Consider the following 134,663-nt stretch of genomic DNA (forward strand, 5'->3'; position numbering starts at 1 on the left):
TGTCATGTGGTCTGGTGGCTTTGGCTCCGTCCATCCCCCTCCATCTGTAGACCCCAAGTATGACACATTAGGGGTTACTATGGTCAGCTCTGAAGTCTAACAGCGATAGAGAAAAGTGTATTGAACTTAAAGCTGTGAGCCCCAGGTATTCCCGGCCAGGGAAGGCACTAGCATCTAGCCTAGCACCAGTCCTTGCCTGGTCATCCTCTGTATCCCTGCCTGCCAGCTCCTTCCCAGGACAGAAGAATGTTAACCACAGTGCACTGGAGACCTCTTTTCTTCAGAAGGTATATAAAGAATTCTTCCAAGCCAGGCATGGTGGCACACGCCTTTAATCCCAGCACTCGAAAAGAAGAGGCAGGTGGATCTCTGTGAGTTCAAGGCCCGGTTTAAGTCAAGAGTTTCAGGTCAATCAGAGCTACATAATGAGATTCCTACCTCAAAATAAGCAAATAATAAAAAAGAGCTCTCTCAAATTGTCTTAGGATTGTTATTGCTGCAACAGAACACCACAGCCAAAATGCAATTTGGGGAGGAAAAGGTTTATTTGGTTTACACTTCCAGATCACAATCCACCATTGGTGAACTCAGGGCCAGAACTCAGACAGGGCAGGAACCTTGAGGCAGGAGCTGATGCAAAGGTCAAGGAGGGATGCTGCTTATTGACTTGTTTTCCCTGGCTTGCTCAGCCTGCTTTCTTATAGAACCTAAGCCCAGGGATGGCACCACCCACAATGATCTCAATTGATTGATGATTGAGAAAATGCTTTACAGCTAGATCTCACAAAGGCATTTCCTCAACTGAGGCTCCTTCCTCTCCAATGGCTCTTGCTGTGTCAGGTTGACACACAAAACCAGCTGGTACACAAATCAGTAAGAAAAGAGTAGATCTCTCCAAGGAAAGATGGGCAGAAGAACCTGGAAACACTTTGCACACAGATACATCAGAGGTCAGTGGACATGTGGAAGGTGCCAGGTTCATTATTAGCACGGACAATGAATTAGAACTATCCTGTGATGTCAGCTGGACTGCTTAGCATGGAGAAGGGGAGGAGCATTTACCATGATTGGCAAGGACAAGGAAGAGTGGGGTTCCTAGGGGTTGCTGGTAATGAACACTTGGTGTATCCACAATGAGAAAGTACTGGACAGGACTCACTAAAGTTGAACATGTGCAGATCCACTTCTAAGGAGCACCCAACAGAAATGTGTGCAGAGCCAGCCAAAGACACACACACACAGTCAGATGCCACATAGAATACTGTCTGGCCAGCCATGAAGTAATATGTAACAGAGCCCCTATGAACATCAGAGTCCTCTAGGAACTGAAAGCTGAAAGTCAGTTACCATAAAGTTACCTGGAACACATACCTTAGGATACCTCCAGCCAGTCATTCTGTGACATGAAACAATGCTAGAATGTTCAGGGTGGTGGCAGAGACAACTAACACAGCCATCAGCATGGAAGGTAGGTACAGCTGCTCTGATCACCCAGTAGGATAAGCGCAGTAAAAACCAGGAGTGGGTGACAGGAGGCTTGACTTCACGTGGAGAGAGACACTCTTAAGCATTTCATGGGAGCTAAGGAGCCAGATATTGTGGTGTGTACCATGTGACACCCACTAATGAAAGCTTAAAGGAGCACTAGAGTCATTAATAATCTTTTGTCCTGGGAAGGAGCTGGCAGGCAGGGATGTAGGGCATGTGTGGGCCAGGGTTGGTGCTAGACTAGGCTCGAGCCCCTTCCCTGGCTGGGAATACCTGGAGCTCACAGTTTTAAGCTCAATATACTTTTCTCTATCTCTATAGGAGAAGAAAGGAAGCTGACCATAGTAACCCCCAAAGTGCCATACTTAGGATCCGCGGATGGAAGGGTAGGGAGGAAGCCAAAGTCACTGGGCCACATGGGTGCATAGACAAGAGGACCCCTCCTCTCGGTCCTTTTCAGAGCAGTTTACTCACCCAAGAGAGACATTTTTAGAAACCAAAATGTCTTAGTCAGGGTTTCTATTCCTGCACAAAACATCATGACCAAAAAGCAAGTTGGGGAGGAAAGGGTTTATTCAGCTTACACTTCCATATCACTGTTCATCCCCAGAGGAAGTCAGGACTGGAACCCAAGCAGGTCAGGAAGCAGGAGTTGATGCAGAGGCTATGGAGCAATGTTACTTACTGGCTTGCTTCCCCTGGCTTGCTCAGCCTGCTTTCTTATAGAACTCGGGTCTACCAGCCCAGGAATGGCACCACCCACAATGGGCTGAAGCCTCCCCCCTTGATCACTAGTTGAGAAAATGCCTTACAGCTGGATTTCATGGAGGCATTTCCTCAACTGAGGCTCCTTCCTCTGTGATAACTCCAGCTTGTGTCACATTGACACAAAACCAGCTGGTACACAAAACAGCATTAAAAAGGCAGGAAAGTGTGCGGAGACATAAGTTATCGAAGCTTCTCCCCTCCCCCCACTGAGATGTAAGTGATCAAAGCTTTCCCCTCCCTCCACCCCACCCCACCCCACCCTGCCGCATTCCTGTGTGATGGTTTATCTTGATTGTCAACTTGATGGGATTTAGAATCATCACAGAAACACGTGTAAAGGCTACAGTTATGTTTTAGGTTTAAATTGCTGTATGGAAGAGATCTATGAAAGGAATACGGTTGCCCCAGCAAGCTTGGTTGTCCCGCTGCACAGGATGTGTTTGATTGGTAGGAAGCACGTTAGGATCATACACTTGCCCTCGACTGGACAAACATGGGAAGTACGGAGCCTTATGGGTTTGCCTTTGTAAGCCTCTGGCTAATGTACTTCAGACGCATACTCTGGGGATCCCCGGTGTGGACCTGGCCAGTGTCCATCATACTGGCCACTATTTAATAAATCCTGCTTCAAAACTGGCTCAAAAACTGCAGCAATGGTCTTATTCTCTCCCATTGGTGTTAGCATACACCTTGTGCTAACAAACCTCAATGATGGTGTGCTCTGAGAGACCTAAGAAGGAAACTCACCTGAGTGTGAGGAGCACCACCAAATGGGCACCAGGCTGAGTAAGTGGGAGAAAGCAAGCTGAACAACAGCATCCATCTCTCTCTCTTTGCTTCCTGACTACAGATACGATATGACCATTTGGCTAACTCTCCTGGACTATCCCTGACATGACGAGCTGTCTATCAAACTGTGAACTGTCCATCTAACTATGGGCTGTCCATCTAACTATGGGCTGTCCATCAAACTGTGGGCTGTCCATCAAACTGTGGGCTGTCCATCAAACTGTGGGCTGTCCATTACACTGGGGCTGTCCATCAAACTGTGGACTGTCTATCACACTGGGGTTGTCCATCACACTGTGGGCTGTCCATCAAACTGTGGGCTGTCCATTACACTGGGGCTGTCCATCAAACTGTGGACTGTCCATCATACTGTGGGCTGTCCATCACACTGTGAGCCAAGATAAATCCTTAAAGCTTTGTCCGGCATCTTGTTATGACAACAAGAAAAGTAAACAATACACTCTGGGTTCCAGGTTTGCTTTTTCTGATGAACTAGAGTCAGAAAATGTCTATTAAACCAATAATTAATGAAAGCACACTTGTCTGTAGAGGGCTGCAGAGAGGACCTGTGAGTGAGATGCTCCTTTCACAGTTGGCTTCCCAGAACCAGGTAAAAGGGGAGGTGTAGGCCACCTACCATCCCAGCACTTAAGAGGGATGCCCTGGGGCAAGTGGACTAAAAAGTGTTGGCAAGCTCCAAGCTCAGCAAGAGCCCGTGCCTCAGTAAATCGTAAAGAAAGGTAAAGAAGACAGCCAGTGTCAACTTTGAGCCTCTACGCACCCACATGCACGGCTGCATTGCTCCCACTTAGACGAATTTTTAAAGCTGCCTACAAAGAAAATGTATGACTTCCTAAAGACGTGTCAAACAAGGGGGCTGGAAAGATGGCTCAGGAGTTAAGAGAATCTACTGCTCTTAGGGAGAACCTGACTTCAGATCTCAGCACCCATTGGGTAGCTCACAATTGCCTGTAACTCCAGCTCCAGAGGACCCTCTAATGGCTTGCTCCAGTGCTATATTACTATATTCATGTGTGTGTGTGTGTGTGTGTGTGTGTGTGTGTGTGTGTGTGTGTGTGCATACACACACGTGCACACACACAATTTTTGGTTTTGTTTTGTTTTGTGATAGAATTTACTATGTAGTCCTGACTGTCCTGGAACTCATTATGCAGACCCGGCTGGCCTCGAACTCACAGAGATCCACCTGCCTCTGCCTCCCACGTGCTAGGATTAAAGGCTGAGCCACTGTGCCCAGCTTATAGATTCATAATAAGTTCTTTTCAGTGAGGCTGGGGAGGCAGCTCATTGGTAGAGTGCTTTCCCAGCATGCACAAAGCCCAGGGGTCAGTCCCCAGAACTGCATACACTGGGTATGGTGCAGTCCTTTAGTGCCAGCACTGGGAGGGCATGGAAGGAAAATCAGGAGTTTGAGGCCATCATCCTCAGCTACACAGTGCGGTTAAGGCCAGCCCAGGATACAGACGACCCTGTCGTAACTGACAAAACTAGGGGGCTGGAGAGATGGCTCAGTGGTTAGGAGCACTGACTGCTCTTCCAGAGGTCCTGATTTTAATTCCCAGCAACCACACGGTGGCTCACAACCATCTGTAATGGGATCTGATGCCCTCTTCTGGTGTGTCTGAAGACAGCTACAGTGTGCGCATGTACATAAAATAAATAAATCTTTTTTAAAAGGGACAAAACAAGATGCTGGGGAAATGATACTGTCGCTGGGAATTACTCTGGCTGAAGGCCTAAGTTTGGTTCCCAACACCCAGCTCAGGTGCCTCACAGTTCCCTGTAACTGTCGCTCTAGGGGACCTGCCACCCTTTTGACTTCTGCAGACACCTGTGCTTATGTGCATGTACCCACACAGACACAATACACAGCGTCTTAAAGCAATAATAAAGACAAATTCTTTGAAATAAACAGGGGCTGGAGACCTGGGTCAGAGGTCAAGAGCACTGACTGCTCTTTCAGGGGACCCAGGTTCAATTCTCAGCAAGTACATGACAGCTCACACAGTCTGTTACCCCAGCCACGGTGGATGTGACACCCTCTCACAAACATATACGCAAGCAGAACAGCAATGCGTATAAAACAAATAAATACATTTTATGAATAAACTAATGATAGAAGAGCCGTTCTTGCAGAAGCTCTCCTCTCCTCCCAAGTCTTAAACAATGGCCTCTTAAACCACCCGAGAACAGTATTTACACAAGAAACTCCTTAAGTCGAGAAAAACCAACCAGCTCAGATATTTTACTTAAATTTAAACTTCCCCTGAAGCCTAAGCTTTGCTTCACTTTAAACACAGTGGTAAATGGCATCCTTTGAGAAATGTTACTTAATCCACAGGCTCGGGTGCTACCCTGTATCCTCTTCCCGCAGACTTCCACGGAAACTCCCAGCATGCCTTGGGATCGTGCCCTGCCGCTTCCTATGTGTGGCTCCATTTACATACTTAATAAACTCACTAGCTTAGTTTCCCTGCACCTTGCCCTGAAATTCTGTGCGGAAGCCAAGGATCTAGCTCCTCCTGTGTGAGTGTCCCTCGGGGGACAGAGCTGCTGGTGGCTGTGTGGGGCTGTCTCCTGGCTGCTGCTGACAGAGCCGGGTGTCTCTGTTTCCAATCAGATATTTATCTGGAATCCTACAGCTCCCTCCACTTAAATGCAAATGAGCTGTGATTCGCTGTTTTCTCCCCAGGCACAGATCCACGCAGCAGCTCCACTCTCTTATGCCCAGCCCTCTTCTCTCAGGAATAAGGTCTGGCAGCTTAGCTACCGTTACATCTTAGTGGTCAGAATGAGCTGATGGTAAAAGAACCTTCAGAACTTCGTTACGTTTTCCTACCTGCCAGCGTCTTCCATCAATCGGGTTTTTTATTTATTTGGATTTTTGAGGCAGGTCTCTCTACTATATACCCCTGGCTATCCTGGAACTCACTCTGTAGACCAGGCTGCCCTTAGATACACAGAGATCCACCTGCCTCTGCCCCCCAAGTGCTGAGATGAAAGACGGTCCACACCGCATGCAGCTTATTTTTTGGTTAGGGTGTTTGCTGCTCTTCCAAGGACCCAGGTTTGATTCCCAGCACCACATGGCAACTCACAAATGTCACGTCAATCCGGGGATCCGATGCCAACCTCTGGCCCGCATGTGCACCAGACATACATGCGGTGAAACACTCACATACATAAAATAATAAATTAAAATAAATAATAAAGCTGTTCTTGTGCTCCTGGCTCACCCATCGCTAGCTGAGTAACTTGGAGCAGATGCATTTCATTGTAGCCCTTAAGACACAGCCAGGTGGATTTCTATGAGTTTGAAGCCAGCCTGATCTACTTAGCGCATTCCAAGACAGTGAGACCTCTCAAGGGAAAAAAAAAAAGCCAACAAAGTAATTCACTGGTAGAACTATCAGGAAGGCAGACAGCTACCATCGAGGCAACCTTTGTTATGGGTTTCAAAGGCTCTCTGATGGCACGCTTAGCTTCCAGGTGGGTGACTGTTAATCCACGCCAAAGGTTTTCCCTGCTAGTCGCAAGGGTTTTAGGTCAGACATGGAGGTGGGTAATAACAGGCGGCCGAGGGAGCTAAAGACAGCCCGAGATCATTTGCTTGTGAACCAGCAGCATTCCAGGTTTCTGCAATCACAAAGTTCCAGTCCCTCATCCCTGAATCATCTTTAACACCAACATTATCTGTCAGCTTTGGGTCACAATATGAAGCCCAAGATGGCTTCCAGCTCATGACAGTGCCGGGTCCTCAGCCTTCCCTGTGCTAGGATTATACCACCAGCACCACACTCCTGGCTTAGATTTTTCTTAACCACTAACGGGAAGGACGGTTTTTACACAGGCAATGCTGTGTTTATGGTTGCAGGTATGCTGAAGAAAGAACCAGAAAACCACCCTGCCCCACTCTCAAGATTACAGTCAGAAAGACCCTACCCGCTCTGTAAAAAGATCTGTCTGTATCCTACAGGATGGGGGCTCCAGTGGACAGCGGCAGAAGGCATTGGCTGGCCCAGGGGGCTTTGAGACAAGCATGCTTCTAAGGAGAGAGGGCAGCTGGTGTCACAGGGGAGGGTGACACCTTGAACGTATTGAGTTCAGGAGACTCATGGAGATTCAAGATACCTTGAAGCAGGGTGAGAGAGAACCTCCAGGGAAGTCCCAAAAAGCCCCAGGGACAGTCCTCAGAATCCCTTAGGTGAAATTCTGGGGATTCCCTGCACAGAAGAAAGCCCTGCCCCTTGGCTTAGGTTGGGGTGAGAGATATGGGAGCTAAATGGGGAACTGCAGTGGGAAAACATCTTATCCTGTAGCTGGAGAGCTTCCTGGCTCCCCCTCCACCTCCTCCACCTCCCCGCCCTCTGCCTGCTCTTCCTGTGGAGACAGCTGGTGGAAACTCCTCTTCCTTCGTGACTCAGCCAGGCAGTTTCTCCACAGCCCCCAGACCAGCCTGTCTCCACCCCCACCTCACCCCACCTCCAGCTGGCTCTCTTCCCTGGGGCTCCCCAGAACTGGCCCCCCATCAATTCCACGTGTGAAGTTCCTGAAAATCCCTTCCAGGACCTCTGCCTGGGAGGGAAAGGGCACCTGAGCAGCCACTGGGGAGGGGCCACCAGCCCTCCTGTTGGGTACCTTGGAGTGTGCAGTGAAGCCTCAGATGACCACCCTGATCCGGAGCTGAGGGAAAAGGAGGAGTCAGGCAGGAAAGGCGGGAGCTCGGGGAGGAGTTTCCAGAAAGCACAAGGACAGTGGAAAACACTGGAAGTGTTCAGAAACTGGAGGCGTGGCCAGTGTGGAATGCTGCTGGGAGAGGCAGACCTGCCTTGACCCCAGCAGGGAACTGAGAACTTTCCTCACCCTTCATCTCCTCTCTCGTCCCACTCAGCCAGTCCTAAAAAACAGCTACAGAAACTGGCCTATGGTCAAGTCCCTTCCCTAGACTCTAAGCCTGAGGTGGCAGGACCGTAGAGCCCAGTCTGAGGTACCCAGCCCAACTTTGTAAAGTCTACTAATGGCAGTCCTATTCCAAGGCCCTGCCCAGAGGCCTAGACAAGAGGCCTTCTGCCTGGAAGCAATTAGAAGCCCTGTTGGAACCAGGTTGTTACCCTGGTTTTAAGCTGTGGCCCCTCTCATGCCACATCCCCAAGGAAGTTCCCCCAACAGCTACACTTGAGGCTCGTATCCAGCTGGGCCCACCCAAGTTATATTAACTTCAAAGTCTCCTCCCTGCCAGCCAACTCATCTTCAGCCTCAGTTTCCCCATTTGTAACAAGCTTTCCCGCTACCTGATTGCTAAGAGGACCTGATGTCTGTGGCACAAAACAAAGCCCAGTTCAGCGATAAGCAGATGTGGCTCCAGATGTGAGCAAGCCCAGCTATGGGGACCTCGAGTTCACCTGCCCGTGGAGTGCTGGCCACATCTGCTGGGCAGAGCCATTCCTGAGACCCAGTGCCTGCCACCGCAGGCTGAGGACCTGTTACAAGCGGAGCAGGTAGAGAGAGTCCCTGCTCCTGCTCAGGACTTGAGCAGTTAGCCCATGGCCAGGTGAGCGAGAATGGATTACAAAGCCTGGTGTGTTGTGTCCTCTGGTTCTGTCTTTTCAGAACCAGGCCTGACAAGGGCTGCAGGGGAATGAGTCACTCCCTAGGGACCTCAGCCATTCTGACCATGCTCCAGGGGCTATAGGCTGAGCAGAGAGAACTGAGACCCTGAGGGAAGACAACATAGGCGATAACAACCCTTACCTCAGCAAGCTGACCACAGTGCTCACCCCCAGCATGACCAGAGTCCCCGTCAACCTTAGTCGGCCTGTAATTCTCTTTAGACCAGCTGAGAACCGGTAACCCGTCTCTCATGAATACCCCCTTTCCCACTGATTCAGCCCTTGGCTTGTGCCTTCCATGAGCCACACCTGAAAACTCCAACCACCCCAACCACTGGACTTCAGCCATGTCCTTAGCTGGGCTCTGGGCCGCTTGTCCTGTCTCTACTTGGCCTAGGCATCTTGGCCATTTTTCTTGGCCATTGCTGGTCAGGGCCTACAGGACTTGACACACATCTTCAGGTGGCTCTTCAGCAGCCTCTGGAGGCTAGAAGCTGGCTTTCTATCATCGTGATCCACGGCCTAAGAGTCCACAGCTCCCAGCTTCTAGGTACCTACTTGAGGTCAGGTATCTCATCAGGAAGAGACAGAAGGCCTAGATCACTGGGCACACAAACAACAGGGCAGTTCCTGCTATTGAGAATTCCCTAAGCCAAGCCCTGGGGGCAGGAGCTTCTGTAGCCCAGCCCAGGGTGGTATCTCAGTGGTCAGTTGGTGCCTGCCCACCCCCACCCCATGATCCAGTGAGCCACAAGTGTGGCTGCTGCAAAGGGGAGGTGGGAGCTGACTCAGCTCTGAGTCATCAGCTTCCAGAAAAGGAGACAGCAGCCATTCATTCAGCAACACAGGAAGGGCCATCTACTGTTAGCTGAGTCGGGTCAGTATGCACTTGTGTGTCCTCTCTCCCTGGTGAATGGGACCAGACAAATCAGACAAAAGCAAGGACAGCTAGTCTCACTAACAACAGACCACCCAGCAAGCCTCTTGCCAAGGTTACCCAAAAACACTTGAGACAGGATAGAGGAGACATGAGAGGGAAAAGGGCCCCTGGCTAGCACACGGGAATTTCGATACAATTGAGCAATCCACCTGCAAGAGACCCGCCTTGTCCTTTGAGAAGCATTATAGATTATGAAGGTAGCCAAGGAGCTAGCCCTCAACTCCAGCCTCCTGTCCTGCTAAGTGGGGTCTCTTTCATCAAGGTTTCGTCTCTCCTGGCTCCCCCTTCTCCAGTGGCAAGCCCCACTGTCTCAGGAAGATATCTTTAAGGGCAGAGTTCTGTGTGAGGAGAAGACCTTCAGGAAGGCTCTGCAGGCAAAGCCACTTGCTGCTCAGATTGTTGACCCCAGTTCAGTTCTAAGGATCCTGATGGGGGGAGACAACTGACTCCCAGAGGCTGTCCTCTGACTTTTGCACGCGCACTGTGGCATGTGTGCTCACGTGTGTGTATGTGTGTGCACGCAGACATATTAGTGTGAAGAAAAATTCTTTTAGGAAAAGAAGAGGGACTGTGGGGCTGGCTCTGGAGTTAGGAGTGTCAGAGTCCTGAACACTGGTTAGTTTGGATCGTAGACCCACACTGTGGGGCTCACCCTGAGCTTTGAACTATAGCTCCAGAAAGCCACGCTTCTGGCTTCTGTAGGCACATATGCACCCACCGTGCCCGCCCATATAATCTAAATAAATAAAGTATTTAAATAGACCAGTGCAAGCATTCCCAAACATGTACGTTTAGCTGCAGATGAAGTCATTCGGAGCCCTGAATCCCACAGGTGGTCACTGAGGCATTTGGAAGCCATCGCCCTTCCTTCTGCTTTTGGTTCTCTTCAAGTACCTCGTCTTTCTGCTTTGAAAACAAATTTACTAGCTTTGTCTTGCGTTGACTCATCCTGAAATTATTTTCTGAGGCAGAGGCCAAGGAGCAGCGTGCCTCCGACTGGAGCTCGTGGCTTTGTGGTCCCAGGCTCTGCCGGCAACGCCAGCTCATTTCCTGCTACTGATGGCACGCTGATTCACTGGGCAAACATCTTGATCCCTTGAACTGGGCACTGGGGGGAGCAAATGTTACAAACCCCTGCAGAGATGGGTAGGGAAGATGAGTGCCGTTGTCCCCATAGAAGGGAAATAGAGCTTGTAAAGTGGATCTAAAGGGCTGGCCAGCCCTGCACGCCCAATTCCAGCATGAACTTTCTGAGCTGTTGGACAGATAAGTACTATCGCGCAAGGTGTCCAGAGGAGGAACTTCTGGAAGGACTTATCCCACAGAGCTTGGCGCAGTTTCCCCATCTTCCAGACAGCAGATTAGACGCTGGCTCCATCACAACCGGGGTCTGGTGCTGGGGGAAGGGGTGTGTCCAGGAACAACTCACTATGGAAGGATTCAGTATAGCATTCAGTAGCTGGCCCACCTCACCCATGAGACCCTGGGACCCAGCATACAGATTTCCTGAAGCCTAGTGAATAGCATCAGGCCAGCTAACATCCCTCTCTATGAATCCTGATATCACAGGTAACAAATGAGAATTTGGCATCTATTTCATTTGCAAATAAGGTCAAGGTAATAAAGTGTCAGAAGGCAGACAGAAGTGAGACACCAGCTGGAGAGGCAGCAGGGAAGCTGTAAGCCCAGAGAGGAGCAGCAGGTATGTGAAGGCCCAGGAAGGGGGCTTGAGTTGGGTCGAGGGATAGGAGAGCTGTATCCTGGGTAGATTGCTGCCGGTTACAACATTAGAGATCGTCCTCCAATTCAAGACTAAAAACGTTGTCGCTGCCTGAAGAACTAAGATACCAAGGACCCTTCCCCACGAAAGCAAAGATCAGAAGTAACCGGGGCAAAGCAGGAGCAAGCCATGTGCTACCTTGGGATAAGCAGGTGAGTGCAGTGTTTGGTGCCCTGAGGCAGGGTTTGGAGGTGGCAGTAAGGCAGGTGAGGGACGGTCATATGTCGAGCTGGGAAGCAAACTGGATGAGAGCAGTCATAGCTTCCTGTCTAGCAATAATGCAGTGGGGCAGACATTGTGTAAGAACTAGATGTTCTAAACTCATTGAATTCAGGCTGAGTGTTGTGCAACCCTGGGGAGGGGTGGGGGAGGCTAGAATGGCTGTTGGTCGGCACCCCAACATAGAGGTACTAGCGGCCATGCGACAGAGCCCTTGCTGTTCCCGGGGAACTCTAGGATCAAGTATGAAGAGGAAGTCAGCAAACTCTGGGGTTACCTGGGAGTCAATGAGCTTCATTTAGATGAGGAGGTCTATCTGGGAATGACTCAGTACCCAGAGGGAAGTAGTTGGTACAGCGTTCAGAGCCAGACCAAGAAAAGGTATTCCTTCCCCTGGGCCCAAGTGTCCTCTGTAAAGCAGGGGTCTCTGTGCTCAGCTCGCAGGGGCTGAGAAGGTCAGGGGAGCACAGGGCAAGCAGGTGCTTATAGGGGTGTGTTTGCCCCCCTGAAGGTTAGTCACAGGTAACGGAGTAACTGACTCAGATCTGTGATTTAAATGCAGTGTGTGTGTGTGTGTGTGTGTGTGTGCTTTGTAGACAAAATTAGAATTTGTGCATGTGTGTGTGTGTGTGTGTGTGTGTGTGTTGGTGTGTACTTCCCGCAGTGTGTGTATATAGAGTTGGGACAGACAGCTTTTGAGAGTAGGCTCTCTCCTTCTACTACATGAATTCTCCCTATCAGGTGGCAAACACCTTCACTCTTGGAGCCATCTCAATGGCCCATAGTAGGATTTTTTTAAATTTTATTTTAGATTTATTTATTTTATTTTACGCGTGCTCTGCCTGAATGTGTGTCCAGCACATTTGTGCCTAGAGCGTGTGGAGGTCAGGGCCTTGGTGACTGGAGTTGATGATGTGAACCAGCACATAGGTGCTGGGACCCAGACTCCAGTCCTCTGCAAAAGCAACAAGTGTTCTTACTCAGCAAGTCGTCTCTCCAGCCCCCACAGCAGGTTCTTAAAGGGCCCTGCTTGGTGTCGTCTGATCCTTGGCATGCTGGCAGGGGAGATCACGTGCATTTCCATCATGAATGCACCGGAACGTGGAGCTGAAGCCCCGAGAATAGTGGGTGGAATTTACTGGGTCTGTAAGCAGAATGACAGGACTGATCAAACACACCCTGGTGTTTAAGGGCCCTCATGTGATTCTGCGTGTGCTGCTGTAACAGGGTGAGTGTCAGCCTTGAAAACTCATCCCATAAAATACAGTGACCTGAGTCACGGGCAAGAGCAGAGGTAGGGTCAACATACCTGGGGTGCCCTATCATCATTGGGTGCATATTAAAACCTTCACACAGCACGTGCACTGTACAATTTCAGCTCGGCTGTACCTCTGTGAAGTAAAAACATATTCCCGAGGAGCCAGTTTGGGGTTTCCTCTTATGGCATGGGACTGAGCAGAAACGGTCACTTTAATTCTAGTTAACACAGGTAAGACCCAAGTCTTTTAAATCACACTTAACAAGTATGAAAACCTAATTAAATTAAGCATCTATTCCTGGGTCAAGTTTGTCTCAAAATGTGACCATTGATCTTTTTTCTTTAAACCTTAAGTAGATGTTCATACAACAGGGAAGCAGGAGGTATGTATTACTGAGGGAGAGAAACAAGTAAAAATATCTAAGACCTATTATGAGCTTTAAATTTTCTTATACAAGTGAATTAAAATTCAGCACCACAATTCTTGCCCTTCTGTAAAACGCTCACACGAAATTTTTACCAAATATAACCACATACAATAAGCAGTTTGAATTCAATCTATCAAAGGGGTAGTTTCTTCAGGTCATTCCAACAGGTATCTTCTGATTGAGCCCAACTTGGAGAAACAAATATAGAGAAAGCTTCACGTGCTAATTACCAATGGCAGGTTCCTGTATTTAAAACTGACCGTGACAGTTTTCCTATGCAAACCCCTCCCCCCACCCAGCAACCCCAGGCGCTACAGTCCCATGGCTTGCCAGTCTCAAGTAGTGCCTATGTGGTCAAGGTCTGGCTTTGTTCCAGGAGCTTTGCCTCTACTGCGCTGCTGTGACATGCAGAAGTGAAGTTATGGCTGATATACGTCCCAAGTTTCAAACCGTCCATTTTAACTTTTTAAGTTTCTTTTGTCTTATTTATAAAAAGGAAAGAAGCAACTCTTCACCATCCATAATCTCCAATGGCTTTGAAATATATACCATCTCTTCCATTAAGATTCATAATGCCATCCTTGAGATGAAGTTTCCGTTTATTTTTACTTCCGTGTCAAAGAGCTCCTGCCCTTCCTTGTCACTCACATCATCTTCACTGTTGAGGCGCACTTCTTCCACCTGCCCATCTTCAGCTCCATCTTTCTCTTTATCTTCTTCCTCATCATAGTCTTCTTCCTCATCTTCATCTTCCTCAGAAGATGTATCCCCCGTTCCGCCCACTTGCAGCACCAGTGAGCTTGCTGTTGAGCGGGCTGCGCCTGTGGCTGCTGCTGTCCAGCTGCAGGCATCTGTGCTTGTGCTGGTGTGGGTGCCGCCACGGTGGTAAGAATGACCTGAGTCTTATTCCCTGTAAATAAGATTTGCTGTGGCTGGATGATGACGCCTGTCTGTGGGGAGATCCCGCCAGGAAGTGGGGCTAGGACCTGCTGGATAGCAGGTGCTTGTACTCCACCAGGGCTGCACTGGTGGCATAACTTGCTGTTGCAGAACTGCCTGCTGAGGCTGAAAGGTAGCCTGGGCACCACTGGCTGCTCTGACCACCTGAGTTTGTTAGTATCTGCTGAACAGGAGTCACGCCTGCAGGGCGTGCCAAGGTAGCAGCTGTGGCTTGACGAGTTCATGTGCCGTATCAACTTAGAATCAGGAACAATAGCTTCTGGTGCTGTTGCTTGCTCGAGGCAGGACGTGCTTGCTGAGGTACCGTTGGTTGAGGTTGCGCTTGCTGCTGCTGCTGGGGTTGATGCTGCTGCTGAACTTGCAACAAAAGCTGCTGTTCTTCCAAATGAAATCCATCCACTGCCCTAGAGTGCATTAGTTTATTCTCCCACAAAGTTTTTAGTTCCATCAGGACCTGTTTGTTCATTCACTCCATCATCCAGAATAAATGTCTCGCACATCATTAATAACATCTTCAATCACAAATCTATACAATTTAGGCACGGTGTTTGTGTGCACCGAGTTCACCATTTCCACACACAACACAAACAAGAGGGAACGAGATGCAAACAAAAAAAAAAAAAAAAACACCTGAGACTCAGAGGGTGTCCCAGCTCATCCACAAGAGTGGGGTAAAAATTTCTCAACAAAACCGATCCAGAAGGACTAAGAGACGGGAGACGGGGGGGGGGGGCACTCCTCCCGCAGCTAAAAAACTCAAGAATAGCCTAAAGAAAATAAATAAAAAGAAAAAGAAGCCATGACCCCATAGGGGATTAGGAGGTGTCACCCACTCCCCACTCAGGAACGAGGAGGGAAACCTACACCCGTCACCGCTCCCTGCGCCAATGCTGCGGTCACCAGCTGTAACTCCAGCCTTTTTGAATTATTTTAATTACTTCTCAGAGTTTCTGGGTCATCAGCTGGGTATGCCAGGGCAGAGACGGGGAGACCAAAGACCAGTACGCTAAGTGGGAAGAGACATCCAGGGAGCCAGGGAGACATGGTGTGAGGAGACCCAGTTGGGAGTGGTGGGGTGCATCAGGAAGGACTGGGCCCATAATGATGTCCCTTCACTTCACTGTGACATTTATCAATCCATATTATAACCTCCCTCAAAATGTTTGCCCAAGACCTGGGAGCCCATAGCCAAAGCCAGCAGAGAGGACATGCAAGCCCCATTCACATCACTTGAAGAACTCAGAGGTAGCACCAGCCTTAACCTATGTGCTACTGTATTTCTTTGACGCAGACCTCTCTACTCCTACTCGCCCCCACCCCCTAAAAGTCTAAAGACTCAAGACCAGTAAGAATAAAGATACATTCCTTCAGAGACCAGGGTTGAAGCAACCATGGGACCCAGGCAGCCTACACTCAAGGCTTCACTGGGATACATGAAGGGATGCTATCTTGGGCACCCCCAAATTCTAGTACCCATGATGCAGTTACGATGACTGCAGAACCCCTCTTTTAGCAAAAGATGACCCAACTGCATCCAAAATCTTAAAACTCAGGGCCTTCCCACCTTCATTACACCAAGCAATGAAGCTGTATGTGTGTCTTTGGGATATTCTCTGATAGGGCAACCAGAGGCCTGGAACAGGAGAAGAGGTGTATGTGTGTGTCAAGGCATGGAGGAGTGGGGTTGTGGCTTGGACTCATCAAAGGTCAGCGGAAAAGCCAGATGATGTCTCTGGGCATGGTCCCAGGTACTACTTTAGCTGGCCAAGGGGCTGGGGTAAGGAAAGCCACCAAGTATTTAGTGATCCGTGCACAGCTGTCTAGCTCAGAGCCCAGCTGCACGGGGCCAGCATTTGTGCAGAGAAAGAAGCCAGGGACAAGATGGGCATCTGTGCCTGCAACCCCATGCTAGGTGGCCCCCATCAGGAAGCTTGTCTAGATGTGTAAGCTGCACATGCTAATGGCTGGCTGCACCAACCCTTTGTCCACCATCGTTCTAATGGCTGTGTGGATTTCGATGTGTTTAATGGTGGTATATTTTAAAGCAATGGAAAGTGATGAGCTAGAGCCCAGGACCTCTGTTGTTCGATAGACAGAGAAAGGGTTTTTGTGGACTCTCAAGAACAATGAGGCTGCCTCAACAAGAACAGCGTAATAACAATAATGGTTGATGGTCCGGCTTGTTCACAAGTCCATAAGGTCCTACCCCTAGAAGAAGAGCTACGGGTGGCTAGTGGCTGCAGAGAGAAGGAGGCTCTGTCTCCAGCAGGGATGGCCCCCACACGGGTTATCCTATCCTAAATGGTCAGACTGGACACTCGAGTCACTTGGACACTGGTCAGTCCGAGCTAAATGGACAGAGCAGGGGCTGGAGGACGGCTTTGCAGCAGGGCCTGGAGGACGGCTTTGCAGCAGGGAACACGTGCTGTTCCAGTGTGCCCTGGGTCAGGTCTCAGCACCCACATGGCAGTTCACAACCTGTAACTCCTCCAGCAGGTGATCTGACACACTCTTCTGGCCTCTGCAGGTACTTCCTGCACATGGTGTACAGACACACATGCAGGTAAAAATATCCATATGTGTAAAGTAAAAGAGAATAAGCATATTTTAAATGGACTCAGTAGGTTGTACATACACGTATGAACATATACATGTGTATATACATGTAACAATAAATCAAAGAAGGGATCGTGAATTTGGGGAAAACTGGTGAAGAGTTGATGAGGGGAGGGAGGGGCAGGAGTGTTATAGATGTAGTGTTCATGCGTGAAGTTCTCAAAAAATACTTGTGTGGGAATGAGTGTGTCTGAGTGTATGTGTGAGAGTGTGAGTGTATGAATGTGAATGTATGTGTGTGATCATGTGAATGTGAGTGTGTGTAAATGTGTGTGTGAGTATCAGTGTGTGTGTGTGTGTGTGTGTGCAGTAGTGATATAAATGTAGCGCTCATGTGTGAAGTTCTCAAAAAATACCTGTGTAAATGTGAGTGTGTGAGTGTGTATGGATGTGTGTGAGTGTATGTGTGTGAATGTGTGTGTGTGTGTGTGTGTGTGAATGTGAATGTATATGAGTGTATGGGTGGGTGTAAGTGTGTGTGTGTGTATGTGTGAGTGTGTGTGTGGCAGTGTGTGTTTAAGTGTGTGTGAACAAGTTAAGAATACAGGAAAGGACATAATGAGCCAAAGGTTTCTGTAGAAATGCAAGGGTGGAGGTGCTATAAAACTTTAGCTCTGGCCACAATAAAAAAGAAGAAGAGGAAAGAAAGAAAGAAAGAAAGAAAGAAAGAAAGAAAGAAAGAAAGAAAGAAAAGAAGTCTAAAAATAAAGAGCAGAAAGGAGAAATGGCCTCGTCTCCAGAGGTGCAAATCTGAGGGGGCGGAGAATACACAGTGGCTGGCAGCCCCAGGGTACATAAGAACGAAGTCACCAGGCTATAAGACAAGACTTGGTTACACATCAGCTAAAAGCACTGTTTTATTAGTCCCCATGTTCCATAAAGCTGCTGACGTACTAAAGGCTGACGTGTCTCAGCCACGGGCCGTCAGCCGGGTGCCGCTGACAAAGCCCTAGCTGTGCCGCTGCAGAGATCCAAACGAAGGCGCCCGTGAGCCTCTGGTAGCATCTCAAGATGCCCCGTTGACTGTGTTGCTGCTTCATTGACTGACTCTGGACGTCAGCACCAGAACACGGGCCACGCATGTTGTCTTCACAAGACACAGTGGGGCCTTTTGGAGCTTACATCTGTGGCCACTTTCATGGTAAGATCACCAATAATTGAAGCCCAAAGGCAAGATGGTGCCCTAAAGACAGGAGAGAAACTTCTGTCAGTCGGTGAGCCCGACTTTCTCAGTAAGTGTGTACCTGTGAAGACTGCAAATATACATCCAGCATTGATCTTAGGGCTGTAGGTACATTTCACTGAGTAGGCATATTCACAAACACAGAGTCTGCAGATCTGAGATAGTGCTCTGATGTGTTGTACAATATCCAAACCAGCAGGATAGAACCCTTGTCTAGCCTGAGTCCTTGGCCAACCTACCTGCCCACTGTCCCTTTTCAAAGCAGATGCTTGGTCCTTGCTCCAACCTGCCTCCGCCTCTTGGGTCAGGGATGGGTCCTCTCCAGTGTCTGCCTCCTCCTGCAGGTGAGCACTTAGGGACTCTTAGAGCATTTGTGGAGACACACAGGAGAAAGGGGGGATGCAGAAGGCTGCTGTGAGGAGTACGGAAGCCTTTGAGAGCTGCATAGTTGAGGTATGAGCTTAGGGCTAGAACCAGTGAAGGCCTTCTCGCTAATGCCAAGATAACTGGACTGTTGTTGTCTTTGTCAGACACCTGTCCAAGACCGTTGGGTGGATGAGTGCTGTGGGGATGGGATGTGCTTTTACTTCCTTCTACAGCACCATCAGAAGGAGTCTCAGGGAACCCAGGAGGAAGAGAAAAGAAACGGTTTCCAAGGGCAAAAGATAAAAAGGAACCCAGATGACAAGAGGAAATGAAACCAAATCAGCCTGAAGTGTCCCCTCTGCCTGCAAGGAGTCACTGCTGTCTGTCTGGACCTTGTACCCCATGCTAACCATTCCGCTCAGCTGAAAGACTTCTCTGTTGGAAACACCCACGCCTGCTCGCCTGCTGTCTGCTCACTCTGTTCCTAGTGAAGCTTAAGCAGGCGGTTCCAGGGTTTGCTCCGCCCCTGCTCTGCCCCCAGTCTCTGGTTCCTGATGAGGCAGTCAGGTGGTGGCCCCAGCATGTCCGCATGGGGCACACTCTCTGCCTGAGCGCGCAGTCAGCAGGAGGAGGCATGGGCGGCTGGTGCGGACCTGAGTGTCTGTAGGCATCTAGTGTTGAGCTGTGAGGAGGCATGTGTGCACTTCTGGTTGCGAGGACAGACTCACACTCCAGGCTGTGTGCAGCCCATAGCTATGGTTACTAGAGACTCCTAAAGTCATGTGGGGCCTCGAGAAAGCACATTTCTGAGGCCACTTCGGTAAGACATCAGAGGGTGTCAGTGGAGAGAGATACAGAGAAAGAGATAGATAGACAGAGAGAGAGAGACAGAGAGACAGAGACACAGAGAGAGACAGAGATAGAGAAACACACAGAGAGACAGAGACATAAAGAAACAGAGACACAGAGAGAGACAGAGACACACAGAGAGAAAATGAGACAGAAAGACACAGAGAGAGACAAAGAGACAGAGACATACAGAGAGACAGATACACACAGAAAGACAGACACAGAGAGACAGAGACACAGAGACGCAGAGACATAGAGAGACAGAGATAGACAGAAACAGAGATAAAGAGTCACAGAGACCGAGAGGAGGGAGAGACAGTATGGTGGCCCAGCCTGCAATCCTATGACTTTCCAGCTGAGACAGGAGAATCAATATTGCTAAGCCATGTAGTACAGAAACTCACAAAACAAGCAAACAGGAAATGGGAAGGGCCTGATAGCAGCGCTCAGGCAGGTGACGTTCCTGGAGCAGAAACGCCACTGCTGTGGCCACAGAGAGCCCAAATTGAGGTTCAGGGGAAATCCCCTTTCCTCCAGGTTCCAGAGCCACAAACTGCCAGATCTCTGACCCCTGATCCCAGCTCTGACCCCTGACCTCAGCTACCACCTAGCTACCCTGCCCACTTCACCCTGCTCTATCTCTCATGGTGTGGCCTGACCCTGAGATACAGCTCTGACAGGCCCGCACCTCCCTCGGGGGCTACTGCAGAAGATCCTGGAAAGATGACACTGTTGCTTCACACAGCCACTGTCGTGTCTCATGGAGGGACTCAAAGGAATGAGAGTTGGTCGTCAGGCTGAGACCAGCAGCCCTCCAGACTGCGGCTGTCATCACATTCCTTTTTGGGGGGTAAATAAACACACCCTCTGACCACAGGCAGCCTAGGACAGAGGTGGGTTAACCTTGCTGACCTCTTCCCAGAAGGTGCCAGACCTAGTGGTGTTGGGTAAGCAGAATTGCAGCTCAGGCAGAAGGTCTCTGAGGGTTAGTGGGGCTGAGTATCTCCTGAGGTGGCTGCAAAGATGTGCATTCTAAGAACAGCCGAGTCCCCCTGCAGGGACAGCCAAGACTTACAACCCAGGCTGGGCAGTGTCCAAGAGCCAGTCAGCACCTGCCTAGACGGTGCACACCCAGCACTCAGGGGCATCCCAAAGCTGGCTGGCTATCAAAGGTTGCTTTCGTCCCTGAGCTTGAGAAGATGGAGCCAAGCAGGAAAAACAAAATACTGAGATGAATATAAACACCCCGAAGCATGACATTGTGTTCACGCTAGAAATGGCCACAAGAGACCTAGAGCCCTGAGCTCTACCCATCGGAACCTTTATTCATGTTCACAAACCTTTTAGAGGTACTACTTCTAGCTGGAGAAACTGAAGCTCCCGTAGGCGCCCGGCCCAGACTCAGGCCAGGGAGAGCACCTCGGGATAAAGCTAGAAACTGGATAGAGCTATCCCCTGTGAACTAGGATGAAGGAGCAGGGCTCCCGAGTGGGAGGCAGAATGGGACCAGAGGTAGCGTGGAACCTGATCAACTCGTGAGTCCAGCAGATGGCCAGGCTAGGGGACAGACAGGGAACGTGTGTAGGGAGCCTAGCACAATGAGGTCCGAGGCAAAAGGACCATTCTCAGCAGGTCTCCAGCGGAGTCCTGGAATGTCCCACTCCTAACCATCTCTCCGCCCCCGCAGAGAAGCCAGGCTCGGGTGGGCAGGGCCTCCTTGGAGACCCCACCCCGCCCCGCCCCGGGCAGCACCGCCCCCACGTGGCCGCCGCCGGGTGGGGCCGCACCTCCCCTTCCTCCCTCCAGCCCCGCCCGGTCCGCGAGCGCGGGTAGACTGTGCGGAAAGCCGCCGAGAGGCCGCCGCCCGCAGCCCCAGACGCTCCGGCGCCGGGACAGAGCACCCTCTGCACCACCTCTCGTCTGTGCCCCCACCCGGTAAGTCCGCTGCTTCGAGCTAGGAGCCTGGAACCCAGAGGGAAACCGAGTCTGAGGGCAGTGAGGGAAATGGTTGGGGTTGTGGAGCAGACTGCCGCGTGTGCACCAAAGGTGGCCAAGAACCTGGTCCCGCGCACTTGGCACTTGACTGTGGGCTGACGAGGAGATGCTGGTCACTGCTCACGGGGTGTTTGCCCGGGGTCGGACTGGAGGAGTTCCCCCACCTTGCGGCTACCACATCCTGACCATGAATCAGCCACAGTTAAGAAAATAAACTTAAACTGGAGGTCCGCCTCCCGGGTAGGACAGTGCGAGCTTTCGGCCCCGCCCTGACAGCTAGCTTCTAAAGATGCCGCCGGTGGGCTAAGGCAGGCCCTTGCACAATGCTGGCAGACCAGAGGGGGTGACACAGCTCTGTTTCTTGTGGCAACCTCTGTCTACCCCCATTCTGGGCCAGGGACACCGGGAACGAAGGTGATCTTAGTAAGAACCCATCTATGCTTTGGTGGACCCCCTAGAGGACTATGGGGTGAAGAGGGGTCTATGGTCCTGTGTGTCCAGCTTCTAACCGCCAGGTTGGACACACCAGGAGTCAGTGGCAATAGTCACCCTGATCCTAGCCTGGGCTCCAGGTCAGTGCAAGCCACTCTAAAGCTTGTGTGCCCAGGTTGAAGCTAGAGTTGGGAATTCCCTCCTCACTGGCCCTCCTGTGGCATTTGCTTTGGTTCAGACTGGGTCCCCTCAGGGTGTCACCCAGGGCAGGGAGCATTTGGGAAGGCGACACTGTAGCCCTATAGCAGAAATGGGTGTGTGTTCCAAAGCTGGAGACTGAGGCTTCACCCTGTCCCAACCCAGTGGCTCAGTAGCATCTGTTCAAACTGACCTAACAGGGTTCCCTAGAACTATAGGAGTTGGCACTGCAGGGGGTGCGGGGCTCTGCCTTTCTACCTTTTCCCTGCGCTTTTTAAGCTCCAGTCCATGACCAGGAGGGCTACCCTCCAACCACCTATCCAAGCAGGCTGTTAGCAAGGGTTCTGCTCCTGAGCAGCCAGGGGTTAACCTTCAGGTGAGGCCCCTCACTTTGTGGGGGTGCTGATGGCTGTCGGAGCTAATTGCACACATCTCCCAGTTCTGGGACCTGAAAGCACCTACCTTAAATAGACTCGTTCACCTTCCGTCAAAGTTGCTCTTGTTACAGGGGAAAAGTTTCCAGGCTCATGAAAGCTGTTGGGGGAGGCAGGAGATGGTGGGAGAAGGTGCCTGCCACCTGTGGGCGCAGGCAGGCTGCTGGGCCATTCTGGGCAGGGATGGTGGCGTTCTCCAGGGTAGGCTGAATCCTTGGGCTCTGGGAGGATGCTAGTGCGTTGGCCCCTGTGGTCTGAAGGATGGGGACTGACAGTCTGCTACCTGACTCTGCTTCTGTCTTACACACAGCAGGTGCCTAATTGGAGCATAGTTCCTCAGCCAGCAGCCATAGTGGTTGGAGAGGGTATGCCTCTCTCTAGACTGAGTTTCAGAGTCAGTCTCCACAGGGCTACCCCCTGGGACCATAAGGAAAATGGGCCTAGGAGCATCTGATGTAGACAGGGAGGATGGACCCTCTATCACGGGTGTGTGTGAGAGAGAGTAGAGCACTAATATGTGGCCTTCACCCTGGTAACCTAACCTAAGTGAGCAAGTACTCACCACAGGACAAGGTCTGAGGACTGAATAGTGCAGCTCAGAGAGTCGGAGGCCTTGTCCTGGTCAGGAAGCCTCTACTGAGTCTCTAAAGGGGGTGTGTGAAGAGCAAGCTCACCTTCCAGTCTCCCTGCCCTGCAGTGACTATAATGGGACCCGCTGCCTTGGACACCCAGTGTTCATCAGACACCGTAGGTGGAGTCAGGTGTGGCTGAGGGGGGATGTCATGGTTAGGGTTTTATTACTGTGATAAAACACCATGACCCAAACCAACAAAACCAAAAGACAACCCGAGGAGCCACAAGGGTTTACTTCATCTTACAGCCCCCCGGCCACACTTCATCACTGAGAGAAGACAGGGTAGGAACTCAAGGCAGGAACTGAAACAGAAGCCAGGAGGAGGACTTCTTATTAGCTTGCTTCTCATGGCCTGTTCACCCTGCTCTCTTATGGTACCAGGACTGCCTGCCCGGGGGAAGCATCGCCTTCTATGGGCCAAACCTACTCACATCCACCACTAATCCAGAAAAACACACGGCTCGCTTTCCCAGAGGCAATCCGATGGAGGTGTTTTCTCAGCTGAGGATGCTCTTCCGGGATGACTCTGGGGCTTTTGTCAAGTTGACTAAAGAGCAAGCAAGACAGAGGGTATGCACTGGAGGCCAGGACCCTTCACCACTATTTGAGGACAGGATGGCCGAGGCTGCTTTGCCGTCCCACCCTCACGATGACTTTCTTTTCTGTAGGAAGCAGACAGGACAGAAGAGGGGATGAAAGAGTCCAGAGAGGAGGCTCCGTAGCCTCTGCAAGTCTCTTGCCCCTGGTTAATTCTTGAGGCATATGGACTCCTGGGAGAACAAATCGGCTTGAGGAAGGCAGTCTGGTCCCCAGTAGAGGCCTTGGCAAAGTCATAGTACCTGGGCAGCAGCCTGAGCTGGCACAGCACTCCACGTGTTTGCAGAGCTGGACTTGCCCAGAGCATCCAGATCACATAAGTGCCGGGTTTCCATGGGCTCTGCCTCAGCAGCAGCACGTGTGACCTGTACTGACAGCTCCTGCTGACTGGAGTCTGGGTGTGAGGCTCTTAGTGGAGAAGAGAGAACAGTGAAACTCCCATGAAAGAATGGCACCCACATCAAAGCCAAGCACTAAAGCCAACCCAAGGCCAAGGGAGTCAGAAGGGCCACACATCCCTGCTTGGCACACCTGACAGTGGGGCACAGGGGCTACCTAGGACCCACCACCATCTCCCATTCCCAGCACTGAGCAGAAAGTTGACTCTTGCTAGGGTAGGTGTGGCCGGAAAGCCACCTGGACCCCTCCAAGCTTTATGAGGCAAATTGGCATCTCTGTGGCTCAGTCTCACTACCTGCCTGGTCCAGGGCTCCTGAACCCCTCGGCTGTAGTTTCCCCAGGCTCTACTTCTGCCCGGACCCACAGCAGGGAGATAGACATGTGCTCCCACCTGGCCTAGACTGGGAGAAGGGTGCTACCTGCCCCATGCCTCTCTCTGTCCCACTTCATATGTAGACACAAGTGGCCTAAGAACAAGACATCTCTCTCTGGGACACCCACACAGAGGGCCCAGGCTGTGGAGGTATAGATGGGAACCTTGGCATCTTACAGAGTTCTGTAGCAGGTCGCAGGGCTATCTCTAAGAGGGATGGGAGATGGGAGGTCACCTCTGAGACGGGCAAAGAGCAAGCAGTAGATACACGTATGCTTACAGGCCTGATCGTTGTCGGGTGGACTGTGCTGGGTCAACCAATCTATGCCGAGTGTCTAGGGCTCCTTGGTGAGCCTCCTGGCCAAGAAAACCCAAGTCCAGTGTGGGCTGGCTCTTGCAGGATCCTGGGTGTCCTCATTTCCCAGCCAGGGCTGTGAACAAAATATGTTCCCAGGCGGAGGATCTTGCTTGCCCGGTTGGGCCTGACAGGCTCCTTGGAACCGGGTGGCTGAGGAATGCTTTGCAGGGCCAAGGGAGACTTGAGCTTAAAGCTAAGAAGATGGAGAGTATCAGGCTACAGCTGACCCTGTACAGGGGTTGCAGTTAAAGTGACATTCTTTTCTGACAGCCATGATGCGGACAAGTGACAGTGACAGAAACAGGAAGTCTGCTGGTTGTCTAAGGAACCAGCTGGTCAGAGGTGAAGCCCTCTCACATGGAAGCTTCTCTGAGTGCTGCGGCCCCGGGCTGTGCCAGAGGGCATGAGTGATGTCTTCCCCCCCCCCCCCCCACACACACTCTGTGTCTTTGTTCTCTTTGCCCCTGGGAGGGAAGCTTGCAGCTGGCAGAGGGCGGGGACTTGACCTGGCATGTGGGTGGACAGAACAGCTCTCCTATGCTGGGCACAGACAGGGATGAGACTGGACTCTGAGGGCAGACTAGCGCACAATGCTAGCCACCTGCACCCTGACGGACAACTATTCTTCCCAGACCTGGAGAGGCCTTGCCCAAACCGTCTGGGGAATCAGAGGGCACATGCTGTCTGTTGGAGAAGGATTTGTCCAAGAATGACTGATTTGGGAGAGAGAGAACTCAAGCAGATGAATTCTAGGGTGAGCCTGAGGTTTCCCCCTACCATGACCACAACCCCCTGAGAGCAACCGTGCAGATGAGAGGAAGCTGAGGTCAGGAGCTGGGATCTGTAGCGTACTAACCCACAACCATAACCTTGCCTTCCTCTCCATGGAGCCTGGCAAACCCAGAACCCCAGATCTGCTCACCCTGTACCTCTCCTTTCCACTGAAGGGGCTTGGCTGCAGGAGGAGCTCCCCAGCCACTGTAGCTGTCCTCTCGGTCCTCCCCAAGCGTCTCACCTGCAGCCTCAGAACTTCAAGAATGTCAGAGGGAGCCATGCTGTCAGAATACACCTATGTCCATGTACTTGATGCACCAGGGGGTGGGGGTGGGGGTGTCAGGCTGACAAAGGGGTCCCTCTAGTGACATTGCAGGTTCTAGGACAGCTTGAGTCCCCACATCATCCCAGAGCTGAAAGCAGCTTCCTGCCGTGACTGCCTCCACCCTTCCTGTCTCTCCTTTGCCTGAGGGGGAAGGAGGGAGACCACCCGAGCCTGCCCACAGAATCCCAGACACCCTAACGTCCAGCACCAGCTGCTTTGTGCGACCTTCCTCATAGAGAGCAGGGGCAGAGGGGTGTCCCCTTAGCCTCAGCAGGTATTTCCTGTTGACTCTTGTTATCGTCATCCCGGCAGGTGTCCTGATGACAGTCCAGGTGTTAACTGCAGTTGAAGCTCCACAGCCCTGTCTTTATTTTCCAAGAGTTCCCTCCCAGGGCCTGTATCCTGTGCCACATACGAAGGAAAAAACCCCTTGGGAATTGCAAGTCCAGGGTTGTGCACTCTCATTCTAAGCCATGGTGACAAGAGGAAGTAGGCCGGAGTGTCCCTGGGACAGCCCCTTCACCTGACCATGTGCATGCCATGTCTGTGGATATGGTGAATGCATTTTGCTTCCTTGAGGCCAACAGTGTCTTGTCTTACCTGAGTAAGGACAGCTAAGGTCCCCCCCCAGGGGGTCACAGTCTGGTGGGAAGATGGCCTGCTGGGAGCTGAGGCTGCATGGGAGGAAAGGTAATGGGGGTCAGAGCAGGACAGGGGCTGTCCTTGAGCCCCAGGAAGCTCCCAGGAATGTGTGCACTTCTGCAAAACCCGAGGGTTGTCAAGCAGTGGAAAATTTGGGTTCCTGGAAGATCTAAAAATACAGTGTGGCAGCCCCTGCCACCCAGTTCCGGAATCCCGCTTCTGCCGCTCCTCCCTCCCACCCATGGAAGACAAGCTCACTCTTTTGTGTTTCCCCACCCCCCACTGGCTCTAGGCCCAGTAGCACCCCAGGCCCTATTCTGGTGCTGGCAGACTGCCCCCTCAGAGCTGCCTCTCCACCCCAGGCAGCAGCCCCTCCAGGGATCCCCTACCTGGCTTGTACCTGTCCCAGCCACTTACCTCTGCTATGGTTCTGCTCCCTAGTGCTGGTAGGGGTTGGGTGTACAAGGCAGCCCCTGTTTCCCCAGGGCTTAGGGGCAAAGTCTGGGCTGCCTTTCCTCAAGGGATACCTGAACTCCCTGATGTGTCTAAGAGCCAAAGAGGCCCAGGGTTGCTGGCTGCAGGGCCTTCTGGCTCCAGGAACTATAGTCCATATTTTCCTGGATATAGAGATAAGGAAATTGAGATGTGGGGTCTGTGGCTTACTCGGGTTCCTTAATGTGTGCCAGGTGAGCCATGCAGGACTTCCTAGCTACTGTCTCTGCCTTGGTTTCCCTGTTTGCATGCGATACGAGGTATGTGGAATTGGCCCTCCACCCCCACTCGGCTCATGCATGATTATTAGTCAGGGGTGGAAGCCTCTGGAGTTCCCTGAGTCAGAGGAGCTGCCCAGGCATGTGGGATGGAGGTGCCATGCCAGGCTGGCCCAGAGCTTGTGGAGGAGGCAGCCAGCTATTCCTGAGAACCAGCCTCACAGGCTGTGGCCCTGAGGCCTGCAGCCCCGATCCACTCCTGGGAATCCTGTCAGTACTCAGATCTGGGCTGCTGGCCGCAGACCCCGAGGGAGACCCAGCCTTCAGGAATAACCTAAGTGGAAGGCCCGGCCTGTGCCTGTGGGAAAAGTGATACTTAAGAACTGTGTGTTCCAAAACCAAACAATTAAAAATAAAAATGTGTAAGCTAGGCATGGTAGTGTATACCTTTAATTCCAGTACTTGATGAGTTCAGGGCCAGCCTGGACTGTTTCCCTAGCCCAGGCCAGCCAGGGCTGCATAGTGATGCCCTGGATTTTTTTTTAAAAGAAAAACAAGAAGCATGTATGGGTAAGGGACAAGCTGCCCTGGGCCCCTGGATCTAGGCACCGGATCTGCAAAGGCCTTGCCCTCTTCAGTCCTGTTAGTGCTGAGGGAATTCTGTAAGTAAATCAGACAGTCTTCATGTCCTGAGCCCCATCTGCTAGAGCTTGGGCTGCGACACCAGCCCTTCTACCCCAGGATGCTGACTTCCTGTACTGCACCTTGGACAAAGATATCCAGCCCCTCTGAGTCTCTGCTAGGTCTGGCTCAGAGTTGGACACTTGGCCCGAGAGCTGGAAGTGGGAGGGGCAGTCATCCACAGGTGCTGTTCAAACAGCTGTTTGCCAGCTGTGGCAGCCCACACCTGAAATCCCAGCACTTCAGGGGCACGTTAAGAGCTTAGGAATTTGAGGCCAGCTCTGGCACCAGCAGCAACAGCAACAACAAAAACCAGCGGCAAGTGTTCCCGCTGCTCACTCTGACTGCTGGCTTCTGTTTGGATCCCACTGCAAGCAATCCACTTAGAAGATGGGCAGGGGGAGGGGAGTGCAGGGGGGGGGGTGGATTTCCCTGAGACAGACAGAAAACACAACAGTGAGCTGCCCCAGGCTTATTTGGCACCAGTACTTTCCTGGGTATAGTTCCCCAAAGATTGCTATGTAATAAAGGGGTCGACCTCAGCTTTGTCAGAGGTTTGAAACCAGGCAGGAGAGGGAAGGGGAGAGAAAGGGAAGGCCTTGTGGAGGTCAACAAGAAGTGGGACTGTCACTTAGGAGATTTGCACTCTCCGGTTGGTTCCGAGTTGGAAACGTGGCCACTGAGGATGCAGCCTTTCAGTCATTGATCACGTCCCAGCTGTTGGTCTTCCTGGCCAGACTCAGACTATGGAATGGCTGGATGCTGTCTCAGAACCAGCCACCATCACCTGTCCACACTCAGTGTCGTCCTGCAGAGAGGCAGGCAGCCTGGCACATATCACAGAGGCAGGAAAGTGTTCCTCACTCTGGCATCTTGGTGTCCAGGTGGGTGGCTCTCACAGGTGAGCACAGCCATCAGTAGGGCTCTAGAGGCATAGCCTCCCATCCCCAACAAGCTACCCAGGACAGTGGGCATGAATCTGGGACCCACTCCACCGATGGAAGTGGGGGTGGGGAAATCCCATCAAGGAGTGAGTCCACAGCCCTGGAACAGGGCATCCATCCACGAGGCAGAAGGACTGGCAAGTGCCAGAGTCTTGTTGTGAGGTAAGCAGGTATCCTACCTTTGAGTCTAGGGGCCTCAGACTAGTGATTCTGTAGCCCCAGAAAGATCGGGTGAGTTCAGCATGAAGGATTGGGGTTTCCGGACAGACAGAACTCTGGATGCCAGAGCCAGGTCTGGGTGAGTTCATGCTCTGGCCACTCAGCCCGTGCCAAGGGGACAGGGCCTCTGGCCAATGGAGGCAGGGATCAGGATGGGGAGGCAGTTCTGGGCACCTCTTTGGGCAGCACAGAAGCTGGGGAGTGTACAGAGGCCAGTCAGCCAGCTCTGTTCGTGATAAAGCGCCCACATCTACAACACCAAGACGTACTTCAGGGTGTGACGCTGCCCAAGAGGGTCCCGGTCCAGGCTGACAGCAGGGATGAGACGTTGGAGGCAAGGCCCGGAATGGGTGGGCAGAGGTGGCCGTAAAGTCTTGCGTATCTGGGTGAGTAGAAGGCTGGATGGCTGAAGGGGCTTGGCCTAGGACTCGGTGAAGGCAGAGATCAAGGATAGGACCCTGGGTCCCCACCCAGTGAGGGGCAGCACAGAACCCAAGCTGGTCTACCTGGATATCCTTACCTACAGGCAAAGAGACCGCCCAGTCTCAGGTGCTCCCAGTAGCTGAGGCCGAGATGCAGAGGAGAAAAGTGAGACTTAACCATGCCTAGTGCCCGGGCTGAAACCTGCCAGGGGGTTCCAGGCCAGTCCCGGCTACACGCCAGGTTGCTTCTGAGACAGACCTACTGGCCACAGGCATCTGAAAGGGTAGGGAATGGGGAGCCAGGCAGGAGCTCTGTCAGTATGCTCTGGGGCACTGTCCCGGAGCAGCAGGGTCTTAGGGAAAGATAGCAAACACCTAGAACCCAGAACTGAATTCTCACTCAAATTATGGGCTGGGTACCTCTTCAGCCTGGGGTCTCCCCTTCCCTCAGAGAGCAGAGCAGAACCTGAAATGAAGTGCACTGACCTCCCAGCATTCAGTGGGTTCCAGGAACATTTGCTGGGGTCCCGTCAGTATGAATGTGGGCACAGGACCGGCCTCCTGGCGTACTGTCTGCAGTCCACCTGTCCAGCAGGTAAAGCGCCTGTCTCGTGTCCTGAGAAGAGTGCAAGGCAGGATCCGTGTGATGGCTGCCACTATGGGAGCTTGTCCCAACAAACCGTTCCCTCCCACAGCCCCACGCTGCCTTTCTTAGATGCTAAATATAAGATCCCGGCCATACATGGTTGCAGGAGAGCCTGGGAGGCCCCTGACCTTTGAAGCTGTCCCAAGGGGTAAGATGGGGCAGCATTACAAACAGCTAGGCCCAGAAGGAAAACGGAGGGGACGGAGGAGACAGAAAGAGCGCAGTTTGTCTGTCTACTGTTGTTTTGGGGGAAGGCATTATTTGCAGATTGTTTGAGGCCATACTTGACCCCTTCCCTCCACTGGGGGTCATTTCATAAGCTGGAGTTGGGACTGCTGCTAATGAAGCAGAAGCTCTGTGTGCTGAGGGACCCTGTTCTCCAGGTGCACCCACCCACAGGCAAGCTGAAACTGGGGGGAGCTGCACCCACGCGGTTAAGCACTGGTCATCCCACGGCACCTAGGCCTCAGCCTGCTCCTGTGACTCGCCCCTCCCCCCAGCGCCCTGAAGCTGTGGGCAGTGGGAAGCGCCTGGAGCCAGATAAGGGAGCCCAGAGAGGCTGGTTTTGCAGTGTCACCACCACGATGTCACAGCATTCCAACTAGCATGGCTGCCTGCTGCCTTCCTGACCCCTGGCCTCTCTCTCCTAGTTGAACTGGCTTGCGGGGACAGCACAAACCATGCCCAGGCAGAGGTCTCTAACCTAGCTACCTCTTGCTGAGCCTTGAGTTCAGGGTCTTTGTGTGTATAGTAGGACCTTCTTGTGGGCTATTTCAAATCCAGGTGGAGTGACAGGAACCTTTATTGGGGTCAGGAACAAAGTGCCTGTCCCAACCTTTCACCACTGGCCCACAAGCAAGAAACCTAAAAGAGAAACCGAAGTAGCAAACAGCGCCTCCACGTGTCACTTACGCCCATGCTGGCCTTCCTTGATCGGGCTGATGGCCCTGTCCCTCTTCTGTTCCTGCAGCTGGACAAGATGTCGGTAAAGGAAGGTGCCCAGCGCAAGTGGGCGGCACTGAAGGAGAAGCTGGGGCCACAGGACTCGGACCCCACGGAGGCCAACCTGGAGAGCGCTGAGCCTGAGTTATGCATCCGGCTGCTGCAGATGCCCTCCGTGGTCAACTACTCGGGCCTGCGCAAGCGTCTGGAGAGCAGTGACGGCAGCTGGATGGTGCAGTTCCTGGAGCAGAGCGGCCTGGACCTGCTGTTGGAGGCGCTGGCGCGGCTGTCGGGGCGCGGTGTGGCCCGCATTGCCGACGCCCTGCTGCAGCTCACCTGTATCAGCTGTGTGCGTGCCGTCATGAACTCACAGCAGGGCATCGAGTACATCCTCAGCAACCAGGGTTATGTTCGCCAACTCTCCCAGGGTGAGCCGGACGCCCTTGTGTGGGGGTGGGGGGCCTGAGGGCTCATCAGGGAAAGAAGCCCCCAGGCTGCCCTAATTCTTCCACCAGCTGGCTCTAGTGGGCTCCTTAGTTCTGTGACCACCAGCCCTGTGCCAGCTCCACCCTCTGGCCTCTGAGCCCTGGTATAAAGAACAGGTCCCAGCTACACTGTGCCTGGCTCCATGCCCTGTAACAGCGTAGCCACAGCCCTCCAGGCCTGGCCCATACTGCTGAGGATACAGGTCCTCGGCCTTCCCAAACCTTCGCTGGTCACCACCCCTCTGGACCCAGTAGGTCACCCTTGGCCACACCTCTTGCTTCTGCCTCTGCATACGTCAAGAGCAGCTTCTGACTTGTAACACCTTGACCATGGCAAGAAAACCAAGGTGGATCTTCTTATGTCCTTCAGTGGGAGCAACCTTAGAAGGTCCCATTGGGGCTCCAAGACCTTCTAGGGGGCAGTGACCAGTGGGATGGTGTCTGTGTGAAAGAAGAAACCAGAGGCTGCCAATATGTCTAACCCAGGACCCATACAGTCTGTCTCCCTAGACTGGACCTGGTTGTACCCCTCCATCAAATCCCTTGTGGGTGTTCTCAGCACAGCCAGATGAGAAGCACCCCCAAAACTCCCCTAGCTCAGAATGGGGAAGGCAAGAGCTCACAGGGATGAGGATGCATTTCAGGCTGTCAGGAGTTCAATTGCTGTCAAGTTTGGAAAAAATGAGCCTAGAGCCACCTGCAGGGGCTGGGCTGGGCTGGGCTGGGCTGGGCTGGGCTGGGCTGGGCTGGGATGGGATGGGAGGGGAGGGGAGGGGAGGGGAGGGGATGGGATGGGATGGGATGGGATGGGATGGGATGGGATGGGATGGAATGGGATGGGTCAGGCTCTATGAACTCCAGGCACCTGCCCCTGCCTTCAAGTCCTTTCCTGAAAGGACCTGTCTTGGCCCAAGAGGCGAAGTCAGGGTACTGAGAAAGATCAATATGGCAAAGGCTGGGCCTTGAAGTTTAGTTGTCATCCTAGGCTCTAGCCCTGGATTCAGATCACAGGCGTGTTAAAAACTGATGGGGGAGATAGGACAGTGGGCCTCCTGAGACGTTTCTGACCCTCCACAGCCCTGGACACCTCCAATGTAATGGTCAAGAAGCAGGTGTTTGAGCTGCTGGCTGCTCTGTGCATCTATTCACCCGAGGGCCATGCACTGACGTTAGATGCCCTGGACCATTACAAGGTAAGTAGTGGGGACCCAGGCCAGCAGCACAGAATCTCCTGCTGGAGCACACCCTGACCCCACCCAACCTACAGATGGTATGCAGCCAGCAGTACCGATTCAGTGTCATCATGAATGAGCTCTCGGACAGCGACAACGTGCCCTATGTGGTAACCTTACTCAGTGTGATCAACGCTATCATTCTGGGTCCTGAGGACCTCCGAACTCGTGCCCAGCTGCGGAGTGAGTTCATTGGTAAGTGTCCTTGCCTGTTGGTCAGGCTTCTAGAAGATCTCCAAAGTTTCTGCTGGGCCAGCTCAGCCTGTGCCATACCCCCTGAGGATGGGGGACTGCAACAAGTCCTTTCCTTAACCCACGTCCCCTAGGGCTCCAGAGGAAGGCACCTGTTCAGGGTCTGGGTGCCTCCTACCATCACGGGCTCCTGTGGTAGATTGGGCATCCACACCAAGGGTTCTGTTTTGCAGCTGTCTGGGTAGTCGAGGCAGACAGGGGACCTGCTCCAATTCTAGATCTGCTCCTTCAGGCAATGGCCTCTGAACAAGCACTACCCTATGTCTAGACCTTGTCCCCTTTGGAACGTTAAGACTCCCATGATGGTCTTAAAGGAGAGAGGAGGGCAGTAAAGGAGAGTGAAGTCCCCCGAGACAAGGAACTGGAGACAGACAGGTCAGAGTCAGTCTTCAGACTTTCTAACCCAATCCATCCATCCATCCCAGGGCTACAGCTGCTGGATATTCTGACCCGGCTACGGTGAGTCCCTGCTGTGTCTGGTTCTGCCAGCTGCTCTCTCTCCAATTCTTCCTTGGGGTTCCAGCCACCTGGCCCAGGCAGTATCTCCAGATGGGCTGAGAGGTTGCTTCCAGGAGTAAACCTAGGACTCAGGCTAGACACCTTCCTTGGCATTGCCCATCGGGGCCATGTGGCTAGGTTAGTGCAGGGCTTCCTGTTAACTCAGGATTTGGCTACGCAGCATGCTGTAGCTGTGGTGTAACACACAGTTCTGATGGTAGGTTGCCTCACTCGGAAGCTCTGGTGTAGCACAGCCTGGCATTTGTCTGTTGACCCTGGCATCTCCAAAGGGCCTCCATCCAGTTGAGAACCCAGTCCTGACTATAGTCAAGTCAGACACCACCGGGGGCTCTTTACTTCCAGGGAGTCAGAATGAACAGCCATACTGACTCCACTGTTGTAGAAGTAGCCCAGTCGCAAAGCCCTGGGGACCCGTCTCCAGGTGGGCAGTGAGGGGGTCAGTTATTGGACAGGCTAAGGTGATGTCAACATCTGATCTGGGTCAACCTTACACTCCTGACATCTGACTTGGGCTAAAGTCCATTCCCTCTTGTCTTTCATGGTGGCCTGTCCCATTGCTTTTTTAACTCTCCACATGAGGGCCCAACCCTATCCTGTACCAATCATGATAGCCTACCCTACCCCATCTCTGGAGCTGCCCAGGTGTCCTCTGGGCAGCATGGCAGGGTGGGAGGCTTAGACCCATGAATTCCGAGCCACAGGCTGGCTTCAGAGTCAGTCAACCTGGGCCTGCTAGGCCCAGTGTACTCAGGTGGGCTACATGCAGCCTGGTTCTGTGGAGGGGGTTTCCAGTGGGACAGCCCCTCAGCTGGTTATCCTTGTCCCTTAGAGACTTAGAGGATGCGGATCTGCTGATCCAGCTGGAAGCCTTCGACGAGGCCAAAGCGGAGGATGAGGAGGAACTTCAGCGAGTTAGCGATGGGATCAACATGAACAGCCACCAGGAAGTCTTTGCCTCCCTGTTCCACAAGGTGGGACTTGGCTACGTAGGGCCAGGGCCTCTGCTTGGGTCAGCTGATGCTGCGTAACCCAGCATGCTTGACCCAGCATGATGGCTGTGCAGTGGGACAGAGCTGTCACCATAAGGCAGGGGCTGGGTTGTTCCTGGAAGAGCGGACTGGATGCAGGTCCCAGGACAAGCTTCCAGAGATAAAAGCTATCTGCGTTGGCCATGCCTTACTGCATCACGGCTAGGGAGTCATTATCGGGGACTTCGGAGAGCTCTGAGGCCTGGTGAAGAGGGTTCAGTAGACAGACTGACTCTACATGGCTCTCGGTCTCAGTCACCGAATGCAGTAGCTCTCATCTGGGGATGACAGTGCTGCGTAGAGACCAAGGGTGCCATTCAGTGTCTCAGTGCCACCAGTAACCCTGCCTCTGACTCGTCACCAGCGTCTTAGTGAGATGAAGGGGCTATAGGACAGGATGCCCCTGGGACATGGTAGGATAGCCATCTCTCCCTTTTGGTCAATTCAGGTGAGCTGTTCCCCAGCCTCGGCCCAGCTGCTGTCGGTACTGCAGGGTCTCATGCATCTGGAGCCCGCTGGCCGCTCAGGCCAACTGCTCTGGGAGGCCCTGGAGAACCTGGTGAACCGGGCTGTGCTCCTGGCCAGTGATGGTGAGAAGCCGGGAAGGACCAAGGCATGCCGCAGGGCACAGCCTGGTGTGAAGACCTCCCCCCCCAGGTCTTCGGCTAGGCGGGGAGGCCATGTGGGAGGTGGTCACCCTTTGCCTGGTTTCCATCTCTGGCCCTCTCCCTTGACTGCACACTTCCTTCCCACAGCCCAGGCTTGCACCCTGGAGGAGATGGTCGAGCGACTGCTGTCCATCAAAGGGCGGCCCCGACCCAGCCCCCTGGACAAGGCCCACAAGAGTGTCCAGACCAGCTTCGGCCAGAATCAGGGCAGTTCCTCTCAAAACACTACTCCTCCCGCAACTAAAGTGGAAGGCCAGCCGCCAATAGTGGCTTCTCCCTGCCGTCATGTGGGCGGCATCCAGGGCTCCAGCGCTGACATAGTTCCACAGCCAGCCCTTGAACAAGGCATAGCAGCCTCACCTCTACCTACTCCACCGCTCTCCAGCTCCACCCCTGCGCCCCCTCCACCCCCACCACCCCTCCCAGGGGCCACATCTCCCCCAGCACCTCCTCCACCCCCACCCTTGCCACCTCCTTTGCCAGGTTCAGGAACCGTGTCTCCCCCTCCCCCTCCACCCCCACCTCTGCCACCCCCTTTGCCAGGCTCAGGGACGGTATCTCCCCCTCCACCCCCACCCCCACCCCCACTACCAGGTGGTACTGGGCCTATGTCTCCCCCAGCACCTCCACTTCCTTCTCTGCCCGATTCCCACAGGACCCCGCCCCCACCCCCACCCCTACCCCCAATTCCTGGCATGTGCCCAGTTCCTCCCCCTCCCCCACTACCCAGAGCAGGCCAGATCCCTCCACCTCCTCCCCTGCCTGGTTCCTCTGTCCCCTCCATGATGGGCAGTGTGGAGGAGGTCATCGTAGCCCAGGTCGACCACAGCCTGGGCTCAGCCTGGGTCCCCAGTCACCGCAGAGTGAATCCACCCACCCTGCGAATGAAGAAGCTGAACTGGCAGAAGCTGCCATCCAATGTGGCACGAGGTGAGCCCCTCCCTGTTCCAGCCCAGCCTCTGGAGGGTAGGTGCATACAGGTCATTCCTACTGTGAATGTTCACCGTTTAGTACGTGCCTGCGCTCAGCCAAGGCAGCCAGGCCCCTATCAGGGCTTAGTTCCTGTGTGTCTTGCATGGGACTAAAGGCCACCTCAAGGAATATAGTCTCATCCAGTACACAGCCCTGTGGGTCATAGGTGTCTGCTGCTATAGGTCCTGCCCTAAGACCTCTCTAAGGTTCTCTGCACAGTGGCCTCGGTCTCAGGTGCTGGAACCAAGAGAAGGCAAGCTAGGGAGAGACCTGGTCACCCACCAGCATGGACATGTGTGTACATGGCCTGACAGTAGCTTGGAGGGTAGATGATACAGTCACCCTAGCGGGCTCCTCAGAGGCCTCGGCACAGCTGCCTCTGGACCCCCAGGCCCACATGAGGCGTGAGTTTCAGCACAGCACCTTGCCTGCCCCTCAGAGCGCAACTCTATGTGGGCAACACTGAGCAGCCCCTGCACAGCCGCGGTGGAACCCGACTTCTCCAGCATTGAGCAGCTGTTCTCCTTCCCCACCGCTAAGCCCAAGGAGCCTTCTGCTGCCCCCGTCAGGAAGGAACCCAAAGAAGTAAGACTAATGACAGGGTCTGACCTCTCCTGTGTGTGTGTGTGTGTGTGTGTGTGTGTGTCTGTGTGTGTGTCTGTGTGTGTGTGTGTGTCTGTGTGTGTGTGTGTGTGTGTGTGTCTGTGTGTGTGTCTGTGTGTGTCTCTATCTCTGTGTGTCTATGTGTGTGTCTGTGTGTGTGTCTCTATCTCTATGTGTCTGTGTGTCTGTAACTCTGTGTATCTATGTGTGTGTGTCTGTGTGTGTGTGTGTCACTATCTCTGTGTGTGTGTCTGTATCTCTGTGTGTCTGTGTGTGTGTGTGTCTGTATCTGTGTGTGTCTGTGTGTCTGTCTGTGTGTGTGTGTGTATGTGTGTGTCTGTGTGTATGTGTGTATGTGTCTGTGTGTTTGTATCTCTGTGTGTGTGTGTCTGTGTGTATGTGTCTGTGTGTATGTGTTTGTATCTGTTTGTCTATATCTGTGTGTATGTGTCTGTATGTATGTGTCTGTGTGTGTGTCTGTGCATGTCTGTGTGTGTATGTGTCTGTGTGTGTGTGACATCCTCTGCCCACCCTCCAGATACCAGCTAAAGGGGGGTTTCTAGGTCACTTTTCTGGACTCCAAGAAGAGCCTGAACCTCAACATCTTCCTGAAGCAATTTAAATGGTGAGTAAGGGACATAGTTTCGCTGCCAAACTCAGCCCCAGCCGAGCGGCCAGCTCTGCCCTGGCCTCCCAGCCCTGCCCAGCAGTGCCCTCTGCAGGCTGGCCGGGTCCAAGCGTGCTCCATCTCTAGGGTAGGAGGCTGTGGTTAGCTACCACAGACTGTCTTATCTGAGATTCCTGTGTGCCAGGGGAAAACCACTAATAGACTCCTAGGCTGTAGACAAGCCGCGGCCAAGTCAAGGGAAGACAGCCCTGCCTCCCAATTTCCAAACCCACATAGGAGTCCCCTCCTCGTGTCTAGGCACGGCAGGAGACAGGGAAGAGGAAAGTTCATGCTTCTTGACCCCTGTCCTCACCCTTTCCAGTTCCAATGAAGAAGTCACCGGCATGATCCAGACTGGAGACACAAGCAAGTTTGATGTGGAGGTCCTCAAACAGCTCCTAAAGCTCCTTCCAGAAAAGCATGAGGTGAGCCGGGGCCCTGATCAACCCAAGGAAACAGGGATAGCAGAGACCTGACCTACCTCACCCCAGTGGAGACCCACAGAAGGTAGGCAGGTACTGGCCGGGCCGGCAACTGGGTCCTACGTGTGGTCCTCCTGCAGATTGAGAACCTCCGTGCGTTCACTGAGGAACGAGCCAAGTTGGCCAATGCTGACCAGTTCTACATTCTCCTCCTGGACATTCCTTGGTGAGCACATCAGCCCTGGGAACCTGCTGAACCTGGGAGGAAGGAAAGGTGGAGAGAGCAGGGCAGGAGCCAAACGGGTGGGAAGGAATGGGTCGGGGCAAAGTCCCTAGGGCACCAGAAATGAGTCATCTAGTCTAATGTCTTAAGTGTTATTCATGTTCCTTGTCCCCTCTCAAAGAGCAGAGGTGAGACCTCTTATGTCCCGAGGCCAGAGTCTTCCCAAGAAGCTCCAGGCCTCCTGAGCTGCTACCAAGTTGCCTGGGCCTTACTTCTGTCATAGGGACAGGTCTAGGAGTGTATATGTTCTCAGCCCAGGCCATGGGGACCCTCCCTCAGCCCACCCACCAAGGGCAGAGTATGTTCCCAGTGGCAAGCATGGTGGAACCTGCAGACCCTAACCCCCTACTGTGCCGCACCAGCTACCAGCTGCGGGTGGAGTGCATGATGCTGTGCGAGGGCACAGCCATCGTACTGGACATGGTGAGGCCCAAGGCCCAGATGATGCTCGCCGCCTGCGAGAGTGAGTGGGGTCCAGAAGCCGATGGGGCTGCGGGGGACAGGTCTGCCGTGTGTGTCAGCCCCTGCTGGAGCCACATCACAATGGCCGCCGAGAGCTAGTGAGGTGCTAGCTACCCTGCCAAAACCCATGGCCACCTCTGCCGCTCCCACACAACACACACACCGTACTGCACACTTGAGTGAGGACACACTCCGTACCCATCAGCAAACATGGACATTGCAGAAAGCATTCCCAGCATCTCTATACCTAACCCCATACAGTCCCTGCCTTGTTTTCTTCCTGGTGCTGTGATGAGCCTGGGGTACCCCGGAGTACCTGGAGGCTTCGGGCCTTCAACCCTGCTCATCCATCACAGGCCTGCTCACCAGCCAGCGGCTGCCAGTCTTCTGTCAGCTGATCCTCAAAATTGGGAATTTCCTCAACTACGTAAGTCAAAGCCGTCCTGTGGCCCACCTCCCACCACACCCCGAGAGTCAGGGGGCTCACGCCCTGTCCCTCACAGGGCAGCCACACAGGAGATGCAGATGGTTTCAAGATTAGCACCTTGCTGAAGCTCACAGAGACCAAGTCCCAGCAGAGTCGTGTGACGCTGCTTCACCATGTGCTGGAGGTGACCTCCCGGGAACCTGCCGGGTGGGATGCGGTGCTCCCTGTGGCTATCCCTACGCTGTCCTTAGGCCTGTTATTCTCGAGACCGAGTCACAACACTGCCAACCCTCAGCAGGCTTTGGCTACCACCACTACCACACATATTGGGACAGGCTCAAGTCATGATGTAGAGGCCCCCGGGGGGTCAGAGGGCTGGTGGGGGTTCTGCTCATAATAGTGCAGGGTGACATCCTACACAGGTTCAGGACCAATGGGGATCTCACTGGGCACACTGTTACAGGAAGTGGAGAAGAGCCACCCGGACCTCCTACAGCTGTCCCGGGACCTGGAGCCTCCCTCTCAAGCTGCAGGGTGGGTGTTCCTGCCAGCCCAGTGCCTTAGCAACTCAGGCCCCAACCTCTGATTCCAGGCTCCTCCACAGCAGGGCCTGGCCACAGCTAAAGCATAGCCCTGTGCCTCAGGACCACTCCAAAGATGTTGACTTGCACTGTGGGACAGGACCATGTCAGCTGTAGCTGTGTGACTTGGATCAGAACGTGAAGTCCAGAAGGGATAGGGTGACAGTCAGGCACAGCCTCTCTGCAAAGTGAACCTTAGTGACAGCATAAGCTAGGTCATGCCGGCTCGCAGTGCAGATGAAAAAGCTGAGGCTTAGGGGTGGTGTTGTCCTGGGTCTCAGCCCCCAGCACTCAGGTTAACACTAACTGCAGAGTCTGCGCTCCCACGTTCCATGGCCTCGGGAACTTTTGGTTCAGAATCAGGCAAGAATGGAGGTGGGACCAACAGCTTTGTTAAGGTTCTCAGGTATGCCCAACAGGACACAGGCCCTGTTCTGCAGCGAGGGGCCAGTATCTTGACAGGACTGGCTGAGGTGAGTGTCACTAGAACAGGACCCCTCAGGACTGACTGGCTCCTGGAACCTGCAATGTGGAGTATGAGGGACCCAGGGTCCGTATCGGGGTGTGCAGAGAGGCCTGTGTAGTCTCTGGGATCATTCAGTCAAGGGCCCGTTGTGACTGTTCGTCAGCTGACCCCTGATGATCTCACCCGTCTTGCCTCTCGGTGCCTTTCAGAATCAACTTGGATATCATCCACTCGGAGGCCAGTGCCAACCTGAAGAAGCTTCTAGAAGCAGCACGGAAGGTGTCTGCTTCAATCCCTGAGGTGCAGAAGCAATATGCCGAGCGTCTCCAGGTAATCTGGGCAGTGAGAGTTCTTGTGTCTGGCAGAAGAAAACACTCCCAGTACATTCCATGGAGGTGTGCCGATTCCAGGATACTCAGGGGTGCACAGAATGCGTAGGTTAATGGACAGCTCTGCTAGTGAACATGGGCCAAGCGGCTAACAGCCTGAATCAGCAGAGCACTTCTCCGGCTCCTCTGGGCTCCCTGGCCCAGCATGCTACAGACCCTATTCTACATGAGATACCTCTGCCCAAGGGTCCTGTGCCTAAGGCTTCTCTAACATTCTCTTACTCACTTGGTGGTGACTGGGATTTATGTCCGCAGGCCAGCATCGAGGCCTCTCGAGCGCTGGACAAGGTGTTTGATGCTATTGAACAAAAGAAACTGGAACTGGCTGACTACCTGTGCGAAGACCCCCAGCAGCTGTCCCTAGAGGACACGTTCAGCACCATGAAGAGCTTCCGAGACCTCTTCACCCGTGCCCTGAAGGTGTGTGGTGGGCGCTGCCTGAGACCAGAGTGGGGTTCCCAGACAAGCCAGATAGAATTTGACTCTTTGTTCACAGCTGTGGCTAGGTACACCCTATTTGTCCTTGGTATAGCCACTGAGGATCACTAGGTTAAGTGACAAGGTTCCTGTCTGAGCAGGAGAACAAGGACCGGAAGGAACAGATGGCAAAGGCAGAAAGGAGAAAACAGCAGCTGGCGGAGGAGGAGGCACGGAGGCCAAGGGACGAGGACGGGAAGCCTGGTGAGTCTTGGGGGCAGGTGGGAACAGACGGGGCTGCTCGCCTTCCTCTCCGAGCCTTGCAACGCTTCTCCAGGTCCCCTGTAGGTTCCTGGGGTGGCCTCCGGGTCTCCAGGCTGTTCTTTAAGGTCTGTGGCTCTGCTCTGCAGTCAGGAAGGGTCCTGGGAAGCAGGAAGAGGTGTGTGTCATCGATGCCTTGCTGGCTGACATCAGGAAGGGCTTCCAGCTACGGAAGACGGCCCGGAGCCGGGGAGATGCTGAAGCAAACGGCAGAGTGGCTTCGGCAGATCCCCCAAAGACCACAGAGCCTGGTGAGACCTGAACCTGCGACCTTCTCCCTACCCCCTCCCACCACTTCCACCTGTGCCTGCCTCCAGGAAGCCTTCTGGGACCTGCGGACCTATGGTGACCCCTATGTACACTGCTTTGGGGATGCTTAGGGGTTGGGGGTGGGATATTGAAGACCCAATTAGCATAGGTCTGAAAATGGCCTATGAGAGGGCTGTGCCTCCCCGAAACATTGTCACCTTTGGGTGGCCAGGGGTTGCAGGTGTTGGTGGGCCACTGATGGACACCCCTGAGCTCAGGGTACCTGAGATGCTAATTCGGGCAAATCATAGGAAGGGCTTCGCTACTGGGTCTCTGAAAATGGATGGTTTTGTGGTATCCTCTTGTTCACTCTGTGTGGCCAGACTGAAGATACTACTTTCCCTTGACCCAGAGGAAACCATGTTGTGGAGCTCACGAGACTGAAGTTCACAGTAGTTCAGAAAGGCTCAGGGTCAGGAACACTTCCAGGGTGAGACCAGAATGCCTAAAATCCTGTCCCTTGCCCTTATGAATACATCCCTCTGTCCACAGCAACTGCCAGCAATCCTACCCGGGGTACAAACCATCCTGCCTCAGAGCCAAGTTCGGATACAACAGGAGCTGGCGAGCCACAGGGCTGGGACCTTGTAGATGCTGTAACCCCCAGCCCCCAGCCCACCAAAGAAGAAGGTGGTACTCCATCCCTGGAGAGACGTTCCTCGTGGTATGTGGATGCCATTGACTTCCTGACCCCTGAAGATACCCCGAATGTCCAGCCCTCCGAGGGAGTCTGGCCAGTGACTCTGGGAGATGAGCAAGCTCTGAAGCCCCTGGAGTTCTCTAGCAATAAGCCTCCTGGAGTTGAGAGCTCACACCAGGACGCTAAGGATCCCGAAGTCTTGTGGGGTGTCCACCGAGCTGAGGCTGACAGCACCAATGAGGGACCCGAGGGTAAAGCTGAGCAAGGGCAGAGCACCCACCTGCCTCAAGTGGGCCCTGGAGACGATGAGGATGAAGAGGAAACAGCCCCAGAATCTGCACTTGACACGTCCCTGGACAGGTCCTTCTCTGAGGATGCGGTGACAGATTCCTCAGGGTCTGGCACCCTCCCCAGGGTCCAAGGCCGGGTCTCAAAGGGAACGAGCAAGCGGAGGAAGAAACGACCCTCAAGGAACCAAGAAGGTAACAGGGAGGTGGGCGGTGGTGAGCACGGCTGGGGGACAGCTGGGTCTGGGCATGTGGTTAAAGCCAATTGTCCTACAACAGGGTCTGGGACCTCTCCCTGCTGTCCTGCTGGTCCCTCCCTTACCCCTGAGGGTACTTCTGGCTCAACCAGCGTCCAGGAGAGAGGGTGATTCAGTGGGGCACAGCACTTCACACAAGAGGGCAGTTTTGGGGGCCACCGCCTGCATTGCTCACCTGCCAATCCCTGCCTCCACACCCCTTCTGCAGGGAGTAGAGCAGGATAACCCTCGGCTCTTGCTACTGCAGAGTGGCCTGCCATTAAGTTCCTGGTTGTAGCTTCCTTTGTCACCGTGACCAAAGAGTCAACTTTGGTCTGGTGGTTCGTGTCTGACCCTGACCAAGAGTGTTGGCATAGCTAGCCCGGCTCCCACAGATCCCACCACCCTGTGATAAGCTGATGAATGTGTTTCCTCTATTCAAAAGCAGAGTTTGCCCCTGATTCTGATGATATTAAGGCCAAAAGGCTGTGTGCGATCCAGTGAGGTATGTATGCAGCCTGGCTTGTGTTGACTAATGAAGACAGCAGGCGCTGGAGCCTCAGCCTGCTGCCTGGCCCTCCTGAGCACTAACCTAGCTTGTCTCCGGCTGTCTGGGTATATCAGCAAACCCCTCCCTTGGCTCATGGTGGCGGTGCCTTTGCTGTGTTGTCTTGTTAGAGAAGGCCCAGCTGCTAATCCTTGCCTGCCCAGGGTCTTCTCTCTCCCAGCAGGACACAACCTCAGAGCTGGACTCCAGATGGGCCTCCAGGGCATGGTAGATAGAGCCAAGCTAGGCTCCCTGTAGGGAGTAGGACTTCGGGCCTTTGTGGGCACAGTGTGGGATCTTTGGGGGCGGCTGTTACTTAGTCCTGAAGGACAGACTGAGGTTGTTCCTATCTGTGTCTCAGCCCTACCCATGGTCAAGGTAATTGCAGCTTTACTAATCCCAGCTCCCAAGAGATGCCTTCCCTCTCCCCCGGGCCAAACCTCTCAGCATTACTCCAGTTCACCTGTGGTCCAGGTTATGGTCAAGCCCATGCCCAGAAAGACTGTACAGAAATGTGTCCAGTGCAGATGCTGCCAGAGGCAAAGGTGCGGGGGCTTCCCCTCTCTGTAGCCAGGAGCAGAGTTGGATCTGTGTAGATGCCAGGTTGCCTTAGTTAGGGTTTTACTACTGTGAACAGACACCATGACCAAAACAAATCTTTAAAAAACAACATTTAATTGGGGCTGGCTTACAAGTTCAGACGTTCAGTCCAGTATCATCAAGGTGGGAGCATGGCAGCATCCAGGCAGGCATGGTGCAGGAGGAGCTGAGAGTTCTACATCTTCACCTAAAGGCTACTATGAGGAGGCCGACTTGAGGCAGCTAGGATGGGGTTCTTAAGCACATGGCCACAGTGATACACCCACTCGAACAAAGCCACACCTAATACTTCCACTCCCTGGGCCAAGCGTATACAAACCATCACACACAGGTGTTCCTTGTATGTTCCACAGTGGGTCTTCTGGGCCCCACTCATGGCAGGACAGCCAGGGCTAATACGTGGCCCAAGACATTAAAGATGCATTTGGACCAGCTTGGGGCCCTGTTCCATGTCCAGGCATCATGGATGGAGGAAGGCCTGACTAGAACAAAGAAGTCTAGTGACCATCATAACTTGAACAAACCCCAAACACCTCTGGGACCCTGGGTCTGCCTGCCTGGCACTCTGAACCTGCTGGTCGCTGGGCCAGAGTCTCAGGATCGAGGTACAAGAATGAGGCCTGTTGGTGCTGTGTAGGCAAGAGCCGTGGGGGGCTCAGAACACGCGTTTCCCATTGCTCTTGGCCCAGCCTGCACAGTGGTCTTTCCTCGTTTCTTCCTTCGGTGCTGTTGACCCTGCAGTCTGGACTGCCCCACCAGGCAATGCATTTTGATGGAAACCGGCGCCTGTGTCTCTGGATCAGCAGCCTCTCCATGTCGAGCACCCCTGTTCTAGCTAACCCAACTGTGCTATACCTCTACCGTGGTTGGTTCATTTCCCCACTCCCTGCAGTGTCGTAGTAACACTCCAGGCAAAGCTTTGACAGCTAGCCGCCCGCTCTGCTCCTTGAGTCTTCTGAGCAAATTCTCAAACTCAAGCCTTCAGGGGAGAGCCTGGAACCCCACCCACCACTGGTGAAAAAAGCAGGCTTTTTAGGCAGCTCAGAGAGCATTGGGAGCAGACTCCAGCTGGTGGCAGTTTCAGTGTGTGGCTGCAGGCCCAGGACCCTCCTTGGTCAGCACCCAGCCAGAGAGGAAACAGGAAGGACCAAGTTCAGCTCGAAGGACCCAGTGAGGCTGGCTGAGAGCAGATAGTGTGTATGGGTCTGTGAACAGTCACAGCACACAGTCACACCGTTTGGAGCGCACTGAAGACAGTACAGCTCAGGTCATCACACCTGATTGTGACAGCCTCCGAGACAGCAGCCTGTGGGTACGACTTAGGTCTATCCACTTGGATGAATTCTGCTGCCCCAGAGAAGAGTCCGGCACGGGAGTGGACCGGGATGCACTTCAGAGCCTTGGAAATGGCAGTGAGGCCCTTTCCTGGGCACCTAGAGATTTCTGAGAAAGGCAGCTCCTAACACTATCATTTCCTTCCCCACAGGCCTCAGGTCCAGGCCCAAAGCCAAGTGAGTGTCCTCGTCGGCTCAGCACACCGGCGGGTGCTGGGTGTGCTACCTGGAGAGGCTCTTCGGGGCCAGGCTGGGACTGGGCCCCTGAGAAACCCAGACTCTGTGCCTTACCCAGCCAGGATCCTTGGGAGCCATGGCATTGATGCTGGGACCTGGCAGCGTCACCCTGGACCACCTGCACGACCATAGCCTCATTGTCTGCTTTGCAAACCACCACCCACCCCTATTGCATGCACTGCAGGGGTGGAAGGGGGCCTCCTGTCTGTCTGGCTCTGGGGAGATGGGCTGAAACACCCCCTACCCACACCCCCATGGCTCAGTGGATTTTTAGCTGAGTACTGTTTTCTGCATCTTGATTCTGCTATGGCTGAGCTGGGGTTAGTGAGGGCCTGTGGGATGCTTGTTGGAAGTGGGTAGGACCTGGCAGGTAGACCCTAGGGAACAAACAACAAAGTTCAACTGTACAGTGGGTGGGGACCACAGCATCTGCCGTTTCTCTTAGTGTCTCCCCCAGTGGGGAACAAGCTGCCTCTGCTCAGCCCCTCTCGGGTGTGCACTGTTGAGTCTGCAGGCAGCAGGGATTTTAACCAATAAAGAGCAGCTTCGTCTGTCATGAGTGTGGACTTACATCATTGGAATGGGTTGTGACATTGGAAGGGGGATCTGGCTCCTCTTCCCTCCCCCTGTGGTGCTGGGATGATGGGACGTCATGGAGGAGAGTGAGTGGGAGAAAGGCATGGTGGGAAGTTGGATGGGTGAGCCAGTGGTGGTGAACTACCCTCCTAAAGATGGGAAAGCAACACCGAGGAGGCCTAAAAGGCAGGACCTGGGCCCCATGCATGCTGCTGCCCAGCCTCAGTGGTCTCTAGGGTCTGCAGATGCAGTCATCCTTGCTCACACACACACACACACACACACACACACACACACACGCGCGCGCGCGCAGATAGGATCTCCTTCAGTAGACTCTCCTGTGGCTGGAAGAGGGTGAAGGGTGTTGGTGAGCTGGATGGGGTGCAGCAATAGCAAATGGGAGCCTTCAAACGCCTGAGTGTATACAGGCTGCAGGGGTATGTGGCCTGAAGCCAGTATTATCCTTGGGCAACAGTGGGCAGGTTCCAGCCATGATCCTCTGCGGCCCTTGGTAAAGCAGGAGTGTCATGTATCCCAGCCTCCTGCCAGTGGGGATCCCAGCCCAAGAGGGAAGTAGGGGCCTTGGGCAGGAAGGCCATGTTGGGGTTCATGTCACCATCCTGCTGGCCTGGCCCAGCCCTCTGGAAGCTGCTGTTTGCCGCCCCCCCCCCCAGCCAGGTGCCAAGACGGTGTTCCGAAATACTATCCAGGGACCCTGTCCCCAAACTCCCAGGAAGGGCAGTCACTCCTGGGCCTGGGATCAGTGCTGGCGCCCTGCTTAGAGGGTCCCTGATAGTCAGCTGCAGCCTTTCTGTGTGTAAGCATAGACTCCCCAAGCATCTGCTGAGGGTTCAAGCCCCAGAGAGGTGGTGGTGGGAACTAAGAACAGACAGGGGGCAAGAGGCAAATGGTTCCCCACTGCCACGGTGTGGTGGCTCATTTGCATTCTGCAAACCTCACCCCACACACTGCAAACCTTTCCTGCCAGTTGAAAAAGCATGTGACAGTCAGCAACTATGATCCAAGAGGGTAAAGAGATGGCTCAGCAGTTAGGCACTGTTCGCTCCTGCAGAGGACCCAGGTTGTATTTCCGGTACCCACATGTCAGATTAACAGCCATCTATAGCTCCAGTCTTACGGAACCTGATGCCCTCTTCTGGCTTCTGTGAGCAACCCGCACGCACATGTGGCACAGACGTACATGCAAGCAAAACTCTCGTACAGATAAAAAAAATTTTTTTTCAAATCCATGATCCAAGTTTTCCATTACCCAAGAATTCCTTCAGACTCACAAGCATCTACTGTTCTGTCCCTAGCCCTGCCATCTGACTCTCTGGATTTGCCCATTCCAAGCCTGCCATATAAATAGAGGAGTCGAACATGTTTCCGTCTGTGGCTGGCTGCTTCCAATTGTTTGAGATGCTTATGGCTGAGTCCCATTCTGTGACCGGCTGGATTGTGTTCCTTTTTTTCCATTCAACAGCCTGTGTGCGTGCGTGCGTGCGTGTGTGCATGTGTGTGTGTTGGGGTGTTCCATTTGAGGGTATGTGAGAGGTGCTAAGGTGCATGAGAGGCCTGGTGTGAACTGTTTACACCTCTGCCCTTCACACCTACCTGGGCTGTGTGTGGCTTTAACTTTTAAAAGATGTTTCCAAAGCTGCCACCTTAGTCCCACCAGGGATGTTTTTAATTTGTATTAACTGTGGGGCGCAGGAGTGTGTGTGCCACGGCGTTGGTGTGGAGGTCAGAGGACAACTTGAGAGAATCGCTCTCTCCTACCGTGCGGATCCAGGGAAAGGGTGGTGGCAAGTGTCCTTTTGCTATTTGAACAGTCTTGCTGGCTCCTTGGCTATTGCTTCTAAGCAGCTTGGCTCTGACTTCTCACTCTGAAGTTCCCAGGGAGGGCAGCACTGCACCTGCCCGGGGACAGAGAGCACGGCCTCCCCAACCTTCTCCCTCGACGCTCTCCGGAAGTCAGCCTAGTGGCTAACGAACCTGGGAGAGGCCAGCTAGTTATTGAGCATCTAGAACCTTACACAGGCTCATGGGTACCAGTTCATGTGATCGTCTGTGTGACGTGGCGTCACGCTAACCCAGAGGGAACCATAGGTGGCGCTCTGCCTGAGTACCCTCCCCGTAAGACTGCAAAGATTAGCTGAAGCCACTTGTCTGAGGTCACACAGCTGCAAAGCCAGAATTCCCCCCAAACTTAGTGGCTGCTACACTGCCCACCATCCTGGATGGAGCTCGCTTAGGGGGTGGGGGTGCTAATTCCGGATGAGGCTTGTGACTAGCTGGGCCCCAGCTGTTGAGGCCGAGTGAAGCTGTTTTTAGAAAAGCCCTCCCCTTTCTATCTGGGCCCTTGGCTAATTATAGTCTCAGGCCTAGGAAAGTCAGTGCCTGGGACCCATCTACGCTCCCATAGTAGGTCCCTCTGAACCCTAACTCGTGCCTTTCACCCAGAACCCCAGATTTCTCCTCAGGAAAAGGAGTCAGGATTCCTGTCAGGCTTTCGGCAACACTTCCCAGGAGATCAAGGACAAGCGTTAAGGTGACCGAGGTGACATTCAACATGGGCATTCTTAAAGCATAAGCTTTCTCACCTGGAGAAAAAGTTCATTCACCTTTGTGATTCACCTCTCTCCACCAAGCCACGTAGTCACAGTCTGCCAGCCTCTCCCCCTCAGAAACTGCTGTGCCCCATACCCTGCCTCCTGTGACCCCCATCTTCTCCTGTTCACCCCGACTCCATTCCTGCGTCAGCCTTCTCTGCCTGTTTCACCTTCTGGGCACAGCTTCCTCAAAGACCTTGTCCGGTATCTCTGCCCGCCTCAGCCATTTCTCAGGAGATCTTGGCCTGAAGCACTCTGTTTCCCTCTTCTACTGGTTTGTCCCCTCCCCACTGTGGCACTGAGTGAGGTAGACAAGGATATGTAGTCTGCACTGTAAGTCTCTGAGAGGTAGTGTCCAGACCCAAGGCCCCTTCAGCCACCGCAGCTGAAGAGAGCGCCTGTGTCCCTATGTGAGACAGAAGGCACAGATTAGGCGACCTGCACAGCCAGGGAGGGAGCAGCAGTGTGGCTGAGACTGGCTGGGAACAGTCTCTCTTCCCCAAGCTGGGTGGTGGGGGAGAGGGTGTGTCCAGTCTCATTGGTCTGACAGGCCTGAGACCTGCCCCCAGGACAACAAGCAGCCTGATAGCTCTGTGAACCTGTCCAGGGGTCAGTCAGCACACTCCGGAAGGACAAACAACCCTCCCCCAGGGGAGAGGGAGCCACACGGTCCTCCCAGCCTTCCTTTGTCCCTGTTTCCAGCCTGGACTGACCGGCTTCATCTACCATTCAGGAGTGAGCAAGAACAGGACAGAACATTGCATCCATGTGGGAGTCTAGGAGTGGCAGAGGCCATTGTCCCCGAGGTCTGATGTGGGTCTCTTGGAAATTTGAATTCTGCTCTGCTCCTTTGTCCCTCGAGTTGCTCTGACCCCAGGGTCACTGGGGGGGGGCACTTCGTCTTACACTTGGCGCTGGGGTCTAGTAGCTAGCTAGCTACAGCCACCCAAGAGCTGCATGTCCGGGCCAGCAGGGAGGGGTGACTATGTGACTTGGTGGAGAGAGGTCATCCTTAGTTAAGGTGACTTTCTGGGTGACTCTCAGGAGAACCTGGACTCGAGGTTCACAACGGGAAAGCAGGTGATCCCGCAGGCAGATCCTCCAGATTAGCGGCAAAGAAACATTTGTGGTTCTGCTTTTGCTAACCACTCTCTTGCACCATAAAAAGCAGCCATCTCCGCAGTTTCTGCAACTCCAAACCCTAGTCCTAGCAAGCCAGTGGGCGGGGGCAGAGTCCGGGTCGTGCAGCACCGGCACCTCTCCCGTCTTCGTCCTCGGGTGCTCTGAGTCATCTGCTTGCCCGAGTCATGCCGGGGTGTCTGCACCCTAAGTGCGCTCCACCTGCAGAGACGGCGGCAGGGACCGGGAGCTGTGGCCGCAGGTCACCGAGGTGCGTCACCGCGTGCGCAGGACCCGCCCCCGGCCCGCCCCGCCCCCCTCTCTAGGCGTCCGCATTTAATGGAGCGAGAGCTCTGGTGCCGGCGGGCTCTCGCTTGGCCCAGAGCAGCGGAGGAGCTAAGCCAGCATGTCCGGGACCCGAGCCTCCAACGACCGGCCTCCCGGCACAGGCGGAGTTAAGAGGGGGCGGCTGCAGCAGGAGGCGGCGGCGACAGGCTCCCGCGTGACCGTGGTGCTGGGCGCGCAGTGGGGGGACGAGGGCAAAGGCAAGGTGGTGGACCTGCTGGCCACGGACGCCGACATCGTCAGTCGCTGCCAGGTGCGGGCCAGGCGCCGAGTCCCTCCCTAACCCGCCCAGTGAACCTCTCCCTTTCCCCGGGATCCAGATGAACCCCTTTCTCCTGTGCCCCGAGTGGGTCACAGCCTTTTGGATTCCTCCCTTCCAGGAGTACCTTCCCCACTGCCTAAACCCTCCCTTCTCACACACACACACCCTCTTACACAAAGCTCTTGGCCTCCCACCACCCACCCACCTCCTCCCCAGGGCAGAGGAGCCCGAGCTAAAAATATAGTTGCTGAGTTGGGGACATGGGATCCTCAGGGGTAGGGCGTTCCAGGGCAGTGACGGCGGGCCCTCCAGTGGGGAGAGCCCTAACCGTGTGGGTCGAAGTGCCCTAAGAGGGAGGGTGATAGCTGCTTTCTGAGAAGGGGGTGTCCCTGGCCAGTCAGCCAGCAGAGACAGGATGAAGATAGGGGTCTATCTCAGAGGAAGGCAGAGTCAGGAGCCTGAGGCAGAGTTCAAAGGGGTCCTGGCTGACATGGAGGAAGGAGGAGCCACATGTCTCCCAGGCAGGGTGACCCAGTAGCTGGTAGTGCTCAGAGAACCCCAGAGACAGGCTCTGTGCTCTTGGCCAACTGCAAACTGCTCTGAGCACCCACATTCGTTCTGACTGATTCTGGACAGTGGGTGGGTTCTCTCCTGGGGCTGGTAACCTGGTCTTCTGTCTCTGTGGCCCTGTGCTGCAGCTGACAACCACACTGCCTCTGGGCTGTCACCCTCAGCACAGAGGGCTCAGTTTGGGGGAAGATACTCTGTCATACTGGTTTGGAGCCACAAATGGCTCCTGATCCAAATGAAGGTGGGGACACCTGCTGGAGTTCTTTCTCCCTGGTTCTGTGGCTTTCTTGCTGAGTTCCCGAGGACTTGGAGCGGGGCTCTCTGGGCCACATCTGCCCAGCTGGGGAGGAGGATTTCTGTTAGTTCTCCCAAGAATAAGGAGATAGCCCACTCCCTTGCCCTGTTCACCCCTTCTCTTGAAGTCTCTGGGTCCTAAGGACAGACCTTGGAGCTCCTGCCTCCTACACCTTGCACGCTTTGTCCGGCTGTGAGGAAACCTGGAGTATACTCCCAGCGGTCTGTAGTCAGGCTCTCCCCAGTGACCCAGCACCATATTCCCACCCTTCCTCCGGGCCATTTGTTCCAGTGGCACCTACAGTCTTTCTGTATGTACAATGTGCTGCTTTTGGTCAGCACTGTCAGGGAAGCCCTGTAGTGTGCCTTGATGGTCCTAGGCTCCACCTCCTTCTGTGGACACAGTCCTGGGTGAAGATTGACATCCCTGCTCTATGCCCAAGTCAAGATATCCCCATTACTCGAAGGGACCCTTAAAGATCAGAGCGGGACCATAGTCACCCACTCAGATGGGCTATCTCCCCCTCCCACCTGACCTCCCCAGCAGATCCAAACGGGTGCTCCCCTAAAGGCTATGAGAGTGGAGACATGTTTCTCTCCCAGCCTCTCAATGAACTAGCAGGCCAGGATCCTCCAACTGAGCTTCTCTACAGTCCTTTCTCCCTGGGTGCCCAGCCCCTGGGTATTGCAAGCACTTGGTGACTCTGGTTTCCTGCACTTGTCCCTCCCTTGACAGGGACCTTTCTCCCGGTCACTGGCCTCCCAATCTTCCCTATGATCAGCCCTGCGTGATCAGAGGCTGGTGGGGTGAGGATCTAGGTAAGTTGCCTTTGGCCTTGAATGGATGGATGAACCAAGGGGAGGCTCCAGAGGCCACCCTGAAGCCATGCCAAAGGGCTGGCAAAGATCAGAATGCAAGTCAAGTCCCCCCATAGTGAGTCGGCTGCCTGAGAAGGCTATATGACTAGGCTACCCATCCTTGGGCTTCTTAGATGAGCTGCCCTACCCCCAGTCCCTCATGTCAATCCTCCAGATCTGGCTGCCATACTTTTCCACAGACACGTGCTGCAGGTCTCCACTACCCTGGGCTTGGACTCTGCCAGGCTCCGCCAACTACCCTTACTTAATTGGGAGTCTATGGGTCAGGGTGCAATGCTGAACCTCCAGGAGCACCCTCTAGCCAGCATCTCTGGCCTTGAGTCCTGTCTGCATTCTTCCTTCTCCCTATGTTCCTGCTCCGATATGGTCCATGTCCCAGCCCTCCTGACATATAGGCATTCTTCCCTCACTCTGCATCTCTAAGGCTGTTCTCTCTTCTTCTCCTTTGGAGTCCCCGGCACCTCTGCTCAGGCTTAGGCTTCCTCTTTCTGTGTCTTCTATGTTTCCCCCTCGGCGGCCTGACCGGCCAGCTGTGTCCAGATGTTCCCTCTTTATGGGTCCGATATACCTGTTACCTAGTGAGCATGCTGGCCACTATCTCCTGATGCATTCCATTGCTAGTCTAGGCTCTCCCTTCTATGCCCACAGTAATCTTTCTCTGATGCTTTCAGTAACCTGCCTGGCACTGCCAGGCTGCCACACAGGCCTGTTGGGGTTTCAGACTCTCCTTCCAAGTGGCTGCAGGGTCAGAATCCTCAGGGGACTAGGGCACTGTCATTTGGCCATGCACGGAATTAGGGGCTTTCTTGGTTTCTACCATGAGCCCATGTACCATTCCCATTCTGGGTCTGCTGTCCAGCTCAGGCCACCCTGGTGGAAGGGCTGGCCCCAGGCAGTAGTACATAGCTGTGGCCGATGCTTGGAATCCCAGGGCTTTCTCTAGTGGAGTGGCATACTTAGACTGAAGTTCCGTGTTGGGACCTGACTTGCAGTCTGCGGGTGCTCTGGAGCTTTCTCCAAGGGGACATAATGGGAAACGCATGGCCTTGGACCCCAGGAGGCTCCAGGGGCCTCTGGCAGGTAAGAGGAGTCACAGCCTTGTTCTGGGAGTGTGTTGATTCTAGGAGCAGGCCTCCCTGTACCTGAGTGTGTTAATGGCTTTGATGACCAAGCATCGTCTCCAGGAAGGGACTCCCAGGGTCACATAGCCACACATCACCTTGGGAAGGACCTTCATGTTCCTGCCCAGATCTGTTTCTTCCTGTAAAGAAAGAAGTGAGTTGTATGACTCTGAGCAGATCTGGAAGAAGAGGAAGGCCCTGACACCCTGTCCTTCCCAGGCCCCTTAGAAAGTGGGCCACGAGGGGAAGGGCACCAGCAGGTCAGAGGTCTGAGGACCCCTCTCCTCTGGCACAGGGAGGTACCAGCACAAGAGCTCAGGAAGCCATGGACAGGAGCAAGGCGATGACTAGACCTTGCAGTGTGTTAGTCACGGTCCTGCAAGCGCATAGCACATTCCACCCTAGGAAGAACTTCAGGAGACCCAGGAGCTCAACACCTGCTCCTTAGCGTGCCCCTTGTGTGCACGTTGGCACACATGTCACTCACACAGAGTCCTTCCCTGCTGTCTGTGAAGAGGCAGAGGTCCTAATTACCCAGGAGTCTTCTAGTGATCACAGCCACCTCTGCATCCTAGCGGGGACCTGCAGATATTAGGCCAGAATAGGACCGAGGTAGATTGGAAGGCAGGAGCCCAGAGCACCCCCTGGTGGAAGGCAAGTGCCACAGCCTCCTTTCCAGGGACCGGGAGGGGGAGGAAGGTCCTGACCTAGAGGACAAAGATGGGGAGAGGATTAGAGAGGTCTCAGAAATGTGCTGTGGGGGCTCTGCATCCACACACAGGCTTTCTGGATAGACGGGTCTAACTAGGCAGGGAGGTCTATTCCAGGTCTCTGCCCAGCAGGGCTCCGGGGCTGTCCTAAAAGGAGATACCAGGACACTAGTTGGTGACATCTAGCCCTGGGGTCCTCTGTTTTTCACTGACAGAACCCTGGATAGTCAGGAGGAGCTGTGTCCAGGTGGCCGCAAGATGGAATGAGTGTAGAAAAATCATTGTGACTTTGGGTGGGATCTCAGGGCTGTGGGGGCAGGTGGTCTCTCCAGCTTCATGTTAGGCATGGAGAGGCAGAGGAAAGGAGTCTTGGCTTCTGCAATGCATGTCCACAACCATTGCATATGCAGCCCAGTCAGAAGATGTCCCTACAGGGCCTGCACCCAGAACCCTTCCCTGCCTTGCAATGCAGATATGGGCCCCAACTGCAGGGCAAAGCAGAGGTTGGGACCAATTTGATCTGGAACAGGATCTGGTTTGCTTCTGGTCCCTCTTTGTTCTCCAAAGACAAAAGTCTCTTGTCTTAATTGGACACCAGGGCCTGAGGGCTCTGGGTGACCAGCTAGGCTGTTGAAGAGTGCTGGGGGGATGTCAGTGCACACAAAGTCCTCAGAATTGCACTGTGGAGAAAACCCTGGGAGGAGCCTAGATGTACCAAGTGGCACTGCTGGGCCCAGCAGGCTCCTGGATGCCCCTGACCTGGGCCCTGGTGTGAGCCCTTATGGTACAGATATCCTGAGGTATGCTTTGAGCTGTCCCTCTAGCTGTTCCCCTTACCTGGCCAATGGTAAGAGGTATCTTTCTGTGCCTTCGGGTGACCATTGCCTCCAATGGTTCCACACCATTCACACTGTAGGCAGGGAGGAGCTGCCCTTGGTGACAGGCCCTGAAGGCTATTCCCAGGTGCCTGGTGTCCATCTGCAAACAGAGGCAGCTGGTCATCTTCCAGCGGATCTCCAGGAAGAGGAGCCTGAGCAAGTTCTTGGCTGTGACGTCACAGGTCCTCCTTAGTGTTTAGCAACCAGTGGTCATCCCAAAGTAGGGCAGGGTTGCCGTAGGCCTACGGGCTATTCCTGACATTCGCTGGCCAGTGCTGCTTGGGTACTGCTGTACTCTGGTATTGAGGGGTCAGTGGGATCCTGAGTTCTAAGATGCCCTAGAGCAGCCTGGGGCTGGCACACCACTCCATTTCCCCAGGGCTGGGGTTGGCAGTGACACAGGTGGTGTTTCCCCCACCTGTGTAGAGCTCCACGGGGCCCTCAGGAGCCGACCCGTGTAAGGGGGTTGATGAGCCTCAGAAACAAGAGCCGACCTCTGCCTCTCCTCACCCAACCTCCTGCACTGGGAGAATTGTCAAATCAGCTGTGCTGGGCAGATCTAAATGTCCCACACTCTTTACAGAGGTTGGTGACTCTCATCATATCCAGATCTGATTGAATGTCTGGCCTGGGTTAGTAAAGTCAAAGAAATGGTGTGTGTGTGTGTGTGTGTGTGTGTGTGTGTGTGTGTGTGTCGGCGCGGGGTAGGGAGGTGTCTTGCTTCATCTCCCCAAACTGTCCCTGTGCTGCTGGTCAGTCTAAGAACATAATGGGAAAAGGGAAACTATGACCCTAAGGCTCCACAGGGTTGCTGGGAGCCCAGTGTCCTGGGATGACGTATGCCTTAGCAATGGCCTGTGCCTACTGCCTGGGCATTGCAGTGGGCTCTGGCACTGAGGTCATCTGATATTTGTTGGCTCTTGGTCCTCGTGCCTGTTCCTAGGCACCTGTGTTTACCCCCAACACAGACTGGCTGGTGTTTGCTGTCTGTGTTCCCAAGCCAGCTGACGTGGTCCTGGGCACTCAAAGAGAAGGTGGAACCGAGCATCCCTTCTGAGGCATCTGGGTTCCCTGGACCCAGCCACAGTGGAAGGCAGGCTGACCACCTTGCTGTCCCTGGAGGCCTGCCAGTTCAAGCCCAGCTCATCCCTCTCGGCCCCACCATGAGCCTGCCTTCTCTTGGAACCTCAGTTTCCATGTCTGTTCTTGGAGACCACCTTGTCTGCCTCAGGCAGGAAACAGGGATTGTGAATATTCACGTATTCTGGGAACTAAACGGTGGTGGTAGCGATTCTGCACCTGCTATGGCAAAGCCAAGCAGAGATGCTGTCTCCAAACCCAAGTCTTGTCCCTCATGGGCTTGTACCTAACTGATGGCGAGTTGAGAGCTGGAGCTGCAGGTGTCTCCCTCCGTTCCCACTTTCTCCATGCCCCGTCCACAAACACTCTCTTCTTCCCAGTCTTCCCTCTGGGCCCCTCCCCCTTTCAAAACATCTGTCCTGCTCCAGTCCAGGATCACTATTACCTGCTCACAAAGGCTGTAAGGACAGACTGCCTGCTACCTCAGCTTTCCCAAGGAGGTACCCTCATGTGCCTGGAGCCACCCAAGGATCAGGAGCTCCCTGCAAGTCCCACGAAGCTGAGGTGCCTCCCAGCCAGTCCCCACCCCCTTACACAGTAAACAGCTCCAGCAGAATTGTTTCAGAGGCCTCAGGACAGACAGACTGCATGGTGTTCTGTCTCTAACAGTTGGGTGTATAGGGTCCACACCATGAAGTTTTCCTCTAGCTGATCCATCTTTGTCATCTACACGGTAATAAGCCTCACAGAGGAAAGCAAGGAACAGGAAGCTTAGGCATACGGGTCTGCGGCCCACTCTTAAAACTCATGGGAAATGAAGTCCTTGGAGGGAGAGCCCCTTACCCAGGGTCTCAGCATCACCATCCTTCGCTGCCACTGGTAGATGTGATTCTTCATATCCTAGTGCTTAGGGGTGGTTGCAAAGGGAGGTGAACCTTCACTGCAGGTCCTGCTTTAGTAGGCAAGGGAAAGATCATGAAACACCTCCACTCCATTAGCAAGGTTAAGAACGGTGTCATGTGCCTGGCCTATGTGTCTCCTGGGTCAGGGAGGGGAGCTAGAGCTGAGCTTCTATTGTACAGTTAAGGGAACTACAGTGTCATCTTCAGGTGGGGTTTGGTACTGCAGGCCACAACTCTACTAGCCTTTGAAAGCCCGCAAGAACAGTATGGTTCTCAACCCATGATCCCCTTGGGAGTCACATCTCGGATGTCCTGCCTATCAGATATTTACATTAGGACTCGTAACAGTAGGAAAATTATAGTTATGAAGTAGCAACCAAATAATTTTACGGTTGGGGGGTCACTGCTACATGAGGAACTGTATTAAAGGGTCAGAACGTTAGGAAGGTGGAGAACCATTGTTCTAGAAGGCCCTTGTGCCTTGCCTACCACACCCACCAGCACACCCAGACTACAAGTTTCTGCTGGACAGAGAACTTCTAAGTAGTCTTCCCAACTAGACAGGATCCCAGAGTCTCAGGCAAGAGGGCTTTAGTGACTCACCACCATGAGCCTTTGGGAACCTGGGGACACAGTATCCAGGGCGTGGAGCTGTGTGCTTGTGATCAAGTGACTAACGATGGAAGGATGCTGGAGTCTGAAGCCTGTCCTTGGTGTGGCCCTCTCCCCATCCTGAAAGCCCTATCCCAGCAGGCCTACCTTCAGCCAGCTTGCATTCTCAAAAGGAGTCTCCCTAGAACAGGATGACCTAGGAGTCGCCTGGTCCAGGCTGTAAGCTGGGCTGTGGGGTCTGAGTCTGCGTTCTCCATGCCATGGGGGTTGTCCATCGGGTCCTCATTCCTTCCTGGAGAAGAGAGGGGCTCAGCAAGGTCCACCTGACAGGGCCACACTGAGCCCTGGGACCAGGCTGGGCCTGAGTACCTCCATCTAATCTCTGGCCATCCCAGAATCAGACACTAACTCAGCCCAAGGCCCTGACCATTGACCTAGACTGCCCAAGCCCTATCACTGGACAACACCGGGGCCTTAAGCACCATTTAGGGAGAGAGCCGGCTCTGGAGTGAGGCGAGGGTACCAGGCAGGCCCCTGTGGGATAGTCTTCAACACTCAGGTACCAGCAGTTCATTCTGGCCTCTGTTTCTAGGGGGGCAACAATGCTGGACACACAGTAGTGGTAGACGGCAAGGAGTACGACTTCCACCTGTTACCCAGCGGCATCATCAACACCAAGGCCGTGTCATTCATTGGTGAGTAGCCCTGCAGCCCCAGCCTGACTTCCTGAACCAGGATCTCAGTGTGTGCAGAGAGGGCGGGGAGTCTCACTGTACAAACCCCAGGGCTGGACCTGCCCCATGTGCTCCCCTTAGCCCCCACCCAGAAATTGTCCTTAGAACCCAAATGTCAGCAGGAGTCAGGGGGTAGAGGAAGCTCTGTGGAACACAGAGTGCGGTCTCTCTGTCTCTCTTCGTGTCTCTATGTCTCTGTCTGTCTGTCTGTCTGTCTCTCGTGTGTGTGTGTGTGTGTGTGTGTGTGTGTGTGTGTGTGTGCTCAAGTTAATGTGTAGGGTATGTTTGTATGTGTGGGTGAGTGTGTAACAATGTGTCTTCAGAGTGCATGGGCCTGGGAACAGCCTGGGCGCGCGCGTGCGCGCGCACACACACACACACACACACACACACACACACACACACACAGATTTGCTTTCCTGATGCTGCCTGGGCTGTTATAGCCAACACCTCCTTGGTCAGCTGTTCCAGATGCCTGACAAGGCTTCCCTACCCCTCATCTCTCTAGTTGTTGAAGAGGGCCCTCCTCCCATCTAGCTCGCCCCCAGCCTCTCTTGTCCTCATTCCTCTAAGTGCTGACTGATATATGTGTGGCTTATCTGACCCCCACATCTCAGTCAGGAAGCCAAGGCAAGGTATGTCCTGTCCAGGAGCCAGCAGATAGCCCAGGTCTGGCCCATTGTGTGGGAGCAGAGGAAGGAAATCTGCAAGGTAGGGGCTGGGGTGGGTAGAGTCAGAGCTCAGACTCTATAAAGCTCCTCCTCTCAAGTACACACTGTCTCTAGCCCTCCCAGTCTGGACCAGGATGGTGGTGATGTTCCCCTTCCACAAAGAGGAGCCCCAGCCACTGAGGTAGCTGCCACCATGTGTGCCCAGTGACACAGCAGAACAATGGTCCCCCATCCTCTGGGAAGGCTGTAGGACACAACCTGCCAGCCTGCTTCTGCTCATCCAGAACCTTCCTTGGTGAACCAGCACAGCACATGACCCAGAACGTGTGCTGCTCAGCCCTGGCTTAGAGCTGACAACAGGGGAGAGTGGCTGGCACCTCTCTGGAAGCTCTCCCAAGAGCAGAGGTCATGCTCCTGCAAACGGTGCCCTCTCAGAGCAGCCTCTTAGCAGGAGCACCAGCCTGTGTTGACCCTCAGCTTGCAACACTCCTCGCCTCTCTGCTGTGGGGTTATTTCAAGATGCGGTGGCATTTGGGTGACCTTTTATGTTCGCCGTGGCTTGTGTAATCTCTGAGTCACTCCGATCTGGACTGGTGTTCCATCTCCCTCTGCCAAACCTATGCCATGGCCAACCCCACGAGGCCAGCGTAGGATTCCTCCTGAGAGCAGTGGTGATCTCTACGTGTTTGGATCTCCTCAGTCCAGACCCTACACTGGCAAGCCATGTGGCTTCAGCAGGCCCCCTTCCCTCCCTCAGCCTGTGAATCTATGTGGACTTACTCTGAGGATCCTGTATTTGTTTGTCCAAGATAAAGGATAGACCCCCCACCCAATCCTGGCAGGGTCCTGGGAACCTTTAGGATCCACATTTCTCTGTGGTTCCTTTTTTTTTTTTTCTTTTAATGGAACTGCCTCATTGAACCATAATTTACCCATTATAACATTCACCCACTGCTGGGGGTAGAGACGGAGCTTGGCAGTTAAGAACACCGGCTGCTCTTCCAGTTCCCAGCACACACATGGCAACTTACAAGAGTCTGCAACTCAAGTCCCAGGATATCTGACACCCTCTTCCGGCCTCCATGGGCACCAGATACGCTCAGCTATACACAGGCATAGCACCCACACACATAAAAAACAAAATAAACTATTTTGAATTACCCATTGAAAAGGTGAAGTTTTGAGGCCACACAGTTGATTCTAGAATGTTCTGCTCACTCGGAAGTCCCCTTGTGTCAGCTGATCTGCCCTTGTCACCGAGGTGGTAGTTTAGATTGTGTTGTTTTTCTTCGCTTTGCTTTTGAGGTGGGGTCTCCTGTCACCCGGGCCAGTCCTGAACCTGCTCCAAAGCCAAGTCTAACCTTGGCTTATCCTCACATTGATAAATAAGTTGACTTGAGAATTTGAGAACCCAGACTGGCTCCAAACTCATAATCCTCCTGCCTCAGCCTCCCAAGTGCTGAGAGTCTGCGTCTGTACATCACACTTCCAGAGGGCTTTAAGCTGCTGTTCTGAGATCAGAGTCATATCCCCTTAGAACAGGATGCGTTCAGGTATGCTGGGCAGAGAAGGCTAGTCCTGGAGGCATGCATGAGGTGGGGGTGCGGGAGCAGGGAACTGGGGTGTCTGGGTTCCTTACTTGTGGGTTAAAAAGTAAGCTTCCTGCTAGGGTGACTTGGAGCAGAAAGCCTGTGGGTTTGGGACCCTGGCTGTGTTTAAAGCTCAGTCTCTCCTCTCTGGTCTAGAGTTGTCACCAGGTCACCACATGGAAGTCAGTCTTCATTCCTGTTTGCTTCTTGTTGCTAAAGCAATCTGACTAAAAGCAACTTGGGGAGGAGAGAGTTTATTTGGCTTACATTTCCAGGTCACAGTTCATCACTGAGGGAAGTCAGGGTAGGAACTTAAGGAAGATCTGAAACAAAAAAAACCATAGAGGAATTCTGCTTACTGGCTCTCGCTCTCTGGGTCATTCATACCCAGCTCTATCTGTCTGTCTTTCTATCTGTATGTATATCTGTCTGCCTACCTATGTATGTATGTATGTATGTATGTATGCATCTATCTATCTATCTATCTATCTATCTATCTATCTATCTATCTATTTATCTATCTTCTCCTCCTCATTCTTAGTTTGAGTCTTGCTATGTAGACCAGGTTAGCCTTAAGTCATAGAGATATACCCTGCCTCTTCCTCTAGACTGCTGTCATTAAAGGCGTGCTCCACCATGCCCAGCCTCGGCTAACTTTCTTATACAGTCCAGGCCCCTGCTTAAAGATGGCATCACCCACACTGAACTAGGGCCTCTTACATCATTTACCAGTGAAGACGTACCCACCGGCCATCGGCTCGAGGATGTTCTTCAGCTGAGGTTTCTGCTTCCTGGATAGCCCTAGGCTGTGTCAAGACAAAAACTAAGCAGGACACCCCCATAACTGCCCTTGCCTCACACCAGCTGGGGGCTGAGTGCACAGCTTTCCCAACACTCCCTCTACCTGCGTTTCAGCGTCCCCCAGGCCTCCCGACAGTTCACTTTCTGTGGCAGTAAAGAACATCTCAGCATTTGACATCCATAGCTGCTCATCACCCTCCAGAGGTTTCACTACCCTCTAAGACATGTCTGTTATAAAACGTTGCTCTCACCCTCTGGGACAGGCTCAGTGCTGAGCACCCAGGATTGGGACTTATGGGGTGTCCCAATATCACACCACTGTCTGAAGACCTTTCCATTCCCCATACCAACTCTATGGAGCCCTGAAGACCCGCCCACCCGCCCACCACCCTCTGCTTCCCCCAGGTTCCAGAAGCTGATATTCTGTTCTGTCTTCATGAGTGTGGCAACTTGAGGTCTCACCTAAGTGGGTTGTAGGGTTCACATCGTCCGTATCCGAGCCCAGTGTCCCCAAGTGTAACTATGCAGCTGCATGCGATGGAGTGACCATATCCATCCCCTGGGTCTGGGCACTTGAGTTGTTTGCCCTTGCACCATCTGAAATGTAAATATTCTACTTGCACCATCTGAAATGTAAATACTCATGATTCCGTGCCCCGTGTTGCAGGCAATGGTGTGGTTATCCACTTGCCAGGCTTGTTTGAAGAGGCAGAGAAGAACGAGAAGAAAGGTAGGCCACCCACGACCTTGCCCCACTCACAGGCCCACTCACTGGCTGCTCCCTGTGTGCTAGCTCTGCAGAGCAGACGGCGGAGCCCTCAGTAAGGAGCAGAAGCCGGGCAGCCCTGTATCTCTAAAGCTGCTGCGGTAGGCTCTGCCGGCAGCATCACAGGCCCCTAAAATTCCAAGGTGCAGGACATCCAGGAGGCTGGTGCAAGAGGAGCTCTAGCATGGGTGTGTGTCTCTTGGGTCCAGGGACCTCGGTAGGCAACAAGTACCAGAACAGGGCAGTACTGAGGGGGTGGTGCTCCTCACCCAAGAGTGCACACACCTGTTCTCTCTGCCATATCCTGCAGGGCTGAAGGACTGGGAGAAGCGGCTCATCATCTCTGACCGGGCTCACCTTGGTAAGGTTCCCACGGGGCCCCGGGGTTGGCCTCTCCTCGCCTCTTCCACAGTCCAGGACTCAGGAGACCCTGGCAGGCCTGTCGGGTGCATATGCTGCTGAGCCTTATTCTTTTTAACGGGCCTCAAGGTAGCAGCTAGGTCAAAGCTGGAGTCATCCTTGGTTACCCCCTTTGTGGAGCCAGGGACTCTGGAACCCCAGATCGGCTCCCAGCCAGGCGCCCGCTGACCTGTTCTCCTGACGCCGTTCATTAAACAAGGTCCCTCACAAACCTCTGTCCTCTGCTCCTCTCCTGCCGGTGTGCTGGCTGCTGGCAACAGTGTTCGACTTCCACCAGGCAGTGGATGGGCTGCAGGAAGTACAGCGTCAAGCACAAGAAGGGAAGAAGTAAGTTCCTCATGCCACTGTTCTTCCTCTTCCTGGGGACTTCCGGTTCCACATAATGGTGGCCCAGGTGCAGGACCTGTCTGAGCAGGGAGACAGCTTACTTCTGTCTGAGCATCAACCAAATTAGGGGTCCTGGGAGAACAGAACCTGCAAGAACTACAGGGTAGTCCAGCCTTGGGGGTCACGCTCTGACTTTGTTGGCTGCCACTGCTGTGTCCTGTCACAGCTGCACCACCCTGAGCGTGCACACATCCCACAGGGCAACATGACAAACACTAAACCGTCTTGACGGCCGCCCCTGCTTGCCCGACAACTACTGCAGCGCCCAATTCCGGCTCCTCCACAGAAATGCTTGGTCTTCTGTCCACTCAGAATGTTTCTTAGGATTCTAGATGTGCCGGGGAAGCTGTCAAGGGCACACACATACTCCACACAGGTGCCCAGTGCTCACGTACACGTCAAGGCACATTGCTTACACAACTGTGCATTTGAGCACAAATGCGTGCTTGCAGGTGCACACGGCACACAAGTACACATGTGCCTGCGTGCATGCATATACGCACACGTCCACATTCCTGGGCATTCGTGTGCACTTGCACTTGTACAGGTATGTTATTCGCACAGTGCACAAGCAGTCACATATGCACACTAGCACAAGCACACTTCCCTGTGAAAGCACACAAGACACAGGGGCTGGCAGTGAGCATCCGATGGACTTGGGGTCCACACTGTTCTTGCTGCCAAGGCACTAACGTTGCTGATGTTTAGAAGCAGACGGGGGAGCCCTGATGCAGGAACTCTCTTCCCCACCCACCCTGCACCCTGCCGCTCCATGTTTAAGCTGTCCTCGTGTCCTTGCAGTGGCTGAGCCTCCAGACCTGAGGCTGAGCTGCTGCTCTTGGGTGGCCTCCTTCCCACCTTCTGGCCTTGATCCCTGGGATGGACCTTAGGTCGGTCAGAAGCTGGGAGGGGTCAGCCGGGCTCCTCACCAGGCCTATCTGCATCTTTCAGTATCGGTACCACCAAGAAGGGAATCGGACCAACGTACTCCTCCAAAGCTGCTCGGACAGGCCTCCGCATCTGTGACCTCCTGTCGGATTTTGACGAGTTTTCTGCCAGGTAGGTCTGCCCACCCTCCCATAGCCCAGGGGTAAGACGTGGAAAGGTGGTGGAAGACGCCCTGGGAAATAGAGCGATCGGGTCCACTGTGGACCCTCAGAGGGTCACAGTCAGAGTTGCCCACACAGATTCAAGAACCTGGCCCACCAGCACCAGTCAATGTTCCCCAGCCTGGAGATAGATGTGGAAGGTCAGCTCAAGAGGCTGAAGGTAAACTGGACCAGGCACTGGGGAAGCACGTGGGGGTGGGGCAGACCTGGGCGGAGCTCAGAAGTCCCGGAAGTCCCGGGCGGGCACCGTAGCCAGCTTGCAGCTCCTGTGGGCTCTGTGGAGCCGGCTCCCCTGCAGCCTCATGTGGCTGCCCGGTCCTCTCAGGGTTTTGCTGAGCGGATCAGACCCATGGTTCGGGATGGCGTCTACTTCATGTACGAGGCTCTCCACGGTCCCCCCAAGAAGATCCTGGTGGAGGGTGCCAACGCGGCCCTGCTTGACATTGATTTCGGTGAGTCCTCCGCCAAGCAGTTCCGTCCTGAGGAGCTCTAACTCGGTCTTTCATATCTGCGCGGGAGACTGTAAAAACTCAGCAGAGTGAACTAGGCGGGTGCGGTCCACACTCACCACGAGGATCCCCTTGTCCTGTTTGCCTAAACTCAGCTATGTAAAAAGCATCAAAAGGGCTGAACTAAGATGAGGGAATTGGGACTGGGAGGCCAGATGTGGGACAAGAGAGTCTTGTAAGGCCGGCACCTCATATCTCTAGCTCTGTGGCACACTGGTCTACTGTCCTGATTGTTGGCCACCTCAGCACAATCTCCGGTGTGATTTACACAGCACCCTATTTAGGCTCCCAGACGGGTGGCCCCAGTGATCCCCATAGAGCAATGGTTCTCAGCCTTCCTAATGCTGTGACCCTCTAATACAGTCCCTCGTGTTGTGGCAACTCCAACCATAAAATGATTTGATGCTTCATTATTTTGCTGCTGTTAACAATCGAGATATAAATGTGTGTTTTCTGGCGGTCTTGGGCGACCCCCATGAAATGGTCATTTAATCCCCAAAAGCGGTCACAACCAACAGGTTGAGAGTGGCAGCCATAGACGGGTTCCATCTGCCCTTTGCGGAAAAGGCCTCTTGGGCTCTGGGATCTGCACAGGGTACTGAGTGTCCGCTGACTCTTCTGTCCTGCAGGGACCTACCCCTTTGTGACTTCCTCCAACTGCACTGTGGGTGGCGTGTGCACAGGCCTGGGCATCCCGCCCCAGAACATAGGTGATGTGTACGGTGTGGTGAAAGCCTACACCACCCGTGTGGGCATTGGCGCCTTCCCCACGGAGCAGATCAACGTGAGTTCCAGCACAGGGGTGACGCGGGATATTTGGGGTCGTGTCAGGTGGAGCTGTAGGTATGCTGAGGAGGCCCTAGTGAACAATTCTCCATGTCCTTAGGGGGGTGTTTTTGCAGCACACGCTCAGAGGTGAGGGGTTAGAGGCTTTACAGGCCAGTCTGTTCCAGCACCATCACCAACACAGTTCATAAGAGGGTGTGTGTGTGTTCACAACTCCATTTTCCTATCAAGCGTGCGAGGCCCACAGACACGTGGGAATCTTCATCACTAACTTAGAGGCTGAGAACAGTACCCCTGTCCCCACCTTTCTAGCCTCGGGAGCATTTCTTGAAAATACCGAGGGCTCAGAATCTTCTTCCTGGCCTTCTTTACCTCACCTCACCCTGACGCCTGATTTGGACGAGTCATGGTTCGTCTCAGGAAAGTGAAGCATTTGAGAGAGCCTAAGATGGGCCATATTTAGGGTGGAAGATAAATTCTGCCCCCCTCTCCCCAAGTTGCAGGACAAGGCCCCACCCTCACTTGCCCACACTTAAACAGAGTAGGGGAAGAGGCGGGCTGCCTGTCCCTCCACACACAGGCTGGACTCTAGGAGCAAGTGCCACCTTCTCAGAACCACACTGGGGAGCAAAGCCCCGTGTGATTGGCTCAGCTGGAAGAGGATGGAGAGGAGAAAGCCAGGAGCACAGGAGACAAGCGGGCACACGCCGCACCTGTCCTAGCCAGTGCCCAGCATGGCAGGCACAGACAGTCTTTTTATTCTCACATAGGAAATTGGAGATCTGCTGCAGAACCGTGGCCATGAGTGGGGGGTGACCACAGGCAGGAAGAGGCGCTGCGGCTGGCTGGACCTGATGATCCTCCGATATGCTCATATGGTCAATGGCTTCACTGCGTAAGCAGCCCTTTTGAATACTCAGGGCTAGGGCTAGGCACCATCGAAGCTATATCATATAGGAATCTTCTCCGGTCCCAAAGCCCACAGTGGAACTCCTTTCAGGGGCTGGGGCCCCAACATCTGTGTGGAGTCTTTCCATCCAGCCAAGCTCCCTCCCCAAAGTGAGGCCAACACTAGGGAGTAAACATGGGAGCTATAGGTGTGGAGCAAACCCAGAACGGGGTGGCACTTCCACCCTGACCCATCCAAAATCACTGTAGTGGTCAGTGAGAGTTAGTGTGAAGCTGCCCGGGGTGGGATCAAGTACAAGGTGAGACTCGTCCTGAGCTGAAGTACCAGGGCCAGGACACAGCATCTTCAAAGACTGGCATCTTTGGGAGGCACTCATTCCCTACCATACACACACAGACATCACCACTGGCTTTGTCTGCAGGAGGACATCCTACAAAGTACAGTGATAGTATCTAAGCCAGCAGGACCTGGCATTTCTAGATCATTTGTCCCACAGGAGGAACTCTGAGAGGCAGTTGGAAAGGCAGGCAGGGCTCCAGGCACTTTTTGAAGGGCATGGAGAACAGACCAGCCTCACAGCTCCCATGGACCACTGGGAACTGACATACCACTCCTGAGGAGACAGAACCCCAGTGAGAAAGACTCCCTCAGAAGAGCATGAAAGCCTCCCACAGTCAGGAGACAAAGGTGAAAGGGGTCAAGGTTGGATAAGGACCTAAAAGCAAGGCACCCCTCCAGCATCAACAGGGGCCTTCCCAGGTCCCCCAGCCTTGTGGCCTTGAGCGAGAAAGCTTGCACGGATGCTCTGAGGAGTGTCGGGGAGCACAGGGTAGACCTCAGGGTCTTTGCAGAGATCTGGTTGCTAAGGACCCTCTCTTGGGGACAGAATGAGACATCACAGGGTGATGGCTTTCCTGTCTTCTCTCCAGCTCAGTTAGAAGGCCGAGGCTTCCTCCTCCAGCACTGGAAAGTCTCTGGTGGCTTTAAGATAACCGGAGCCTTCCTGGGTGGGAAAAGAATGGATAGGTAGCTATTGTAAGAGGCCAGTGAAGAAGCAGCTGAGGCTTCTGCCATAGACACAGTGAAGCACAGGGCCGCACTCCACATCCAGCCTGAGCAGCCATAGCCTGGTGAGACCGATCCGTGAAGTCTGTGTGTGGAAAGAGGGGGCCAAAAAAGGGGGTTGTGGGGGAGGAAAGAAACTTCAGTACAGGGCAGTTTTGAAGAATGCCTAGGAAGGCCATTGCCACATTTCTCTGGGTGGGTGCTTGAGCAGATGCATTCTGGGAAAGGGGACGGAAAAGTGGGTAAGCCCCACACACCCCATGCTACAGGGCAAACATGGCAAGAATGCTGGGCAAAGGAGGCGCCCACTGGCAAGACTGAGAAAGCCCAGATCTGAGCAATGCTCTTCTAGTTGGGAAACATAAACCGCAGATTCAGGACTCAGGGCCCAGAGGTAGGTGCCCTCTGGCAGTTCAGTGATTGCATTGGGGGAATCCCCTAATCTTTCCTGTGTTCTGATCAAACAGAAGAAAAGAGAGGGTGAGACCAGACAGAAGCAATGATAAGATGCTGTTTCTTCATTGTGTCTCTATCTTGTTTTGGGTACAGGCTGGCGTTGACCAAGCTGGACATACTAGATGTCCTGAACGAGATTAAAGTTGGCATCTCCTACAAGCTCAACGGGAAGAGAATTCCCTATTTCCCCGGTAGGTGAAGCCAGGCAAGCCTGAGTTTTCTTAGCTGTTTGGACACTTCTTGAGCGTTAAAGCAGACATCCACTAGATTTTAGGCAACTAGAAGAGGTGTTTCTGAGGACCACAGCTTGTCACCAAAGACTGGCAGCCTCCTGGTTTTAGTCTCTCCATTTCTTGGGGAGGTCTGGCCCATCTCTGGGAAGCCTCGGGCCTTCTAGTTGCTTGGAAATGTATTGGGACAGGGCTGAAAGGTAGCTGGGGTCTACCCTGCCACTTACTTTGACTTTCTGGGGACCCTTGGTAGCCTTAGAAAGGCCCACCTCCAGGAAGATGGACAGCCTAGAAACTCAGGAGGCATGAACTGCATTGAAAAACATAAATCTCTATAAAAATACATTTCAGATGAGAAAACCTGCCCTATGGGCAGATTCCTTTTTCTTTGATTTTCTGGTGTTAGGGATAAAACTTGGGGTCTCGCCTATGCTAACAGGTGCTTAGCCCCAAAGCTGTATCCTCATCCCTAAGTGACACTTAAGAGTCTTGCCTGGCTCCTGTGCCTATGGGCCCTGTCTTTGACACAGAGATGTTTTTCTGGCTTTTGGTTTCTTGTGTATCTGGAATATGCCTGTCAGCCTTGAGTCAGAGGACTATCTTATCAACTGAGACTCCCTCCCCTGAAGCACACTGTAAGCAAACTGCCTCTTGCTCACCACTTTCAAGGAAGCCTGACAGACTCAGTCCTGTCCCTTGGCTTGTGGAGCTAGTTGCATTCTTGAGGCCTGGGCTGTTGACCCTATTGACCCCTGACCTTTGAAAGTGTGACCCTTCAAGTTCATAGAGTCTTATTGGTGGCTCGGGGCTCTGTGGTAATGTAGTGTGCCAGGAAAGACAGTGTCTGAGAATCCTTATAAAAGGCTGCCTGTTCCAGCATCTTCCATTAGCAAGGGATAATACATCAAGTATGAGCCATGGGGTCCCAGCATAGAGTTTTTTATCCCAAGCAAGAAGAGCCATGATGCCTTTAAGGATTCCATGGCTTCAGGATTCTAGAACCCTTTTTAATGTCCAGGTGTGCCTTAGAGTTACCCCAGTGACAGTTCTGTGGCTACACAGCAGATGTCAGTTGAAGTGGCCCTGCTTCCTGGCTGGAAAGGGCACAGTCGATGTTTGAGCCCCATGGCAATCATCTGATTGCTGCCCAGGGCAGAAAAGCCAACAGGGCCACTCCTCAGGAGTCACCAGGTCATAAGACAACCACCTCCAGTAATAGGATAGTCTATGGGACCCTGCTCACCGCACCCTCTTCCACCCACAGCCAACCAGGAGATACTGCAGACAGTGGAGGTGGAGTATGAGACCCTGCCCGGATGGAAGGCAGACACCACGGGTGCCAGAAAGTGGGAGGACCTGCCCCCACAGGCCCAGAGCTATGTGCGGTTCGTGGAGAATCACTTGGGTGTTCCAGGTAGGATTTCTCTACCCCCTCTGTCTCAGCCACGGATACCCCCAAAGGGCCTGTACCCCAACACAAGGCCTAGTGAGAAATCAGAGCCCCCAGGTGTTAACCACATGAATGGAACAGACAAGAAGAGGTGGAGCTAGGAACAGGTGCCCTCTGGGGTAGGCCATTTCCACAGCTCCAGCCAGGTTGGGGCCCCGTGACTTTGCCTAGGGTGTAAAAAGCAGGCATTATGTAAGTGCCCTGTCATCCAGAGAAAGTTCAGGGTTTATCCCTATGTCCCACGCAAGGAGAAGCATGGGATAGGAGCTTCTTTCTGCTGCCTGAGGATGAATGAGCCATTATGGGGCCCACAATACAGTTTTAAATGCCCCCTTTCTGGGACAGGAGAGGTGGCTTTGCAGGCAAGAGCCATGTTGCTTTTGTGTGGACCAGGGTATGTTTGGCTCTTGGTACCTACATGACAGCTCACAGCTGTCTGTAACTCGTTTCAGTTCTATGGCCTCTTCTGACCTCTGTGGGCACCAGGCGTGTATGTGGCACACAGATGTGCATGCAGGCAAAACATTTATTTACACACATAAAATTCTAAAAATCTAAAACTGATATTAAAAAAAAAAACAAACACTGTACTTGGTGAAGAGATGGCCCCGTTGCCAGAGGAATAAAAAACACACGCTGGCTGCGACGTTAAGGGACATTTTGTAAAGTGTGTGTTCACGTGTACCGAGGACAGCCTCGGGCTCACCCTCAGGCACACTGTCTACCTCTTTTCAAGACAGGCTTTGTCACTGGTCTAGAGCTCATCCAACACGATTTGCTGACCAGTGAGCCCCACGGCTCCACCTCCCCAGTCCCGGGATTGTCAGGGCACCCCACCCGGCCAGCCTTGTAACCTGGGCTCTTGGGATCAAACTCAGGATCCTGTGGTTATGAGGACAGTCTCACCTCCAGAGCCTCCGAGAAGCGTTTGCGTTCAGCCTCTCATCTGTACTCTTTGTTGCCTTCCAGTGAAATGGGTTGGCGTTGGGAAGTCCAGAGAATCCATGATCCAGCTGTTTTAGATGCCAAGCAGACGCTGGCAGGCCACACCGCAGTACCACAGTGCACCACCGTGAGTGAGAGCCGCAGCCAAGACCCTCAGCGGCACCACCACCACCTCCAACGAAACAATCTGAAACTGTTTTCCATACTTTTATTTTTCTATGTTATGTTGTCGGCTTGGCCCGCTGAATTCTACCACAATTTTAAATGTGTGATATCAACACTGTGTACGTTTTTTTAAAATCCTGCTTTTAACACGAGCCTACGTGCTCAAAACAGTGGCCTTCGGTGACTGGCTGTCACACGGTATGTGCTCAGTTGGAGCCATGTCATAATAAACGTCCAGGAGTCGCTGAGCCACCGAGAGGTCATTACACCTGTCTTGACTTCATCCTTGATGATTGCAATCACTAATGACAATCTTTCCCAATGAGCAGAGAACAAAACCCAAGCAAGCTGGATGAGGTGTGATGCCCCAGCGCAGAAGCAGACGGAACCCAGACTGCACAAAGTGCAGCTTCCTGAAGAAGCATATACAGCGAAGCAGGAGGAGCCTGTTTCCCAGGGTGAGAGGAAAAGGCATGCACCAAGTCAGAGAAAAGTAGTTCAAGGTCATCTGGAACACTGCCTGCTTTCAGAGCAAAGCTATTGTCCAGTCTGGCCATGGCGTGTGTGTCTTCGAAGTGGGATGGCTGAGTGAACCATCCCACAGAGCCCGAGAGTGCGTCCGTGTTCCCTGGTGGGTGATATGGGTGTTATGACCAAGATGGCCATCACTGAGCTCAGCGGGACTCTTAGATTTTCGGTGTCACAGACCTGCAGGGTTAGGCTTGCTCAGAAAACCAAGTGCAGCGAGCTTATGCAAGACAGACTCGGTATAGTACAGGGTTCCCAGAAGTGGTCATCTGAGTACATACATTCCAGAGCAGCCAGGCCATCCAGGAATAATAGTCCTTTCTGGCTCCAGGGACAGAGCAGCCCAGACGGCAGCTCATCATTCTAGACAGTCACACTTGGCCACTGTCCCTGGGAACTTCTCCAGACTGAATGAGACATGTCTTAACTAGTCCTTCCTCTGCTCTGTGCTCACTAGGTGATCCCTACTGTGAAGACACAGATCACTGTGTTTTTACCTCCATGACAAAACAACTGAAAAAAAAAAAAAAACCTGAAAAGATTTATTTTGAGTCACACTTTCACGGAGTTTAGTCCATGGCTGTCTGGCTTCATTTTTATGAATCTATGGTGAGACAGGAGCATCATGGTGGAAGGCATTCCATCAGGAAGGGAGAGAGATAGGACAGAGATGGGGATAAGGTACACTTTAAGACACACTCTCAGTGAGGCGTTTCCTCCAGCCGGGTCTCACATAAAAGTCTATTACCCATGAACTCACTGATGGATTAACCCATTGAAGTTGTGCCGTTGTCTCAGGGCTTTACCGCTGTGAACAGACTCCATGAACAAGGCAATTCTTATAAAGGACAACATTTAGTTGGGGCGGGCTTACAGTTTCAGGGGTTCAGTCCATTATCATCAAGGCGGGAGAATGGCAATGTCCAGGCAGGCATGGTGCACGAGGAGCTGAGAGTTCCACATCTTCATTCAAAGGCAGACAGGAGAAGACTGGCTTCCAGGCAGCTAGGACTAGGGTAATAGAGCCCATGCCCACAGGGGAACACTTCCTCTTACAAGGCCACACCTCCTAATCATACCACTCCCCGGGCCAAGCACTTACAAACCATCTCCCCCTTCATATCCTATCACCCTTCGACCGTGATGTCATCTGAGGACCAAGCCTTTAACACCTCATATTCATACCAGACGGCACCAGGAAGAGGGGATTCTGGGAAGAAAAACCCCATTATCTTAATGTGAGCAACAGCCTTCCTAGCGGTGGTTCCCTAGTCAGCCAGCTGGCTTTAAGCCGTGCAGTAGACAAACTCATGTCTCCACACAGAGGTATCGTCTATTTTGTACAGTTCTACCACCAGGGAAGCCACCGTGGGGGGAGAAGCACAGGAGTCAGTAGTCACTTCTATCACATCTTTGTCACAGAGCTTGTTGCCCTGTACACTTTATTTGACACTATATAGAATTGTGCCCCCACTTCATGTTGAAGGCCCAACTTCCAAGACCTCAGAATGTGACTGTATCTGGATACAGTTTTTTGTTTGGTGTTTTGAGACTGGGTGTGTCTCTACCTAACTTTGGCTGGCCTCCAACTCACAGACATCAGCCTGTTTCTGCTTTCTGAGTGCTGGGATTAAAGGTGTGACCTAACACACAGGGCTGGTGGATATAGTCTTAAAGAGTTAAAATAGGGTCCTTAGGGCAGACCTTAATTCAAAGTACTGGGTGTTATTATGAGATGAGGACACAGAAGTTTCTACCTACAGATTCAGGAAGACAGAGGCCTGCAGAGAACCCAACACTTTGATCTGAGACTTCCAGTCTCCAAAATTCTCTGGAGAATTAACAGGTGCTGTGTGTATACACTCCGGGTCTCCTGTACCCCAAGACGAGCACAAAACTTAATGCACCTGAATAACTAACTCCAACGTTCCGATTGTGTAGAAATATAAGGACTGAAAAACCCCTCGGCATCACTGTTTTGCCTCTTCAACATGTTAGAAGACCCACGCGAAGTTTATAAATCCTGACCAGCTGACCCACAGGTGATGCCGTACACCCTCCGGCTCACTGCTCCAAGATCAGGCCTCAGGGACACAAGAGTAACTCTCAAGGGAAGATGGGTGCCCGGATCCACTAAGACTAGGAGCCAGAAAAAGCACGCCACCCTACTGTTCCATACTGGTAACTCAGTAAAGTCGCCTATCACCGTTGCTTAGCAACAACAGGGACATTTGGCTATTCGCGCTGAGCCCCGCCCTCTATCCAGAGCTCTTTAGCACACGGTCCCGCCCTCCGATGTACCTTCCCGCTAATCTCGCGCCCCACCCCAGAGCCCCGCCTCTTAGTTCTTGGCCTATCCTGAGCTGCGGCATGCACTAGCCACGCCCCAACACCGCCCTCGGCCTATCCCGTGCCGTGCCTTGCGCAGACCACACCCCGCTGCGCCCGCGCCCTTGCCTTTTCCCCCCCCCCCCGCTCCCCTGCATTCCACTCACTGCCTCCCTTAGCCTATCCCTCGCCGCTAACCGCATAAGTCCCGCCCCCACCGTCTCCGCGGCCTATCCCGTGCAGCGGCCCGCTTGAGGCGAGCCCCCAGCCTTTCTCCGGCCTATCGGGCCCGGCGCCCTCGTCCGCTCCCGCCTCAGCAGCGGTGGGAGCGCGCTGTGACGTGTGTTCGGCGCGCTGGGCGCTGCTCTAGTTTGTGTCTGGTACCCGCTATCATGCCCAAGCGGAGCTGCCCGTTCGCGGATGCTGCCCCGCTTCAACTCAAAGTCCACGTGGGCCCGAAAGAGCTGAGCCACGGTGTGTTCGCCGAGCGCTACTCGCGCGAGGTCTTCGGTAAGTGTGGACTTCCGCCACGGTTACGCCACACGGGGCAGTGGGAGACCCCAACTGCGTTGCGAGCCCAGGGTGGAAGCTGCTTCAGACGGCTCCCGGAGAAATCCGAGTCGAGGCCGAGTCCTGCCGAGCGGACCTGCCTAGCGCGGGGACAGGCGAAGGAACTGGGCCCGAGTGGGCGTGAAGGCGTACGCAGCCCTGGGCCCTCTCCAGTGAACTTTCTAGCGGATGGGTGTTGCTGAGCATCGCTTTGCAGTGATGACTTTCTGGGGCAGGTGTAAGGCAGTTTACCTTAGCTTGGCGCAAAGTTTCAGCTGTACAGTTTCGAGTGGTGCCGCTGGAATGTGCGGAGAAACACCCACACACACACACTCGGCCCCAGCATTTGCCTTTAACCTTTCTGTACGCTGGGAATGCAAACTCAAGTGTTGAGACTCGGGTGAAGCGTGAGGGCTGAGCTGCAAAGAGTGTGGTTCCTCCTCGGCCCCCAGTGTAGACATGCCTGGGCATCCTGGCTTGGTTTTGATGCCAGCACTCAGAAAGGCAAGGGCAGACGGATTTCTTGAGTTCGAGACCAGCGTGGGTTACATGGTGAGATGTCTTAAAGCTGCAAATAGCAAAATGCAAACACGGTCCAGAAAATGCCTCCGCCGGTTAGAGTGCATTCTGTGCAAGCCCGAACCTGAGTCAGGTCCCAAGAACATATAGTAGGAGAGAATCAGTTCCGGAAAGCTGTCTTCTGACCACACTCATAATAACTAAATAGCCAAGTAAATTTAATTTTAAAAATGTAAGCATGCAGTTGAAAAGAAGACCTAAGCACTGATTGGAACCTAACAGCCTGGCTCTACCCTTTTGAGGACTTCAGTCCTGGGGCTTGCCAGGACCATTCAGAGCCAGCCAGGTGCTGGGCTCTAGGGTGTTACATAGCACACTCTAGACTCTGGTGGACCAGGAGTCCTTGAGGAGAAAGATTGCTCTCAACAGGGAACTCTTCCCATTTCTCTTGTTTTTCAAACAGACTTTCTCTTAGCCTGGCCCTGAACTTAAATAATCCTATCTTAAAGGGGGAGGCAACTGAGCTGGAAACGCCCCTCTTAATTTTTGCTTGCTTGTCACAGAGAGGTCCCTGGGTCTGGTAGGTCTCCCCTGGTTGTGTGTAGGAGTGAGCATTTCTGCAACAGTGTTTCCCTTTAGGACTCCCTGGGTCTGAAGCCTAAAGGGAAGTCACCGGTTACAGGTGTGAGCAGCCACTTAGCACAGGATGGTGGGTGGGAGGGCTTTGTCAGGGAGTCCTAAAGCTGTTGTCTTTGTCTCCTTTAGTGAAGTTGTTCTGGTTGTAGGTACTGTTCTAAACCAGTGTCTTGTTTTCTGCCTCCTTGGGGCACTTGCTTTTGAGAATGAATGCTTCTGAGCCAGAGCGCCCTCTGGCATGGAGACAGAGCACAATCCCAGTGAAGTGAACTTAGCTGTGTCTGCTGACAGTGGGTTAAGGGAGGGAGCACCAGAGTTGGCGGGCTCAGTAGGATCTGCCACCTGCTGTGGGAGGTCACAGCGGAGCCCAAGGACCAAGGAAAGGGGACCATTTTCAGCTTGGAGGCGGGGAGGCCCTGGCAACAAAGGGGACTCTTGGTGCCTTGTAGGGTGATAGGATGGCTATGCAAGGGCTTTGTATTTGGGAGAGTTGTCTTAAGGAAGGATCTTCTTCCCCAGAAAGAACAAAACAGCTCCTTTTCCAAGGGGCCCAGGCCTATAGAGATCACATATGGAGTGAAGGTTGTTCCATCAACCACCTGCCGGAGTCACTCAAGCCTGGTCTGGTGGGAGCCCCTCAAGCTGCACAGGGACAGATGTTGATTGGACCTGATGGCCGACTGACACGGCGCCAAGTTCAGACCTCGGAAGCTGGTGAGTGACTGCCAGTGGAACTTGCCTGCTGTCACACCTAGGGAAGATGGTGGCAAATGTTCTGCTCAGGAGCTTTGACTACCTGGGCAAGCAGGATCTGTTTAGAGCAGTGGTTCTCAGCCTGTGGGCCACAGCCTCTTTAAGAAACTTATCCCTAGAAATATTTACATTCTGATTCCTGACAGTAGCAAAGTTATAGTTATGAAGTAGCAAAAAATATATTTTGATGGCTTGGGGTCACCAAAACACAAGGAACTGTATATACTAAAGGGTCGTTCCACTGGGAAGGTAGAGAACCCCTGACTTAGAGCCTGGTAAGTAAGTTGCTGGGCGGTCTGCCCCTCACAGACATCCAGAGTGGAAGTCACCAGCTTCTGACTGTTGTGTCTCAAGCTCTCCTGGTGCCCCATCTGCAGTAGGACTATGCTAGTCCATTCCCTGTTGAGGAATTGTTCTCATGTGACTTGTGGAAAACAGGACTCTGCTTCAGCCCTGAAGCTTGTTGGGCCCCAAAGCATCCAGAAACCTCTTGGCTGACCAGCGAAATAGTAAACCCCATCTTGAGAGCCAGAGAGATACAGTTCTGACAGAGTACTCCAGGGAAAATTGAGCCCTGCCATACTAGCAACAGGCAGGTGATCTGTCCTGAAGCCCTGTGACCAGCCCTGGGAACACCTCATTGTGAACCTTCACTGTAGTGCTCCGGGTGGGTGATAAGTGGTCAGAAGGACTCAGTTTCAGGGGAAGGAGGGTGCCTGCTGCCCTCTTGTCTTCCAGTGCTGACAGCCTGGGTGTTTTCTCCTCACAGGCCTTCCCGGGACAGCACCCCTCACTTGTTGGTCCTGCGTGAGGTCTGTGGATGGAAAGGCAGTCTGCAGCCAGTGCGAGCGGGCCCTGTGTGGGCAGTGTGTGTACACCTGCTGGGGCTGCGGTGCCTTGGCCTGTGTGCTGTGTGGCCTTGCAGAGTGAGTGCTTTGATCTGTGGGGGTGCAGAGGGCGTAGGTGCTGGGTGGGTAGTCTCAAGACTCGGTGATCCCTTAGAAAGACATCCATGTTTCCCAGGTGTCTGTGGCCTACTGAAAGCAGCGGTCTGGCGTAAACAGCTTTGTGGTGTGGTCTTCTGAGTCTTTATTAGGGCTCTAACAGTCCACACTGCCGTCTAATGTGTTTATCACTGAGGATTGCCTCATACATGTCACTGGGTTCGTGTACATTCAGGTCATGCCTTCCCTTGTGTGTTCCTGGTTAGCAGTGATCTCTTAGGCAGTACTGAATGGATGCTGCTCGCCTGTTCACTGCAGCCGGCTGAGTTGGCTACTTAGAAGTGCTCCGTGAGCGGGTGGACAGCGTAGAGCCCTGTCCCTTTGTTCCACACTGTAAGGACACATTCCACTAAAGTGTGGGATCAGTACAGTGGATCCAGACAAGCTCAGCCCCAGCATTTTCTGAAGTTGGAGGCAAAGTCAGATGAAAAACCATACTTCATATGGCTTGGAGAGATCAGGAGTGTGAAGGGAACTCTGAGAAGTCTTAGGAACCTGTAGGGCCGGTTCATGCTAAGGCTGGGAAGGAGAATTTCCCAGGCTACCTCCCAGCTTTTCTGGTGACCGCCTGCTGTGGGTCCTCAGGTTAGTGTCACTGGCCATCTTGTTGTTAGGTCTTTATGTCCCTTTGTGTCTCTTTATGACATCTCACCCATCTGGTAAACCATAAAGGGCTGGAGCCAAGATGTCAGACCCACAGAATGTTTGCATGCTAGACCTCCTCTCACAGTGGTGTCCCCAAACTGTCCCTGAAATGCCGCTGTAACCTGAGTCTGTTTTCAAACAAGTTCACATTCTGTTGTGTGATGTGATCAGGGCTTCAGCGAGTGGGGATGCAGCTTCTTAGGTATCTTCTCTCTCCTGTCCCTGTGCAGTTATGCCGACGATGGTGAGAAGACGTTTTGCACCAGCTGCGCTATGTTTGAAGCCTGAGGTGGCCTTGTACAGCACAAGATGTTCATACTAAAGAAAGAGAAGGTGGCTTTTTATATGTTATGTTTTATACCCAGTAACAAGTGAATAAACCTCTTTATATTTGCACAAGGACTCGCTTCCATCTGTTTATCTGTTGTTCTCAGGGTAGCAGAGACAGCCGCAGGGATGCTCACAGCAGCGTGCAGCTCAGTTGCCTTGGCATCGTGAGACCCCTGCTTATTACCTGCATCTGACAGGCAAACCAGGCCCAGGAAGTTCCTTCCTGTCCTCCCGCAGCTCTAAGAGGAAGCAGCTGGACTCCAGGAGTCAGGCTACAGAATGGTCACCTGTGTGCTAGGCCATCTCGTGCACTGAATTGCCACTGTCACATGGCCAACCAGCAGTACCTACACTGCTGTGTTCTAGGTGATTTGATGAGCCCTTGCCCTCCAGGAGGTTTGGCCCCGTGGAGTGTTCTGTTGATGCTAGGGGTGTGACAATCCTCACCATATCTACAGAGATAGTTTATGCAGGGCTTTGGAAGGACTTCATAGGAGGTAAGATGGCCTGGGAGATAGTGGTGGGCCAGTCACTGCAGCCACCTGGGTCTGCTACTTCTAAGTGGTTGGCTAGTAGGTGGGTTATCCAGATGGTACAGAGGTCTCCTTGTCCCGCCTCTAAGAACACAGATAGCTGTTGGTCCCATGCACATCAATGAGCTGCTGTCCTAGATGAGGTTGGTTCAAGTTTCCGGATATGGCTGGACAGTTGGCTCAGAGGCCCTTTGTGAGCAGGAGGCTTTGTGGGGGCTGCAGGTGGGGAAAGGCCTCAGGCAGCCTGGGAAGATCCCTGTGGACAATGAGACTGTGGCTGGGGACCCTGACTGGTTTTATGGGTGAAGGCTGGTAGTTTGTAGACGGTAGCTAGGAGCTGGTCTGCTGTAGCAGTGCTGGGGTGCAAGGGCACCCAGATAGGCCAGCCACTGAGGATCTGAGGGTGGAATTTGCAGAGCCTACCTGGACTCTTCTGGATGTTTGTCTATCTGTCTGTCTGCCTGCCTGCCTGTCTGTTTTTGTTTGTGGCAAGGGCTCACTGTGAAGCCCTGCTGTCTTGAACTCATTGCCTCACAGTTCAAAAAGGGGGGGGGGGTGAGTTCAAAAGGCGTCTTCTTTTGGCCTAGAGTTCACTGATGAGGTTAGACTGTCTGTGTCCGTCTCCCGAGCATTAGGAGTATAAACAAATGCCATGACAAGCATTTTGCCAACAGATACTCCGGCCCCTATCCAACTTTTAAAAAGAGCAAAGTACCCAGACATTGGATAACCCCAGAGGGAATAAGATGAATGCAGGTGTGGGTTCCTGGCTGCTGAGCACCCCCCTGTGGTGAGGGAGGAGACTAAGAGAGCTTGTGAAAAGGATTAACAAGATTTGGGGGATTAGAGCCAGGGTAGCCAGAGTTTGCACCGCAGAGTGGGACCTGCACTTTGGATCAGAGCATCCTTGAAGGTGCTGATCATATTGTTGAGATCAGTGAAGAGAACAAGAAACAGTCCACATTCCCAATAAAGAAGGGACATGGGCAGGATCCTCACCAGGCCTTCATACTCTATAGGTAGGCCTCCCTTCTACTGCAGATTGCCTGGCCCCTCCCTTGTGGTGAAAGCCATGCCTGACTAAGTCATTGTCACCATTACTGTTGTGTAGGTTTTCCATCTTGGAGAGCTCTTTAAGACACAGGATGTTGGGGGTGAGACATGGTAAGACACTCCTCCTGCATGGAAACTCCTTAAGCTCTGCAAGTAAACTTGGGGGCTTCAGGAAGTCACCGAAACTGACCAGATTTGGACTGTCCCTCCCAAGCATTCTCAGATCAGCTGAGCTGCCTCAAAGGCACAGCTGCCTGTAGTTTCTTTTGGGGTGTGCTTCTGTGAGCTGTGCAGCTGTCTTTTGAGACGTCTCTGTTCCTGTAAACAACCCCTCGCCTATATTCTTGTATACCACCTCTGTAAAACTCATGGTTCTCCAGGTTGGACTCGGCTGTCTTCGGTTCCCTAGCTGAGGAGTTTCTGTAGTGACATCTCCCCAGAATGGTGCCACACTACACAAATCAAAGGGTCTTGTTTCAGCTCGGTCCCTGTAAGATAAACAGCAAACTTTCCTTTCTCCTTCCTCTCTTGGCCCTAGTCAGTCATGTCCCTAAATGGAACCTATAACCATTAAGTGGCTACCCCATTCCCACTGGTCCCCACTCTGGCAAACGCCATTCTACTTCGTTATGAATTAGACTACCTTAGCTACCTCATTTAAGCTTACCAGACCCTACCATGGCTACAGGGTCTATCCCTTCATCTGCTCTGGACGTTCCGGCTAGGCCAGGCCTACCTTTGGGGAAAGGGTACCACTTTCCAAGAACACTCCCTAGATGCCTGGCTCTGCCTAAAATGATTATATCGGACAGCTTACATAACAGTGGACTCAGGAAGCTACTGACAAGAGTTTTGTCCACCTTTATGATGGGGACACAACTTTAGGGCCCCTTCCTCTAGTACAGAGGTACTAGAGACGTCCCTGAGGGGTCTCACAGAAAGCAGCCTGTAGCCTTCATCTGGCCCAGCCCTGTTTTTAGCTGTGTTTCTAAATTTTACCCCTTTTAGGTAAGATTTAGCTCTCAGTTTGAGGGTCACAGAAAGCACTACTGTGCTTATATCTTCCTTCCCCCCTCCCTTCCTTCCTGAGTGGGTCTTGCTACACAGACCTGGCTAGCCTTGAACTCAAGTGCTAGGACTAAAGGTGTGTACCACATGCAGATCTGGTGTTTTTGTCTACAAATCTTACTTCGAGCCAGAAGGGCTTGTAGTCACCCGGAGAAAAACTGGCTGTTCTAGAAGTGGATATTCTTATTTTCCAGAGGTCCAGACCATCACCCACCCTATGTTTTGCAAGAGTCAGACACCATCCCAGCAAGGCCACCAGCCACTAGGCTCTGTGTAGTTCATACCTTCAGGGAGTCTAGCATTTAGCTGGAGGCCTCCACATGTTTTGCTGAGCAGTTGCTGTTACTTGCTGAAGTTCCACCAGTAGCCACCAGGTGTCACCAGCAACATACTCAGTATATCTTGGTGGAGGCTTAGACTTGGGATTGCTGATGCTCTAGAGTGACCTTGGCTCCTGTCACCTCCATCCAAACCCAGAACAGTCCCCAGTTCTGTTCAATCACAAATGTGCTATGTGACTTCGACCAGAGCCTCCTGGGCCCTTCCTGAAGTGTATCCCCAGCATGCTATCCTTTCTGGTATCTGTGTGTGGCTTATTGCTCTAGCATACACAGCAGCTGGGGCTGGCGGTGTCTTGGGTAACTAGGGGTAGTCACTACAAGAGCAGACTCCAGAGACAGTCAAGACCCCACTTCTGTCAGGAGTGTCCTGCCAGGAGGACATCCTCCCCTGAAGGCTATCCCTGGTGCCCCAGGGACCAGTTCCTAGGATGCACCCTGAGGTGCCCCTAGCCATACCCCTTCACCTCCAACCCACAAACAAGGCTCCCACACTCCACACCAGCAAAGCAAACCACAAACTTGAAAAGCAGTTTTTATTGAATTTGGAGGGACAGTTTCTTATTATAATAGTAAAAATGCTTAAGTTGAATGTTGTAAAAAACGACATGGTGCAGCAATGGCCAGTGTCTGGCCAGGAGGGGACAGGCCAGGGGACAGCAGAAGAAGTAAAGCATCTAAAAGAACAAGTGCTAAGAGAAGAGCTCATGTGAGGCAGACGCTCCCAGGGCACCCACCCAGAGCTGCCACACAGGAGTGGGAGGGCAGGGGCTCTTCTGTCACCGCGGTTAAGATCCCTAAATGCCTTTGAACAGCGTGATACACAGCAACAAACTGAACTCTTGCTCCTCTGTCGACCTAAACTGAGCCCTGGCCGTCCCATCAGCCCTGGGGCTGAAGCAGCTTTGTGCCCTCTCCTACCCCAGAGCGAGAGAGTCAGCTAGAATACCACAGTGAAGAGCTTCTGGTGCCTTCTCGCTGGACTTTGGCCCTGGACCCTAGAGACAGGTGGTGGCCAGGCCAATGGGGGTAGTGACAGGACCCACCCAGACCCATGAGCCCACATTGCACATGGCTGCGTCAGTCCTTAATAGTTTTCTAAGTGAATCTAATTGTTCTGGGCACTGAAGCCATATGTCTGGCCTCAAGTTGGATGAAATAAATTAAGAAAAACCCCAGGATAGTTTTCCTCCTGACCTGGCTGGGAGGTAGGCTGCTGCCCACAGTAGAAACATCCTCCCCTGGTCCTGGAGGCTGGCAAGGTTCCTTCCCAGCACATCCGAGAAACAAAACCGTCAGGTACAGACGATCTGTGCGGGGCTTCTGGACTCGGCGATGCAGAGGAGCGCAGAGCTGCCAGCCGCTGCCCCAGGCCTCAGGCTGTACCGCTGGCTGAGTAGGAGAACTGGGGAAAGTGCGGCCTCCGTTCGCTGTCCACACACTCCATGCTGTCATCTGTGGACCACAGAGGGATCAGACCCAGTCTCCAGAAACAGCCCACCCACGTGACACATCACGGAGGTCACAAGGAGGCCCTGCGAGTGGGCACAGTGACCCTGGCCCTCAGAACACTCACTCCCAGCCTGGCTGCTACCACCCTCCAAAAGGGTTTTTTGTTGTTTGTAAATAAGTATAAGTTTAGGACTGGCGAGATGGCTTAGTGGTTAATGCTCCGGTAGAGGACCCAGGTTCAGTTCAGTTTGCACATAGCAGCTCACGTAACTCCAGTTCATGAGTGAAGGCTTCATACTGAGGTACCTTAGAGTAGGGTGACCTCACCTTGATCAGGTGGCGTGATGGTGATCATCTGAGCTGTGAACTCCTCATCGAAATACCTGGTGTCAGTCTCAGAGGTGACCTGGGGCTTGAAAGGTGGGCTCAGCTGAGGAACAGAAGGACCGGTTACTACTGTGTTCCAGCCCCTCCTGAGGGGTGGGCTGCTAGCACGAGGGCACAGCTCTAGAGTTAGAACTGGGTAGGGCAGTAAAGGTAGGGGAGGGTAGCGACTGCCCATCTCCAGGCAGGGAACAGTTCTTTTCCTCTGGTTGTTTTCCTTCTGAGGTTGGTTTTTGTGGTTTTTTTTTTTTTCTTTTTTCTTTTGGTTTTTCGAAACTGGGTTTCTCTGTGTGTAGCCCCAGGAACTACCTCTGTAGACCAGGCTGGCCTCTCACTCAGAGATCCACCTGTTTCTGCTTCCCAGGTGCTGGGATTAAAGGCATGTGGTGGTGCCACCCCTGCCTGGCTCAAGTTTTCTCAATGTGGAAGGACAGGAAGTAGACTTCAGGTGAGCTCACCTGCTCGCTGACAGCCCAGGAAGTGATAAGCTGGAAAGCAGTGTGTGCACCAGAGGCTGCTAACATCCTTTTGGGTCCCACAGGCAAGAATCCTCCATTACCCCAAATCTGGTGTGCGGGTAATGCTACCACATGCCGACTCACGGGATCGCTAGTTGGGTAAGTGCTGGAAAGCTGTGCCATCCACACCCCCAGCTGCTGGCCAAAGTTACTTAGAAGCAACATTCAAGGGAGGGGGCAGGCTGGATACACTGAAAGCAGGCTCGGTGACAGGGCAGCCAATACATCAAGTACAGCACTGAGGCCACTTGCCAGTCCCTCATCAGCCGGGGCCAAGGGAGCTGGAGAAGCACACCCAGGCGTGGTACAGGAGCTCTGCTCTCTGCTGGCCTTCACTGTGCCAGAAGGGCAGGTGCTGACCCAGAGCTCCCCTTAGAGCTGGAGATACCTAGACGGTACCCTCCACCCTCAGCTAGCTTTCCACATGGGCACGTGAGGAGATCTCCGGGCAAAGGGCAGGAGCAATGGCACAGCTGTAGGCAACATGGGCACAATCAAGGGCCTGGAGAGGCCAGGAGGCTGAGCAAGGTGTGCAGGGCAGCATACCTCTCTACTGTGCAAGCAAGGAGGGTGTGCACATTCCTGTGGCTCTGTGGGGCATGTGACTACACAAGGCTGTGAGCCCAGCAGGGGTGTCTGAGCCAGCAAAAGCCCTAAAGTGTTTGTATGTGTGATCCAGAAATGGGCACAGTGACCAGATACACACCTTTTTCTCATACACATCCTGCCACACGATGTTGGCGAAGAACCGGTGCTGCATGATCTCCTTGGCATCCTCGGAGCCCCCACCGAGCCTGTGGGAAGGAGACAGGTCGGGGCTCAGACACTGCATGTAGGGTGACAGACAACAGGTCGTGGGGATGCTCACAGGGTGGGGTATCTATCCCCACGCTGGCTACATGTGACTGAGAATATGGTGGGTTCAGTGGGCAGCAGTCCAGAGGCTGAGCCTGAAGCCCTGTAGCCCTTACCTCTGTGTAGGGTCCTTCTTGAGCAGCCCAGAGAGCAGGGACTTGGCTTCAGGGCCAAGCGTGCGCGGGAAGCGGATCTCCTCCATGAGGATGAGCTCGAACAACTTCTCATGGTCCTGGTTGTAGAAGGGCAGGCGGCCGCACATCATCTCGTACATGACCACGCCCAGCCCCCACCAGTCCACTGCACGGCCATAGTCGTTGTCCTCCAGCACCTAGATGGAAGACACTCTGTCAACATGTGTCCGGGACATGGGGGGGGGGGGGGACACACAAGAAGTAGCAGAGCACCTCAGGGGCCAGGTACTCAGGTGTCCCGCAGAACGTCTTCATAGTGGCACCATCCTTGATACCCTCCTTGCACAGTCCGAAGTCTGTAATCTTGATGTGCCCGTCCTTGTCCAGCATGAGGTTTTCCAGCTGTGGGAAGCCTCAGTTAGTGTGGCCAGACCCCCAGTCCCTACCTCCCCTAGTCCATGAGCACACACACCTTAAGGTCCCGGTACACCACGTTCTTCTCGGAGTGCAGGTAGTCCAGGGCGGACACAATCTCCGCACCATAGAAGCGGGCCCGGTCCTCTGAAAACACGCGCTCACGAGACAGGTGGAAGAAGAGCTGTGGGGTGCAGAGTGCTGAGGAGGGCCTGCCTGCGTGAGGGCCCCGCCAACCCGTCATCCATGACACAGAGGGAAGGTTAGGGACTAGCCACCAAAGGGAGCTGAAGACTGAGACTCCAACTCAGCAGAAATAAGACATCCCAAAACAACAGTCTTCCAAGGCTCCCAGAGGGACAAGGTCACCCGGTCACCCATGAAGTGCCCAGGTCTGAGGCTGCCTATGGCCCTACCTCACCCCCATTGGCATACTCCATGACAAAGCAGAGGCGATCGTGGGTCTGGAATGAGTACTTGAGGGCCTGAAATGGAAGCAGGCAGGACAAGCTTAAGCACTGAGGAAGCACCACACGGACACTGACCCCCGGCCACCCCAAGATGTACCAGGACACATAAGTGTCTTGAGATAAGGTATCACTGTAGCCCAGACTGGCCTGGAACTCAGCAGGGACTATAGATGCAAGCCACCATGCCAACGGGGATATTTTAAGGCGAGAGACCGGAGGTTTAGGTTCAAGTGCAGGGCAAGATGGCGTAGAAGCTGACTGTACAAGAGCCTCCAGGTGGGAGGCTGGCACAACAGCTTATAGTTTCTAGAACCCCAGAGCCTTCCATCATGGATGACAGGCCGCCCAGCTTAAAGGCAATAAGCCCAAAATGCTGACCCTGGTACGCTGTAACTCAGCTTCACTCACAATAAACCCTGAGTGACCAGGTTAGACGACAGGTCTGAGAGGACTGAGGGAACGGAGAGTTGGGGCAACTCAAGGCCTCAGCAGAGTGAGAGGACCAGGCACACGCCTCCCTTCTGTGTATACAGCTGTGGGTAGGCTTCCAGCCCACATCAGCATCCCAGCCACACTCCTCTATCAGTCCATGAAGCCCTTGTCTGTGTGTGGGTGCAAAGGCAGGACTGTGGCAGCGACCCACCACGGTCCACTCAGCGCTATCCCGGGGTCAGACTCATGGCCATTACTCACCGTAAGGAAGGGATGCCTGGAGTTCTGCAGGACGCGGTTCTCAGTAAGTGTGTGGGCAACCTCATCCTGGAATGCAGAACCAAGTGAGCACCCATCTCCCGTGCATCCCATTCCTCTCGCCCTCCCTCCAACCCTGCACTCCTGGCACCTTGGCAACGATGACCTCCTTCTTGAGGATCTTCATGGCATAGTAGCGGCCTGTGGCCTTCTCTTTCACTAGGATCACCTTCCCAAAGGTGCCCTTGCCCAGTAGCTTCAGGTACTCAAACTCATTCATGGTCTGTGGGTAGTAGACAGAGCCTCATTAGGAAGAGCCCTTGCTCACAACTAGCCTAGGGCAATAAACATCTGTGCCACCGCCTTTGGCTCAACAGTGTCCTGAGTAAGCAAGGCTCCTCCAAGTTAGCCAACAGCAAGAGAGCTGTACACAAGCCATTCCCATTCTCACATCTGCTGGCCTATGGGGTCAGCAAAGAGCTCTGTACAATTTACTCAGCGCACTGGACCTTGGGAGTCTGTGGGTATCTTCATCTTACTCTTCTGTAAGTACTGGTGTCTCATGCTAGACAAGCATTCTGCCGACTGAAGTATATCCCCAATCCATGTCAAGAGAAGACGGGGTCCCCAACCCACACAGGAAGCCAGGCAGGAATGCCAGGACCTGCCAGGTCCCTTCACAACCCCTGGTAGCCCCCACAGAAGCAGAGCCCAGACTTACCACACGGTGCTTGGGCTTGGCCAGGGACACCTCCATCTCTTCAGCCCCTGAGTTGTCACTGGGTGAGCCTGATCGGAAGTCCATTGTCTCTTCCTCCTGCCTTTTGAGTCCATCCGCCACAGTCTGAATGGCAGTGGTCCACTCTTCCCTGAAGGGGGTCAAGGGAGGCCTCAGGCACCAGCGGAGGTGCCCCATGGCTTTCACCCTCAGTTGCCTGGCTGCCTGGTCCTGAAGCTGCAGGCAACCATCCAGTACCTGGTCTCCATACACTCAGAAATATTAGAAACCTCAGGGTACCCGGGACGCTGATGTTTCTCCCATCACAGCCCACTCACATCACGAGTGTTCCAGTCTAGTTCTCCAGAATGGACTTAGCAGAGGCTTCAGGTTCTCAAGCAAGCATGGCCCTGCGCAGGGGGCACTGCCCACTGTCCTGGACACCCTCTCTACACCCTGCCCACTCACCGCTCCTCAGGCGTTTCCACATGGAAGGTGCGCTCAATGACCGTGGTCCACTGCAGGCAGCGGATGATGAAGGTGTTGGGCCTTGGCCGCTCTGTCTTCATCAGCTGGCATTCTAAACAAGTCAGGGAGCATCTCTGCATACACCCCTTCCTCCGAGAAACCCCTTACAGTCCTTCCCAGACAGACCATGTGCCCCAGACCTCAGTCCTGTCCCAGGAAGGTACCCCCATCCTCGATTTTAAAAATGTACATGCTGGGTGTGGTGGAGAACACCTTTAATCCCAGCACCGGTGGAACTCTGAGTCTGAGGCCAGCCTGGTCTATAGAGCAAGTTCCAGGACAGCCAGGGCTACACAGAGAAACCATGTCTTGAAAAGCAAGCAAACAAACAAACAAATGCATGTTTACTTCTGGGGCAAGAGAGATGGCTCAATTGATGAAAAGCACCAACTGCTCTTCCAGAAGACCAGAGTTCAATTCCTAGCACCCATATGGCAACTCACAACCATCTGTAACTCCAGTTCCACTGATCTGATGCCCTCCTCCTGTCTCTAAGAGCATCATATACACACATACATAAAATAAACAAACACCCTTTTTTACACACAAAACAATAAAATGTAAAAAGTTTTCAAGTTGGTTGGTTTGTTATGAGGTCTTTGCTGTATAGTCTTAGAAAACTCCATGTAGACCAGAAGTCTCAGATCATGGCAATCCTCTTGCCTCTGTCTCTCAAGTGCTGGATTCAGATTTTAGCCACTGCCCCTAGTTTTTTGTTGTTGTTGCTGTTCTCTTCCTATGTAATTTTGACTGACCTGGAACTCACTGTGTGGTCTATGCTGGTCTTGACCTTGAGGTAATCATGCCTCAGCCTCCAGAGTGCCAGGGTTACAGCATGAGCCACCACACCCAGCTCCAATCCTCTCTCCCTAATTCCTCTCAAACAGAGACCCAAGTCCTGCCACAGCTGAGATGTTCTGCTCTGAAGGCGGGGCTCTATAAGAAGCTTTTCAGGCTAGATCGGTTAGCTCTCCGCCATAACTACTTCTAAAGTTCCTCTTTCTTTCAGCTGCTGATCCCTACCTTACATTGGGCCTCAGGTACGGAGGAGGAGAGACAGCCCACCCACCCCTTCTGGTACAGAAGTATCTTGCTAGTTCCCCATCATACAGAATCTCTGGCAAAATTATACAAATATGCAGCACCCAAACCTCACACTGGGGGCACACACAAGAATATGGATACCCAGAGCATGCACACCTGGTGGACACGCCCAGAGCATGCACACCTAGTAGACACACCCAGAGCATGCACACCAGGTGGAAGGGTGGGTCACGGGGACAGCCCAGGCCTGAGGGTATATGTACAGCAAGAGGGCTTCCTGGCAAGGCTCTGGAAGGCAGGAGGGACTGAGGGGCCTCCCACATTCCATCGTCTGGGTCCTGGCAATGTGAGGGGCCTCCAGGCTCCAATGAATGAGCAAGGGGCAGTCTGCCAAGCAAGGGGCCAAGAGGGGCTTGAGGCCCAGCCTTGGGAAAGGCCTGTGTCAACATGGGGTGGGGGGAGGGGTGGAAAATTCTCCCTGAGCCTTGTCTCCAGCATATCTGAGACAGCCTGTCAGGCAAGCAGATGAAAAACTAGCACCAAGTGGGGGTCTTAACCCCTGCCTCCAGAACCCACCTCAGAGGAAAGGTTTGAACACAGCCCCACCCTACTTTGTTCCCGGCTAGAGGTAAACTATCCACCTCCTGAGGCCCAAAACCTTTCTCGAGGCCAAGCCCTGCCCACTGCCCAGCCGCCCCTTGGCCAGTACATATACTTATGTGTCTGCTCCAGAGAGGCCCCTCTCCTTCCTCCTGCCTAAGTAAGCTGGGACTCCGTTCTTATCCAGCTGCAGAGGTAGCAACCTATGTTAAGTCCTGAGACTCTGGGGCAGACCTGCAGACTGGCCAAGTGACCATAGGTGGAAGCCCCTAGGATCGGAGGCAAGTCAGTCAGAGCTACCTGCAGGGCAGGAGCTTACCAAAAAGGCTGAAGAGACAAATGGAGACCAAGCTATGCTAGGCACATACTCTACACCCCAGTGTCTGCAGTTAGTGACTGCTGTGACTTACTGCTGCTGCTTAACACTGTCAAAACCACCCTTGTCCAGCTCCAGGCAGAACTGGGCTGTGACAATGTGGCACAGAGAACAAAGACACAACACCTCAGCCCCAAGCTCTCGGTTTCAGTGTCCCAAACTTTATCATCCTCACCAGTCCTGGAGCAGTGCTGACTCCCACTGGCACTCCAGCTAAGGGAACCACAAGACTCAGGGCAAAGGTCCTGATGATGTCCCTGGGATGTCATTCACTCCTAGAGCTGGGAACCTCTCCTCCTGCTGTCTACCCAAGAGTTCCTAAGGAATGCCCCTCAGTGGCTGTTTAGTCCAATGGTCAACCCACCCTCTAGATCAGGTCCAGTCACCGCATGCTGGACCCCTGGCCCTGTCAGAGCTGGCCATTTACCAGTACTGCCCAGCACCTTAGGACCAAGAGGAGGCTCTTCTCAGTTTCTCGGAGGGCAGTTTTGGCCTCCCCACTGGCCTGCCAAGCCACCCCATCCAAGCCACCCCATCCAACCAACATGGCTAAGACACTCACGTGCCACTGAGAAGTTGTTGAGTGGGGACTCTCGCTGCTCCACATCTTGAGGCCGCTCCTTGTAGCCAATAAAGGTGCCATCATTCTTGAGGAGGAAGTAGCGTGGCCGCCAGGTTTTTATATACTCCCCTGCAGGGGACGGGAGACATAGGAGCTGCATGTGAACGCTACTGTGAGGACACAGACACAGATATCCAGGCAGCGTAGTGTGAGGTGGGGAAGGGACCTGGGGCACTTCAGCCTTCCCAGAAGGCACTGGCAGCAGGGCACACCAGGAGCATCATCATCTAGGGCTTGCCTGCTCAGTGGACCCAGGGGGTGCTGCAGCTGGAACGGGGTACCACGCCCAGCTGAGTCCTGCCCTGGTCATCCAGGTACACAGGAACATTGTTCCCTCCAGTTTTGCAATATCAGCCACACGCAGGCACCACACTCAGGAATCAGAGCAGATGTCCTTTGCGATCTCCCAGCGACTGTCATTTTTCATACTGACACCCGGAAAAAATGTTTAATTTACATTTTGCCGAGCAAGGAGTCTGAACAACAGGGAACGAACTAATTAGGCAACTTCTTCATCTAAGGGGACACTAGGTTGAGCATGGGAGGGGCAGCCCACAGGGCTGGGGTCCCTGAGCTCTGTCTAGGATAAAGTCTGCCTGCTCCACTGAGCCCTAAACAAGGGCACCTGAAGGGATGTGTAGTGATCAACTACTTGTCCAGGCCACCTACCACTAGGTCATGTACCATGGTCTCGGGCACAAGGCTGTGCCCCAATCACACTCCACAGCCCCAGGGAGGCTGGCCAGCTTCCCTACCCTCTTAGGGCACGTACTGAACACTTTCCCACGTGAGATGCACTACGCAGTATATCAGCTGGGACCCCTCCAGGCTCTCAGGACCTGTAGCGCATACGGCAGGGCTCTATCCATGACCCACCTCCCACCATCTCGCCCCTTCCAATGCCTGGGAGGCATTTCCAATTAGCAGCCTTGCTCTGCATGACCCTAGACACCCTGTACAAAGTGGGATGAGACAGATCCTAAGTGATGGGGGAGGCTCTTGGTGAGCCCAGGGAAGAAGTGAATAGGCCAAGACTTCCGCTCCAGGGGCGAGCATCTACAGGAGCTAGGAATTCTGTCTTCTTGTCATCACTGCAGACCTCTAGGCCTGTCAGCACTGATGCAGACCCCAGCCCCACAATGGACAGAGGCTGCAAAGTGAGAAAAATCCTCCTGACTCTTGGCAAGTGGCCAAATGTGGCTGGGGCTCCTCCAGGGCATAGGCAAATTTGCTCTGATCTTATTCAAGGGCCTACAGTCCATAAGCAACCACTAGGGCACCTGTAAACCCAACCCTGCCAAGCCCTAGCTCCCAGAAGCACAGCTCTCCAGTGCAGACAGCTTCCCACAGCCACTGGGGGGCCTCGGTGCAATTGCCAAAGCCAACTCTCCCTCATTAGGAGAATGAGGGTCTGAGACCTCATAACGAGAACACAGAACAGGGTCTCTACCCAGCTCTGCAAAGTCCCATGAACTCCCTCGGGCGCCAGCCCTGCTTCTGACCAGGTGGCACACACCTGCAGACATTCACATGCCCAGCAGCCTCAGGACAGCCCCTCCCCTGGCACAAGACCTAGAGGGTGCCATGGTAGGCAGGAGCTCTGAGTAATACAGCAGAGCACTGGGGGGTATACAGCCCACCCCATCCCGTTCCTTCCCGGGCCACCCGCCGTGTGTGCCCACCCGCCAGCACCAGTCTGGAGCTGTCGGCCCCTGATGGAGTACCTCCCATCTCACCAGCTGCTGCTCCCCGGGACACTAACTGAATACCGAGGCTGATGAGCAACGCACCCGCGCCCCAGAAATCCATCTTGATTTACCAACTGCTGCCCGTCCCACTGTGCCCAGTGTAGGCTCCAGCTCTGGCCCCACATGTAGACCACCACCCTGACCCTGAGTCTCTTACTGGCTCTTCGCCTACATAACCAGCCCCCAGGCCTGGCACATTCCAGAGTGTAGACCTGGAAATACAGACTAGGTGGTACTCCCACAAATAATACACAGAGAGCCTAGGTGCCCTTTCCCTCCCTGCACACAAAGCACACAGAGGCCACATGGCCGAGGAGAAATGTACGAGTAAAGTGACCTCATGAGGGCTTTCCCTTCACAGGAAAGGGGACACAGCTCTGACACACGCAGATCTCTTTATCTCCTGCCTCGAGGTCTAGCCAGTTGGTCACTGGGGGTACCGGCTGAGGCAGCTGCAGCCTGGGCTGTGGCCTGTGTGTTAATGAGTTCAGTCTAGACAGACCCCAAACCTTGCTCCACTGCAGAAATGGACCAATATGATAAAAAATGTGAGAGGTGGCGCCCTGGTCCTCCCCAGCTCCATGGTATCTAGGAATTCTCATTACCTGGGGGTTTCTTTTGGGAATACAAACATTGGCAGGCGTCCCTCCTCTCTCTTCATAGTCCAGCAAGGACAGACTGAGCCAGCCATCCTGGCCTCTATGGAAGTGCTAGGCTCTGGTCCAACCAGGCTCTTCTTGGCTCCCTTAACCCATCTGGATGCTTGAGCCCCTGAACGCAGGCGAGTCCAGCTGGGGAGGCACAGCAGCAGCCAGGGCCCTCCACCTGTCCACACAGCTCTGGGAATACAGGTACACCTGGTCCACAAGATGTGCGGCCTCCTCCACCTGGAGTTGCCATACCAGGCCCGTGTTAACAAACGCATGGACAGATGACAAATGACCAGGCGCCACCTCCACAATGTGGTTCCTCATGGCTCTTGAGAGCAGAAGCCTGACAACAGCTTCTCAATGAGAACTAAAAGCCAGCAGAAGAGCAGACCCCAGGGCTAAGTCCATCACATCACAGCAACCCCAGCTCGCTCTCCACCACGCACATCTGTAAGCCCATGCAGAAGGTCTCACACCTGCTCTGCAGAATGGTAGCCCCTAACCACTCCACCCAAGGACCTGCTCCATCTTCTAGCAACAAGAACAGCACCCAGGAAGAGGCAAGGGCTCCCCAACAACTTCAGGGATCCCTCAGGCCCACCTCCACCTACCCTTCCAAGACCAAGGTCTAGGCCTTCTAGCATCTGTACGGGTTAGCCTTCAAGTCCCTGCACTGGGGGCCTCCTGTAGCTAAGTCATCACACTCAGAAAGGGGAAGGCTGGGCATGGCTTTAATCCTAGTCCTCAAGAGGCTGAGGCACAACCAGTGCCCTGTGACTGGCCAGGCCTGTGTCCTTGCCACGGTGAACGCTGGGGAAACTGCTGGATAAACACTTCGACACAGTAGCAGTGGCAGCGGCAGGCGGCAGCTGGCAAGGCGCCAGGCGGCACCGAGCTGTTTCTCCACAGCAAAGTGAGCCCCAGCAGGCCCGGGGAGCAGGCGCCAGCTGACAGCAGCGACCAAACGTCCCCTACCACCAACACATCCATCGTGCCGACAGCTGCCGGGCGCCCATTTGCCTTCTCCGGCACATTGAGCAAGCGGTTTGCTGATGGCAGCCCATGGGGCCATCAGCCCAGCTCTTGCTGCCTTCTGGGCAGTGGTGGTCAGCAGGTGGCAAGGTCATCTGCGAGACCCCACCTCCCAGGCCCTATGTAGATCCTCGTTTTCCTGTCTCTTTACCCACAACAGACTCAATGACCAAGAGCTGGGCAAAGGGGCAGGGAGTGGAGGGGTGTGCTGCCCATGAGCAGGTAAAAGCCCAGGTCTGGTGTTACGGGGTATAGCCCAGGTGCAGCCTTTCTGAGAGGGGTGTTCATGTGAGTCTCACAGGGTGGGGTATTAATGGCTTGCAGAAGCCTGGTGCTCCTCTGGGCCTGGGTGGGCTTTTTGCCACAGCCCACAAATGTAAAGTCTCACCTAGCAAGGAGTAGGGTTCACTGTACCAACTAGCTTTCTGGAGAAACTGAGGCTTAGATAAAGGGATGCTAGGGGGTCACAGAGAGGCAGGAAATAACCATAGCTGAGGGACTGCTAGGACAAACTGCACAGACAGGCCTCAGCTGAGGACCAAGTTACATCAACCACCCAACTGCAATGCATCACAAGATCTCCAGTTTCCTAGAACCCACTGTGGGTAGGATATGTCCCCATTGCCACCTCCAGCCCAGCTCTGAGCCACAGACTTTAGTCTACCTGCCCATATCTTACACATACCTACCTCCTCCACAGCACTCCCCACCTCCTCTCCCTGTACGTGAAAGGAAGGCAGGCCTGCAGCCCCACCCTGCGTACACAGTGCATCCCCAAACCTCCCATGCCACTCAGATCCCCCATTCAGCTTAGTCCCAGTTTTTGTGCGAGCCAGGGAGCCACTGTCCTATGCCTGGCTCTGGGCTCCCTACACCAGCCCAACCCCTCTCTGCCATCCTACTCCCCCGGCACAAGACAGCTCACAGACCCCACAATGCTCCTGTGCTGAGTCCCAAAACCTGTGCCTTACCCATCCTCCCTCTCTACTTCATTGCGGCACAGCCCAAGATGCCCAGATAGGATCCTGTAAGATGGCTTAGAGGGTGAAAGCACTTCCCTCAGGCCTGATGACCCAAGGGATCCCTGGGATCCACATGGTAGGAGAGAACCAACTTACAAGTTGTCCTCAGAACATACGTATGCTGGCTGTAGCACATGAGAGTCCCCCCTGCACCCTGCACGCGCGCACACACACACACACACACACACACACACACACACACACACACACCATACACTAACACTTACAAAGGAGGCCCAGATAAGCAGACGGGATGTGCTGGAAAGCAGAGCCAGCCCTAACCTTGCGTTCACCTTACAGATACCACAGCCTATGTAGGCCAGCCAGACCCTGGCCAAGGGCAGAGAAGCCTTCTCCAGAACAATGTCTTGGGGGCCACCACCTCCTCAGTCCTATGCCAAGAGCCCATACAAACCAATAAAGCAAAAGCATATCGGGAGGACAGGCACGGGGGCACACTTGTATTCCCGACACTCCAACGGCTGAGTTCAGGACAGTCTAGACTACAAAGACAGACCCTATCTCAAACAAACAAAAAACAAAAAAAAAAAAAAAAACCCCACAACTAAATGAATGAAGATGGGGGTAGGAAGAGGGCGTGGAACACAAGACATTCAGAGGTAAAAGACAGTGAGGCATCTGAAAGTGAGGCACGCAGTTACCGACAGACAGGCCACTGGAACTAAGGGTTCCTGGCTGCTCCTCTGCCCATCGGCCTGGGCTGGAGTCTAGGTCTTGGCTGGGCACTCTTCTGGGGAAGTACTGGGTGTGGGTGGATCACCAGCCATGGTGGGGACAGCCACAGCTACTGTTCCGGGGAGGGCCTAAGGGTTGGTGCTGGCTCTGGGCCTGGCTCGGGTGTGCCTGGGCAGAGGATTGCCAGAGAAGGGCAGAACACTTCTCCCCACCACCCCATGGCACTTCTAGGAACCAGCCTGATGCAAGCCCTCAAGCAACTCCTAGCAGCGGCAGTCAGGACCAGCTCTGGCCACCCACACAGCACCCCACCCCTTTCCAGATCTCAGTGGCCCTCTGCACAAGTGCACTCGGCCACCCTGCAGAGCTGGCAGGGCCAAGAGGTTGCCCCAGACCCAGTAGCTCAGTGGAGTCCCATGTCACACACTCTCCCTCACCTCCGTGTGACCTCCATGTGGCTCAGCCCCACGGGGACAACTTGTGTCCATAGGATGATCATCAGGAAGCAGAAAGGACTGCTGCCCACTCTGCAGTCACCGGGCGGGGCCAGTGCTGACCCTCACACCCCAGTGGGAGGCCGCCCAGCTTCCTCTTTTGTTGTTTGTTTTTAAGGGAGAACTCAACACGCTCACAAAACAGGAAACAGTCCGAGCACCAGCCAAGACTCAGCCACAGCCACATACTGCAGTGTACTGTCCCCTCCGTGGTTGGGCCCAGAGCATTCAGTTGCCACCTCTGTCCAGTTCTCCAGGAGTGCCACACGCTTACCCCTCTCTCAAGCTCGGTCCCCACGACCCTCCCCACAGATATCATGAGCTCAGCACTCATGGATCCACACCCAAAGCCAGAGAGCCCCGTACTATATGCCAGCTTCTCTCCACCGCTGTCCACCTGCCAGATGCTAGCCCAGTGAGAACAGCTAGGCTCCTCCTACCCTGCCGGGCCCCTCCACCAAGTCAGCTGAGTAAGCCTGCGAGCTGGCCCTGAAGTTGTTGGTATATGCTACCTGCTCTAAACACACAGCTCTTCGTTCAGTTTCAGGGTCTCTGCTTCTCCTGACCGACCAGGTCTAGGCACCTGCTGGGAGTTAAGAGACTCAGACAATGGCTAACCTGGCCAAGAAGAGAGAAGACCCCCTGGCTACAGTCTGCCAGGGCAGCTCTCACACATACAGCCCTGAGAGGACTTGAGGGACGAACCCAAAGAGTGACACAGACAGGCCTGTGGCCTCAGCACACAGCTCATTTGCAATCTGCAGGCTGAAATGAGAGGTCACAGACAAGTTCAGCCACACCTGCAACTTAACCCCAGACTGGCTGTTAAGACATGCTCAACCCCAAAGCTCTGCATTTAGCCCTGACATGTCCACTCTCCTGGGTAAGGCTACTGCTCTCATTGTCCACCCCTCTGTTCATCAGACCAGACACTGCTCAGCTCTAGGAGTCTCCCATAGGTCTATGTTGTTAGATGCACAGGGGGCTAATGCTCAACCACAGATCAATGCACAGTTAGTGTCTACTCTAGTACTAAGCACTTGGCTGGGTATCCTCTGGCCCAGCGCACAAACAGAGCTCCTGGAAAGTGGCTTGGAAATACTTCCTGAGGAGTGGGTACCTAACTCCCAGAGAGTAGGAGAAACCCGGACGTAGGGTCTCTGTAGCCACGGAGTGAGGAGGAGGAACATCCTCTCTTCTTTGCCCACAGTGAGCTTGGGATACAGCTGAGAACCTACGTGCTCCAAGCCCCTGGCTGGAAATGGGAGACCTAACAAAGATGGGTTCAGTCCCAGTCAGCGGTGCTATAACCTACAAAAGCAACAAAGAGGGAGGCACAAGAGGGGTGTCCAGGTGTCTGAGGGATCATGGGACACTGAGGGACAATTGCAACAGCCTTTTCTTCCTGCCTACCCCAGCCAAGTCAGTCAGAGCAGTCTTGGGTTAGTAGACTAACATGGCATTCCAAGACTGGAAGAGGGCTGGAACCCCAAACCAATGATGCACACATGAGTTGGGGCCCACAGCATACAGGGCTGGGGTGTTCAAAGGAGAAACGAGAATCACCGAACAGTCTTTCTGAGCAAGCAGCAGCAGGCCGAGCTTGGGTCTTGGCTAGGCCAGAGCAGGGCAGAATAGAAGGACCCAGCCCAGGAACATGGTATACAGACCCCACTGTCCACAGCAGATCCCTGACCACCTAGGCTGGAACTATGGAGGATGGGGGACTATGACAGTAGCATGCCTCTTCTGGCCTGAAGCTGGGAAGACCCCACCCCAAAGACAGGCGGTTTCACAGGGCACACAGGCACTGTGTCCAGTTGGTCACCCCACGGATAACACACACTCTCTCACAACTTTGCCCACCACCGTTTCCAAGGCATAAACGGGGAAATCAAAGCCTAAAGAACTCAATGAGCTTCTCCTGGAGAGGGACAATGACAGAGCTGCCAAATCAGGTTCAAACACAGCCTCGGCGTGCCCAGAGGGGCTAATGTCCTGTTCCACCTGGCCCCTTCCGAAAGCTCAGCCAATCAGGAGCAATATGACACCCCCTGGGCCTCAGAAGGGTTCCTACCTGGGGAGTTGTCCCTGGAACTCGAGACCCAGCAGTCTCTAGGTTGGCCCTAACTCTGACACATTTGTCCATGAAACAGGCTGTGTAAGGCCTGGGGTCAGGGAGAAGAGGAAGCCGAATAGGACGAGTCCCATTTGCAACGATGACAGAGAGGTGATGCAGGCAGAGAGCAGGACCCAGGGATCTGAGCTCAGGAGGCAGGGCTCCCAGTGAGTCAGGGAAGGATTCATTCGAGATGAGATGGGAAGGCAGGTGGGGGCAGGATATAATGGAGCCAGACAAAGAGCCCAGGTCACAGCCTCCTGACCTGAGCCCAGCACAGAATCTCCCCTGCAGCCGCCAGATTGGGACCTCTCGGAACACTTGACCACATCTTCCACCTCTGCTTAAACCCTCCTGGGTCCCAACCATCCTCCCCTGCCTTCCTTAGCTCTAGTGGCCACCACCCTGCTCTGCAAAACCCCACGTCCTAACACCAACTTTTGTTCCCACCTCCCAGCTTCTGTGTCTGGGTCCTCCTCCTGCCACCCAAAAGCACAATTCCCTCTACAGAGAGCCAGGAAGAAGAGTGGGAGGCTAGAACTGGCAAGGATCACCCTAGGGCTTCCGGAGGGAACAGGTCTACAGGAAGAGGAAGTCAGAAGGGGGTGAGATGCCTGCCCTGGGGCAAGAGCAAGTGACCGGTCTGGGGAACTGGCTTTGAAACGTACTCCTGACTTGCTGGAGGAAGAATGGTGGGTAAGCTGGGAGGTGAGGGCCCCCCACCCCGGGTTTGAGAAGAGCCAGTCTAAGTCAGCTTTTCAGTTCTGATGCCAACATGCCCCTTCTGGGCCCTTTCTGATGAGGAGCCCCGAGTTCTGAAATCCAGGCCTGAGGTGGGCAAAGGGCCAAGCCAAGCAGCCCTGCCCTGCCTGCCCTTAGGAGCCCTTGGGCAGTGCCCCGGCTACCTGCCAGCCCTGGAACAGCAGCCACGTCCTTGCGCCTTCCAGGAAAGCCAGGAGGCAGGCTGCAGCATCTGGCCCCACCCCCAAGCCACTCAAAGCAAACCCTGCACAGGGCCTCAGGCTCTGGCCAAGAGGCCCCAGGAGGAGGCCATGACCTCCATACTATGGGAAAAGCTGCGCCTGCATGCTCCTGAAGCAGGCCTAGAGCCCCGTGATGGGGAGGCGCCCCTCCTGTCCAGCAGGCCTAGACACAGCAAACTCTTTGATACGGCTACAGGACTGCCTGCTGGGTCAGTACACAACCAGCACCCTCCCTCCGGTTCCACATTTAAAAGCTGGCAGACCCAGGCCCAGCTCTGCCCCTCCGTGGAGCACGGACTGACCTCGTTTGTGCAGCCAGCCCTCCTTCACGATGGCTACGTCGTTCATGGTATCCGTGGCCCCCACAGACCGGGGTAACCCAGGGATGCTCAGAGTCTCTTCTCACTGGCTGGGCCCAGCTGGCCTGGCCGCAGCGTCTAGAAGAAGCCAAGAAAGCATGTGAGGCAGGGTCCTGCTTGGGGCCAGCGTTCATGAACCCCAGAGGATCCACAATTACCCATGTCCCCTCATGTGATCTACCTGTCTCTGCTTCTCTGGTTCCCTCCTCACCCAGCCTGCCTGACTTCTTGCCAAAGTTGCTATATAAGAGCTTCCTCTAGTAGATGCTTCACCCAGATCCAGGCCTGCTAGTCCTGGGCGCAAGGCTGTGGCCAACCCCCACCTCCCTGGCCTCCGCTGGAACACTCAATTTCCAGAAGGCTTTTCCTGTTAGGCAGCTTGCTCAATTTGCTATCCCAGCAGACAGCCTGGAGGAGGCAGCCCTGACTGCTTCTGCTCTGCCTCACTCCAGTGAGAGATGTTTAACACTTACTCCCGCCACCCCCTACAGTCTAGGAGGCCCAATGCAGGTCATAGGGTTCCTCCAGCTCAAGTTAGGAACACAGGAATGCAAACACCAGAAGAGCAGGAAAGAGCAGAGCCCAAAGTCCTTCAGGACAACACTAAAACCTCCCCAGGCAGACCCCCAGGCCCTCTCAGAAACACAACATCCTGCCTCTGAGGCTGTTCAATTGTTGAGTATGTATTAGACACCACCTATGGCTCTGTTGAGCCTTCACTCTATGTCTGGGACAAAGAGACTTTTAGACAGCTTGCGGGTACGGAGTACCCAGAGCAAGGTGGTTATGGCCCACGATTACAGTATTCAGGAGTCCACAAACAGGGCAAGTAACATACAAGGCAAAGGTACTGCAGTGCCAACCAGCTAGCCTGGGCAAAGCAACGTTTGCCAGCTCATCTTGCAAAGACACTGCTTCTCTGCTGGAAGTGTCCCTTCACCTGGAGTGCATGTGGACAGGCCCAGGAGAAGACTGGAAGGCCACTGTGGAATACATTCCTAACTAGGGTCTGCTACAGCTGACTGACAACCCCTATGTCATCTCTCAGGCCTAGAAGGCATAATCTGGCACCGAGTCACTGTCACTTGGTTTTGAAGCTAATTGTGGAATAAAACGGAAGACTGGCTGCTATGTGTCAAATGCCAAATGCCAGAGTAGAGAAGACCACACCTGGCCCAAGAAGGAAAGAGTCCTTCCCTCAGCAAGCAGGTGGCAACTGAAAGCCAGAAAGAAAAAGATAAGCCAAGAAGAAATCCCAGCTCAGTGGCTGTCAGAGTGGGTGTGGCCTGGAGGCAGAGGGTTGTACTGCAAGATCTCTCTGTGGATGTCCCCTACCCCCACCCAGCCCCAAGGTCTGCTGATGACAGTCAGCTGTCCAGAGCCATGTAAAAATAAATTCATGCACATGGAGTGAAGAAACACAGCCATGTTAACGCCAGTGTCCACATCCAGAAGCCCTGAGCATGGGACACTTCCCACCATGCCTGTGGAGGGCCTTGCTGTACGGGCATATGGTTGCTATTGTTAAGTCTTAAGAATTTAGCCCCTCTGGGACACTGGCCCGTGAGCCACACACGCCCAGCTGGGGCCCCACCAAGGCGACTCGCCCTTCACTTCAGCGATGGCTCTAAGCAGTCAAGGCTAGCCACCTGGAGCAAGACCAGGGGCCTGGGGGAGGAGGAGTTTGGCCACACAGCAGAGGCCCAAGGTTCCACCACCGCCCAACTTAGAACCAGTCCTCTTTAGACAAATCCATCAGCTCGGCCAGTATCCCGGATCCGGGAGGCCAAGCCCACGCCATCCTCCAGACCCCAGCACCTCCAGAAACCACCTAGTCCAGGAAGCACTTCCCGGGCCCAGGAGGGCTAGCCGTCCTTTGTGGGCTAGCCTGGGCACCGTGCCACCGCGCACAACTTTCTGTCCGTGGGAAATGAGTTCTCCTTCCCAGGGCCCTCCCACCGCACGCAGGCCGCGGGGCGAGCCTTTATCCTACCCTCGCTGGCCGAGTGCCCGGGCAGCCCCAGGCCCCAGGGCGCACCGGCCCCCACTGCGCACCCCAACAGCGCCCCTCTCCCGAGACCTGGCCCCGAGGAGCGGCCACCCAAGGTCACGCAGCGGCCGCCCGCACCCTCGCCGGCGTGGGCCTCCTGCGCGACCAGCCGGGCCCCGCGCGCTCCCCGCCCAGGCCTCCGCTCGGCCACTTCCTGCTCTAGCTCCGAGGCGCGGCGCGGCCGTGAACAAAGCCGGGTGGCCGCGGCCCGGAACAGGGCGCGGCGCGGGCACTCACCGGGCCGCCGCGTGCGGGCGACGGGGCCTAGCCGGGCCGCGGCCTCGGGCGCCCGCCGCTCCGCATCCCGCGGGCGGGCGCTGGGCGGGGCCGGCTGGAGGCAGCGGCGGCCGGGCGCGCGCTGCTGGCCGGGTCTGGGACGCTGCGGTGCCGGCCGCAGGGCGCTGCTCGGTCCGCTCCGCCGGTCCCGGACTCGCGTGCGCTGCCGCGCTGGGCCGGCCGCCCGCCGCCTCGGTGCTGCCGCCGCCGCCGCCGCCGCCGGCCCGCCTTCTCCCCGCCCCGCGCCCGCGCCGCCCGCCCACATCCGCCTCCGCCGCCCCGGGCGCCCCCGGCGCGGCCCGCGGCCAGGGCGAGGCACCCCGGGAGCGCGAGCGCGGCCCCGCAGGCGCCGCCCTCGGGTGGCCCCGAGCCAGGGCCACGCGGGTAACGGAGCCCCGCCACCGATCCAGAACTCCAGCTCTGGCCTGGGTTTCCCGGTTTGTGGGACCTGCTGGCACTTCCCGGCCTTGCTCTCCAGACCCCAAGGAGGGAGGCCTGCCTGGGGAGTGAATCAGTTTGACTCTCAAGAGGCCCACTGTCCCCATCTTGGGAGCCGGAGGAGACCGGTCACCGATGTCCTAAAGGCCACCCTACACAAGAAGGAAGGCTATTGAGGGCTCATCCAACTAAGTACTGCCTGCCACAGCAACTGATAGGGATCCCCCGGGTGACAGGGAGGAGGGGGGCACACCTGGACACCCAGAGAGGGGCAGATTCAGGAGTAGGACTCAGTCAGCCAAGACCTTGCTGTGGACTCAGATGGGTGAGGCTTGGGGGGCGGTTCCTTATGGTGTCCCGGAATTGAAGAGTCAAGGTGGTTCCTGCCTCTTATCCATCCTCAGTCCTCCCCCTTCGGCCTGCCCCAGCAGTTCCTGCGCTGGGCCCCTCCCTCATCCCAGAGGCCCGAATTGATAGTAACCCTTTTGTGAATTTACCTTCACGTGCTGGGTATTTTTAACCAGGGGGCATTTTGTTGTTGTTGTTGTTGTTTTTCATACAAGGGTCAGAGTTCACCGGGGCTGTAAACAAGAGGGTAGATTTAGTAGTCCACGCTATCGCCCAGGATGGAGTCATCTCTAAAATCGAAGCTCCTTCTCTGGCTCCTGGGGCTGACTTGGGAAGCACCGCCCGCTTCCCGGAGAAGAACCTCTCAGCAGCGGGCACTCATCAGACCGGGATGGGGAGCTGGGGCTCTGTTCTGCACCCTCTCTCCTGCCCAGCTGTCCCAGCTCAGAGCGCCTCCAGGGAGCTAAGTCAGAGGCCCAGCAGCATTTCTGTTCCGTTCCAACTCTATCCCTGTCCCTGAGGGTTGCCCTCAGAGGCTGAGAATCACACAAATATCCATCACTCACCCCGCAAACCTTCACCCCAGACCCCCACCTCCTCCTCTCCTACTTCCCTCATCCCGCTGCTACACAGGTCTGGGCAGTGAGAGCCAGCAGGGCGCCCTCTTGTGGAACACATAGCAGTTCCCTGCTGTTCTCTAGTGACCCGTTTCACTTGGGTGCTCTTCCTGGAAGCCAGTGTTGGAGACAGCTCCTACCTGTGGTGAGCCCTGTTTCTTTGTAGTGATCAGTCCCGCCTCCCTTCTTTGAGACTCTCTTCCTCAGTGTCCGGAGGTGGGGGTGGAGGGAAGATAGGCAACTCCTTCTGGGTCTACACTTTAACAACACGGGTGGCTCTTGGGCCTCCTAGACAGAACCACAGGGTGAGAAGCAAGCCCTAGGGCCCTCTGCAGTCTCCAACAAAACCTATGGTCCCTGACCCTCTTCCCCAGGGACAGAGCTCTTCTTCCCTCTCTCTAGCAGCTGCTGGCACCTTGTTTGGACTCAAGTGCCTGAGACCTATCCTGAGCTGAGAGGTCTGGGCCTTGAGACAGCTCCCAGGTTAGACGGCACCCTAAATCTGGAGCGGTTCTGCTTGCACCAGCTGGACTGTGGCTTTGGGATAGCCTCTGGCATCTATATGCCACAGAGCACTGGCCAGAGAAAACTTGAGTGTCAGGTAGCAGGGTTCTCAGCACAGATGGTGGACCAGCCTGAGGAAGGTGCCCTGCAGGTGTGGCTGGTCCTGCAGGCAGCAGCTTCTCTGTCCTCAGAGCAGGACAGGGTAAGCGAGGGACTAGGCGGCTTTGGAGGCATTGTTAGATGCCAGACATGGAAGAGGGAAAGGGGAGCGGGTTGGTGTCAGCGGTCAACATCCAGTCATTGTTTTCTCCAGAGGCATTCTGTGGCCGACTTAGGCTCAACCAGTGCACACACAAGCCTCTGCCCTGATAAAGAAACAGGGATGCACCTCCCCTTGACTCCTTAAGCTGGTCCAAGCAGGAGTAGAGGAAGGGCTCCAGGTCTGGAGGGATCAGGAGGAAAACGAGCTAAAGAGGTGACCTTCAAGCAAAGACAGGAATGAAGAGGACACAGTGATGGGGACTTTTGGAAAGAACATCCCAGGACTTCAGGCACATCACCTTATAGTATCACCGAGAGTTAATTTTCATAGGACCCTAGAATGTGCTCTGATTCCCTGGTTGCTAGTCCCCACTAGCAAAGGTATCGTTAAGGGGATAGGGCAGTGTTTCTCAACCCTTTGGGGAGCTAATGACCCTTTCGCAGGGATCCCCTAAGAGCATCCATAGGGAAAGCAGGTGTTCACATTACGATTCGTAAAAGTAGCAAAATTAAATTTATTAAGTAGCAACAAGAATATTTTTATATCTAGAAGTCACCACAACATGAGGAACTGTATTAAAGGGTCAAAGGTTTAGGAAGGTTGAGAGCCACTGATATTGGGGCCCGGAATCATGCTAACTCTGGGAGGGGCTGAGGCAGAGGCAGGTTCCAATCCTGGCAGACTCAGAGCAAAACAGGATCTGGGCTTTCCCTGAACATATGATGTGTGCCATTCCTGCAGAGGTAGAGTGGGGTAATTACTTGGATAGTGGGGGGGGGGACTGGCTCTCCCCAGGCAGGGCTCCTATGCTGGGGACAGCCAAGCTCCGTCCCTCAGCTGGATAAATGTACGACTCTAGGCTCCTTGCTGCAGTTGCCAGACGTAGGGAATACTTCATATCTCTAGTCAAATGTGCAGTTCAGGGTGGTATGGCCATAGACAGATGTGCATTTCAGGTAAACGATTTTTTTTTTAGGACAGGAAGTTGAGAACCGGGCTTTGCCATGTACCTCTAGCTGGTCTAGAACTTGAAATATCCCTGCTTTAGCCTGCTGTTTAGTATAACACTGTGGTCCTCTTCCCTGTAGAATCTCAATCCTCCAGGAACCCTGAAAACCCCTTAGGCTTCCAATCTGACTTTGAACAGGGGAGGGGGCCTGGTACTGTCCCCAGAAAGCCCCACTACACAACTGGGCACTCTGTTCTGAGTGTCTAAGGAGCAAGGGTAAGGAAGGGCTCATCAGCCTCTTCTATCCAGAATGCCCTTGTCTAGTCTTCCCAAGTACCTGGCCTTTGCCCATTTTCTTATAATCCCTGCACAAGACCTCCTTCCTGCATACCCTCTAGCATCCTGTATGGTGCCCACCCAACATTCTTGGTCCCTGGACTTATAACAAATGCAAGGTGAAAATTCCAAATGGGCCTGGCCCCCTTAGGAACCTTGGCCCTGCAGTTTACTGCTATGTGGCCCCTCCCTCACCCTAGAACTGTAAATGAGACCATCTGACAGGGTTATGAAGCTCACCTAAGCGATGTCTCAAGCAACATCAACCCCCCACCCCAGTTAAGAACACCCCTCCACCTGCACCCCTTGGGGAGAGGACCTCCCAGCCGTTGGTGTAGCCCATGCCAGGGGGGCCTCAACTCCTCTAAACCCAGAGCTCCATTGTTACCATTTCATGTCCCCCCAAGAAGCAGGTGTCTCCTCATACCTGGCTGACCCTGATTCCCCTGGAACACTCTGCCCAGGGTGCCGGCCCTGGCCTCTCTCCGTCTCCTCAAACACATCCTTGTGACCTGTCCGCCTAACTCCGGAGTTCTCCTGTCACTTCTCTGTGACTGTGTCTTTAACCCATCCCACCGCATCTGCCCTATCCAGTGCCCTCTGTCACAGATCTTACTGTGCTTGGCTGCCAGCCCAGGGTCTGCAAAGGACAATACTCCTCTGTCAGAGACCCCAGCTCCACCGTCTGTCTCAGCTGCGTTAACCTGAACTCAAGAATTCAAGAGAATGCTTCCTAGGAAATGAATTTCTTTTTGACATTTGCCGTCTCCCAGTGGCGCCCTGACCCATCTTCCAACGGGTCCGAGGCCATTGTCCCGGCTATGCCTTCAGTGACTGCTGGTGCATTAGTGCAGGGAGAAGCAACTGCCCCTTTGTCCACCGGGGCAGTCGGGACCCCATGGAGGGCACAGAGGCCCAGGAGACAAGTATCGCGAGAGGGTCCCGCACCCCCTCCCGCCACAGAGTGCGGCGGGCTAGCTTCTAGCGGGGCCGACCGGGTGGGGCGGACGGAGAAGGGGTAGCTAGGTGACCTCAGCGGTTCCGCCGCTCCGGGAAGTCGCCTGGCCCGCCCCCTCCAGCTCCAGCCGGGAGTTTCGCTCTTCGGGGCGGGGCAAGCAGCAGGCGTTGCCCCGCCGGCCAAGTTAGTGCGCGCCCCGCCCGGCGCCGTCCGGGTCCCCGCGCCCTCCCGGCCGGGGCGCGCCTCCCGTAGCTCCGTGCGGTTCGAGCTGCACGGGAAATCTTGCAGAACAAGCGGGGAGCCGCGCGTGCGGCGGAGGTGAGCACAGGGGCGGGTTCTCGGCTCCGCTTGCCTAGTCGGCCGCTCCCCACGGCCGCGCTGCCATAAATGGGGCCGACGGCAGCGGTGGCAGCTGGCGGCGGCGCGGGCGGGCGGCGACTCCGGCGTCGGGGGGCGCGGCAGGCTGGGGGGGGGGGTGCGGGCGAGACAGCCTGAAGTCCTGACTTCTGTCCGCGCCGCTCGGCCCCTCCGCTGCGCCCCGAGCCCCGCCCCGGCGGCAGAGCGGCTTCTGTTTACTTTCGATCGAGTTTTTCCTGCTCCGGGCAGGTGCCGGGGCAGCTCAGGGCTGGCGGTTGCGCGCGTCACTCCCGCGCCTCTCTGTGGGCTGCCTGTACCCGGGAAGGGCGCGTCGGGGCGAGCGGCGGCCACGGCATCCCCGGCGTGTTGACAGGCGTCCCGTTTGTGCCCAGGTGATGACTGCGGCGGCATGGAGTTCCCGGAGCACGGCGTACGGCTGCTGGGACGCCTGAGGCAGCAGCGCGAGCTTGGGTTCCTGTGCGACTGCACTGTCCTGGTGGGCGACGCGCGCTTCCCTGCGCACCGCGCTGTACTGGCCGCGTGCAGTGTCTACTTCCATCTCTTCTACAGGGACCAGCCCGCGAGCAGCCGCGACACAGTGCGGCTCAACGGCGACATCGTCACGGTACCCGCCTTCAGCCGCCTGCTGGACTTCATGTACGAGGGCCGCCTGGACCTGCACAGCCTACCTGTCGAGGACGTCCTGGCTGCCGCCAGCTACCTACACATGTATGACATCGTCAAGGTCTGCAAGGGCAGGCTCAGAAAGAAGGACCCAGATCTGGAGACCCGTACGCTGGGGACAGAGCTTCCTGGGCAGCCACCACACCCCCTGCCTTCCTGGTCCCCAGCCTTCTGCCAAGCCACACCAAAGGCCAAACCCCCATCTCTAGGGGCCAAGGCTGCCCATTCCCTGCCAAAGTTCGGACCTCCATCTTGGCAGGTCTCAGAGGAGTCAAGCGGGGCCCTGGACCTGTCAGTGAAGCCTGGCCCAAGACCAGAGCAGGTCCACCCACCCTGTCTCCTCCAGACATCCCTCTGCAGCTCCATACAGCAAGGGGCCCAACCTCTGGTGAAGGCTGAGCAAGATTCGTTCTCTGAACAAGACAGCAGCAGCCCGCAGAGCGCAGACAGGTCCCCACCGCCGGTCTGTGCTTCTGCAGCCCAGGGCCTGGCAGTGGACTTGGAGCCATTGCACATCCAAGAGACAGGCAGCCAGCAACTTGGGCTGCATGCAGAGCCAGTTGTGGACAGTGAGGAGCTGGGACCCAGCAGGCACCTTTGCATTTGCCCGCTGTGCTGCAAGCTGTTTCCTAGCACCCACGCGCTGCAGCTGCATCTCAGTGCCCACTTCCGAGAGCGGGACAGTGTCCGTACCAGGCTCTCCCCTGAGGGGGCCGTGCCCACGTGCCCCCTCTGCAGCAAGACCTTCTCCTGCACATACACGCTGAAGAGGCATGAGCGGACACACTCTGGGGAGAAGCCCTATACGTGCATGCAGTGTGGCAAGAGCTTCCAGTACTCACACAACTTAAGCCGGCATGCTGTGGTCCACACACGGGAGAAGCCCCACGCCTGCCGCTGGTGTGAGCGCCGATTCACACAGTCTGGTGACCTGTATCGCCACGTCCGCAAGTTCCACTATGGCCTCGTCAAGCCCTTGCTTGTGTGAAGTGCTTTTCTGCGTCCCCGAGGTGGAGGAAGAGAAGGGGCAGGGTGTCCTGGGTGGGACTCGGGGACAGAGGAAGAAGCCCAGGCAGGTGGTAGCCCTACCCCAAGGCTAGAATGTCGCACCAGCCAACCTGAATGAATGCTGCTGCTGCTGCTTGGATGGGTTGTCTCCTCCTCCCCTCTCTCCACCTCACACCTGAGCAGGTTGTACCCTGCCCAGTGAGGGATACCCTCTACTGTCCTCTCTAGCAAGGTTCTAGAGTGCCCGGCCTGCCGTCCACTGGGCAGTGAGAGGGAGCACAGTTTTCCTGTGACCTGGGGCTTCCCTGACCACCCTGCTGGGATCCTGAGAGTGTCCTTGTGTGCCTAATACTGTGATAGAATGACTCAGTTGTCAAGAAGGTCATTAATGCAAGTGTCTAACAGGGTGCACTGTGAGCAACAGCAGGAGCCCCTGTTGAGAAGGCCTCGGGCACAGCAAGCACCAGCAGGGGCCATAGTGATTCAGCTGGCCTTTCAGGAGGCATAGCCCCAGCGGGGACCCGCCCCACCAGCACCATGTGGAGGATGGCTGAAGCTAGGTGTCCCTGGAGTGGCTGCTAGCAGGGTGGAATGGGTGTCTGTGTGTGTGTGTGTGTGTGTGTGTGTGTGTGTGTGTGTGTGCGTGCAACTTTGGGCAAAGAAGGGGGATTTGGAAATGGGTTCTATCAGGAGCCTCCCAAGGCTACTCTGTGTCTGTGACTGGTTGAGGACCCTGCAAGTGTCCCCTTCTGGCCTCATGGGGCTGGGGGTAGCAGATTTTGCAGCAAGCCAAGCTCTGCGTGTTGAAGCTGATGCTGCGTTCCATCAGGCCTGGCCCCGGGAGTCACTCTTCTGCTTCCTAAGGGTCTCCCTGGAGCTACAGCCATTCCCAGGCCCCAAACAAGGCCAGAGCTCGTCCAGCTTAGCAGGGACAATGTTTGCTGTGCCGCCTCCTGCCATGGGGCATGAGTGGAAGCAGCTGTCACAGATTTTCCCTTCAGCTACAGCCCTGGAAGGAAGGCTGGCGCCCTTGAAATGTGAAGGACTCAGCCCTCTGCCTTTGCCATGGATATGGGCCCCCTTACTTTGATGACTTGCACCCCAAGCAAGCCTTGGTCATTTCAGGAAGGGAGTGGGGCAGGACGGGGGGGTGGCCTCTGCAAGTGGTAGAGCTGCCCGAAACAACCTGCCCTCTCCCTGTCAGGGCTGTCTCTGCTGGTCACAAGCGGCCCCGGGGACAGAGTCGGGCACGTCTAAGTCATTGTGTCTTCTGCTAACATTTGATGTATTTATTTGTTTGCTTGGTCTGGAGCGAAGTGACAGTTGGTCTCCCCGAGGTGGACAGACACGATGTCCATGTCCTAACCATCTCTGAGCTCTCCTAACGTCCACGGCTGGCCCGGGCAGCTGGTGCCTGTGAGTGATGCTCCAAGACTGGAGGCCCAGGACAGGCTACAGTGCAGAGCGCAGACGAGGCAGTGATATCCTGCAGTGATATCCTGGCTTCTGACTCCTCCCTGTGACTTATGATCCGAGTGACCGCTCACTCATTCCCCCCTTACCCGTGCACGCGTGTGCACATGTGTGTAGCACTGCCCATGCGCGGGCAGAACACCCCTGTGTTGGTTTTCCCTCTAGTTGTTGCTTTCCCGGGGCAGGAAGCCTACCCCGAGTCTACACTGGACTCGTTGTCTTTGGTGCACAGTTACTGTGAAATTAACAAAGAATAGTGACTAGTTATACGTTTATAACTGGCATGGTTCAGTTGTGCGTAGGTGTGTGTCTGATATGCTACCTGTGTGGAGAGCACAAGGCGGGTGTAGAAGAGGCCCAGGTGCTTTTTGCTGTGTGTGGGGTTCCCGGCGCCAACCCAGCTACTGTTCCTGCCTGTGGTCTCACTGCTGCTGTGCCCCTGGAGGGACCACTGGGGAATGACTCCACAGGAAAACTCTTTACTTCCTAGGTTGGGCTGGGTTGTTTGCACAGTCCTGCACCGTTCCTAGAAACGAGCGCTGTCTCCCTGTTTCACACATTCTGTTGGTCACGATGGCTGTGTAATAAAGCCAACTGCAGGTGAAGATGTCTGTGGTGGTTCTCGGGGTTGGGAAAAGTGGGCTTTGCTAGACTGGGAGTGGCTGGGGGCAACATGGGGACTCAGTCTAAGAGGTGGTCATGCCCAGTGGGGGAGTGGATTGGGACAGGCCTGGTGTTGGACAGTCTCTTTCCCCTGAGAGGCAGGATAATATGAGGAAGGGAAGGGTCTTGGATCTAAGACTTGATTCTGTGGTTATGACTCTCTACCTCCTCCAAGCCATCCAGACAAACCCCAAACTATGGACTTTGCTCTCTTATGTCTCCCTCCATGTTACCTTCACCGCCTTCAGGGCCAAAGGCTTTCTTGTTTCCTCTCACCCCCTCCTGTCCCACTGTAGTGGGTGGCTGGGCTCTGGGCTGAAGTTTGAGGCCTATGGCAGTTCCCCTATACCTCCCTGTGCTGGACATTGCATAGGAAGGTGGATGGCCCATGAGCCCTCAGGCTGGATGGAATAGAACGGCCTCAGCATGTGATATATCAGCCTCCATTCTGCTTGAGCCAAGTTCAGGGCAGGGTGGGGGCTGTGCCTGTCACAGAGGCCCTGGCCACCCTAAGCTGGTACGCAAAGGGCCTGACATTTCCTGGGCCAATTCCTCTGGCTTTCCTAGGTCTGGCTCCAGATGTAAGTCCTGGGAGGAGGTGCCTGGCCCTCCCCTGCCCCACACTCACCCTGCCTCCCACGAAGCCTGGATAGGAGCCACTGTCCTGCAGGAGGCCCTGTCATGTTCCCAGTTGGGCCCATGACTCAGCCCAAGCTTTCCAGTCCGGGAGGAGAAGGCAGCTGTTGACATACCAATGGGGGTGAGGGGAGGGGGTCTTGAGCCCTGGGAGGAGAGGCCTCCTGGGGCCCCTCAGGTCTGTGGACTCCGCCCAGCTGGGCTTCACTAAGCCTCCAGCTCTATTCCTGGACAGCATAGGCCTCTTGGCACCCATTCTGGAAGTATCCACCTTGACCCGTTGGCCAGATGGTAAACTGAGGCATGTACAAAGTCTTGGCAGTATCCCCAGATCTCAGCCAATGGGCAACAAGTCTAGAACTTGCCTGCTTCTGGGATGTGTTAGGTACATCAGCTGTGTGCAGCACAGACTCTGGTGACCAGAGGCCTGGGTCCTCCATGGGACTAGCACTCAGCAGAAGGGCAGGACAAAGCTGGAGGGAGTGCAGGGGTGCTGCGGAACCCTCCCTTGATACTGTGGCTTCCCAGGAGCCTCCAAGTCGAAGACAGAGCAAGGTGCATAGGGTAAGACGTCATGTGAGAGGAAGCAGGTGTGGGAAGGTCGAGGCCATGAGAAACAAGTGCAGCAGGGGCCAGATGCTGCCTCCCCAACTCCCTAGCCCTTGGCCTCAGGGAACCTGTCCGCAGCATAACATCCACCTGGTCCACCCCTTTCCGAAAGTCACAAGGAGCACAAACACCGTCGCGGGAGTGGATGAGCCGAGCACCACGCTTCCCCGGGCCTCAGCCCTGGTCTATAATACCATAACACCCACTCCCCACTCAGTCCCACCTTCTCTGCAGACGGCCCCATCTTCCCAATGCCCTCTCCATGCTTCCACACACATCACCTCCTCCAGCTCCACGGTCCTCATCTCCAGTGAGATGCCTCCACCAGTCTCCATCTGGACTCCTGCTTGTTGGTGCCCCAAGCTCCATCGCCTCCACCAGCTAAGCCCTGCCACGAGCCCACCAGCAGTGCCATCTCTGAACCGCCATGTGCCCCTCCGTGATCTCTACAACTTCCATCATGATCCCCACACCCACCGTCATCTCCACCACCTCCACCTCCACCATCATCACCTCCACCACCACTACCATCACCACCACCACCACCACCACCATCATCACCTCCACCACCACCATCATCACCTCCACCACCACCTCTACCACCACCACCACCTCTACCACCACCATCACCTCCACCACCACCACCTCCACCACCACCATCACCTCCACCACCACCACCATCACCTCCACCACCACCACCATCACCTCCACCACCACCACCACCTCCACCACCACCATCATCACCTCCACCACCACCTCTACCACCACCACCACCTCTACCACCACCATCACCTCCACCACCACCACCTCCACCACCACCATCACCTCCACCACCACCTCTACCACCACCACCACCTCCACCACCACCATCACCTCCACCACCACCACCTCCACCACCATCATCACCTCCACCACCACCACCTCTACCACCATCATCACCTCCACCACCACCACCTCCACCACCATCATCACCTCCACCACCACCACCTCCACCACCACCACCTTCACCTGCACCACTATCATCACCACCACCACCTCTACCTCCACCACCATCACCTCCACCACCACCACCATCACCTCCTCCACCACTACTTCCACCACCATCATCACCTCCACCACCACCACCTTCACCTGCACCACCATCACCTCCACCACCACCTCTACCACCACCATCACCTCCACCACCACCACCATCACCTCTACCACCACCACCTCCACCACCATCATCACCTCCACCACCTTCACCTGCACCACCATCATCACCACCACCACCTCTACCTCCACCACCACCACCTCCACCACCTCCACCACCACCACCTCCACCACCTCCACCACCTCCACCACCACCTCCACCACCACCACCACCTCCACCACCACCATCACCTCCACCACCACCACCACCACCACCATCACCTCCACCACCACCACCTCCACCACCACCACCATCACCTCCACCACCACCATCACCTCCACCACCACCATCACCTCCACCACCACCATCACCTGCACCACCACCACCACCTCTACCACCACCACCACCTCTACCATCATCACCTCCACTATCACCTGCACCACCACCATCACCTCCACCACCACCATTACCTCCACCATCACCACCTCCACCACCACCTCCACCATCACCACCACCTCTACCATCATCACCTCCACTATCACCTGCACCACCACCATCACCTGCACCACCACTATCACCTCCACTATTACCTCCACCACCACCATCACCTCCACCACCATCACCACCACCATCACCACCATCATCATCTCCAACACCATCACCACCATCATCACCTCCACCACCACCATCACCTCCACCACCATCACCACCACCATCACCACCATCATCATCTCCAACACCATCACCACCATCATCACCTCCACCATCACCATCACCTCCACCATCACCTCCACCACCACCATCACCTTTGAAAAAAATTCCAAAATTCCGAATGCCACACAACCACAGAAACTATCCTCAGCTGGCAAAACCATGCCTCTGCTAGAGCATAAGGCAAATCACAGTCAGCTGCTACAAAGCAGCCCCATCTCCCCATATCAAGGATTAAAATGGAAACATATTCTTAGAATATTTGTATTTTTTAAAGAAACCAAAATTCCAGATTTCTCACTATAGATCACTGCTGTTGAGAATGCTTGACTAGGTCTACTTCCGTAAAAGCTACCTTCCCCTCCTCTCTCTCCTCCTTTCCCTTGGGCAGCTGTAGCATCAGTCACGGGGTAACAGGTAGCTATATTTGGGGTTCCAGGGCTATAAAGTTGCTTGTGGTAGAGGCAGTTGTACGTTGTAGCTTGGACATAGGGAGGTGGTCCAGATGCCCTGCAGTCACTTGAGGACACTGGGCCAAATCTGTGGTGCTCGTGTATGAACCTTTGTGCAGCCCCAGGTGTGGTAACACATGTTCCCCTCAGATAAGCCAGTGGGTCTCTGGGCCCATGAACTCACTTCCTGAACAGGGTCCTACAGAACAGGAAACTTATGGAGGTGCTGGGCTGTCATTCTGTTTCTGTCTTGGCTCTGCTCACCGGCCAGGTTTCCACAGCAGTCCAACAGACAGGCACCCAACAGCAGACATGTCTTGAGGCCCCAGAAGCCAGAAGTCCTAGAGCAGGGGCAGTATGTAGATTATCCCGAGACTCCTCTCCCTGTGTGTAAACTGAGTCTCCTGTGTCCTCAGTGCATCCTAAAGTATGTGTCCTTTCTTTGAAAGACATAATCACACATAAGCCCACCTTACTCACCTCTCTAACAGTCCTATCTCCAAACACAGGTGCCTGATTTCCTTGGTGGCTAGGACTTTGGCATGAGTTGGGGTGAGGCACAACTCTGCACACTTGGTGTTTCAGACGAGTGTGGGAGGCTGAGACCTGGGCCCATTGGCCTGGTCTCTGATAACAGTTATTGGGATTTTGTAGCATGCTAGGCGTGCCCACGGGCCATCAGGTACTAAGGAAAGTGTGATATTCATTCCCTCCCAAGGGACCCCAGATCTGACCTCTCTGCCTGTCCATCCCACCCATGGCTCACCGTGTCCTGCATCTCAGGGCAGGTGTCCAGTGTATGTGGCATGGACGAAGCCTGGCACGCTCCTTTTCCCTACCGGACAGATCAGATTTCCTCTTCAGTGTATTTCTGCTTCCAGGAGCAAGAGTAGGAAGGTAGGGGCGCATCTCCAGCCTGCGATGCTGCCCATCTTTGCTCTTTGTGCCTCTGCACACCCTCCGGTTAACAGTCCCCTCCTCCTAGCTCTGAGAGCTCCATCCTTCGCTTCTCCCAACCCCACATGACTCATTCATTACTTGAACAGCCCCTCCCTTTGAATCTGGGGTCTGAGCATCCTTTACTCCCAACGCCCGTGGCCTGGTGCCCATCTGTTGTCCTTACCAGCTTTGCCATCTCTTTCGTGCCCCGCTCCTTCCCCTCCTTATGTGAGGCTCCAAAACAGCCCTGCCCCAGCTTGCCTCCAGGTTCCATGTCTTCCTCTCCTCTGACACACGTGACACACGACTTGGCCGATTTGAAGTTCTAGGTGGTCTCAACATTTTCAGGCAGAAGGGGACCAACAGGTCCGGGATACGGCCTCATTCATACCAAATATAGCAGAAGAAATGTTAGAATTAGTTCTTGTGAGGAGCTTGTAATGCCGGGACAGCATGTTAAAATAACCCCCTGGATAAAATAATAAATTTGGGACAAAAATACACATGACCAAACATGACTTGAAAACACTGGAGAAACGTGAAGCCAGCGCTGGGCACAGGAACGGGCCACAGGGTTGTGTGTCAGTAGCCACCAGTTTAATAGATGCCGACACTACCCAGTGTGGCTTCCTTGGGAGTGTCCTTGGCAGTGACTTCGGCTTCCCCCTGACTCCTCCTTCTAGAGAGGCCACTAGCTGCACCTATGTGATTAAGGTTTCACTGCTAAATAACCTTGCCCAGTGTCACAGAAGCCAGATTATCAAGTGACCTTCTGATAACGTCGAGTGTGACACCTTGTTTCAACTTTGATCCTGTACATCACCCAACACTAAGCACACAAACTGCCCCAGGGAGACACACCCCTCAGATGAGGAAGTCCTTGCTGGGTACACAGTAATCCGACACTGTCCAGCTGTACATCCCATGCTCCAGAGTTTCCCCAAATAAGGCTTGGAGGGTAACACCCCACTTCATCTTCCTGGGAGACAGACTTGGACCCAGCAAGTTACATGAATAGCTAATAAGGCAGGGGGGGGCGTCGAGGTGTGTTCCATTTTCTAACCAGGAAATGCAAATTAGCAGGATGAGAAGCCACCACACACATTCTAAGATGAAAAGACAGCAATGGCAACTAGATGTGGGATGAAAGAGCTTTCCTGATGCCCACCACTGCCTCCTGGCAGGACTCTGGAAAGGGTATGCAGTGCGGGCTGGGTTTGAATTTATAAATCTCCTGCCTCGGCCTCCTGCGTCCTGGGACTATATGAACGTGCTACCATGCCCATCAGGGACTGGTAGCTTATAATGAAGTTAAATCCAGCACCTGTCATCTGACCCAACGATTCTTCTGGTGGGCGTGAGCGAGAGAAACGCATGTGTACCCTCAGGAAGCCTCGCACTCAAATGCACAGTAGCTCTGGTCTTTATTGTCAAAAACTGGAAAGTATCCGCACAGCCATCAACAGAAGGCAGGATGGGTACGCCAACTGCAGAACTTCGTGGAGTGAAAAGATCGTGTGGCTGTAAAGAATGAAGCCCAAGGACGTGCAGGGACTCTGCAGTAGGGAAGGAGCTGTGTGCTCTTCAGCATGAGTCGGAGGAACAACAGGAACAACGTGGACAACAGGTGCTCAGGGCAGCTGAGTGTCCCCTGGAATCTATGGGCTGCTCCCGAGCTGACGTGGTTTTGGTCTTACAGGAACGTTACATGGGTATATCCACTGGTTAAAGTGATGCAGGTCTCAGTGCAGTGGTGAATGGCAGGAGGGGGCTGCTGAGGTCAGTGGTGGGACTGTGAGGTCTCTGCACCTAACACTTTGGATAGCTTGAAGCTTGCCATAAATACTTTAGGAAACACAGAGATACCATTTTGCAGACTGGGAGAGAGAAAACATCGTGTCCCACTTGGTCTGCTGAGAGACATCAAGCAGGTTGGGGGAAGCCAAGAACAAGCAGCATTTCAAGGTCTACTGAGGGCATCTTTCTGTGACCTCACCTCCTCTCCTCACAAGGATACTAACCCCATCACAGGGAACCCCCCACTCATGAACCCATCTAGGCTTAACCCCCTTTACAAAGCCCAGCTGCAAACACTATCAGACTCAGATAGGGACTCAGATTCGGAGCATGTAGATACACAGTCCGGAACTTTGTGATATGTTCTATCGTACGTGGGGCAGCAGCACTCGTCATCTGGAGAAAATTCTAGCACAGCCAGCTGCGCACATGCCCTCCTCCAACAGTTCGGGGAACCCGTCGCATGGATGAGCAGGCAGAGAATGAAGCAACTTTGACAGAAGGTCACGACAACACCGTTCCAGACGGAACACTGGAGAAGGCCTAACTACGCACTGACAGGAGACCTGCTACCTGTCTTTTGCACAGAATACAATACCACCATCAAAACCAAAGTGCCAGGCTGCAGAGCCCGCTCAGTGGTTAAGACTCTGGCTACTCTCCTAGGGGACCTAGGCTTGACTCCTAGCACCCGAATGGCAGCTCACATGTGTCTCAATTCCAGTTCCAGGGAGTCTGGTGCCCTCTTCTTTCCATGACATTGCGTGCACAGACATACATGCAGGCAAAACACTCAAGACATGTAAAATTAAACCTAAAACAAAAGGTGAACTGTGGTAATATAAAAAAAAATACTGCCAAGTGGAAACAACTCTATGCTGTCCCCCCTTCCTGATGTGATGAATAATATGCTAGAATTATATACTCATGAATATGTATTTATACACAACACAAAGTATTTCTGGGAAGGCTTTGAGGACATTTTGGTTGTATTACAGGGAACCTAGCGCCTGGAAGACAGTCAGCCCTTTAAAACTCCACACCATGCCTACCAACTGTCTTCTAACACTTTGATGAGTTGGATTAAACCTAGCATTCTGTTCCTCCTGACTCTACCTCCGGTTCTCTGCTATAGCCAGCAAGATATTCCTGTGACCGACCAGTTGTGTGCCTTCTATTTCCTTCACCTGCTGTGACCTTGTCTTAGCATTTCTATTGCTGTCATAAAACACAGCACAAAAAGCAACTTGGAGGGAAACGGTTTATTCTGGCTCATAGCCTCAGATCACAGCCCTTCACTGAGGGAAGTCAGGGCAAGAACTCACACATGGTAGAGCCCTGGAGGCAAGAGCTGATGCAGAGGCCATGATCCTCTTAGCTTTCTGTTCCTGCTTCTTTATGCCACAGGGGTTCAGTTCTACCATTCACTGTAAGCTGCCCTCAACCATGGATCAAAACAATAACCCACAGACCTGCCTACGGGAGGCATTTTTCTCGATCAAGATACTCTTTTCTGCCAGAGGGTGGGGGTGAACACCTTTATCCCAGCACTTAGGAGGCAGAGGTGGGCAGATTTCTGAGTTTAAGAACTGGTCAACAGGCTAAGTTCCAGGACAGCTAGGGCTACACAGAGAAATGTTGTCTGGAAAACAAAAACAAACAAGCAAACAAAAAAATTCTCTCTTCCAGTTGCCTCTACTTTGTGTAGAAGTTGACATAAAACTGGCCAGCGCAGACAGACAGACAGACAGACAGAACTCCCTCGGTGCCACACCCAAAAGTGGCACATCATCAGAGATGCTATATTCACCTTGCTTTTTTTCCACACCAACGATCCCTTGTCCCTGTGTACATGTGCACATGTGGAGGCCAGTCACCTCAAAGTGACACTCCCCTGGAGCAAGGCCTTTGTTTCATTGCTTTTGTGATATGGGTTCTCTCCCTATCCTAGGGCTCCCTGGTAGGCCAGGCCCGTTGTCAAAACTCAGGGATCCACCTGGCTTTATCTCCTCAATGTAAGATCACGGTGTGCCACTGTGCCTGCTTCTTGGCGTAAGTTCTGACTGAACTCAGACCATCACAGTTATAAAGCAAGCACGTCACCTGCAGGGCTCTCTCTCCAGCCCAGCCCTTTCATTTCCCCACTCCTGTAGCATGTCACGCATTTACCAAGCTACCAAGTCTCCAGGTGCTGGGCATCAGGGTTGCTTCCAGTTCTGACTGTAAGCTACTGTAGCAAATATTCTTAAATGGTACTAAGTGGTATGGGTACCCAACTCCCAAAAGCGGGATGGCTGACCTAAGGAGAAGACACAATTCCCTCAGAGGGTGCCAGACTGCCTGCACAAGGGGCATTCTCTGTTTCCCCGAAGCCCTGACTGTATTTAACAAAGCAAGACATTTCTAAATATGATAGTCCACCACTAGGGTCATCTCTCCCAGTATGAGATCATCTCTTTTCCAGGTTCACGGATCATTTGTATTTTGTCTGGATCAACTTGGTTCAGCTCTTACAACCACTTTCTTGAGTTTTTAAAGGCCTTCTTTGATACTCGGATCCTTTGGTGTGAGATGGCAGGTGATCCAGGTGCTACGACCATCGGGATGAGCACCTTGTGTCACAACCCTTGTGTGCAAATCTGTGTGGAGGTGCTGGGTCCTCTTCCGGTTTCATGCCCTCCTGCTGCCAGGCTGGACACAGGGTGGCTGCAACAGATTCCCTGCCGCAGACTCCCCACAAACAGGTTGTACTCATTCATTTGCTTTGGGTTCTCTTGGCTGCTTCCAACCCATTCTCCAGGTGGCCTCTGGTATGGGTGTCTGGAGCACAGAGTAAAGCTACTCTGGGCTCTGTTCCACTTCTCCCAAGCTCCAGCAGACCCACCCTAGAACCAGCACTGTCTGTCACCAGCGAAGCAGAATACCGTCACCTCCTGCAGTCTTCCCACTTTCTTTCCACCTCTCAAAGGTCTAAAGGGAACAGGAAGCCTTCACCTTTGCACTGTCTTATTCTCGTGAAGGAGCTCTCCTCTCTGCTGTCCATAGCTTGCCCTGGGGCTTGGAAGCTACAGGCCTCGGAAAGTGGAGCCAAAGTTCTTATGGCTTTGGGATATTGAGAAACTGGGATTTGGGAACCTTAAGGATGGGGGGGGGGGGGGGGCTGGGAATCTGGAGGCCAGATACTCTAAGGCTTAGGTTCCAGGCAGCCAGTGGCCTTAGAGTTTTGGGGTCTGGGAAACTGAGGCCTTGGGGTTTGGGGGCTTGGAACCTGGCGAGTTTTAGGAGTCTGGGGACAGGGAGCCAGGGGATGCCGGGTACTTATAGGGGAACAGTCACCAAAAGGTGCAGCCCTAGCCCCTTTGGCACTCGGACCTAGGTCCTTATCTCTCCTGACAGATCGGAGGATGGATCGGAAGGAGCAGCCTCCGCTGACACCAGAGCCAGTTGTGACCAAAGAACATACTGCAAGGGGCGTACCACCCGCAACTTCCGCCGGACAGTGCCTGCGCAGCACTCTCCAGAACACCGTGGAGACAGCGGCAAACTTGCACCTCACGACCCTGAACACTCGCGGCCTTCTACACACCAGCTGCGCACGCGCAGCCCTTTCACGCAGGCGCGCTCCTCCTCCCGCGTTCCCGCATCACGCGGCCTCCGGGCGGTGTGGCGGCCAGGAGCGCCGGGTGGAAGCGCGAGCCTTGGAGAAGCTGGTTCCTGCTCGTTCCGTGCTTCCTTTGGTCATTCGTGCCTTGGAGCGTCCGCGGGGACGGGGGCCGCGTGGGATTTGTTCAGCTTTGTGTCTGCAGAGCCATCAGGAGGGCCTGACGCCCCCGTTATGCATGCGTACCTGTGGAGATGACAGAGGGAGGACGGGAGGGAGGCGATCTGGTGGATTAATGGTTGCCTGCCTCCCTGTTGATGGGACACTGAGGACAGAACTTGAGGCACAGAGGAGCTGCAGGGAGTTACAGGCCAACTCTGTCCTTGGTGGAGGGCAGAGACAGACTGTTGGTGTAAAACCATTATTACTTCAAGGGAATACGCTTATTCTGTATCCAAACATGAGTGGCCATGGTGAGGATACGCGGGTCTGTTTGCGCTTACACTGTGTTCAGTGTAACAATTTCGCGAAGTCAAAGCATTTTTACATTGGTATAATTATCAGGCAGGCACCGTGAGTACATCTCTGCTGTAGATCTCAGAGGCCGATAACATTTTTAGCTGTTGGATTAATGGAATCCGATGTCGACTGTTAAGACGATTCAATGACTGGCTAGTGAGGGGACCAAAAAAAAAAAAAAAAAAATCCAAGATAAATCAGCTTGAGATCTGAAACATTCCAACTCTCCACAATCACGGAAGGCCCACTCAATCTATCAGCCTTATGGGGTCTTTACCAAAGAGGTCTATTGATGAGCTAAGGATGCATGGAGGGGTATATGAATGAGTGGACTACAACTGGCTACAAGTAGCTTCGTTTTGAATCCGAGCATTGTGTAGCTAATTTCTCCAAACTGAAACACCCCCCACACACACACACACACACAAGCGTGCGTGCGTGCGTGTGCAGGCCTGCACGCACCTCTCCTCTTGGTAATTCCTGGGGGGAGTTGCACGCAGGCTGGGCAGGAAGCTCTGGGGATGAAGGAGTGTGAGTGGTTGGTCACCCGTGCTTTGGTGAGCTGCTATGGTTATTCAGCTGCTTTTGATTTACCCATGTTTCTATAAGTAACTCCTCTAAAATGAACTAATTAACCTGCATGCAGGTGGACCGGTTTCTGAGGTCTGTGGGTGTCCTGTCTGGAGTGAATAGATAAGTGTTGTGGATTTATTTAGTTTATTGCTTGTATTGTGTTAATTGGGTTCCCAAAAATTACATGAGAATCCTGCATGTAAGATGCTGCGGTTCCCTGCCCCCAGATGGTTCTAATTGGTAAGTAAAATTGCTGGCAGCCAGTGGCTGGGCAGGGAGACAGAGGTAGGACTTTAGTTTTCCCAGACAAGGGAACCAAGGAAAAAAAAGATTTAGTACTTCAGCGTGATTAGCGAAGTAGAAAGATTAGGCCGGAGAGCTGCAGAAGAGAGAGCGTAAAGCCATTCAAGAGCCGGGGGGAAAGCGGCTCAATGGGCTCTGAGGTAGCAAAGATGGAATATAGATTTTAGTAAGTAATAGCTCAGGAGTATCAGAGAGGAGGTGTTAGCAACATGGAACTTTGGGAGTGGCCCAGCCATTGAGCTGATTAAGGCATATTAAATAAAAAGGCCGAATGTGTGTGTGTGCATGTGTGTATGTGTGTGTCTTTCATTTGAGAATCCACAACATTGGGGCGGTAGTGAGAAACTCATGCCTCCATTCCCAGCGAGATTAGAGAGGACCAATCAACAACAGCAACAGATACGTGCTCACATCCCTGTAGGAAACGTCCCAACAGAGGGCTAGCTAGCATCTTCACAGTTCTGTGGGTTTTCTCCTGTGGCCTCAAGCAGGTCGCCATCACTCTAAGTATCGAATCATAGTCAACCTAGAAGAGGAAAAGGATACTGACGGAGATTCCCATTTTCAGGGAAACAGAATTCCCAGTGGGCTTCCCCTCCTTCGGGTGTCCCGGCTGTCCCGCTGTTTATAATGTAACACAAGGGGACCTGCAGTGTTGGCAGATGCTCAGTAATACCCCTGCCCATCACCTTTTGATGATGTGGTCTGTGAGAACTTCCTCTTCTTCCCACTTATGGAAGACTGCCTTAGTAGTCTGACAAGATCAACTTGAGGAAGATGGGCTCTGTTTGGCTCCCAGCTTGAGGATCTGTAGACACCCATGACGGAGGGGAAGTGTGCCGGTATGCACTGGTGTGGCTGTTGCTGCAGGGGTAGGAAGGAGGCAGCTTTTCTCTCGGTCAGGAAGCAGAAACAGGTGAGTGCTGGCCGAGCACCCTCTTTCTCATTTTATAAGGTCCCATGGGATGGTGCCACCTTTGGGAAGACCCTCACAGGTATTTCCAAAGCTGTGTCTCCTAAGGGATTCCAAACCCAGTCAAGCAGACAATGATGATTCAGCATCACAACCTCCCAGCTACCTGGCTTGATTTTTCGGCAAGAGGCCCGTACCAGGGCATCCGTGAACTGATGAGACGACTTTCCTGCCGTACCTCATTCCGGTCGCACCAGACAATATTTCTCTGCAATCGGTGGTAGTGTCTGGGGGTGATGGGGGCCGACCTATTCCTGGGGCCAGTCCTGGCAGGGCCCTGGAATTGCTCGTGGAAGCCTAGCCTGGTCTATGAGCTATCCCACAAATCCTGAGAAGTCACTTTCTACGAACCTAGAAGGAATTCTATGATCTGTGACTCCTGTGAGTTAAGTTGTATCTCCAAAAATTCTGTGGAAGTCTTAGCCCCAGCACCATACTTTTGACCTGATTTTGAAATATGAACTATGATCTTCACACTGAGATGACCAAGTTCTGAGCTGCTTTTGAAGAGGATCTGAGGTCAATTCCGACACTCACATCTGGTTGCCGGAAACTCTGCTCCAGGGAGCCCAAAGGCTCTGATCTCTTGAGGGCCCCCACACTTTTGTAACATGCCCACATAAAGGCATACAAATAATTAAAAATAAAATTTCAAAATCAATTTTTTTAAAAAGGACATCTTGACATAGACAGGTCAGTAAGAACACTGTGTGTATCACCCTAGCTTTCAGACAGACAGAAGCAGTGAGCTGGAAAGAGAGCTAAGAGATGGGGTATTTTACAGGCATTGATCCGTGTGAGTGTGGAGGTGGAGGAGTCTCACACCTTGCAAGCTAGAAGGGAATAGCCTGGTGTGATATTCATTCAGTCTGGAAGCCCCAGTGCTGGGAGCCGAGTTATCATTTCCAAGGGCCAGAGGTGACGGGTCTCTTAGTTCTCAGAGGCCTCCTGTTCACTCCTTGTTTAGGGGCGCCTGGATTGGGTGGCGTCAACCACATGGAGAGGGAGATCTCTCTGGTTCAATGCCTGCTTCTCTGCATCACATTGTGAGATCATGTTCTGCCAACCAATAGGGCATCACTGAGCCCAGCAGGTAGACACAGCGCCAACTGAGCAGAGGCTCAGGCGCTGTGGTAAGCTGACAGCAGGGTTTTTGGCTGTGAAGTAGGAAAGATCCTTGGGGCCTGTGGCTGCCTGGGCCTCACTCCTCCTGTTTACAGAACTGCAGGAGAGTGGCCTTTTGTTGTTTGAGGCCCTGGATATGAACAGAAGAACCCAGCCCAACCCAAGCAACTATGACCAGAGGAGGAAGAAAGGTAATGATGGATTTTGTTGGTGCTTGAGGTCCCCGATTGCTACAGAGACCCACAGAGCATCCAGGCCCCTCAATCAGCCTTCGCTCCTACAGCCACGTGCTCCCTGCCCACTCCTCCACTAGCTTACCTTCCCTGCCTAGTCTGTGGACGGGGAGTGATGGGGTGGGTCCTTGGCCTCCTGCGAAGACTGTAGCAGTTAGGGCAGAGGCTGTGTCCTCTCTGTCCTGACACAGTCTCTGAGATGCTGGCAGCATAGGACATGTTGGAGATGGGCGTTAGGGGCTGCACTTGTGACACCAAGTGTGTCATGTGTGGCCCATGACCCCTTCACCAAGGTTCCCGAGAATGGAAGCTTTCTAGAGTGACAGGTACTCGAGGGACAGGTAAGTAAGTGTTCAACAGCAGGCTTGGAGTACAGCAAGCAAGAGCCAGACAGAATTAGTTCTCACAGCTGTTGCTGTCACTCAGATATGATGAGGTTGAGAGGAGTGCCTGGTCCCCAAGGCTAATCACCATGGGTGTCCATAAGCCATGAGTCCTAGCCTGAGGAGCAAGGGAAAGGTGGGTTGAGGAAACTGTGCCTTCAGCAGTGTGGCCTTTCCACTGTCCCTGCTCAGCACACCCCACCTCTCATTGCTTATTCCACTTGGTCCATGGTCCCCTAAGGGAGTGTCAGCGTCCCAGAACCTGAATAACCATCTCTCCACTGAAATGCCCTTTATTGTGATTCTTAGGAGAGGCCCAAGAAAGGTATGTCACCAGCTCAGTAAACAGCACCAGCCAGGGCAGGAAAACTGGGGACTGAGTACCCCTAGTGTGGGGTAGAAGAAGGGAGTATCCCCTTAGCTGGGAGCAGATAGGAGAGCTTGGTGGGTAGAGTCTCTGTGTAGACTGCAGATTCTATGCACAGTGCTACTCCGCTTTCCTGCTTCAGAGCAGCTCCCTCCTAGGACAGCAGCAACAAAGGCATGGGCCAGGATGCTCACAGGGCAGAGAAGAGGCTCAGTCCAGGCAGGGCCCTTGCTTTCCTGGCCTCTCCCACCTTCTGTGCTTGCTCGAAGTTTTGCCTCCCTTGCTGATAAGAACTCATGCCAGAGCTCTGCCTTCATCCAACCTCGTTCCCAGGGAAGATAACAGTCTAAGGTAGTAAGGCTAGAGCTTTAGTGTGTGTGTGTGTGTGTGTATTATCCTTGTGTATTATCCCTGCGGCTTGGCTCTCCATCACACTTGGCATTTCTTCTTTGTTTTTAAAGATTTATTTAATGTATATAAGAACACTGTAGCTGTCTTCAGACACACCAGAAGAGGGCATCAGATCTCACTATAGATGGTTGTGAGCCACCATGAACTCAGAACCTCCGGAAGAGCAGTCAGTGCTCTTAACCGCAGAGCCATCTCTCCAGCCTGGCATTCCTTATCACATGGGTGGCCCATACCCCTGAGCCCTTGAGTCCTGTCTTTGCAGGTGCCACAGTAGGACCTCCATCTCTGAAGACCAAGCATCCCTGGGCTCTTGACACCGTGAGGCCCCTGTTCCAGCTGCGACACTGCATCATTTCCCTGACTGGTGCAGAAGTGCCTTCCCCAAAGGCCGCTGCAGAGGAAGACGTGAAGGCTGCCTGGGCCCCAGTGCAGGAAACGTCTTCCTGGAGCACCACACTGTCGAGGTGGGAGGACAAACCCTCTGTGATGCTCTAATGTCCTCGAGTCTGAGTCCATCTCTTCTCTTGTCCTGAGAAGCATAGTCCTCTGTCGGTCCTTCCTGAAGCATGTCACCATTAAGAGGAGGCCTCCCAGCAGGTCCTTGCAGGAGCCTCTGAACACTCATCACCCCATCATCACCATCACACCAGCCCTGCTTTTAAACACAGACTCTGAGCTCAAGGCATCCATCCGCTGCTTCCACTTGATTGCCTCTTAAATGACCCCTGGCTGCAAATGACATTTGTGGAAAGACTCCCGTGAGGCTGTCAAGGACGGGATCCAGTGTGCTCTCCCATGGGGGACAGAGCCTTGTTTATGAAGGGTGCCATGCTTACTGCCTCGGCCACCTTGTGTGAAGACTGCGGTAGCTTCTGGACGAGCCACTGGCGTCGTTTGTGTGGCCTTTTGTCCACCCAGAAGCTCCTCTGCAGGTGATGTCTTCGGTGGCCTTTCCCGAAAAGATAAATGTCCTAACGACACACCTCAAGGGATCCGCAAACCTGTCTCCCAGCTGCACCCCATCTTCCGATGCATAAGCCCCGCCCTGCCAGCCCTTGCCTTTCCTGGAAGATAAAGCCGATGACCAAAGCGCTATCTGGATGTTTCCTCCATGCCAGGGTTTGCTCTTTGCCGTGGTTTCCGAGCGTCCTCGGGGACACGATTGCTTGATCAGGATGGTGGTACCAGTTTCCTTCAGACCTTGCCTAGACCAGTTCAGTGGTTTATTTTGCTCTTTTGTTAACCAGCCTAATGGGTGCCCCATGAAGCGGCTCACATACCGAGGGAGCCGAGGGTAAGCAGCAGGCATCAACACCAGGAGAGGGAGCATCTGCCGCTGCACTGCTGTGCCTTCCGACCCGCTCGGGCCTGGCTCATATTCACAGTTCCCCTCTAACGACAGGAATGCTGCTGTGCGTGTTTAATTTTGTTTGTGCAGATCAAATATCACCCTGTGAGCCTTGAGGAGCTCACAGAGGCAGCTGATGTTTGGGGGCCTAGTCAGAGCTTGATTCAAAATGGACAACATTTGAGCAGAACCCCTCTCCACACTTCTAGCATCTTCCTGTGGTTTTATGTTAGGGCAACACCCAGAATCTGAGTCTCCTCCCACTGCTGTCCCTCCTCTAGGTCTCAGGGCTCTTGTGGCAGGCCACGGTAAAACTTGTTCTCACTCGCTTGGTTCCTACTGCACCCAGAGGCGCAGTGTGCTGCTCTGGGGTGAGCTGGTGCCCGGCCGCTTCCCAGACCCACACGCACCACCCACTGGATTGTTTCTCTCCGAAGCGGGCTTGAGTTGTAGCCGTTTGTCTTTTACTTTGTGGGGAGGGTAAGCAAAAGCCTAGATGCATCTCCACCTGAGAAGTCTGTCTGTCTCTCACACTCTGGGGCAGTCTGTCTAAGGAGTTTAATGGCTTGTCACTTTCCCAGGATCAGGTCCGAGTGGAGTGACACAGTAAAGTAGGGGACTCCAAGAGGCATGAGGGTAGAAAGGCTCTCTAAATTGTTCTGACAGAAGGCAGAAGATGACCCTGACCTAATTCTGAGACAAGGTCACCAGGGTGGGGTGATGCCCTCTAGAGGGAAGGAATTTTTTTTTTCTTATTGGCCGTATTAATTGAGACTGAGGGCAAAAAAACAAAGGTTAGTAACTTCATAGCAGGTGCCAAAGGAGGGTGGTTCACTCCAAAAAGACCCATGCACCCTGCCTTTATGATCTCACCTGTAATCCCAGCGCCCAGGAGACTATGGTAGGGGGACCTTGAGTTTGAGACTAACCAGGGCCTTTTTATAAATAAACCAGTGAGCACTGTTTGTTAATACGTAGCATCTAGAACAGCTGCCATTGTTGGAACCTGGCTGGATCTATGAAGATCTACTACCACACAAGGCCCACCAGCACGTCACAGTCAGAGTCACACAGCAGCAAAGGGGTGTCTGTGAGTTTCCTACTGCCACAAACCCAGTCACTAAAGATGGCCACTTCCTTCTCTTCCTCTGGAGACGAGGAGACTGGCATCAATGAGTGGAGGATTGATCCTGCTGGAGGCTGTGGAGAGAATCTGTTTCCTTCCTTCCTAAGGCTCCTTCCCAGGCCCTTCTTGTAGATCACAGAGCCAGACATGGACTTCATGCCGGCTGCCACATATGTCTAACTTCAACACACTTCAGATCCAGGGACTTAACCACAGGACATGTCCAAGGGTCACTAGACCCTGTGAGAGGACTTGAGCCTTTTTGTCACTTGATGTTCGATGTTTTCCACTATGATCTTGGAAACATAATGAGTCCCAGGGGTCAGCCAGCATCCCTTCATGACCAGTACCTAAGTGACCCCAGAGAACCTGGCTGTTCTCCAGTCACCTGGATAGCCGTCTGTTGGTCACGGGGGAGTCTTGGAAGGACACCCACCGAGAACGGCAGTGACTTCATCACCGTACCCCCTTCCTCAAGTCTAGCCTCTGTGGTAGTTAAGGGGCTTTGCATCTGTTCCAGTTAACATTGCTGTGATAAATGCTACAACTAAAAACAGCTCAGCTTACACTTCCAGGTCACAATCCACCATTGAGAGAGGTCAGGGCGGGACAGACTGACTTGGACAAACCATGGACAAGCGCTGCTTACTGGTTCGCTCACCCTCTAGCTCATACCCACCATACACCAACAGTCTTCCCCTTACACCTGTCAACCAAGCAAACTTCTTAGTGGTGAGGCTTCACCCATGTCCACACAGGCGCTCCAACAGGTGTGTAGTGACAACTTTGGAACGTTGGTTTCTTTAAAAAACACAGAAATATTATACTAATATTAGAAGAATTTTCACATCCCAGGTGTGGGGATATGAGGCTGCTTCAGACTGTCCACAGCAGCTGACTGATTTGCCTTGTGCTCTAGCAGGGGTGTGATTTTGCCCACTAGAGATAGTTTTTGTAATTGTGTGACATTTGGAACTCTGGGGATGTTTGAGAGGATGTATAAAAGCTAGAATCCCAAGAGGCAGTGTGGGTTGTTGGTCACTGGTGATCAAGTAGTTACATGCAAAGAAGGAGGAGGAGGATGAGGAAGAGAAAAAGAAAAATGAGGAAGAAGAGGAAAAGAAAAATGAGGAGGAAGACAATGAAGAAGAGGAGGAGGAGAAGGGGAAGAAGAAGAGGAGAAAGAGGAAGAATAGGAAGAGGAGGAGGAAGAAAAGGAGGAAGAGGAAGAAGAAATTGGATATCCAGGTTATGGAGATCAAACTTCCCCCACTGCTAGGTGTCCCTACATCTCTAATCAAATCCACAGGAAGTAATCTAATGGTAACACCACCCCCTTTCCCCTCCATTCTTTGTTCTCTCCTCTCTAGTGTTGGGGGTAGAAGGGTGGAAGAAGGAAGAACCCACAAAGTAGCAACACAGGTGCTACACAGTAGCTACGTGGGTTCCTCGTGAACACTCAGCTGTGCAACCCCCATCTCGTCCTTACTCTGACTTGACAAGAACCTGATTGGCAGGCTCCATCCAACACAGACAGCCGACTCATGCAGGTCTTGGCAAATAGAGACACTGCTCATGCTGGGCTGAGGCCGTCATGTGGGGCAAGTGAAACCTTGCCACCAGACAGAAGAATTGGTAAAGTCAAAGCAGATTTTAAAACCCCAGTAAATTTCATAGTTGAGAAGAGTAGGCATTGGATCTAATCAGCTCCTGGATAGACTACCTGTCCTGGTGACCATGTCACCCCACTAAGAAGACCATGACAACTAGTCTCATAACACAAAAACCTAGACTTCTCCATGCTAACAAAGTATCTAGTTAGGACCGGAGCATTTGGCTAAGGAGCTTCCTTTCCTGGGCATCCCTTCCTGCAAAAGCTGTTTAATTTCTGGTTCGCCCTGAGTAAGACACATGCATTTTCATCTGCCATGAATAAAACCGTTTGGACAAACAAGGACTGGCTCCTTCAAAGATTGCCTAGGGGGAGACCTTTATCATGCAGAGCTGCACCTACGGCTCCCACAGAAGGCCTCTCTTCCAGCCCCTCTGTACTTTTGGTACTCACTCACAGGTAAGTCTGACTCCACCCCTTTCCAGGCTCAGAATGGGCCATGGTCCCCTGCTCCCAGTTCCTCGAGGTCCCAGCAATGTCGGGGTGCACAGAACCACCTTTCTCAACTCAAGTTTTCCAGTGGTTCTGAGTACATGGGAGTTTGAGAAACCCAGCACCCATCCCAGATCTCGCTATTTCTCTCCCAGAAGAACATGGGCTAGGACCCCCATCCGAGACTGTATTCTGCCTTCCCTGAGCCACATTCCTCAACCCAAGTGAAGGCCAGTTTCATCCCAAGGTTTCTTCCCACAGTCAAGGAGGCCACAGTAGTTACTGGTGCAGTGCTGCGACCAGGTAGGTATCTGACAGAAGCTACTTTCTAAAAAGATTACTTTATTTATTTTATGTATGTGAGTACACTGTCTTCAGACACACCAGAAGAGGGCATCAGATCCCATTACAGATGGTTGTGAGCCACCATGTGGTTGCTGGGAATTGAACTCAGGACCTCTGGAAGAGCAGTCAGTGCTATTAACCACTGAGCCATCTCTCCAGCCCCTGATAGAAGCTACTTAGTAGAGGAAAGTTTTACTTTGGCTCACAGACTCAGAGAGTTGGGTCCATTGTAGCAGTGAAGGCATGAGAAATGATGGGGCATGATGGGGCATGATGGGGCATGATGAGGGCATGATGGGACATGATGGGCATGATGAGGCATGATGAAGACATGATGGAGCATGATGGGGTATGATGGGGCATGATGAGGGCATGATGAGGCATGATGGGGCATGATGGGGCATGATGAAGACATGATGGGGCATGATGGGGTATGATGAGGCATGATGGGGCATGATGGGGCATGATGAGGCATGATGGGGTATGATGAGGAATGATGGGGCATGATGGGGCATGATGAGGGCATGATGGGGCATGATGGGGCATGATGGGGTATGATGAGGAATGATGGGGCATGATGGGGCATGATAAGGCATGATGGGGCATGATGGGGTATGATGAGGCATGATGGGGCATGATGGGGCATGATGAGGCATGATGGGGCATGATGGGGTATGATGAGGAATGATGGGGCATGATGGGGCATGATGAGGGCATGATGGGGCATGATGGGGCATGATGGGGTATGATGAGGAATGATGGGGCATGATGGGGCATGATAAGGCATGATGGGGCATGATGGGGTATGATGAGGAATGATGGGGCATGATGGGGCATGATGAGGCATGATGGGGCATGATGGGGTATGATGAGGAATGATGGGGCATGATGAAGACATGATGGGGCATGATGGGGTATGATGGGGCATGATAGGGTATGATGGGGTATGATGGGGTATGATGGGGCATGATCGGGCATGATGGGGCATGATGAGGGCATGATGGGGCATGATGGGGTATGATGGGGCATGATGGGGTGTGATGGGGCATGATGGGGCATGATGAGGGCATGATGGGGCATGATGGGGCATGATGGGGTATGATGGGGTATGATGGGGCATGATGGGGCATGATGAGGGCATGATGGGGCATGATGGGGCATGATGGGGTATGATGGGGTATGATGGGGCATGATGGGGCATGATGAGGGCATGATGGGGTATGATGGGGTATGATGGTGCATGATGAGGGTATGATGGGGCATGATGGAGCATGATGGGGTATGATGGTGCATGATGGGGTATGATGGGGCATGATGAGGGTATGATGGGGTATGATGGGGCATGATGGGGTATGATGGGGTATAATGGGGTATGATGGTGCATGATGGGGTATGATGGGGTATGATGGGGTATGATGGGGTATGATGGGGTATGATGGGGTATGATGGGGTATGATGGGGTATGATGGGCATATTAGATTGTGATGGAGGAAGGATCCAAGAGGCTGTTCCTATTATGGACTAGGGAGCAGATGACAGGATAGGACATGTACAACCTCCAGGACCCTGCCCCCAGTGACCTCTTCCTCTAGTTCAGTGGTTCTCAACCTGTAGGTTGTGGGGCAGGGGGTGAACTGAACAACCCTTCCACAGGGGTCGCATATCCGATATCCTGCATGTTGGATATTTACAATTCACAACAGTCACAAGCTGACAGTTATGAAGTAGCAACAAAAATCATTTTATGGTTGGGGGTCACCACAGCTTGAGGAACTGTGTTACAGGGTCACAGAGCACTGGGAAGGTGGAGAACCGCTGCTCTGGTCACCTCCCATCGGTTCCACAGTCTCAGGAAAAGCCCCCTCAGCTGTGGCCAAGGCTCAAAACACCAGCCCGTGGGGAGCACGTCAGGCTCACATGGTCACGCTGGCTCCTGAAAGCGCACAGTGCTATGCATGTTCCGTGTTGTCTCAGTTCCTTCTCAGGAAGTCCCCTGGCCTGCTGCAGTTTTACCCAGCCTGCATCTGCCCAGGACACACAGGATGGAGGGTTATGAGAAATCACCACTGTGAAGGGTGAGAAGCGGAGGTTCAGCTACCCAGCTGCCCCTGAAGTCTCAAACCTGCCTTCCAGCATGTTCTGCCACTTCTGAAGAGACAAGTACCTTCGCTGTCACACACCATGACTATCTGTGTCCCACTGCCCCTTCAGAGAGATCACTGGGCCACAACTAGATGTTAACAAACCCTTTTGGAAGATCTTTCTTCTTCCTGGGGCTCCTGCATCCCAGAGCTGGCCCGTGGGCGCTTCTGGGAAGCAGTGTCCACCACAGACACTGGGGGCGCTGTGGAACAGCACTGTATGGAGGTGTAAGTAGATGGACAAATGGAAGAGTGGATGGACAGACGGCGCATGGGTGGGTGGGAGGATAAGAAGAAGCGTTGCGTAATGGCCCATTTTTGCCTGCTCATCAATGAAACTAGGAGCTTTGCAAAAATAGTAACAGTTTTTTCCCCTGAGTTGGTCACACATGCTGCTGAGAAGTATGGTGACAGACCAAAGTTCCTTTAGTGGAATCACACTTAGTCACCTAATAACTGCGATTGGACGGTGGCTCATCGATTAAGAGCGATGCCCGCTCTTACGGAAAACTAGATAGAATTCAGATCCCAGCACCCATGTGGCAATTCAGTCACCTGGATGTCTCCCTGGAATGGCCTCTTCTGCCTCCGCAAGCACCAGGCATGAACGTGGTGCACACACATACGTGGTCATGCACATAAAACAAATAAATCTTAAGAAATAGTAATAAGGGGGCTGGAGAGATGGCTCTGTGGTTAAGAGCACTGACTGCTCTTCCAGAGGTCCTGAGTTCAATTCCCAGCAACCACATGGTGGCTCACAACCATCTGTAATGGGATCTGATGCCCTCTTCTGGTGTGTCTGAGGACAGCTACAGTGTACTCGCATAAATAAAATAAATAAATCTTTACAGAGAGAGAGAGAGAGAGAGAGAGAGAGAGAGAGAGAGAGAGAGAAATAGCCATTGGGTTTGCTTGGGGCCCAGGAGCAGGTGGCTTGCTCAAGCTTTGCCGAAGGAAGAGAGGGAGGCTGCCAAGGTGGCCTCATAGGTGGATGTTGGGGTCGGCGATATGAAAGGTGCTCTGGTGGTTGGGGACTGGCTAGAGAGGCTGCGGGGACACAAACTGTGGGGGGGGGGTTGGGTGGGATAGGCTGTCCAGAAGACGGGAGTCAGGAGGTTTTGTCAAATATTGGAGTAGCTCACTTGGCGACTCTGAATAATTCCAGAAGGCCCCAGGCCTTGCTGGATGGGACTCATGAAGCAAGCCGATTTTTCTGATCTAATTAAAAGCCAACATGTGTCAGCTGCTAACAGTGAGACAGCACAGAATAGCTCATGGGGCTTTCCAGCAAAGGGCCACCGGCATGAATCCTGTCCGTGGTTTGATGTTGGTGCAGCAAAGCAAGGGGGCCACATCCTCGAAGTGACAAGATCCTGAAGGAGGACACTTGGGCAAGTCAGAGGCTCTCAGGGGCTTGGTCACCTCGCAGGACTTTTGGTCAAGGTTCGCCATGAGCAAAAGTTTTGTCCACTGCACAGCTTTGCTTCCAGGATATTGGATGGGACCCCAGAAAATTTCAGTCCTGTCTAGTCGAAGTTCTAGCCTGGATCCCAGCACAGAAAACCCTCTGCAGGCCTATTACATCCCTGTTCGGTACCTTGCCCAAGAGTCCCAATGGCCAGCGCGTCCCCTGGCGGCAGTACGGCGCAATTGCGCCCCGCCCAGAGTTTGCTTTCCTTGGATGACGCTGTCTCTCCCTAGCTCCCTACAATCTCCTCTCGAGAACTTCTCACCCCTCCTCTCTCTAGCACCGCGCTGTAGGGAGAACGCAGCCCTTCCACACCTGCACTGATCTGACAGCTCGCGAGACCCTGAGCACCCCGGACTCCGATAGAGCCGAGCTAGAGGCCTGCGAGGGGGGTTTCGGAAGCTGAGGTGCTCGGAGCACGGATAAGTCCCTCCTGGGAGAGGGACTGACAACAGCCAACGGCCAAGACCTGCTCTGCAGCAAGAAACCAAAGGGAGGGGACCGGATGAGGGGCTGCAGGGAGTGGTGTCACCTAGAAAGTAGGGGCATTTTTATATTTTAAGCAGACCTGAGACTTCAGGAAGGTCGCTTTATACGTTCTGCAGAAAATATGAATAAGCGAGAGCAGAGAGGAGGAGGAGGGGCTGTGACCAGGTGAAAGCCAGTGGCTGTGGGAGGGGGAGGGAACAGTAGGGAAGGTGTCAGAGGGGAGGCTCAGGAATTGACCTCGGACCAGTGGTGGGAGATAAGGAACAGAGAGGAATCTGGGTGGGGACTTGAGTTCAGGAGCTAAGTATTGACTGGAATGTGGGCCTACAGAGCATTGTTTCTTTTTTTTTTTGTTTTAATTGCATTTATTTATTTGTTTGTTTGTTTGTTTGTTTGTAGGGGGTGGGGTGGGTGTGCCATGGCATATGTGTGAAGTTCTCTGCTGTGAAAAAGACACCATGGCCAAACAAGAAGAAAACAAAGAAAGAAAGAAAGAAAGAAAGAAAGAAAGAAAGAAAGAAGGAAGGAAAGAGAGAGAAAGAAAGGAAGGAAAAGAAAGCATTTGATTTGAGGCTTGCTTACAGTGTCACAGTGTCAGAGGGTGAATGTATGACGGCCTTGGGGGGAAGCATAGCAGCAGGCCTGGAGCTAGAGAAATAGCTAGGAGCTTACATCCTGATCTGAAGCTGGAGGTGGAGAGAGAAAGACCAGGCCTTGAACCGGCTTCTGAAACTCAAATCACACTCCCCGAGACACACCTCCTCCAACAAAGCCACAACTCCCAATCCTTCCCTAGACAATTCTGCCAACTAGGAAACAAACTTTGTTTCTTTTTTTTCTTTTCTTTCTTTTTTTTAAAGATTGGTTTATTTATTATATGTAAGTAATATGTAGCTGTCTTCAGACACACCAGAAGAGGGCATCAGATCTCATTACAGATGGTGTGAGCTACCATGTGGTTGCTGGGATTTGAACTCAGGACCTCTGGAAGAGCAGTCAGTGCTCCTAACCACTGAGTCACGTCTCCAGCCCCGGAACCAAACTTTCAAATATATGAGCCAGGGGAGGGCGGTATTCTCATTCTAACCAACACACTGACTGCTCACTGCTCACTGCTCTCTCTCTCTCTCTCTCTCTCTCTCTCTCTCTCTCTCTCTCTCTCTCCTCTTGAGGGCAGTGGAAAGTCCCCATGAGCCACACTGCTCCTCTGTGCCCTCACTGTCAGCAGCTGACACAAGCCTGCTCTGTGTAACCCTGGCTGTCCTGGAACTCACTCTGTAGAGCAGGCTGGCCTCAAACTCAAATATCTGCCTGCCTCTGCCTCCTGGGTGCTAGGATTAAAGGCATGGTTTATCTCTGCTTGGACCGTGCTGTTTCTTCAGAATACATTTTTCAATAGCACACAGACTGAGCTCAAACATTAA

The 134,663-nt window shown here is 53.8% G+C and overlaps 5 protein-coding genes, 1 long non-coding RNA gene and 1 pseudogene across 14 annotated transcripts; 4 read left to right on the top strand and 3 right to left on the bottom strand.

Annotated features, from left to right (window-relative positions):
* Positions 1–13,811: 13,811 nt before the first annotated feature.
* On the bottom strand, positions 13,812–14,830 carry LOC308433205 (transcription initiation factor IIA subunit 1-like; annotated as a pseudogene). The gene has a single exon. The product of its transcript is annotated as a transcription initiation factor IIA subunit 1-like (transcript).
* A 6,252-nt stretch (positions 14,831–21,082) lies between these two features.
* On the top strand, positions 21,083–45,918 carry INF2 (inverted formin 2). 7 transcript variants are annotated; one of them, XM_080925636.1, is made up of 24 exons: positions 28,781–29,375; positions 31,028–31,427; positions 32,562–32,677; positions 32,752–32,911; positions 33,394–33,427; positions 34,317–34,458; positions 34,964–35,105; positions 35,271–36,113; positions 36,595–36,740; positions 37,322–37,383; positions 37,748–37,850; positions 37,988–38,073; positions 38,493–38,593; positions 38,949–39,019; positions 39,096–39,203; positions 39,483–39,553; positions 40,276–40,396; positions 40,711–40,875; positions 41,034–41,136; positions 41,283–41,444; positions 41,995–42,624; positions 42,709–42,793; positions 43,111–43,170; positions 45,299–45,391. In XM_080925636.1, exons 1-23 carry the CDS (start codon positions 29,310–29,312, stop codon positions 43,124–43,126), a joined length of 3,933 nt encoding a protein of 1,310 aa, XP_080781762.1. In that variant the 5' UTR covers positions 28,781–29,309; the 3' UTR covers positions 43,127–43,170; positions 45,299–45,391. The 7 variants fall into 7 exon arrangements, with proteins under 7 accessions (XP_080781761.1, XP_080781762.1, XP_080781763.1 ...); XM_080925637.1 differs by having other exon boundaries at positions 43,114–43,170; XM_080925635.1 differs by lacking the exons at positions 28,781–29,375; positions 43,111–43,170 and adding an exon at positions 21,083–21,209 and having other exon boundaries at positions 45,299–45,918.
* LOC308427548 lies at positions 23,246–30,054 on the bottom strand. The gene is made up of 6 exons (XR_013975255.1): positions 29,898–30,054; positions 29,510–29,687; positions 29,259–29,371; positions 26,394–26,467; positions 24,617–24,887; positions 23,246–23,972 (listed from the first exon to the last, which is right to left on the bottom strand). It is a non-coding gene; the product is annotated as an uncharacterized lncRNA (long non-coding RNA).
* A 4,100-nt stretch (positions 45,919–50,018) lies between the features above and the next one.
* Positions 50,019–70,584, top strand: ADSS1 (adenylosuccinate synthase 1). The gene is made up of 13 exons (XM_080934624.1): positions 50,019–50,288; positions 57,936–58,038; positions 61,806–61,868; positions 62,215–62,265; positions 62,585–62,651; positions 63,663–63,770; positions 63,899–63,980; positions 64,146–64,272; positions 64,959–65,113; positions 65,886–66,010; positions 67,640–67,737; positions 69,041–69,190; positions 70,196–70,584. Exons 1-13 carry the CDS (start codon positions 50,097–50,099, stop codon positions 70,246–70,248), a joined length of 1,374 nt encoding a protein of 457 aa, XP_080790750.1. The 5' UTR covers positions 50,019–50,096; the 3' UTR covers positions 70,249–70,584.
* A 2,320-nt stretch (positions 70,585–72,904) lies between these two features.
* On the top strand, positions 72,905–77,930 carry SIVA1 (SIVA1 apoptosis inducing factor). 2 transcript variants are annotated; one of them, XM_080937391.1, is made up of 5 exons: positions 72,905–73,702; positions 75,416–75,610; positions 76,419–76,575; positions 77,529–77,631; positions 77,733–77,930. In XM_080937391.1, the coding sequence occupies exons 1-4, from the start codon at positions 73,585–73,587 to the stop codon at positions 77,584–77,586; spliced, it is 528 nt and encodes a 175-aa protein (XP_080793517.1). In that variant the 5' UTR covers positions 72,905–73,584; the 3' UTR covers positions 77,587–77,631; positions 77,733–77,930. The 2 variants fall into 2 exon arrangements, with proteins under 2 accessions (XP_080793517.1, XP_080793516.1); XM_080937390.1 differs by lacking the exon at positions 77,733–77,930 and having other exon boundaries at positions 72,906–73,702; positions 77,529–77,700.
* Positions 77,931–81,142: 3,212 nt separating this feature from the next.
* On the bottom strand, positions 81,143–101,101 carry AKT1 (AKT serine/threonine kinase 1). The gene is made up of 14 exons (XM_080920649.1): positions 100,816–101,101; positions 98,472–98,606; positions 89,366–89,494; positions 86,724–86,835; positions 86,259–86,406; positions 85,689–85,820; positions 85,541–85,606; positions 84,794–84,862; positions 84,436–84,561; positions 84,237–84,365; positions 83,946–84,160; positions 83,681–83,768; positions 82,400–82,502; positions 81,143–82,075 (listed from the first exon to the last, which is right to left on the bottom strand). Exons 2-14 carry the CDS (start codon positions 98,515–98,517, stop codon positions 81,996–81,998), a joined length of 1,443 nt encoding a protein of 480 aa, XP_080776775.1. The 5' UTR covers positions 98,518–98,606; positions 100,816–101,101; the 3' UTR covers positions 81,143–81,995.
* Positions 101,102–105,476: 4,375 nt separating this feature from the next.
* Positions 105,477–109,252, top strand: ZBTB42 (zinc finger and BTB domain containing 42). Its single transcript, XM_080917735.1, has 2 exons — positions 105,477–105,584; positions 106,016–109,252. The coding sequence occupies exon 2, from the start codon at positions 106,033–106,035 to the stop codon at positions 107,293–107,295; it is 1,263 nt and encodes a 420-aa protein (XP_080773861.1). The 5' UTR covers positions 105,477–105,584; positions 106,016–106,032; the 3' UTR covers positions 107,296–109,252.
* Positions 109,253–134,663: the final 25,411 nt, after the last annotated feature.

The sequence above is a fragment of the Micromys minutus genome, assembly GCF_963924665.1.
Source record: "Micromys minutus genome assembly, chromosome: 1".
Taxonomy (NCBI): Eukaryota; Metazoa; Chordata; class Mammalia; order Rodentia; family Muridae; genus Micromys; species Micromys minutus.

Coding starts and splice junctions, on each gene's coding strand:
- ADSS1 (XM_080934624.1), top strand. CDS start 50,097: ATGTCCGGGACCCGAGCCTCCAACGACCGGCCTCCCGGCACAGGCGGA. Junction 62,266..62,584: donor CTCTGACCGGGCTCACCTTG/GTAAGGTTCCCA, acceptor TGCTGGCAACAG/TGTTCGACTTCCACCAGGCA. Junction 65,114..65,885: donor TCCCCACGGAGCAGATCAAC/GTGAGTTCCAGC, acceptor ATTCTCACATAG/GAAATTGGAGATCTGCTGCA.
- INF2 (XM_080925634.1), top strand. CDS start 29,310: ATGAGACGTTGGAGGCAAGGCCCGGAATGGGTGGGCAGAGGTGGCCGT. Junction 37,384..37,747: donor TTCCTGAAGCAATTTAAATG/GTGAGTAAGGGA, acceptor CACCCTTTCCAG/TTCCAATGAAGAAGTCACCG. Junction 39,554..40,275: donor CCTCCCTCTCAAGCTGCAGG/GTGGGTGTTCCT, acceptor GGTGCCTTTCAG/AATCAACTTGGATATCATCC.
- ZBTB42 (XM_080917735.1), top strand. CDS start 106,033: ATGGAGTTCCCGGAGCACGGCGTACGGCTGCTGGGACGCCTGAGGCAG.
- AKT1 (XM_080920649.1), bottom strand. CDS start 98,517: ATGAACGACGTAGCCATCGTGAAGGAGGGCTGGCTGCACAAACGAG. Junction 85,821..86,258: donor CCAAGCCCAAGCACCGTGTG/GTAAGTCTGGGC, acceptor TACTACCCACAG/ACCATGAATGAGTTTGAGTA. Junction 84,161..84,236: donor CTGAGTACCTGGCCCCTGAG/GTGCTCTGCTAC, acceptor TCTTCCATCTAG/GTGCTGGAGGACAACGACTA.
- SIVA1 (XM_080937391.1), top strand. CDS start 73,585: ATGCCCAAGCGGAGCTGCCCGTTCGCGGATGCTGCCCCGCTTCAACTC. Junction 73,703..75,415: donor CTACTCGCGCGAGGTCTTCG/GTAAGTGTGGAC, acceptor CTTCTTCCCCAG/AAAGAACAAAACAGCTCCTT. Junction 76,576..77,528: donor GTGCTGTGTGGCCTTGCAGA/GTGAGTGCTTTG, acceptor GTCCCTGTGCAG/TTATGCCGACGATGGTGAGA.